The 144,179-nt window shown below is 38.6% G+C and overlaps 1 protein-coding gene across 1 annotated transcript; it reads left to right on the top strand.

Annotated features, from left to right (window-relative positions):
* The first annotated feature begins 46,054 nt into the window (after positions 1–46,054).
* On the top strand, positions 46,055–109,758 carry cntn3a.2 (contactin 3a, tandem duplicate 2). Its single transcript, XM_084427331.1, has 21 exons — positions 46,055–46,176; positions 64,860–65,035; positions 69,283–69,375; positions 71,237–71,440; positions 73,517–73,619; positions 74,093–74,277; positions 78,510–78,646; positions 78,881–79,010; positions 83,593–83,743; positions 85,098–85,225; positions 91,309–91,478; positions 94,038–94,155; positions 95,585–95,743; positions 96,112–96,261; positions 99,052–99,122; positions 99,417–99,651; positions 100,999–101,108; positions 101,510–101,696; positions 102,648–102,760; positions 103,127–103,292; positions 106,794–109,758. Exons 1-21 carry the CDS (start codon positions 46,088–46,090, stop codon positions 106,892–106,894), a joined length of 2,976 nt encoding a protein of 991 aa, XP_084283457.1. The 5' UTR covers positions 46,055–46,087; the 3' UTR covers positions 106,895–109,758.
* The last annotated feature ends 34,421 nt before the right edge of the window (positions 109,759–144,179 follow it).

Here is a 144,179-nt window from a genome sequence, read left to right as displayed (position 1 = left end):
TTTAGCTCAAAATACCCCACAGATATTTTTATATAGCATGTTAAAATTGACAATTTTTGTGGGTGAGCAAAAACGCACCGTTTTGTGTCTGTTCCTTTAAATGCAAATGAGCTGCTGCTCCCGGCACAGAGGGCGGAGCTTCAACAGCTTGCACTCACATAGACATGCACTGAAAATTTCAAAAACTTTTAGCCTTTTATGTTCAAACCAGATTCAGACAATGATGGAGAGACTCAAGAAGAAGTGACAACATGTAGAATGCACATGACCTTTCTGAATGGTTAGTTGATGAATTTATGTAGCTTATGTGTAGTTATCTTCTAGTCATTGATTAGTATATTCTGTCTTGATAATCTATAAATCGTGTTCAGGGGGCGGGGTTTATGTAGATTTTAGGGTTGGTGATGTCACTAAACCTGAAGGAATGTCGTATAGTCCCACCAGCCGTTTGTTGCAATATTATCCGTCTGCAGTCCCGGAGGCCGCATTTTCAGGACCCCAGTTCTAGGACCGCATTTCTAGGACCCTAGTTTTTTGTGACAGCGCCACCTACCGAGTCGGAGAACCGCAGTCCCAGGAACGCATTTCCAGGACCCTAGTTTTGGAGGACCGAAAAAGTATTTCCACCCAGTTTTAACTACATTAGAGTTTTAGAGGGTTTTTTTAAAAAGTTTCATTACACCCAAATACTATCTTTATTGCAATTAAATCTGGTTCCTAGGAATGTTGAGAAATTATTGGGTCTAAGTAGCATAATATAATAACAATAATAAGTTATAGTCTTTTCAGTCACTAGATCGACCACATTTTCAAGTACAGAGGGAAGACAAGGATGACTCTGGGGGTAGATTTAAGATTGTGTATATTTTACAACTGAACTTGAACACACACAAAAACAAATTTGTTCATGACGTGAACCACATAGACAGAACTTCATGGACAACATCATCACTGACTCCTAAGAGAGAGAAAGAGAAGTGATAAGGAACATTTAGTTGAACATGTTCTACTCTCTAATTTAAAATTTCATATTTAAAAGATCTTAGTTACCACAGAGTGCACACACATATACGATACAAAAATAATGATATCAATCAAATGTTTTTGTTTTTTTCACTGTAAAATTTCAGTTTTCGGTACCAATACCAGTGAAAATCCACGGTTCTCTGTATCAATTTCGCAGTTCGCACCGCTTTCTCCTTTCCACAAACGCTTGCTCTCCCGTGGAGTCTGTCGTTGCTATGCAACCATGAACAGAGGCAATTCATTTTACAGCATGAGAGGCTAATATATGATGGCTATGCATTCAAGACTATTTAGCAAATCACCATCACGTTGGCTACGTTAACTTTCCAATGAAATGCATCACAATTGTTTTTAAAGTTAAACAAATAAAAATTGTTGGTTTGATTGATACTCAGACTCTGATTGTCATCCATCTTCGCTGGTCCTCTAATTCGGTAGGTGGCGCTGTCACTAAAAACCTAGGGTCCTAGAACTGGGGTCCTGAAAATGCAGCCTCCGGTTTTGCAGACAGATGCTACTCGTTTGTTGTAGCTATGCTTTAATTAATCATTAATTAATGATATGCAAATGTATCATTATGTTATGACTTTACTTGTTGAGGCACATGACTATTAACTAATTTGTTAAGTAATATGCAATTTATGGGTTTACATGGCACCAAAATGGCATATTACTTAATAGTCATGTGCCTCAACAAGTAAAGTCATAACATAATGATACATTTGCATATCATTAATTAATGATTAATTAAAGCAGACAGCTGGAAGTTGAAGTACATTGCCTTGACCAACTGTGGTAATTAACGCATTAATTTACACTTTTAGTTAATAAAATAAGTTATTAAGGAATTAATACATTATGACACATTTAATTAATAGCAATTCATATATTACTTAATCTATTAATCATTTAGAATCTTTATTAGTTACTGATGCAATAATCATTATTTAATGGTTTAGTTCTTCATAAGTCATACATTAACACATGATTATCTGTGCATTAGTTAAGCATGAATTAATGCAGATTAGTGCACCCGTACTGTAAAGTGTTACCGAAAAATCTCCCTTTGCTTTGAACTTTGAGCATTGTAACTTTGCAGATGTTGTTTATGCTTAAACAGCAACATTACTCACTAACTAAAGTTAAAAAAGTGAAATCATAATCAACCACCCCTTTAAGCTGGCACTCAGACAAATATAGATAGCAATTAAAACATCAATCACAGCATTCTAAAAAAAAATATTCTACATTTAGACACCTTTTGTATTTACATATTTCTGCATTTTATCATTACGACTAGCAATGACTGTTTAGCATTTCTTTGAACTTTGACCTTGAGTGGGCCACTTACTTTTAGTGAAGCACAAACACTATAGGTGCAGTAAAGTTTCAAAAGTAAATGGAATGGAATTTTTTGTTAATTTAAATGAAACCGTTTGAAGATTATTTTATAGGCTGCCTAAATGGTTTTTATATTCCACTGTAAGTAATATTTCTCAAGACAGTCAATTTTTGTATAGACATGCTGTCACACTATATAGGGTAAGTTGTTACAATGGATCCTGCCATTAAAGGGGTAGTTCACCCTAAAATGAAAATTAAGTCATAAATTACTCACCCTGGTGCCGTACTCCCCTTTTTTATGGACCACAAAAGAAACACTTTTAAACAATGACTGAATCCCAAATGACCCCTAAACCCTCAATCACTATTCCCTACGTTAGTCCACTAATACAGTTCACTTGGAATGGGGTGAATGAAAACAAGTGAGCGAATTCGGACAGTCGTTGAACTTACATTGGCTGTACATTCGTTGTTGCGGTGCAATGTGGGATTGAATGAGTGCACTCGATAATGTCCAATGGTTTCGGACACCACCACAAATTGGTGTCACCTCAAATAATGCCCTAATTGAGGGTATAGGGAGCGATTTCAGATTCAGCCATTGTCTCGCTTGCGCATATAATGGCAGTGAATAGCGACCAGCATCAAGTATATTGTATGTTCCAAGTGTTCAGGGGGTATACTATGTGAAATTTGATGTATTATTCAACGAAAATCCTGACCTTGGCTGTTGGTCTTTTGTGTATGGCCGCACAACATGTTCATTCGTATATTAGCGCTGCAGTTCACCCAGAAAAAGCACACAAGTTGTGAGAAAGAAACTCGTACAGGTTTGGAACAACTTGAAGGTGAGTCAATTATTACATAATTTTCATTTTTGGGTGAACTATCCCTTTAATAACATGCTTTGCCTCCAGTAATACAGTAGGCCTACTGCCCTCTAGTGTAAGTGTAAGAGACAAACCACAGGAGCAGCATGGGAGCACTTGAGCATGTACAGCACATCCTGGACGCAGCACTTCCATTCAATACCAACAATCACACACGCCTCCAACATAGTAGAACTGCTCGCGGCTTTAGTAAGAGCAGGCTGCTGTTAGAGATAACACCGTCAGGAGACTCGTGATGCCTGCAGAGTCTCTGATGGTGGTTGGCAAGTCACACTCACTCACGCAGAGAAGGACATAGAGCTGAATGTGGGTTTAGACAAAACTGCGGAAGATTTTGAAACCTCAAGCACTGAGGCAGAGAGGGGAGGCACAGCATTGGAAAACAGTATAAACAAGGTAATATTAAAAGTGTACTCGAGTTATTTTTCTCAATAATAATAGACCTTTCTGATTTAAGAAAAAAAAAGTACACTCACATGAGATGAAGACTATCTGTGTTCACATACTGTATAGACAAATGTCCAATAAAGCTGTTCTGTTTTCTGTCCGACAGCGACTACGTTAACCAGCAGTCCAAAAAGTTGTTTTGTTGAGATTTGTTGCTAGGTGCTTTTTTTGAAGTCGTTAATCTAGCGACTAAGTCGCTAAGTTAGCAACACTGGCTAATGCGATACTGAATTCTGATTGGCTTGAATGGGTTACCTCTAATTATGATTGGCTATATATGCTTTTTTTTTTTTTTGTGACATATCTGAGTGAAATGGCTTTTCAAACAAGAAAAAAATGTAGGGCGGGACTTGATTTTGTCCATGGGGAATTAATTGGATGGTTGTGGTTTGCTATTGTTCTGATGTCATGTGATTGACAGGTTGCCCCGCCCTCACGCCAGTAAACACGCTATCAGAGAAGAGATGAGCTGCAAGAGTGAGGGGAAGTTATTTTGATAAATGAGGGCACAAGAATTAAAAAATAGCTAAACAGATAAATCATATCTAATAAACACTGCAATATTCCATAAAAAATGTGAACAAGTTTTGATTTCATGGTGACTTTAGGTATTATCTTTCTTCTAGTCATAGCCAGTTTAGTGCAGCAATAGTAACAGAGTGCAGTGATCACCTCTTCTCTCTGTTCCAGTGAAATCACAAAATAAAGTGCAACTATATACTACACCATTTTTGATATACATGTACAGTATACCGATATACAGATTCAATTCTGACTTGTTCGTTTATAAAAAAAACTGTCAACATTTCTCTCTTTAAAAAAAACTCCAGTTTTCTAGTGGTGATATGGGTGACTAAGTGATAAGGGGTGAATGGAACGGAAACGAAAATGAAGTAATCAAGACAGCTTTACTTAAAGCTGTCTGCTCTCTTTAGCTGTCATGTATCTCAGTCTCTCACACTCTTACATCATGCTGCAGAAGGTTCTCAGCTAAATTAATTCCAGGCAATGTGTTTGTGAATTCCGAGCTGTCAATAACAGAACTCGGCACAGGCGCTATAGGCGAAGATATTGCACACTAGAGGGCACTCACTTGCTTTGAGTTGGTCTTTGACAGTCTTATGCCTATATGCCTAGATGTAAGGAGATTAAATATTATTGAAGCAAATCCAGAACTTACCCTAATATAAGAGGAAAAAGTGTCCCAAGATATATATATGAAGGATTATTGAATGAATACTGCATACTTTGGTTTTCCAATCTTTTTATTTTTATTTTTGAAAACTATTAGATTTTTTAAATATACTATTTTCTAAGTTAACTATGTTACTCAATACATGTCCAGCTATAAATGGACATTTTGACAAGTAGTAATTCATTTATTACTGTTATGACAGCACGGTGGAAAGTAAATATTTTTCTATTTTCTCAATGTTTAAAAAGATTGGTCATATAACCCTGTTATAGTATACAAATATAGCATTTTCTTTTGGTCCCAGATGTTGGTTTTTGTAAAAACCTTTTTTATTTTGTAATGTAATTGAGGCTGAAGCTGAAGGCAAGTTGAGGACCAATGTGCAGTTTAATTGACAAACAAACATTGAGCCAGATGCACAACAAACAAAACTAAGACATGAACTAGAGCAGACTTGTACTTGACTTGAACATCCGGTTACAAAGACAAAGCTAGACAAGGCACAATGGAAACATAAGGGATATACTGTACATACACACAAGGACTAATGACATATCAAGACACACCTGAAAGTAATGAAAACAATGAACCAATAAGAACATGACGCAAGAAAAAAAAGGAACCAATGAAAACAAGACAAATGAAGCAAGGAAAGCACATGACAAGATAACATGAGGGAATTATTTCAAAATAAAAGACATGAAAACATGTTTGAATTCCAAAAATATATCAAATATATACAGTACTGTGCAAAAGTCTTATGTTAATATCCCCCAAAAGCCGTTTTAAACGCAAAGGGTCGTTACACCAAATATTGATTTGAATTTGTTAATAGAAGTTAAATCATAAATAACTTCAATTTATACAAAGTACTTTTCACAGTACTGTAGCTTTGCAGGAAGGTTTCTTCAAGCATCTTGGAGACGTTCCCGCAGTTCTTCTGGATTTAGTCTGTCTCAGTTTTTTCTGTTTCTTCATGTAATCACAGACGGACTCGATGATGGTGAGATATGATCATACCGGCTGTTGTCAGACTCCTTGTGCATACAGAAATCTCACTGGATTATTACAATTAATGGCAAAAAGAATGTTTGGAAATGTAAACTGATATTTCCTACTGAAACACTACAGCAAAAGATATGCCTAAGGCTTTTGCACAGTACTGTATATATATATATCTATATATATATATATAGTCAGACAGATCCAACAAGCTATTTAATAAAGGATTTTGTGTTTTAATAATTAATCTACAATTAAAGTACAGCAAATGAACATTCAAGCCGGCCATTGTGCAGACCTAAGCCCGCTCCTTCTGCAAGGCGCCGAAGCATTTAAGACTGGCTTCAGAGCATTCTTATTAGCTGCATGCTGATGAAACAAAAGCACTCCCGGAGAGTGGTCTCTGATCTGCCTTTCCGCTATTGTGTTTGTTTTTTTTGCTGAACAGGACCTCCGTAATTATTTTAACAACTAATTAATTAATTTGTTCCATTGTTCTAATTTTAACCAATCAGAGGCCCGGAAAATCATCAGTAATGGTGGCAACACTCCATATCTTCACCTAAAATATTCTTAACCTTCTCTGAAACAGAAAAGAGAATGATTGTTTTACTGGTGAAAATGAATTATATTAGTGCCACAAATTTCACTGGCACTTTCCATCATTGTGTATTTGCAATGAAGTGCTTGCAACCTTCATTTGCAGCAAATAAAATGTTTGATCCAGGCCATCTGTTGCTTGAAAGACTTACAATTCAGTATTTGTTTAATTCATAGCACTTAAGGGAGGAAACCATGGTAACAAGTGTTTAGGTGACAAATATGATTATCTCTTCAGTCCTGCATTATATACTATTCACTGGACAAAAAGCTAGTTTTCAGAGCTTGCAAGCATAGCCTATATTAATTATTTCTTCTCACTAATGGACTGTCACACTAGATAAAGCATGTTTACATTCGGTCATTGCAAATTATAGTTTTATTTTTTGTTCATGGCTTTCATAAACTGATTTACATGAGGATTTGAGAATTGGTGGTGCTCCAGTGCTCCAGTGCCTTAACAACCATTGCGATAAAGCAAACAACTGCATTGAGGAGGCCATTCATGATCTTATGTGACCGTTCATTGCTGCTATCATAAAGCTTTTAGTGTCAACCCTTTGGTAAATATGGTGAATGAAGCTGCTCTGAACATGTGTAGGCTAAATGTGTGGCAGGATGATTGACAGCTCTTCGGCTGCCTTGTAACCTCAATTTGATGATCGGTGGCTCCAGCATGTAGGAAATAGATCATGTTTAGCCTTTTTGATATTGGAGTCTTTTCAGAAGAAAACTGCTTTCATGTCAAGTGGGTCGGATGAGACTTCAAAAAATGTACTGTAGCTTGAACAAAAGATTTGTTACATAAAGAATAACTTTAAGGGCCCCATTTTAACGATCTGAAACGCAAGTATCAAGCGCGAAACGCAAGTAACTTTGTGGGCGGGTCTTGGGCGCTGTTGCTATTATACCGGCGGGATAAATGACTCTTGCGCCCGACGCAAATCTAAAATGGGTTGGTCTGAAGTAGCTTCATTAGGTGTGGTTTGGGCGTAACGTGAAATAAACCAATCAGAGCGACATCTCACATTTCCTTTAAGAGCAGGCACGCTTGTTCCATGGCGGATTGTTATTATAACGGCGGATTTGCCAGGCGCACGCCAGGAGCGGTTCACATCCGAGGAGACCGACGTTCTTGTCAGGCCGTAAAACACAGAGAAGTGACATTGGGGATGGAGAAACCCTGATTAGATTCGGTTAAACAGCCGTATAATAATTTGGGTAAATGTGTAAGCTAGATTTATGCCTATTTTTTCACATCTTCATGGACACAACAATGATTTCCCTCGTGTGTTAATATTGTTCCTTGTAATAATGTATGGTTTTCTAAAAATGAGAACTGCTGCGTCTGTGTGTAGATGAGATAAGCAAAGTGTATGCGCGTTGTGCACACGCTACATTGGTTATGGCCAAGCATGCGCCCTTAAAATAGCATATGAATAACATGCGCAACGCGCCACTGACTTTAGACTAGGTTTTTCCTGGTCAGTGGCGGAATTGTTTTCTAAACCTGCAAAATACGTTTGCGCCGGAACACGCCTCCTCTTTGCGCTGAACCGCCCCCGGGAGCGCAAGTTCATTTCCTAATTTACCGACGTGCGTCTGTGGAGGGAAAAGTCCGCTGTGCGCGGGTGCAAAATAGGAATGATACATGCGTCGGTGTACAAAGTCAATTGCGCTGGGTGCAAGATAGGGCCCTATCTTGTATAATAAGCCGAGGCATCTCAACTCTGGCCTTTGAGATCCACATTCCTGCAGAGTTTTGCTCCAACATTGATTAAACTCAACTACCTTTCTAGGGCTGCGTCCAAAAGCTTAAAAATGCTGCCTTCGCAGGATGCATTGGAAGGAAGGCATCAACGTCCGAATCCTATGTCAGCTTTACTTCCTTTCTCCTGAGATACCCTCAACTGATCGATTTTTTGAAGACAGCATAGATGTACAGTATCCTTCACTGCCTTTGATATCCCACAATCCTGTGCTTTCCATTCTGTGACAGTTGAGCTGAAAAAATAAAGATGATTGGTGATCAGTTTGTGTGTTAATGTGTTTTTGACCAACATTTTCCACTTTTGATATCATTTCAAGTGGGAAATTACTATATTCTAGTCATTAAAAATTCATTAAATACAGCTCACGCTATTTTGTTAGATCATTATACCATTACACTGCCTCAGTCAGCTGCCTAAGCTTTCGAACGCTAGGAATCCCGAAGACCGTACTACCAAAGACAGACTATAGAATTACACAAGACGCGTCACTCGTATTGTTTTGAATGGGGAAAAGTGCAGCACTCAATATGGCGGAATAAGTCCCGCCTTCTAAATAAGAGCCAATCGCTGATTGGTGAAGTCATTGCGTCACTGCAGCTGCCGTTAGATTAGCTTGATCCAGCCTGAAAAATATTTGTTTTCTGTCATGATTTGTGCGTTTAGAAACAAAATTTATGACACAGTTGTTGTCAGATTTCATTGGTGATATCAAATATGAAATTTAATCATAAGCTTGGCGAACAGTTTTGGAAAGATGGCCGCCGAGTGAAATAACTTGTCTTAAAGGTAGCCTAAGTACTGTATGCGATTTCAGATGCAGCCCTTTATTAGCTTGTTCAGGTGTGCTTGATTAGGGATGGCGCACGACTCGAGGGCCAGAGGTGAGATCCCCTGGATTCACCCAAAAACAGTGGAATTTTAAGGGAGTGTGACTTTAACTAATTAAATCCTGTGTTTGTTCTTTTCCTTCATTTCATCACATTCAAACTGAAAACAAACAAGCCTAAAGACCATTTCATCTTCTGCTTATATGAGTAAACATTTCATTTGACTCATACGCACAGAAGTGAAGTGGACCAGAGAAATTCACTGGAGCATGCAGAACTTTAAAGAGATATCAAACCAACAACCAAATCAAATATATTTTTACATCCTTAGAAGAAAATGTGAGTGCTGTTTGCGAGTACAAAAGTTGCCCTAGTGATGCTACAGTATAGGGTGTTCTGGGTAGTTCTAGGGCATTACATGTTGGTTGTATGAGTGTTCTAAAAGTGTGGTCGCATTAACACAATTTTGAGGACAAAAAATGGCATTCGATGGCATTGTCTATTGACAATAGTTTAGCGGTGTCACACAGAAAGCTCACACAGAAGTCACTTTCAAACCAAGCAGCTTTCTGTTGGTCAATGCGGCAAATTCGCTCTATGCTAAATTCTGTATGTAGAAATCTTTTACCCACATGTGCAATTCCAGATCACATGGATTCCAATTGAAATGACTTAAGGCCCGTTCACACCAAGGACGATAACGATAAAGATAGTATAGGGATTTCCTGGAATGATGTGTGTTGTCTACTTCTGTGGGGCATATTTGTCACGTGTCTACGTGAGAGCGCCCTCTGGCTTTCAGATGGAGCAGCATTTACTACTGATCACAGAGCTGTACTTCACTGACAAGCTGCGCATTAAATAATCGCAGCCATTGCTAAATCGTGTGCGGTTTCATTGCAATTAATCGTGCAGCCCTAGTTCATACCCTATGAATAAATGGTGAGAAGTATTACCTCAGGTATCCAGCACTCATTTCAACAACATTGTCTTGCTTCCTTCGAAGCTGCAGTGAAAAAGACTGTTGTTTTTATTCCACTATATTTACTACATCAGCTAAATTCACTGTTAGATTATTAGATCGATTACACTTGCTTCACTCAAAACATAGCATGCTGAGGACATCTGGTGCTGCAATAAGAACAGCAAAAACATGTTCAATGACGTTGTACACACTTTGAAACATACCGTCATTGTTCGCTGGTGTGGACGCAAATATAGTTATCGTTATGGTTATCTTTATAGTTATCATTCTTGGTGTGAAGGGTCCTTTAGTCCTAAAAAATTCGCTGAACAATGGGAAATGTGACCAAGTGGTTTTTATCATGTTGCTATACAGTTGCTAGGGTGCTCTGGGTGGTTTCTTACTAGCCCAAGTCAAAAGTCTCTTAGATTAAAAATAAAAACCACAATAGCAAATATATATATATTGTTACTATTTATATCAAATGTACTTCCAGGATGTTTCACACAATTATAAAATATATCAGGAGGACCTTGCATTGTGACAGCAGAGATATTATTTTTAGAGAGCTTTCCAGAACAGCTCACCATACATAAGAAAATAATAAAACTATTTTAGAGAAATAGATGCAATACAGTCTTTCCTCATGCAAGCCTCAAGCAGCTCAATGCTTGCACCAGTATCCCAACCTTGCACCTCTCACTGAGCCCTTGGGTCATTTAATATGGAGATTATTCACGTAATTCATCTCGACTAGAATTTAATCTTGTGTGTATCAGGTTACTCAAAGTTGCATCACACTAAAATTGCCGGCGATAGACTTTTGCACCAGACAATATACAATTTCCAGCTGTGAACGCTTTTATGAAACAAAAACTCCAAAGATAGATTTAGCTTCAGTGAATGCAGTCTGTGAGGCCTGTTATTGTTGTAACACATTAGCATATTGATCCTACAGTCTCAACACTTTGTGCTCTTCAGCCTCATTGTTTCGCTGTTTAGAAATGCATCCACAAACATCCTGCCTCAGCAGTGAAGCGGGGGAAAAGAGCAGTCTGTTGAAAATATGTGCTGAAATATTCATCCACGATGCATATTCAGCTTTTTTGACCACAATTTGACTGTGATCCATCTCCATGAGCAGGTGGATTAATAATTGAGCCCTAGTTAAATAACCGACAAATGAGATGGCCACGTGAACAAGGGAAGATATTATCGAGGATGAGGTGCAGACGAGAAAAGAGAAAGAGAAAAGCGGATTTCAATATAACTGCCAAAATTGGTTGCATCCAAACCGAACCAGCATTTATACCAACTAAATGTGTTTTTTAGAACACATGTAGAAGCGTCCCAATTGCAGATTTTCTGTTGGTTTAATCGCCCATGTTGACTTAATGCAATTCCCCCAGTCATTAACACTCAAATGAGAAGCTTATTGTTGCAATTAAGGCTGAATATACTGGTTTTAATGAAAAAGCTGGTTTTATATATAAAAGTCTATCATTCTAAAGGTTGGGGATTGTAAGATTTTTTAATGTGCTTAGCAAAAGTCTCTTATGCTCACAATGACTGCATGTTTTGATCAAAATTATAGTAAAAACAGTCATTATAATAGTCATTTTGTTAAATATTATAACAATTTACTCTTCAGTGTCACCTGATTCTTCAGAAATCATTCTAATATGCTGATTTGGAAAATAATGTTGAAATGATGATACTTTTTCAATGAGTAGAAAGTTTAAAAGAAGCTTTTTCAACACACTGTAATAAAAATTATTACTGTCACTTTTGCTCAATTTAATGCTAAATAAAGCGATTTTTTTCTATTTCTTTCCAAGAAAATGAATTACATTATATTATATTATATTATATTGACAATTGAGGCATGACTGACAACTTAAATTTACAATGATGTGCATTTTCTAACCATGTTTCTAACCAGGTCTGACTTAAACAGTGTTTGGAGAAAATATTTCAATTAAGAGCGGTTTGATTAAATCTCAATTTACTGGAGTCAACGAAGCTTTGCCTGACTTCCAATCATGTTGTGCCGTGAATCTCAAGGCCAGATTGACATTTGGAAGTGTTTAGACCCGCCACCTGCTCCCTTCTCATTTCCCTCCCCGTAACGGGAAACGCAAGCACAGACGGAGCCGCGGTCTGTCTGGGATAAGTTATCGTCGTCATGTGCCTCCGCGGGCCACGTGGTCCGACTGTCATCCAGCATCCCGCCAACTCCACGGACCAAACTGAATAAGGATTTATGTCTAGGATGTTGTCCTCTCATTAAAGTCCACGATGGACTCTCTTGGAGAAGGTAAATTCAACCTGCTCAGGCGTAATAGACCCCTCCACCATTGCACAGCACTGCGCAATGAGAGGCAGAGAGGGCCATTAGTCTTATGCGGCTCGACTAGCAGCAGGCAGGATAATGAACTAAGGAGAGGGTTAGGGCACCCAGAGGAAATAAGGCTCGCACTGCAGAGGTAAATTCTCCATAAGAGACAAATACTGTGAGGAGCATGGGCCTCGAACTGACAAGGAGAGACATAAAAAAGTTTCTCAGTGCTTATTGAGTGGGAATATATTTTCACATACATATTTATTTGTTTGTTTATTCCTTCATTTAGGGGGATTTCAGATGTTTTACCAGGGAAAAAAGCGTCGTCTTGAGAGCGTATTTTCATTTAAGAGCGTATAGCCTCAAGGCAAGGCAAAGGCAAAGTGCTGTGACGGGAGGTTTAAATTGCAACACATCTACAGTGTGTAAAATGTCTTGGTCGGTTTGTTTATGAATGTGTATTATATCGGCACTTAAAGCCGAAAGTTATACCTATAACTTAGCATTTTGGGAACGTTATTAAATTGCTGTCATTTTTAATAGGGTAGGAAGTGATATGGGGGGCGCTCATCCGGATTCTTCAGATTGAATGCGTATTACGCCCTCCGAGAAAATGAGCTATATCTTTTACTGTGAAAATAAAGAACGGTGATAAAGCAAGAGACTGGTATTTAGGAATATATTCGCACTGTACTAAATATGATGCATGATGTTTTCCATTAGGCAAACCCGTCTGTGGAAGGAATACGACTACAGTCAAACAGCCATTCAAGGCAGAAATTACCATCTAAAACCATTTTCAGAATACATATCTGCCTTCGGCAAGTACAAATAGATAGTTGCTGCAGTGCTTTGTGGGTTCCACGAGAAATGGTCCTCCTGTGGTCATAACCTAAGAGGCAAAGAACAAAAATGAGATGTATGGACAGGATTGCGCAGTGATGACCTTACGTGCATTTCCTTTAGGATGCTGAGTAAGCTTTGCCTGGAGCGTGGAGGTTTCTCTCCATTCCCTTCCAAACTGGATGAAGACCAAGTCCCTGTCTGCGTTTGTTTTTGTCACCCTGTTCTCAACGCCAGATGGTTTGACAGTCTTGCCAGGAGCTGTTATTGCCTTCATAGATATGCTTCTCTTGACAGCACGTAAGTAAACTTAAGCTAAAGGCAAGAGAGGGTAATTACACATAGACTAAGCTGAGCTCCATTCCAGTGATTATGGCACTTGGCACGCATTGCTGCGAACTGGATTTGATGGGATTGAACTACAGAATGTTGCAGTTGTTGCTGTATTTTGTAGCGATGTCATTGGTTATGCTTTTGTATGTGAAAATCATTAATCTTAAGAGAAAATAACCCCCCCCCCCACACACACACACACACACAGTTCTTCCAATTGATTAAGGTAGTGTTTGCAATCTATATTAGATGTTTACTGTATGTTTACTTAAAGGGATACTTCACCTCTGGAAAGATGAATGTGTATTTAAAATGGGTCATTTATGTAGAAGAAATGTGAAATTATTTTTGAATTTGGAGCTTTCTAGAATGAGAAAAGCCAGAAAATGTATTTTTGGCTCATGTGGATGAAAGACAACAACTCCCAGAATGCACTTGCTTCGCTGCCCTAGGAGGCCACTCCCAAGCCACGCCTACCGGTAAGAGAGCGCAGTTAAACAAAAAGGCTAGGCTACTAGTGAGTCTCTGCCTGGGATTTCGAGATCGCCCCAAAATGTCCGGGATTCGGCTTTTGCGTTCTACAGTCGCCATTCATTATGTTTACTGTGGCGAGCAGGACGAGGCTGAGGGCCGTGGGAGAATGACGTGAGGCCGGTGGCTTGATTACTGATGAGCGCGACACCTGTGAGACGCACCGGTCTTGTATCTCTCACGGAGGAGCGGGAATTTTCTTAGCAATGTTAAAACGCACATCAACCGATCACTTGTTTAGTGTTCATGTAAACACTACATTCAGATTCACCAATCGGAATGAATTCAGTTAGATTGAAACAAAAGGTGTGCATGTAAACAATGAATGGCGACTGCAGAAAGCAAAAGCCGAATCCCGGACATTTTGGACGATCTCGGCGGCCGGACATGTCCGGGAAAAAGAGGATGGTAACCCCTACTACTCAGCTTTCTCCTACTACTCAGCTTTCTCCACAGAACAAGAGCCTGCTTGCTTAGCTTCCAAAAAAAGATGGCTGACACTATGTGTACATTCTGTGAGTGAGATCCCACCCTCTATACGCTGATTTCACGCAGCCGTTATTTTGAAATCGAAAGCGAGGCTCCGGTGGGAAGAAAACCGGAAGTGTCGCCTTTAATCATAGGAGAGTCGTGAATGCGATGGCGTATTGTTGTGTTTAATGATGTTGTGTCAATTCTAAAACTGTACATACATTTCTTTCATACTTTAGACTATATACAGTGAAATTTATTTATAAATAAAATAATTTTTTATATATATAATTCAGAGAGTAAAAAATGAAGCAGGAATGAACTATATACATATCCTATATTAGATATTATCTTCCAATAGTGTAAATCGCGGCAGCAGCTTCAGGTTGGTAGTCCAAGGCATTGTTGTTTATCTGTACTTCCGGGGTTCTTCCCACCGGAGCCTCACTTTCAAGTTCAAAATGGCGGCTGCGTGAAATCAGCGTATGGGCGGGTTGAATACATGCGGGACAGCCCCTACTACTGACTGTAGTTTTTAGCCTCTGGCCAAAAAATCCCAAAAAAATATTTTTTCCAGACAAAAAATACATAAATCTCTCATCTCTGGGGGATATGAGGGTGGAAAGCACGGTAATTCGAAAATACTACAGGTTTTCTACTAATACAAAGCTTAATGCTAAATCCTGAAGTATCCCTTTAATTCCTCATTATTCTACCGCTTTTTGTTTCCATTCACCTATATTTCATGAAAAACGCTGGATGGAAATGCCAAGATGCGCATGAATTCTAAAAATGCACTTAAAAACGTATGCACTCAAATGAGGCACATGCATTTTTTATCTGATAAGAAGACGTGCATAAACTACAATGGAAACACATTTACTGAATAAATCCATCGATGCACAACAAAAAACCCACGTGCCTCAACAGTGGATGTGATTGGATAACTGGACTAACCAGTGGACCAATGTCATTGCACAGCATCTCAAATGTTGGTTTGATCATTCTGAAATGCCCAAGTCAAAGTCTGTCATCAGAATGATTTGGTTTAATTCCCCATTGTACTTACAGTGCACTTACCTAAGAAAGTACTGTAATATAAGGTAACGTGTTAGGTTAGGTTTAGGTGTAGGTTCAGGGTTAGTACAGTTATTACCCAGTTATTGCAATTACTATAATAAGTACATAGTATGTACATGGGGAACAGGACTGTAAAATAAAGTGCTACCTAATTCCCTCCCAGAAGCATCTCAAATGATTGTATTTCCAAACACCAGGCATCTGAATGGAAGATAACATGACAGTGTTTCATCTGTGCACTCTGAGAGGCTAGTCATTTATGATGTAGGGTAAAAGAGTCAAAGTGGCCTTCTCGATTGCAGCAACTTCCATTTTTATTGGAAAATGGCTGCTTTATTTGCAAATGTTTTGTGATATTCCAGTTTTGACTGTAAGCTAAATTTGCGGAAGGAGAGGAGCTAAACATGCTTAATCTAGCATCAACATAAAATGTGATTTGACAACAGTGAATGCTTCCATTGAGTAAAAAACGTTAATTAGAGATTCTACCCTTATAATGCTTAACTATAGATGGCTGAGTACATAAAGTGCAGTATAAAGTGCACAGAGTACTGTACATAATTTGGGAGAATTATATTTCTATTTATTATCTCTTTTTTTATCATTATTTGTTGTCTTCCTAGCCTTGTTCGTGAAGCAGACACACCCTGCCAGTTTAAATCTAGACTAAAAACACATCTCTTTAACCTGGCATACACATAACACATTATCAATTTCTATTATTCAAAATCAGTTAAATGATTGTTAGGCTGCATAAATTAGATCAACCGGAACCAGGAACACTTCCCATAACACCCGATGTACTCGTTACATCGTAAGAAGAAAGGCATCTAAGCCAATATTAGTCTGTCTGTCTCATCCTTATCCCGAGGTTAGTGTAGACAGCCGGATCCGGTCCATATCCAGATCAGATGGTGGACCTGCACCTAGACACGACCACAACACATGATGTAGTCAGCCGGATCCGGCCCATATCCAGATCAGATGGTGGACCTGCACCTAGACACGACCTCAACACATGATGTAGTCAGCCGGATCCGGCCCACATCCAGATCAGATGGAGGACCTGCACCTAGACACGACCTCAACACATGATATAGTCAGCCGGATCCGGCCCATATCCAGATCAGATGGTGGACCTGCACCTAGACACGACCTCAACACATGATGTAGTCAGCCGGATCCGGCCCACATCCAGATCAGATGGAGGACCTGCACCTAGACACGACCTCAACACATGATATAGTCAGCCGGATCCGGCCCACATCCAGATCAGATGGAGGACCTGCACCTAGACACGACCTCAACACATGATGTAGTCAGCCGGATCCGGCCCCTATCCAGATCAGATGGAGGACCTGCACCTAGACACGACCTCAACACATGATGTAGTCAGCCGGATCCGGCCCACATCCAGATCAGATGGAGGACCTGCACCTAGACACGACCTCAGCACATGATGTAGTCAGCCGGATCCGGTCCATATCCAGATCAGATGGTGGACCTACACCTAGACACGACCACAACACAGCCCTGAATGTCAGCAGAGTGAAGGCCTCGTCGACATGACAGATCCTCAGCAGAGACCACAACAGGTCCTCCTCACACACCCTATGGCCAGCTTTGGCTCCATAATTTGTAGTGAAAATTTGGTTTGAAAAATTGTTGTATGAATTAAACCTTCGGTGTCAGTTGCGTCGCTTCACCGCTATTCACAACTCCTCCTCTGTGGCCTCAAGGAATAAAGTATTTAAAAATGTTCATCACAGTTTTTCGAATACTATGCATTTGAAAGTGGTGTTTTGTTCCTGATGAATCAGCATCTTTGAGTGAGTGAATGATTCAATGATTCACTCATAAAGGCATTCACTTTTCGCCACCTACAGGAGAAGCAATGTAACTTACAGAAAGAGTAACTGAAAATCCCCAACATTATGAAATCAAATTCGAGGACTAGAATTAACTGCTGTAAAAGTAGCCTACTTATACATGTCTTCTGTAAAACACAGGGTGCTATATGCTCTATATTAAAATTATAATAGTGTAGACAATGTTACACCAAAGAAAAATCTGCTAAGTACTGTACATTATATCTAGATGTAAATTCAGTCACCTTTATTTATATAGCACTTTATACAATACAGGTTGTTTAAAAGCAGCTTGCCATGCAGTAATAACAGGAACATGATGCATTTCGGCTGTTGTTCAGCTGAAGTCAGTTCGTGTTGATTCAGTTCCATTGTAAAGATCATCAATTATATCTATTTATCTATAAAGCAGTTCTGAAAAAAAAATATGTCATCGTTCAGCTCAGGTTAGTTATCATACATCAGCATCAGTACAGTAAGATTAATAATATTGTTGAATATAAAGTGTCCCCAACTAAGCAAGCCGGAGTCAGCAGTGGCAAGGAACCCAAACTCCATTGTGTGACAGAATGGAGAATTTTGTTTGCCATTGCTTCTTCTGCACAAAGGCTGTGGTTATAACCAAGAATGAAAACCTAAAAAAAACGAAATGTCTGACAAAAATGACCTCCCAACCACACAGATATAATGCTCAAAATATTTCTGACATGGTAACAAAGTCAAACCTGTTTCAATTGGCACGTGTAAATCAGGGGCCTAATGGCTTCCTGGCTTAACACGCACAAATAGCAGTCATGCCTCCCAGCTTCCTCATTAGCATAGTTAATCCTGTGTCTTGAAGAGGCTTGAGCAAAATATTCCTCGCAGGCAGCTTCACACAACAAGCGCCACTGATACAGTACATGAATAAATTACGGAGATAATTAAAGGAAATGTCAACGCGGGACTGGATGGAGCGTTATTAATGATGGCTGCATTGGCTGGGTTGTGTTAAAGTATCCTGGGCTGAAGTAAGCATGATTAATGTGTGTTTAATGGCAGTGGGGAAGGAACACGGCTTCGGCTTTAATAAAGAGAGCTTATTTTACAGGGGTTTGTCTCTGGAATTGACCTGTTCTCAACACCCGGAGGAGAGAGTTCGACCTTTCCAAAGATCATCTAATCTTCCGCTCTTGTTTCCAACAACAATTATAATGGGGTGATATGGATGGATATGTCTGGGAAGTGCTAATAAAACGCTGTGTTTTTGGTGGGTGAACGTGGGTGTGTTTTACACTCCAGTGCAGGCCTGTGGGGTCTATGCTGATCGACAGTGATGTTTTTATAGAAGTTCTTGACTTGTGTGCAAATGAAACACAGAATAGCTTACTAAAGGCTCAATTAAACTCGTTCTCCTCTTTGAATTAGGTTTGTGCGCGCGCTGAGGTGAAGGGGCTTGTTTATTGCCGAGACCTGAATAACATCTGCTGGTAAAGCTTGTTAACCCGTGTAAACGTGGGGAGAAAAGTTCACACAAAAGTGACACTCTTGCAGTTACACTTGTGGAAGAGTGGCACTCACAGTGTAATTTGTCTATGAATGGGATTCACTAGTCTTGTTTCAAGGTCAATTTGATCACACTCGGATAATCTTTCTCAAGGCATCGAGCATAACTGCAAGCCTGTCATGTTTCACATAACAAGTTCAGTTTCAGAGATAAAGCATGTCAGTCAGTTTTTTACGTTAATGAAAGTTTCAAGATCAGTGGAAGCTATACAGCCCACATTGTAAAAATCTTCTGGAAGGTATCCTAAAAATGGGGCTTCATGTGGAAACATCCCAATTATGCTGCCAAAAAAAAAAGAAGTATTTTCCAGTATACATAATTACACATCACAACTTAAACCGAAATAAATGTACGTATTTATTTAAGAAGCAGAATTACAATAATAATTCATTATTTCAAGGAAATAATTATTTTCCAATGGGGTATAAGAAAAATTTACACCCTGAAAAGCAAAAATATCACTAAATTTCATTCTATTTCTCTGAAAATAAGACTTGATATTGTTTTTTTTTTTTTTTTTTTTTTATGTATCATCTTTCAGGACCTTTTAGATATTTACATCAGAAAACAAGACACAAATACTAGGCTAATTAAGAAATACTAGCCTACTAAAAGCTTAGAATAGAGTTAAGATTTTCTAAGTTAAGTGTCTTATGCTCAGCAAGGCTGTATTGGTAAAAATCCAGTAAAATGAGTAATATTGTGAAATATTATTACAATTTAAAATACTGTAGCTGTTTTCTAGTGTAATATGCTTATGCCTGCGATCAATTTTCAGCATCATTACTCCAGTCTTCTGTGTCACATGATCCTTCAGAAATCATTCTAATATGCCGATTTGATGCTCAAGAAACATTTCTGATTATTATCAATGATGAAATTTTGTTGATGTTTTTGCTGCTTAATAATTTTGTAAAAAAAAAAAAAAAACTAGGTATTTATCACACACTCAAAAACATGTTTTTCTTTTGAAATTTGAAATCCAAAAATTGCTGAGGGCATTCATTAATTTATTCATTCATTCACTAACTCATTCATTCATTCATCAAAAGAAGAAGAAGAAAAAATCGTTAATATGGAACCATTAAGGAATCAGAATCGTGAAGGGGAATCTAAAACTGTAAAAAGATTCCTAATTAGTCACAACGGCGAGCTGTGCGGTTCGGTCGGAAGGTGGCGCTGTTGTTAATAAAGTGTTTCACTCCAGTCTTTCGCTATCATTCTGCTGATTTGCTGGACCCAGCGCTGGCTGGACACGCTGAATGTAAATCTGGCCGCAAACAACGTCTCAGTCTTTCTCTGTGTGGCTGTGAACCCAGCGAGGTGAGCTTGGCACAGGCGCAGGACTGTCTAGCTTTGAGCGCAGTTTGCAGACACACTGCGAGGGAGCCGTGCTGGAATATTATATTCAGGGTTGAAGTCAGAACCGAAGGAGAAAGGGCGAAACCTTCCTACATCCTGAGCTTTTCTTCTGTCTGTCTCTCTCTCTCTCTCTCTCTCTCTCTCTCTCTCTCTCTCTCTCTCTCCCTCTCTGGACGCAAAGACTTGGGCAAAATGGTTTTCCCGAAATCACAGTGACTGCGATGTCAGCATCTCTCATCTACCGCTTGTGGAACACAGACTGAAGAAATACACGTACTGCGAGGAGGGGGGGAAAAAACCACGTTATTCGGGTAAAGTACACATTTTCAAATCAGAATTTAGTGTTTTATTATTATAATTATTCTGTCTGCTCATTGTTTCACCTTGCATGGGGTTTCAGGTGCAGCCGTGTGTTTTCATTACATTTGTTGCTGCATTAGAATTCACATCGAATCAGAGCTGATTGAACCCGCAGATGCTGCTTTAATCAGCAGGTCAAACATTGGTTCACACATCAGCTCGTGTTAGTTTACTGTTAAAGAGAGAGAGTGTGTGTGTGTGTGTGTGTGTGTGTGTGTGTGTGCTGCATGATGGTGATTGACAGGGTTTGATTAGACAGATAGGGATATAAAGGAGCTCTGCAGCAGTGAAGTTCAGGCTGAGCTTCAGCTGCAGAAATGCACAGGTGCTCTGCTGGTGTCATGATAACCCCTGGAGAGAGCCTGACATTCAGAACAAAAAGTGGCTAACGCTTTACATTACAATGTCCTTGTTACAACAAACTGCATGTACTATAAACACTACAGAGCTGCTTGTAAATAGTATTATTTGCTGTATAAATTATATATATATATATATACTGTAAAAAGCTGTCAAATTAATTAAGTACAAGCAACTTGAATGTCAGTAAGTCATTTCAACTTAAATTACATTAAACTGACTTAAAAAGATTAGTTGAATCTTGTAGCCTATAACTTATATATTTTAATTGCTTAACTTAGTTAAACTTAGACGAGTTAAAGCAATGTAAAAACATATGTTGCCATAACGTATTGATCATATTAAAGATATATATAGCAAAAAAAAAAAAAGTTTCTAAACATGCATATTTCCCTGCTATGTAATATGCATATGCAAAATAGTACATTTTCTTTGTTAGTAAAACCACTATAAAAGCCTGTCTATTTTTTAGAAAGGAGGTTACATTGTAGCTTTGTGAAGTTCTTGGAAAATGAGGAACAAACAGAGGAAGAAAAAAACAATACTTCTTTGAAAGAATACCCCCCCAATCATGTACTCATTTGTCTGATGTAGTGTTGTATTTACAAATAGCTATATACACATTAACTCTCATGTTGGTCACTTCTTATAATCAAGTAACATGAATACTGTGATGTAAAGAGTGGGTTGAATGTGCCCAAAATGCCTGTTTGTGTTTCCTGAAAGTGTGGTGATATTGTATCAGCGAGGCATTTCATATCTTTCAGACCTTCTCATGTGATGTAACACTTCCCCGTGCTCTGTGGTTGAACCGATATCAACCACTTCCTCCAGAAATGATCCTTGTAATATGGCTTTGCATTTTTAATGTGAACTTTTGGTTTTTAATTTCACTTGAATTATTCATCTGAAGTATGCATGCAATATGAGAATGCTCATTGAATCGCACGGAGTCAAGAGAAGTCAAGAAATGTCCCTCACTTTTCACACCGCTTAGAAGTGCCAAGTGTCCTTTCATCTCACAGCCACAGATTTAATACGAATCCGCGATCAAATTCAGCCAAGGACTCTATTCCGCATGCACGCGCTAAATGTGCGTTCTGCATTGCGTGTGTGGAGAGGAGACTCTTGGATTTAATGCAGCATTTCGCTCATTTCATTCCACACGTGTGGTGTAAATATTCTGTGGACCTCTAATTATATTGAAGCTGTGAAATGAAGTCATTCATCGCCACAGTTACAGCCACAGACAACTTGCGTAAAATTCACACCATGGAGAATCTTCAAATGACCTGCTTTATATACGTGCGCTCCCCTCAATTTATTCACGCCAAGAACTAAATTGCATTTCTAAATAATCTCTTGCGGAGTCTATATGGCACGAAAACAAGTAATTCAAGGTATTTGTTAGAGTAAGTGCCCTTGTGGGTTGACGGTTTTAAAAACGGTGTTGTTCTCAAAAATCCTCTTGCACAGGGAGCAGCCATGATGAGACTTATTAGTCGTCTAGTCATGTAGGAGTTGGAAGAATTCTGCGTCCTGAGACCTCTTTCCAAAGCTGCCATTCGTTATCCTAATGAGTGTCTCTGACTTTGGGCTTAAGGGAGCAAATAAATTAAGGACAAACGCATGCCTTCTCTAATTACAACAGATCAGCACTTAACAACACAATGACGTGACAGAAAAATCCTCAAAGACACATACAGTATGGATGAAATATGGGTGATTATATGATTAAAAGTGTTTAGTTTGTTAGTAAAACCACTTTTTTTTTATTTCCAGAAAGGAGGTCATTATAAAATGGATAGTTCCGGTCCTTGTTTCTGATTGGTTGAAGCCATTGTAAATTACTCTACAATCATACACCTGTGATAAATATTAAAATAAATATTTTTATGGACTAACCGTTTTATAAAAGCCCTGTGAACAGATGGTTTAAATTCACTGTAAAGCACGGCTTCACAGGGCTTATTGCTTTATTGTAACTTTGAAGGTCTTGTAATAAAAGCTAAATGAGGTCAGTACTTAAGAAAGTATAAAACATAATAGTATTGAAAGAATGCCTTTTTTTTTTTTACGAATTTGTCGGATGTAGACTTACATTGATCAAAAGGAAGAAAACCTTAACACTGGTTAAGATTTAGCCTGTAAAGCCATACATGAAATGATAGTCAGAAAAATCGATATTTTTTAATGCAACACTTTATTACAGTTTTTTTTTTTTTAAGTGTGTTGTCAAATTTGATACATCAGGCTTTAATGGCTCATATAATATGATATAGGAGAATATGGAGCTCATACTCAAAGAGGAAAAACACCTTGATATTATTCAGAGGCCTAAACTGAGCAAAAAAATATGCAATTTGGTGCAGTTGCTGATATTTATATGGCCAAAAAGAACATATTTTTTAGCAGTATAGCAGACTAAGTGCATAAAATGCATGTACATACACTGTATGTCTCAATAATATCTTATTATGATGATATAAATACTTAGTTTTATGATCAGATCCCTGTTGTTTATTCTGGGGGGCAAAACATATAATGCAATGCAACTGAGAAATGAACAAATATACGTTCCTCAAAGCCTGTTGAATTATAGTTGCTTAAGTCCATCCAATGTTTATTTTGAAATATAACTACACTGTAAAAAAAAGTTGCTGCCTTCAATTTTAAAAATTTTACAATCAACTTTGATGTTTAAGTCATTTAAACTCAAATTATATTAAACTGAGTTGATTCTTGTATAACATAAAAATTCTCATTTAGATGAGAATTTTTTTTTTTTTTTTTTACAGTGTAACAATATGAAAGTTATTCTTACATTTACTGTTTAAAAATTAGTTAAGATTTCATAGAAAAAAAGACAGGTGTACCACAACCTGAAGGGGGACGTTTTTACTATTACACTAAAAGGTCTTTTACTTGTTAAAAAAGTATAAACTATCAATCAGACGACAGAAGGCATGTAGTAGATTGTTGTACAACAGGATTTCCAGCCAAGTTTTGATCATATTGATAATTTATAGGCCTTAGAAATTCATGTATCAAATCAGTTTTTTTATTCGAAGTCCATGAAAATAAAAATCCATCGCATCTCTGTTCTTTTGTAATTAGTATATTTTTGCGTTTTCCCTAGAAACGGGTCGGCCTTCTCTCAGTTGCTAGATTGGTCATCTCACTTGTTGCTGCATACAGTCCAGCTGTTCATCAAACATTTATTCATAATTTAAACAGACATCACACAGAAAAACAGACCCGTTACAGTAATGCAATAATGTGCTGCAGTGCAGACTGCACATTTATCCCGAATCTCACTCGTATCGGCATCGGCACACAGCAGTTTCTCTGTCGGGAACGGTTTTGATAAGCTGTCTTCTATGCATTTGCTTAAACTAACATGTCACTATGAGATGCAGTTGTCATTTGTTTTGATGTAAAGTGCCTACAGGCAAAGGGACAGAGTGAATGATGATTATCACAAATCTCGCGTCCCTGTGTACCGGTTCCCTCGCCGCCCAGCCTCATATGCTATTTTGATGATGTGCTCCGGTATACCCGTAGAGGCCACTCTTTGGTTGGAGAGAAAGAGAAAGCAATTGATAGGCCGTTATTAATGGCTTTGTGTTTCAGAGACAAAGCTTCACTCGTCACCACCTGAGATTAATATTGTGAGGTCCACTACAACTGTGCCTCAAATCGGGCCTTGCTCATCGCTGTATCTCTATATTTGTTGGTGACAGTTGGTGCTAGTAGGTCAGTAGGGCTGACAGATACATGTGTGTGTGTGTATATATATATATATATATATATATGAAGACTTCAGATGCAAAAGCCTCTAAGTGCCATCTGAAATTCTCTTCTAAAATGAGCATTTTTATCAAGCTTGTATATTATTTAGGGCCAGTAATTTCACTTTAAGGACAATTAATAGGCAATTTTCATTGCCATTAAAGTGAAATAACTGAACATAAACATACAAGCTTGATAAAAATGATCATTCTAGAAGAAAATTTCGGATGGCACTTAGAGGCTTTTGCATCTGAAGCCTTCATATATAGATAGATAGATAGATAGATAGATGTAATTACCAAATAAATGTTCATCTTTTTTAATATATCTTTAATGTTCAATCCATAGCTTAGCCCTATGTGTCAGTTATTATATGCTGTATGTGTGTTTACATGCAGAAATCATGAATCATAAATCATAAAAATCAGCTCATTCTCAACACGCACACACACACACACATTGGCCTGATGAAATTCAAAGCTACTCTATTATTCTTGGTTATGACATCAAAGCCATGAACAGAAATGTAAATTAGTCATGCACACACTGAATTAAACACCAGAACATATGTGTTTACATGCAGAGTAAAACAGTTATGAACAACAATAGTTTTACACGACCTTACATGCTGTCAGGTTATTAAGCATAACGTGTATGATTGTGCATGTCAACACACTTGACTTGAACGTTAATATTAGACATTATAGATTGATTTATTATTTAATTGAGCTTCTGTTATTAAAATCAATATGTAAATTAATGCTATATTGCAGTTTGATGTCAGCCTATACTAAACGAGTCAATTTTTTAGCATTACAGCGGCACCCCCCCCATAAATCCTTGGATAAGTCACACCTGATGCCATTTATATCTGTGTCCTTACGTAAGGGACATAATAGATATTCATCTCTTGTTTCAGCCTCATTTCACGTGTCATCCACCCTGTAAAATAATGAAATAAATGAATACAAATATAACATCTGTCCCGCTAAACTGCGCTCAACAGCTTCGTAATTGAGAAAATCAGTCAGGCCGGCCAGCGACACAATAATCCCTCTTATACCCCGCAGAGGACCATCAAAACAAGATCTCACCCGCATATTATACAGAATAAAGTGCTGTGCCACCAAGACGTCAGTTAACTAACCTATAAATGCAACGTTACGGGGCTGTAACAGATTTATTTGTCACAAAAGGCCTGTCTGTCTGAGTGTGTTGCTTATCAGAATGCTTCTTTTTGCCTTAATGTCTTTGATATTTCAGTTTTCTGAAGCACTTGAGGGCTTCATAAAACAGTTTGTTACAACGTTATTGACAGAATATTGTCCTCAGGAGAGAAGAATACTTTACCGTAGTCAATTTACGGCTACACACATTTTCCCATTACACGCGGCATCTCAGCAACATCTGCTGCACGAAGATCTGGACGCATGCGTTTTTGTATTGACCCCTTGGTCGAGGAACAAAGCAACATAATCAAAGAATCAGTAATGGAGTGGAGATGGCACTTTGAAAAAGTCTTCGCTTCAGAGAGTTCGAACATAAAGCATCATTGAACAGCATTAATGATGTAAAACCGCATGTTTTACATCTTCAGGGTGTTTTATTTGGAGGGATGTTGAATTGTTTGTATAAAAGGCATTAAATTAGGCTGCAAATAACAGAGCCCCTAATTATACAGTGCACACTTTCATTAATGGGAACGAACTAGACGGTTCAGTGTGAAGAGAATGTCTCACAAGCTCACTTCAAGACTGCTTAGCAAGACGGAACATGACATGCAGTGAGTGTTCTTCGCGCAAAATCCAGAGTGTTTAAATCCCATTTTACACACTTACTCCTGCTAAAACCAGCCTAAAACTTGAAAGATGAGGGGAATCCTTCCTGAGGCCCCACGCTCTGACAACTACACAAGATGGCAATAATTATCATTCTTGGAGTGCCCTTAAAGTCTTCAGTGGCCTGGATATTACTCGGCTTTGTGCAACTGTGTGTGTTTTGTGCGTCAGTGAATTGTGTGAACCGCTCCTCTGAAGTGTATTATGAGAAAATTGACGTTGAGCATCTTAAAGCAGTGGCTCTTAACTGGTGGCCCGCAACCCAAAAATGGGTCACAGGTCTGTTTTGCTCAAACTCTGCGGTATGTGGGCGCAAATTAGTCTGCCATTTGGATTTGGTAGACACTAGTCAAGTAAGGCAGATGCCAACATGGACAGATTGTGTGACATGCTCTTATCCTTGAAAATCATGAATATAACTACACGGTTAAAAAAATATGACCTGCACAACATTAAATATGGATTGCAGCTAGGATAAACATGACTTTGTGCCGTCCAGAACATGTTCAGTGAATATTTGATTCTGAAACCATCAATATTGAGGAGATTATGTAACCAAAGAGTTTGCATCTCACAAGTTTTACTTTTTTCTTACAATTGCAAATTATAAAGTCTGAATTGGGAGATATAAACTCACAGTTCTGAGAAATAAAGTCCGAATTGCAAGATATAAACTTTCAACTCTGAGAAAGAGTCGCAATTCTGAGAAATAAAGTCTGAATTGCGAGATATAAACTCGCAACTCTGAGAAATAAAGTTGCAATTCTGAGAAATAAAGTCCGAATTGCGAGATATAAACTCGCAACTCCGAGAAATAAAGTTGCAATTCTGAGAAATAAAGTCCGAATTGCGAGATATAAACTCGCAACTCTGAGAAATAAAGTTGCAATTCTGAGAAATAAAGTCAGAATTGCGAGATATAAACTCGCAACTCTGAGAAATAAAGTTGCAATTCTGAGAAATAAAGTCTGAATTGCGAGATATAAATTTGCAACTCTGAGAAATAAAGTTGCAATTCTGAGAAATTAAGTCTGAATTGCGAGATATAAACTCGCAACTCTGAGAAATAAAGTTGCAATTCTGAGAAATAAAGTCCGAATTGCGAGATATAAACTCGCAACTCTGAGAAATAAAGTTGCAATTCTGAGAAATAAAGTCAGAATTGCGAGATATAAACTCGCAACTCTGAGAAATAAAGTTGCAATTCTGAGAAATAAAGTCCGAATTGCGAGATATAAACTCGCAACTCCGAGAAATAAAGTTGCAATTCTGAGAAATAAAGTCAGAATTGCGAGATATAAACTCGCAACTCTGAGAAATAAAGTTGCAATTCTGAGAAATAAAGTCCGAATTGCGAGATATAAACTCGCAACTCTGAGAAATAAAGTTGCAATTCTGAGAAATAAAGTTTGAATTGCGAGATATAAACAGAATTGTGAGAAATAAAAAAATTACAAAGAAATAAACTCGCAATTCTGACTTTTCTCACAATTGCGAGTTTTTATCTCTCTATTCTGACTTTTTCTCGTAATTCTGACTTTATTTCTCAGAATTGCACGTTTATATCTCACAATTCTGACTTTATAACTCACAAGTGCGACTTTATATCTCACAATTCTGACAAAAGTCGCAAGATAAATGTCGCAATTATAATTTTTTATTCCGTGGTGGAAACAAGCTTCCATAGAATTTTACTGTTCAATTTAAAAACGTAAATGCTACATGTAAATTGTATTAATAATATGAACATTTAGTATTTCGTTCATAATTATATATGTAGTCAATATAATTATTCACACATTTTTTGAAATAAATGAATAGTTTTATTCAGACACATTAAACACATCCTCTGTCTTGCAGTCTCTCTGTTCTCGCATCAACAGTGCTACATCCTTCCTTTTGCCTTGCTTTCTCTGTCTTTGGCTCAATAAATTGATTTAAAATTTAGTTTGGCAGATTGGCATTGTAGAAAATAAATGAATGAACACCATCCAAACCCCATAACTCACTGGCTGTTGTGAATAGTGTGTCATTTTTACAAAACCAGCACAACCTGCAGACCATCGTACTTAAAGTGTACATCCTCTGACTCGACCAGTAGGTGATGGCCAACTGGCTTACAACATTACCATATAACCGGACTGAATCTCCAGACTTTTTAAGATTTTTGTAATTGATTGTAGGGTAAATGGATTTAAACACTAAAATAGAGTTCAATAAAGTCGAAGGTATTGAAGGCATTTATTGATAACTGAAGGCATGAAGGCCTGTTTCAAACTAAAGTAGTTGCTTTAAGTTGTTTTATAGAAGCCTATAGCAAAAGATTGTTTTGGTTTAAGAACAACAGTATGGGTCTTTGAATTTGACTGGCTCTTATTTATTAATCTTGTTTATCACACGTGCAGTCGTCCTTTATAGGCTACGTCAGTGTTTGGGACAACCATTTACTAGGTGTGAGTCTCGAAATGTCCTTTTCACACAGCAGCTTATAAAAGAAGCTTGAATGCTATTTGTATGAATGGGCAAACTAGTTCGTATTTGAGTATCGCCAGTAACCAAAGTAAATATTAATGATGGCGACTTCAATAAAACATAAAAATTCTTATCAAAATTGGTATTGCGCAAGTTAAAGTGGTCGTGAAATGCATTTTAACATCTTTATATTATGTTTACATTAGTAAATGTAGTCCATTAATATAGTTCACTTGAGGGAGTGAATGAAAACGAGTGAGTGAAATCGGACACTTGAGTGCGCCGGAAGGCCAGCTGCTTTTGCATAGTTTGTGCTTGCTGTTTAATAATCATTTGAACTGGCAGCTCCAGTAGTAATGGAAAGATTTATCTTGAACTCTGTCATGGAAACTATGTGTAAACCTTAATTAAACAATTTAATAATCAATTGACAAGGAATTTATACCTGTATGATATTACACTGTACCCACATTGGACCAGCGGTTTGTAAAATAAACGGATGGATAGATGAATGACTTTATCGCACCGTATCTATGTAACCACGTATCTACAGTATATACGTACTGCATAAACTACACCTGCATAGCCTATATTCAACTTGACTATGCTTTCTTCACACAATATATTAATAGATACAATGATTCAACTCCAGAAAACATTGTTAATCCATGTATGTACTGATTTGATTATCAACACTCTAACAACAACACACTTGGTCTCTTAATTGCATGAGAATAGACATGAGGAAAAAAAGTATTTTCAACATGTCAACTTCAATGTTGCAACTATTTGCAGCCAATGTTTTCTTGCACAGACCACAAAATTGATGGGAGAAAATACAGTCCTTTAACATAACTATATTTGAAAGGTGATCTGAATATTCATGGCTTTAAAGACGGCATGAAACGTAAACTGCTTTTTTTTCCCTGTTGTGATGTATAGTTGAAATGGCTTCTCAAACAAGAAAAAATGTAGGGCGGGACTTGATCTTGTCTATGGGGAATTGTTTGGGTGGATGTGGTTTGCCATTGGTGGATCTTGCCCCGCCCTCATGTCAGTAAACACATCATCAGAGAGGAGAAGATATGTCTCTGTAAGAGGAAGGGGAAGTTATTTTGATTAAAGATTGCGAGGGCACATTAATAAAAAAAATTTAAAAAAAGGATGTGCACAGATAAAGCATTTATAATAAATACTGCAATATTCCCCAAAAATATTGTCAATTTTGATTTCATGGTGACTTTAAAGGTGTCCTATTATGCCCCTTTTTACAAGATTTAATGTAAGTCTCAGGTGTCCCCAGAATGTATCTGTGAAGTTTCAGCTCAAAATTCCCCACAGATCATTTTATTAAACCATGCCCATTTTTGAGTGGAATGCAAAACATGCTGTTTTCGTGCATGTATCTTTAAATGCAAATGAGCTGCTGTTCCCAACCCCGTTTGCCAAAAGAGTAAACTCGTGCCTCAGATAAAAATGAACAAAACATCTGTGTTGCCATGTCTGTTGTTGGTTTTGTTCATGCTTTCATGTCTTTTATTTAGAAATTTGTCTTGGTCTTGTTTCCTGGTTTGTCACGTGACTCCCTTACCCCTCATGTGATCTTTTCATGTGCTCCTTAGTACTTGCATCATGTCCTGATTGGTTCATTGTTATATTGTTCACAGGTTTTCCTTGTTATGTGATTAGTCCTTGTGTATTTAAGCCCTCATGTTTGCCCTGTTACTTTGTTGGGTATTGAAGTAAGTTGCTGCCTCATGTTTCAATGGGCCAGGTCTTTGTTTACCAAGTTAAGTTTTTATGTAGTGTATTTTGGGTATTCTGTAACATAGCTGATGTCGAGCAGGTGAAGACAATGATGTAGGGATGGGGAAATGAAGCCTCATGAATCTCTGAGGCTTTCCCCTGACTGTTCCGGGAAAAGATTCAAAGCTTCGAGAGTGTCGAGAACAGCGGCGAGAACAGCGCCATCTGGTGCTTATTTAAAATAAAGCAGCCAGAAGCCTGTGTTAGAAGCTCTGGCAGATGAAGCAACCACAACACACTCCATAGTTTCAATGTTATGTGCACAAATAAAAGCCTTACATGTTTGTGTTTGATTTGTTCATTAAAAAAAATTCATTTTCCCATTAAAGTGTGACAATAAAATATAATAGCTTATAAGTTTATATGATTCAATAAAATTTAATGTAGGCCTACTCTCTCTCTCTCTCTCTCTCTCTCTCTCTCTCTCTCTCTCTCTCTCTCTCTCTCTCTCTCTCTCTCTCTCTCTCTCTCTCTCTTTCTACATACACACACACACACACACAATGAATAAGGACATTGTCTGATAGGATCATCTGTTATTAAATGTCAATATCAATAATTGAAAATATCAACCAGACTGAGGCAACAATGACTCGTTAAATACGATCTGAAGTTCGAGCCTTCTGACACCCGAAGCGAAACACGCACGTGACTGGACAGAAAGTGAGGCTTCGTTTGTCATCGATCACGTGACTCTAGTAAACCAATACACGCATCGATACGGGGCTTCACTAGAAATTGTGTCGCTTATGTGATACGCGCATCGAAGCTTCACTGTCATATGTAACATCACTACAATGATGTAGCGAACCAAAGTGCAGTTTATTTACAGTGAAAAAAAATCCAATACGTGAAACAAACCATTAACAGGAACAAAACGTAACTTAGGGAGGAGCTAAGGGGAAGGAGCTAAGCTAATAGGGCAGATTCTGTCGCCAGTCATGGGCGGGGCATAAGCATATATGACGTCAAGTCATCTTCATTTATATAGCGCTTTTAACAATGTAAATTGTTTCAAAGCAGCTTTACAGAGATAAATGTATAATTTAAGGTAACAGAGATAGTTTTGGCTTTATAGCGGTTCTTTAATAAAGTTATTTTCCAGCTAAAGTTAGTTTTGATTGATTTGCTTCTGTCGCAACAATGTTTTGTTATTAAATTAGGGGGCGCTAAGACGACACCGTTCTCTCTACACAGACTTTAACCGCGAACCTGTGAGAAACGCTGATGGTGTTCACATGTGCATTAAGAATCGGTTCTATAGTTATGTGCGTTTGAATATATGTGCGCAGGTTTGTAATTCCCTACAAACCAAGCCTAAACAAAGTACTGGTCTTTCTTTATAAATTTTGATACAGAATTTTATTTTATCTTGTCACTTCGGGGTAGGTACGCGAAACGAATTTTCCCGACAACGCTTTATCTGGAGTGGTCAGATAAATCCCATCACATAGAGCCTCTTTCACCTAGCTATCATCATATAGAGACTGTGTCTGTTCCCCGATTTTGGAAATCCAAAAAATGTTTAAACCTATCTAAGGTTAAAAATTTAATTGATGTTCAACAAATAAAAAACAGCTATAATACAGATGAGCAAATGATAAAGCTTGGGTTGCTGAATATTCGATCGCTTACTTCAAAAGCACTCATTGTTAATGATATGATTTCAGATAATAACCTAGATGTGCTGTGTTTGACAGAAACCTGGCTAAAACCAAGCGATTACATTACTTTAAATGAGTCCACCCCGCAAGATTACTGTTATAAACATGAACCCCGTCTGAAACGCAAAGGGGGTGGTGTTGCTGTAATTTATAGTAATATTTTCAAAACCACTAAGAAATCAAGTTTCGAATATAATTCTTTTGAAGTGTTAGTGCTTAATGTAAAAATATATAGTAAAAATGATAAATCATGTTTGAGATGTGTGCTGGCTACTGTATACAGGCCACCAGGGCACCATACAGACTTTATCAAAGAATTTGCGGACTTTCTATCAGAGTTAGTATTGGCTGCAGATAAAGTACTAATTGTTGGTGATTTTAATATACACATCGATAATGAAAAAGATGCATTGGGATTGGCATTTAAAGACATTGTAAACTCAATTGGAGTTAGACAACACGTGTCAGGACCTACTCATCGTCGTAATCATACTCTAGATCTAATATTATCACACGGAATAGATGTTGATGCCGTTGAAATTCTGCAGCAGAGCGATGACATCTCAGATCATTATCTAGTCTCGTGTAAATTACATTTAGCCAAGGCTGCAAAGCCGACTCCGTGTTACAAATATGTTAGACCTATCACTTCTGCTACTAAAGATTGCTTTATTAATAATCTTCCTGATCAGTTTCATCATCTCAGCATCTCAGATAGCTTAGAAAAACTTGATATTGCAACAGAAACTTTTAACTCTCTCTTTTCCAGCACTTTAGACACAGTTGCTCCTTTGCGCTTAAAGAAGATTAAAGAAAATAATCCAACGCCGTGGTACAACGAGCACACTCGGGCCCTTAAGAGAGCAGCCAGAAAAATGGAGCGCAACTGGAAGAAAACAAAACTAGAGGTATTTCGCATTTCATGGAAAGAGAGCTCGATTGCTTACAGAGAGGCTTTAAAAGCTGCTAGATCTGCTTATTTTTCAAACCTATTAGAAGAAAATAAACATAATCCTAGGTATTTATTTGAAACAGTGGCTAAACTAACGAAAAAGAAAGCTTCAAACACAGAAGTTTCCAAGCAGCACAGCAGTAATGACTTTATGAACTTCTTCACTTATAAGATTGATAATATCAGGGACAAAATTATAACTATGCAACCGTCTACTACAGTATCGCATCAGGCAGTGCATTGTAGTCTCCCTGAGGAAAAATTTGATTCATTCATTGCTATAGGAGAGGAAGAATTTACTAAACTCGTTAAATCATCTAAATCTACAACATGTATGCTAGACCCTATACCGACTAAGCTACTGAAAGAGATGCTTCCAGAGGTCATAGATCCTCTTCTTAATATCATTAATTCCTCTTTGTCTCTAGGATACGTACCAAAAAACTTTAAGCTGGCTTTGATTAAACCGCTTGTTAAAAAAATGCAACTTGATCCTTCAGAATTAGTCAATTACAGGCCGATCTCGAATCTACCTTTTCTGTCAAAGATACTAGAAAAGGCAGTATCTTCACAACTATGTTCCTTTCTAGAAAGAAATGATATCTGCGAGGATTTTCAGTCCGGATTTAGACCATACCATAGTACTGAGACTGCTCTCGTTAGAGTAACAAATGATTTGCTCTTATCATCCGATCGTGGTTGTGTCTCTCTATTAGTGTTACTCGATCTTAGTGCTGCGTTTGACACCATTGACCACAACATTCTTTTAACCCTCAGGTGGTTTACGGGGTCTTTTTGACCCCAAATGACTTTTGCTCAAATTAAAAAAAATGTTCCCTTTGTCCAAATGGTATGAAACCTTCTACGGCTCTTCACACTTTCTAGATCTACAAAAAAAAAATTAAATTGGAATGATATCTGTTTTTATGTTAGCGTGACAAAAATTGTGACACTCGTGGTCTTCGGGGTCTCTGAGGGTTCAGTACAAAAAAATGCTAAACTTTGACAAAAATATTTTATTTTTGTTATAATTGTGATTTTATAATATTTAGATATGAATCCAACTGAATCCAACTTGTGAAAAGATATCTTTCAGGTAGTCAAATAGCAAATAGCATATAGTGGAGCTCTATGGCCATCTAGTGGTTAAAGTGATTTTTTTTTTTTTTTTTTTACTGCATTTTCCAAAAATGTTACATTAAACCATTTAAAATGATCCATGTTATCCCCATGAATGAAAGTTAGAAATCTGGGTCTTTTATAAAGTGAATTTTACATCAAATGCTGTTTTTTTGTAAAAAGCTTATTTAAATAAATATTTATTTATTTATTTATAGAAATTTAAAAGATATCATAAATTCTCCAAAAACTGCACAAATGTTGAGTAAAAACATTAACAAACAGAATAAAATTACATTTGTAAAAAAAAAAACTATTATCTTGTTACAAAATTAAATGTTATTGTCTGGGGTCTCTGGAGACCCCAAAAAACACGAGTGTAGACATAAATAAAGAGCATCAGAGGGTTAAATAGACTAGAAAACTATGTTGGCATTAGTGGAATTGCACTAGCATGGTTTAAATCATACTTATCTGACCGTTATCAGTTTGTAGCAGTAAATGAAGAGATGTCTTATCAATCACAAGTTCAGTATGGCGTACCACAGGGCTCAGTACTAGGACCGCTGCTGTTCACTCTGTACATGCTACCCTTAGGAGATATCATTAGGAAACATGGCATTAGCTTTCACTGTTATGCCGACGATACTCAGCTCTATATTTCTTCAAAACCTAACGAAACTTACCAATTCACTAAATTAACAGAATGCATAGCTGATATAAAAAACTGGATGACTCGTAATTTCCTACTTCTAAATTCTGAAAAAACAGAGATTCTAATTATTGGACAAAAAACTTCCTCACGTAATAACCTAGAATACTGTCTAACACTTGATGGCTGCTCTGTTAAGTCTTCGTCGTCGGTTAGGAACCTGGGTGTGCTCTTTGATACCAATCTTTCATTTGAAAGTCACGTGTCTAGTATCTGTAAAACCGCATTTTTCCATCTTAAAAATATATCTAAATTACGTCATATGCTCTCATTGACAAATGCGGAACAATTAGTCCATGCGTTCATGACCTCAAGGCTAGATTATTGTAATGCTCTACTGGGTGGTTGCCCTGCACGCTTAATAAACAAACTACAGCTGGTTCAAAACGCAGCAGCTCGAGTTCTTACCAGAACCAGGAAGTATGACCATATTAGCCCGGTTCTGTCAAAACTGCACTGGCTCCCTATTAAACATCGCATCAATTTTAAAATATTGCTGATTACTTACAAAGCACTAAATGGTTTAGCTCCGCAGTACTTGAGCGAGCTCTTAACGCATTATACTCCTTCACGTCTATTGCGATCTCAAAATTCCGGCCAGTTGATAATACCTAGAATATCTAAATCGACTGCTGGTGGTAGATCCTTTTCCTATTTAGCACCAAAACTTTGGAACAGTCTTCCTACCATTGTCCGGGAAGCAGACACACTCTGTCAGTTCAAATCTAGATTAAAGACACATCTCTTTGACATAGCGTTCACATAATACATTATAGACTTCTATAATTCAATATTAGGCTGCATAGATTAGGTCAGCTGGAACCGGGAACACTTCCCATAAATCCTGATGTACTTGTTACATCATGAGAAGAATGGCATCTACGCTAATTTTAGTGTCTTTGTTTATCCCAAGGTTTTCCCGCAGCCTGCCGGATCCAGGCCGTTTCCAGATCTGATGAAGGACCTTCGCCTGGACCCGGTGTCAACGCAGTGCTGAAGGGCCAACTAGTCTCTCCCTATGGAGGATCCCTTTCCCACTCTACAGATAACGCGTCGTCGGGAAAACTCAATTTGCGTATCTACCCCGAATTGATAAAATAAAATAAAATTCTGAATCAAAACTATAAGGAAACACCAGTAATTTGTTTAGGTTTGGTTTGTAGGGAATTCCAAACCTGCACACATATATTCAAACGCACATAACTATAGAACCCGTTCTTAATGCGCATCTGAACGCCATCAGCGTTTCTCACAGGTTCGCTAAAGTCTGTGTAGAGAGAATGGTGTCGTCTTGGCGGCCCTAATTTAAAAACAAATGATCGTTGCGACGGAAGCGAATCAATCAAAACTAACTTTAGCTGGAAAATAACTTTATTAAAGAACCGCTATAAAGCCAAAACAATCTTACGTTATATTATACATTTATCTCTGTGAAGCTGCTTTGAGACAATCTACATTGTTAAAAGCGCTATATAAATGAAAATGACTTGACTTGACTTGACTTAAAGGGATCCTCCATAGGGAGAGAGTTGGCACTTCAGCACTGCGTTGACATCGGGTCCAGGCGAAGGTCCATCGTCAGATCTGGATACGGCCTGGATCCGGCAGGCTGCGGGAAAACCTCGGGATAAACAAAGACACTAAAATTAGCGTAGATGCCATTCTTCTCATGATGTAACGAGTACATCAGGATTTATGGAAAGTGTTCCCGGTTCCGGCTGACCTAATCTATGCAGCCTAATCTACGTCACTTTGGATCACAGTCCCGGGGTGCGTTTCCCGTACAAAGACATAACTTTCTGCTTAACTATAGTTAGTCACGACTGTTTCCCAACACCATACTGTCGCAAATTACAAACAACACAAATAGACAATTGAACATTAAAAACCACAACAGTCAACACATACAAAGAATTACACATTTTCTTAAAAAAAAAAAAAGACATTTAACTGCAGTAGGGATAAAAGACCTTTGAAATCGCTCTGTAGAACACTGAGGCATTCCACTAAATTAGCTTTTAAGTCCACTAAAGATACAGTAATCTGTTTTAGATCAAACTATGTTGGAACTATGTTTTCAGGCTGATAACGACAGAACTTGCAACCATAGTTGGCTAGCGATGCTTTCGGGAAACGCACCCCTGAACTTACATGCACAACTTTTGTTTCAATCGGACTGAATTCACTCCGATTGATGAATCTGAATGTAGTGTTTACATTAACGTTAAACATGATCTGGTTGATGTGCGCGTTAATATCATAGACAGTATAAGAAGTGGACAGAGCCATCTCATTGGAACTCAATTGAGACAAGTGAAGCCCATTTTTAGCGGAATTTTTTTTTTTTGGACTTCCGTTCCTGACGCGCAGACTCAAACAGAGCTTGACGACGTAGATGTGACGCGAGCAACCGTCTGTCTTCTAGTGGCTGTGGCATTAGAAATCTGAATCATTCCCTTCCGAATCTTGCAGAGACGGAGAGTGTGAGTAGGAGGTGTCCATGAGCTAGGAGCAGGAGAAACTTTTGCAAAGTATTCTGATGAATTATTTTGTCATTTTGCCTCCACGTCCCCCCGATTGCCTGCGAGCTTCTCCTCCTGTCCATACGGTAATCTCTCTACTGCGCGACTCTACTCTTATGACGCAATCGTTAGCCTACTTTTACAAAAACTGCTTCTACGGGGCCATAACGTAAGATACAAGGTAATGGAGCATTTTATACATTGTCGTGTTTCTTTAGAAATAAATAATGGACAAATGGAGTCTTCAAATGCCTCAGATGTAAAGTTATTCGCTGTCAAAGTGACGCCAAAATGAATGGGAGTCAATGGAATGCTAACAGCAGGTGAAGTTCTGCTACAAGATGGCGGCACGCGGCCGGCTTCAACTTCCGGTCGACTTCCTTCCCGCTTGGTTAATATGCCACAAGCTTCAAATCGGAATAGATTTTTTAACATGTGCACACTGCACGAGTTTCCTGCTGTTTGCGCATAGTACTATTCTCCTACATTTGTTCTTTATTTGTTTTAAACAGTAGACTTAATATTTATCCATTTCTGGTCATAATTTGGAGACAATGAGCATATGAACCGTTGTGCCGTGCTGCTTGTATTTATCTGTATAGCTATAGTCGTCTATGAGAATCCGAAACAAGGACAGGTGGGACGTTGTCCTGCTTTACTTCACAGACGCAGTGAAAGGAGAATTTTAGAATGATGGGACACTCATTTAGATGACACTTTATCCAACAGGAAGAACAGCTCGTTCCGCGTGTCATACGTCATTACGCTATTTCAACGTCATTGCACATGCGCAGTCCTTTCAGTTTCGGTTTTCAATCCGATCAAGTGTTTACATGTTCTCTCGATCGGATTAGAAAAGGAATAAACCACCCCTTTCAATCCGATCGAAATATCATTCGGATCGAGCTCAATCAGGAAGGCTTTTCAGTCCAACGTACTGAACCGTCAATCCAATTACTAACGGATTATTTGGTTGTAAATGTAGCCACTGTTTCAGATTTATGGGGAAAATAACAAACAGAGTCAATGGGGTTTTACCACAATAGGGTGGTTGTGTACACACACTGCTGACACAGAAATATGTTCAAAAACAAAGTGAATTTTGCATAATAGGTCCCCTTTAATATCACCGTCTTGCTACATTAGGACTTGTCTGGTAGTAATAACCACGGGACAATGGAGGGAAGTCTTGTTTTGCTCTCCCGGTGGACGTTTCTATAAGCATGTGACGTCACGTTTTCACCAGAGATGCTAGCTGAATTGAACTCATTTCATAACTGATGTACAGTACACAGTTATTGAACCAAAATGAATCGACACTGATCTGAATTCAAATGAATAATGACTTTATATTATTGTCTTTTTAGAGCTACTTCAGCAGAATTGAAGTCTGTTTGCATCACTGAATCATTATTTTCCTGTTTGTCACTGTAAGCTACTTTGAAACAGTATATAAAGCGCTTTATAAATAAAGGTGACTTGACTTGAAACCACGAATTGTGTTGGTTGTATACTTTTTGTTGTATATCTGTTCAGCAAAGCGTTATACATATTTTGATATACAAGTGATTGATTATTGCCATGTTCATTGATTATAATCTGACTGGTAAAAAAAAAAGAGGAAGAATTTTCAGCATGTCTGCTTCAATGGATTTTTAAATTTTGTTGTTGTCAAAATCTATTTTAGTCACTCCAATACATAATTTACATCAAATGTAATCTAGCCGATGAACATCTATTTGCATCATGGAGAGAGTGTTTGTTTTCTGGTTCTGAGTGCAAGAGATCTTAACACTCGTGATCTTTTAAGCCACATTAGCTGCATTAGTGCTGTCATTTTTGCCCCATAATGTGAATTGTAAGCACACAGCAGCCACCGCTCATTACCTCATGGCTTTCTTTTGCATACATTTTTTCCAGTTAATTGAGAAAAATAGACTGTACTATAATAAATGATTTCTAATTTCTCTCATAATCTGGTCCTCAACAGGTCAGGTGTTTTTCTCTCCGAGAGAGCAGCCGTTCATTCACGGCGCTCTGGATTCAAGTAACACTCGCCCCTGGCAGCTGAAGATGACGTTACTATGGAAACAGTTTTTGCTGCTATCAATCATGGAGTATCTCGCAGGTAAAATGAATTGGTAATTCCTTCCCTGTGTGGCTCTTGTGGCATATTCACAACTATGTCTCTATCAACTTTAACTTAATCATTTTATAGGAAGACTCTACTGATGTTTTGATGCTCAGAGTTAATATAAATGAGAAGAAAGCTTTACGGTCACGGACCGTTGCATCAGATGTTCTCCTCTAAGTTCGCTGAAGCATTACGTATGTGGTCAACTTGTCTGGTAATTTATTGTTTCGGTGTGAACCCACAGCAGACAGGAACAAATGTGATGTTGCGGCATTTGTTGCTATCAGCCCATATCTTGATTATGAGCAGAAGACAGTAATAGACCCTGACGCAGAGAATCAGGCTTACGGGAGCAGGACGTGTTTTGGATGTGGTGGAAGAGCTTTCAATTAAGCTGTGCAGTCACTTTGAAAATGATTTGTGTTGCGCCATAGAAGGTTTTTGGAGGCTTCGATACAATGTGTCCTCCAAGGAAATTGAACTAGTATGTCACAGTTTATGGCTTCTCTCCCTATAGATGTGGGAGGGGAAATTATTTCTCTGAATATGAATTCACTGGAAATATACAGATTTATAAATACCAATTCAACCCTGAAATTCGAATGAAGATATTATGAAAAATTGTACTGGTTTGCTGAGTCTTTTTAGCTTGGAACAGGAAGAAAAAGCACCATAAAAGTGGTCTGTACGACATGTGTGCTGTGTTTCAAGTCTTCTGAAGCCATACTATAGCTTTGCGTGAGGAACAGATTGCAATTTGAGTCATTCTTCACCGCCTGTGAGCTGTTAATGGCTGTGACGGGATCATTGAGTATGTGAGTTGAACTCGAGAACCAATTTGATTTGTGAATGAATCATTCAGACTGGTTTTGCAAACTGAATCAACCGATTCGTTGAAAAGATCCAACTTAAATATATTTTGCAAGTCTGCAAGTTATTCTTTGTCAACTGTGGTAATTCCAAGTACTTACACTTTAAGTTTGGCTGAATTTCACCGGTTGCCATTTTTCAACATTGGGCGTTCTTGCAATGTTGCAGAGACGTAGAAAATGATGCAATATGCAAAACTGTTATCCAATCATAACAGTGGGCTTTTACATCCAAATCTTGAATGCAGCATGCCCATCATAACGGAGCGTTTTAAAAACAGGATAGAAAATAGCCTAAATGATCAAGTTTTTTTTTAATTTAAAAATCATTATAATTGGACCTCAGAAAACATTATACATTTGTTTAAAGTCCCCCTGTAGTAGATAATTGTATCCCTTAAAACTCATCTTTGATCACCAAAATGAATGACATATTTAAAAGTTTTTCCTTGAAAAAAAAATGTCTTCATGTCTTAAAATAGCTTGACTGTAACTCTACACCCTTGCTTCATTTAGTATTTGTGGTTCTATGAATATGCAAATTAGCCCCGCCTCCACTCACTCACACCAGCTCAGAGGTCCACTGGTTGACGATCACACGTTGACCTGATTGGTTACAAGGTAGCTTGTGACGTCAGAAACACCAGCGATTTCAAACCGTGTTTTTGTGACTGTCTTTGGGTCAGTCTCAGTTTTAAGGAGAAAATATTTAGCAATGGTGTTGACTTGTGAATTTGCACATGGTTTGTCTTAAAGCACATTAAAAACACCACATAGACATACAGTGCGTGCAGAATTATTAGGCACGTTGATTTTCTGGTCATATTTTATTCCCAGGCACATTTGACCAATTCCAAACCACATTAATGGTAATAAGTACAATTAATTTTGTATTTAATCATTTATAAGTGATATATAATTGTTCATGAAGGCTGGAAATGAAAAACACCTTATATTCAGGTGTGCAGAATTATTAGGCAAGTTTTCTTTTACAGATAAAATAAGCCAAAAAAGAGATTTAACTCAGACTGAAAAGTCAAAAATTATTAAATGCCCATGAGAAGAATACAATACTAATGCAAAACTATAAATTGCAGTTAAGGCATGACCATTGGACAGTGAAATACTCATTAGGTCAGCAGGGTCAGACAAAAACAGGTGGAGAAGAAAAGACACGCGTTAACTGCAAAAGAATTAGGAATTAAGGTGAAGAAGTGTGAAACCATCAGGAACCCTTTAGTCTCTAGCGCCACCATTTTCTAGAACTGCAACCTACCTGGAGTCTCCAGAAGTGCAAGGTGTCAGGATCTCAGAGATCTCAGCTGAAGTGTTGTGAAATACATGAAGACTGTTTTTTTATAGGCTTTATAGACAGACAGATTGAGAGTGACTTTTGAAGGACCAGCACCATACCCTCTTCTACCACTGTTTGAAGAATTCATCTTCCAGAATACATTTATATATATAGAATACATCTCCTACCCTGAAGTCCGTTTTGCAGAGATGGACTAAAACTTAACTCCCAAAACTTACTGTCAGATTCTGGAAGATGAATTCTTCAAATAGTGGTAGAAGAGGATGTGGTGCTGGTCCTTCAAAAGTCACTCTCAATCTGTCTGTCTATAAAGCCTATAAAAAAACAGTCTTCATGTATTTCACAACACTTCAGCTTGTGATTCTTATTAAGAGGGGGTCATTTTTTAGGATTCTTTACCTAACCTAAGTCTCTGAGACCCTGACAGCTTGCACTTCTGGAGACTCCAGGTAGGTTGCAGTTCTGGAAAATGGTGGCGCTGGAGACTAAAGGGTTCCTGATGGTCTCACACTTAATTCTTCACCTTAATTCCTAATTTTCTTCTCCACCTGTTTTTGTCTGACCCTGCTGACCTAATGAGTATTTCACTGTCCAATGGTCATGCCTTAACTGCCATTTATAGTATTGCATCAGTATTGTATTCTTCTCATGGGCATTTAATCATTTTTGACTTTTCAGTCTTAGGTAAATCTCTTTTTTGGCTTATTTTATCTGTAAAAGAAAACGTGCCTAATAATTCTGCACACCTGAATATAAGGCGTTTTTCATTTCCAGCCTTCATGAACAATTATATATCACTTATAAATGATTAAATACAAAATGAATATTAGTTATAAAGATTAATATCATTTGAAATTGGCAAAATGTGCCTGGGAATAAAATATGACCAGAAAATCAATGTGCCTAATAATTCTGCACGTACTGTATACACACACACACACACACACATATATATATATATATATATATACACACTCACCTAAAGGATTATTAGGAACACCTGTTCAATTTCTCATTAATGCAATTATCTAATCAACCAATCACATGGTAGTTGCTTCAATGCATTTAGGGGTGTGGTCCTGGTCAAGACAATCTCCTGAACTCCAAACTGAATGTCAGAATGGGAAAGAAAGGTGATTTAAGCAATTTTGAGCGTGGCATGGTTGTTGGTGCCAGACGGGCCGGTCTGAGTATTTCACAATCTGCTCAGTTACTGGGATTTTCACGCACAACCATTTCTAGGGTTTACAAAGAATGGTGTGAAAAGGGAAAAACATCCAGTATGCGGCAGTCCTGTGGGCGAAAATGCCTTGTTGATGCTAGAGGTCAGAGGAGAATGGGCCGACTGATTCAAGCTGATAGAAGAGCAACTTTGACTGAAATAACCACTCGTTACAACCGAGGTATGCAGCAAAGCATTTGTGAAGCAACACGCACAACCTTGAGGCGGATGGGCTACAACAGCAGAAGACCCCACCGGGTACCACTCATCTCCACTACAAATAGGAAAAAGAGGCTACAATTTGCACGAGCTCACCAAAATTGGACAGTTGAAGACTGGAAAAATGTTGCCTGGTCTGATGAGTCTCGATTTCTGTTGAGACATTCAGATGGTAGAGTCAGAATTTGGCGTAAACAGAATGAGAACATGGATCCATCATGCCTTGTTACCACTGTGCAGGCTGGTGGTGGTGGTGTAATGGTGTGGGGGATGTTTTCTTGGCACACTTTAGGCCCTTAGTGCCAATTGGGCATCGTTTAAATGCCACGGCCTACCTGAGCATTGTTTCTGACCATGTCCATCCCTTTATGACCACCATGTACCCATCCTCTGATGGCTACTTCCATCAGGATAATGCACCATGTCACAAAGCTCGAATCATTTCAAATTGGTTTCTTGAACATGACAATGGGTTCACTGTACTAAAATGGCCCCCACAGTCACCAGATCTCAACCCAATAGAGCATCTTTGGGATGTGGTGGAACGGGAGCTTTGTGCCCTGGATGTGCATCCCACAAATCTCCATCAACTGCAAGATGCTATCCTATCAATATGGGCCATTATTTCTAAAGAAGGCCTTGTTGAATCAATGCCACGTAGAATTAAGGCAGTTCTGAAGGCGAAAGGGGGTCAAACACAGTATTAGTATGGTGTTCCTAATAATCCTTTAGGTGAGTGTATATATATATATATATATTTATAATTGTAAAATAGTGCACAAGTTGGACTGCTGTTGTGTCCTTTTTGAAGCTTGAAAGCTCTAGTTGACATGTATTGTGCATAGACCAGCAACCAACTCATTCTTCAGAATTTCTTCTTTTGTCTTCCATTGTCAAATGACAGAATAATTTTTTAAAAGCAATATAAAACTGAATGGAGACATTCAGTTTAGCTTACACAGTTTAGAAATGGATAAGAAACAGAAAGACACTGTATTGTTAAGAATAACTTCATTGTGCACAATGGAAATGTCATATTAGAGCGCCTTATTTCCCATTTTCTAAACAAATATCACACTTAAATGTGATTATTCCAGTGATTTTGCCACTATGAAACCATCTTAAGTAGAAATTGAGTGATGTGAGCGTAGCACTTGATTAGAACACACACACCTGGTGTGATCTCTCCACATATGGTCTGTGTTTCTGCTCTCTATGTATGTGTGTTGCTGTGCAATTCTGTCATCTGAAGAATATTTACCCTAAAAAAAACCAGAATACATTTACAGAATGTAATAAATCATCCACCCGCCACACACCCGAACCTATGATTTTTCTCTGATTTAGATATCCGCACCTGATAACATATACACTGAAGTAGGCTGATCTTAAATGTTGGCAAAATTACATTTCCTTAATAGCCTAAACACAGGCTTTACTCCCTTCAAACTTAAATTGGAATGTCACTGTTTCCGTCACTGCAACTTCCCGAACACACGCACAAGAAATTAAATATGTTCAGCCCAAGCAAAGGCTTTTGCTCCACAGCCGTTATACATCACACACCCAGCGCTTGATTGGCAAACCACTTCAGTAAAACGCTCCCACACTCTACTTTCCTTTCTTTCCGTTTGGTTTGTTTTTAATTCTCCTTGTTGAAATTTCTCTCAGATCTGTTGTTCCTCTAAATTGCTGCTTAAACAACTGGACCCCAATCTGCACATCAGTGCCTGATGAAAAATTAAGCTTTAAACGTTAATATTTCCATCATTATGTTGGAAAACACAATTATCAGAATCATTTCTGTTACACCTCGTGGTGTTGATTACGAGGGCACATGAATAAAAGAAAACAATAGGAATTAAAAGGAATTGTCAATTTTCAATATTACGGAGACTTATTCTCCCCCATCAGTCATTGGTCAGACATATTACAGACGTTCATCCTGCCAACAAACTCACACCACTGGTTGAGCCAGTGTCAATGTCTCTGGCTGCTTAACATACTCAAACAAACAGATCAATGTTTTGAGAGCATTACAGAGCCACAATGTTTACATCTTTTGAAGGAATAAACCTACATATAATTGTCTCTCCTTATTAAAGGAACCGGTATTGTGCTGTTTATTTTTGGGTGAACTATTCCATTAAGATGAGATAGGAAAAGGTATATTAACATGAAAAAACTGATACACTTCAGCTCAAACTGTGCATTAAGATAAAAATTGTATTCTGTTGTTTGCTCTCAGAGTGTCTGGATTATAAGTCTTTTAATGGCCCGAAATGGCGAATGGAGCCCAGTGATCTGACAGTGGGTTCACTGGAGGAAGAGGCGACGCTGACCTGTGACGCAAAAGGCATTCCTACCCCTCAGTACAGGTATGGGACTTTGCATTTTCTGCTTTTGTTTTTCGCACTCTTTAACTCTGTTCCTTTGCTTTCTAATGCCTTCATAAGGGCTTACAAATAGTGTTTGTTTTGATTCCACACTCTAATAAACATAAAACTACATGTTCAAATATAGTGTGAATGTGAAATGTCCAATTTTATTTGTTGGTTTATGGTTTGTAAGGGATAATATTTTTGTAGTTGACTTCTATAATCTTTTATAATCTCCATGTCCGCCATCTTGGGTAGATTTTTTAAACTGCTCTCTCTCATCGCATTATTAGCTTTTCTATGAAGAAATAACAAGGATGCTGCTTTAGACTTTGGCCAAATTAAAGTATCTGGAAGGGAAAAGAAATGCTGCCTACCATTTGGAATGGTCTTTGCATCCACAGTAGATCATGCCTATAACGCCTTAATGCTGCCTACGTAGGCAGCTCACTTAGTTTTGGAACATTTTTCTTCCTCTCAGTAATTTAAATGATTCTGCAACACCAATCATGCATGATGTTATGTTTATTCATGCAGCACAGTATGATATTATTAGAATTTAATGACGTAGTTGTACAGAATTCAAAACGTCCACTCCCTCGCAACGGTGAGAGTTGCCCGTGACAACAAAATGATCTTTCGGTTTGGTTTGTCTCAACAGTCCATTCATTTTTGCTGTATGTTCAGATTAGATATATGCTGGGGAGCGGTGTGTCACTTTTTGACATCTGCATTATCAGATGGCAATGGTTGGTCAGGAGTGTTCCTGTAATTTAATGGATTATGGATTTCACATCTCGAGGCTGTACCTCATAGTGTCATCCTGGGGCTCCATCTCAACAGAAGAGCCATAAAACTGCAATATTTACACCGGCTTCACGCTGGCAGGACTCGGTGAATGCATTGACACATGAACATCAATTAAACATGTGGCACATGTTGCGTGCCGTGCATCATTCAATTTATACCAAGCTAGATCTCTCGAATGCAATGTGTACATCTTTTATTTAAAAGTGTATTTTGAATACTTGCTTGAAACATGCTTCCTGTTTGCAATCTGTTTCTGAAAAGAGCTGATCAAAAAAACGAATTCTCTAATTTATAATGGCCTGACTGAGATTTTGAGGTTGCCAGGTCGCTGTGCTGTTGGTCGCTCGTAGGCTTTCCTGTCTCTTCCTAATTCTAACCAGACAAGATGGGATAATATTCCAGCAACAAGCTATTTTTTTGCACACAGCAGAGGCAACACTGCTACAAGATGTAACAAAATCAATCACGAAATCTCAGCCAATCAGAAGAGTGTGTGTGAGCCAATCACAACTCGCCTATGTTCCTCGACAGTTTCGGCATCCCTCAGGGATACGGGGGTAGTACTCTGGGTTCGGGCCAAATTCCAAGCTCGTAGCCCTCTCCTCGGACAGCACGACAATGATTTGATCTGATTATTTGTAGGTGTGAACTCGTGAAATATTATACAAAACGCATTCAGTACATGAGTTGTCAACCACGAAGTCGCATAAATAGAAAGCATTTCAAAAACAGGCCAACTCGGCTGATTAGGATTGAAAACTCTGACGTAATTATGAAGAAGTGTCTTTTTTATAATATTTTGCGGCATCATGTCCTGTCTAGTTAGGACATGGTGTTAATGTTGCTGGTCGTCTGCGTAACTTTTGAAAATCTCACAAATTAGATGTATTGTTGGTGCAGAAAGATGTAATTCTATTTTCTCCATGAATCAGTTCGCTTACTGCTAAAATACTTGCATAACAAGTAACTCAAATGAACAACTCTAGTGAGTCTTTGTAGTCCGATTCTCATACCAATGAATATTTGAATCAGTTATTTTAAGGCCAATTCAGACTGAACCTACAGATGCCAACAGACACTTTGTCAAGTTTTGTCGGATTCTGTTGCCGTTGGTCGGCGCTTGTTTTTGCCGATTGAACATGTTGAGTCGGTGTTTGTCGGGTCGTTGATGTACTGTAATCTGATGATTGTCTGCATTGGTAGGTGTCTGTTGGTGCGGTGTGAATTGGCCTTTAGTGAATCAAATGCAGAAAGCGATTCCGATTCCCAAACTAATGATCCTACTGATTCAGTTCATTTTAGTGAATCAAACACATGTAGGTTCACTTAAATCAGTGAAGTTACTGACTGGTTGTTCATTTGACAATACGTACAGTAGAGAAATGTATTTGTATTTTATATGAATTATTAATCAATGTTACCACATTTTTTGTTTGTTTAGTATTGTGGTGGCCAATTATTGGATTGCACCTCTAAAACAACTTTGAAGAGTCATTAAAGGTCTGTGTAAACACATTTTTGGAAGAATTTTATATTATTTACTTTTTGTATATTCAATTGTTTTACTTTTGAATAATTCAGTCACTCATGTCGCCGGAAAGCAACAACGTCAGGTCTTTTTGTCACTGCAGAGTGCTTTATTTGGCATTCAGTGGCTGTAAGAGTATCCAAAATCACCCAGAAAGATATCTTAAAGACACAAATCTTTGATCACCATCCAAATTGGCTGCTGTGCCCACCTCTGTTATAGTGCTCTTTGTAGGCCTGTGCGTTCCTCACTTTCTTCTAATCATCTTTTTGCTCTTTCTCTCACTGAGCCGAGCATCACGCAGAGCGGTGTCTTAACCTGCACACCTCTCTTGATGTGCAAATAGGGCTGTAGCGCTTCTGCTCTGGCTCCTTCCTGCTATTGAGCATAGAAGTTGTCAGCTCTCTAGAATAAATTGCCCTGCTACAACTATGAGGTTCATAAAAACTGAAGGTAGATGCACTTTTAAATTACTCTTCCACTATCTCACCGGCCAGTGCTTGAACAGTGCAGCACTTGCTCCCCTAACTGTCAAAATATCGTTTTTACCACCCAAGTTTCCTGACACCTTGGCAAAAAATATTGGCAAAGCAACTCCAAAGAACAAAGATTTGACAAACTTTATCAAATCCCAGTGCTTACTGGCAGCATGCGATATCAACTGCAAAAGACTTGATTTAATCCGTGTAAATTCTTCAATGAACTGTGATTGAAGACAAAAAATATCTTTTTGAAGCGAGTCAGTCTGCGGAGTTTAAATGAAGCGGGTGCTAAAAAGATTTGTGCGAACGACAAAGTAATTGCTTGAAAGAACACATTAAACCCTGAGTTCAAAATATCCCGTCTTTCAAATTTATATTAGAAATCCCAAACTCCTGTCCTGCTGAGGCTTGCATGAGAAATGAGTTTCCGTAGTAGTATCCATCCTTCCTCAGGGAAAAGAAATACTGCTAAATGCCACAGTAAAGACCAAATAATTGATTCAACTTCAAGCATTAAGAACAAAAATCTATTAGGTGAATGCTAGGGTTTAGTGATATAGCTTACTAAATATATTTACGTGCTTGGAAAATATTCAGTAGGCTATATATTTGGATTAGAGGAGCCATGATTTCAACCAAAAAGATTAGGTGTCATTTACAGGAACATTTTGCAATTTGTCCTTCCACTTATTGAAATAGCTTGCAGCAATAATGTTTCTAATAAAGAGGAAGCATTTTCAGTTGTTGAGCAGAATTTTTGATTAGTGCGTGTGATAATGATGGGCGATTGTTTGCTGGAATATTTTGCTGGGTGCTCCTTGTGGTTCACTTGTGGTAAAGTGTTTCTTTACATGATTTTTTTTTTGTGGCCGCCATTATATTCAGTGAAACCGGAAAACTAAACGCAAACAAAAGTTCGGATTTATATTATGAAGAATGTCGTAACCAAACAGTTGATGGACCCCATTGACTTCCATAGTATTTCAGTGAACTATTCCTTTAAGTATATCTCACCTCTGTCAGGGCCACTATCGTCAAATACGATTGACAATTAGCATATAGTTTGGATTGGCGGTATGGTTCTGTTCTGCAGTCTAGCATGGAGAAGAGCAGGGAGAGCAGCAATAACAGAAGTAGGGAAACAGAACAGAACCAACATGAATGTATTGCACATATAATTAATTCAAGATTTTGAAGTAAAACATGATTCGAGAATTTATTCTGATTCAAGGGCACTCAGAAGGCCAAATCCTGACTGACGAGTCAGTCGAGGGTAATCAGCTCCTGAGAAACGCGATAGCTGTTGATAATACTGAAGGAGCTTATATATATATAAACACAGTGTTAGGCGTCGTATTCCTATAGGTGGACGTGGATCAGCTGAGAGTCAGCTGATGCGAGCTCGACTAATGTGACCTGCCAGAACTGACTCTACGCTTGATTTAAAAGATTGAGTACAAGTATATGCCAAATAGTAAAAGCCAAGTATATTTAGGTGTAATATTAAGTATTAAGTATATTTATGAGAAGTACATATAAAGTAGACTGAAAGTATACTTCATTTTTAGTTTAAAAGAAGGATACTAATAGCATACCTGAATAAACTCCTTTTTTGTAAGGGTACTATATAGGGATTTCCTTGAATTGTGTATATTCATACTGTGAATATTTTGGGTCATTGGGCAAGTTTTGTTGCATACCTGGCAACCCTGAACTGCATAATAATTGTTGGGGAGACTTATAAGGACTGTATTTTATACTATTGCTGGAACTACTTTAGTGTGGTAATCACTCTCGGGTGTCGGTCAGAACACATGAACCAGACCAAGATCTGAATGAATGGTGTTTAATAAACTGTTGCAGTAGACATGGGCATACAGTCTTCCATTATGCATTTAGATGAGTGTATGTGTGGTTCTAAATGGAAACAAATAACATATGAATAACAGCATATGAATTAACTATCCATACATTCAATACTAAAACAGTAACCGATGCAATTACCATTAACAGTCAGATACATACGAACCGCCGCTAGGTGGTGTCACGTGTACAGAAACGTGAGTAGCAATAAAACATGTAACAGATTATATTGAAAATAACTACTTAAAGGATTCAAAGTATAAAACGATATAATCCACAATATAGATTAATAATATCTGCACTGAATGCATAACGTAAATATACATGAAGAGTAATGACAATAAACGAGGTGATTAGTACCATAACTCTAGCATCGCGTCAGTCAGACATTAGTGATAAATATCAAAATATAACACACAAACACGATTATCTTAATCACTAAATAGCAGATGAAGACAAAAACACTTACTATTCAGCAGTGATGCACACAATATTATCTAAACACTCTCCAAACGGAGAATAATCTCAGCCGCGTCGTCCTGTCACACATCTGCTTCAGAATCGTCCGTGAATCTGCGCAGAAGCAGAGCGGTACTCATTGCGTGCGCTCAAGGGTGCGTTAGACCACATCAATATGCGTCAGAGGTGCGCATACACGACTATACAGTCATCTGCGTGACCTTTCTTACAGCCGCCCCCAAATGTGTGCAGCACATTTGTTTCTGAATAGGTGATCAGTCCAGTATCCGGGAGCAGGCATAAGGGCTTAGTTATCATCTTCATCTGGAACCTCTGGTAGAACTATCAATCTGGCTACAGGTCTAGTGTAAGTTCTGTTGTTTATCCTTACATCCACTGTCCTTATGTGTCCATCTGCACTTGGGTAAACTTTGGTGACAAGACCAACCGGCCAACATGCTCTGGGCAGTTGAGGGTCCATCATCAGTACCACTGATCCTAGGGTCATTTCCGTAGGGTTGGCATTCCATTTCTGGCGGGTTTGCAGGTTCGGGAGATAGTTCTTAATGAAACGAGACCAAAACTGGTCAGCCAGAATTTGGGAATGTCTCCAGCGGCGTCTGCTCAGAAGCTCAGATTTAGGATAGACAACTTGAGGCAGGGACCCGTCCCGCCGCCCCATCAGCAGAACATTGGGCGTCACCGGATCAAGGTCCTTAGGGTTGGAGGACACATATCCCAATGGTTTAGCATTCAACATGCCTTCCACTTCCAGGAGAACAGTATGTAGCACTTCCTCTGTAACAGCTTGACTACCTACCACTCGGTACAGTGCAGTTTTCACTGAGCGGATTTCCCTCTCCCACGCTCCGCCGAAGTGGGGTGCACCAGGTGGGTTAAAGTGAAACTTTATCTTGTGTTTGGCAAGCTGGAGTCTGAGTTCTGGGGATAATTCTGCAAGGGCCTCCCGCATCTCTCTTTCTCCTCCACGGAAGTTTGTTCCCTGGTCAGAGAACAACTCGGCTGGTGTCCCTCGCCTGGCGATGAACCTCCTCAAGGCCATCAAGAAGGAGTCAGTATCCAGATTGGTAAGGATCTCTAGATGTACACACCTTGTTGTAAGGCACTTGAAGATAATTCCCCACCTCTTCTCAGTTCTCCTACCCACCTTCACTATAAAGGGCCCAAAGCAGTCCATGCCTGTCGAGTAGAATGCTGGCTTATACAGGCGTAGGCGTGCTACAGGTAGGTCTGACATCTTAGGAACTTGAGGGCTTGCTTTCCATCTACGACACTCTGTGCAAGCATGTTGATACCGTCAAACTGCCTCTCGACCTCGTAAGATCCAAAACTTACGACGGATCTCTGCAAACACTCTCTCAGGGCCAGGGTGGCAAAGCCGGGTATCATAGTCTTGAATCAGAAGCTTAGTGGTAGGATGGCAATGATCCAAGATGATAGGATGCATAGCAGCCAGGTCTAAGTCTTCAGATTGGCGCAATCTGCCCCCGACCTTAATGAGACCATCTGTTTCATCCAGTTCTGGAGACAGGGAAAGTAAACGGCTACTTCGTTGGACTGGTTTCCTATTTCGCAGGAGTCTGAATTCCTCTGCAAAGCTATCCAGTTGTGCCCCTCTCAGGATAAGAATCTCAGCTGTACGGTAGTTGTCAGCATTAGGGTTCCCACTCTGACCTGCCGCCCCGTGAAGCGTCTGCACTGTGGCCTCTAAAAGTTCCTTCCAAGTGGTGTACTGATGCACATTGGGTATGTGCTGCTCTTCATCAGGTATTGTCGCGACTCCACAGAATACAGACTTGCGAATTTCTGAATGGCACTCCTCAACTACTGTTGCTGGCAGGGTTGGCCATTTATCTGAGCTTTGGAGGAGAAATGGTGGTCCATGGCTCCAACGGTTAGGCTTAACCAGCTCCTCTAGCTTCTTACCTCTAGTGAGATCATCCGCAGGATTATTCACAGAGTCAACATATCGCCATGAATGTCGATCGGTGAGCTCCTGTATTTCCGTCACTCGGGTGCCAACAAATACCTTAAACCGGCACGACTCAGATTGTAACCAGGATAAGACCGTAGTTGAATTGGTCCAGAGAGTAATCTGGTTTATTGGCAGGGTAAGTTCTTGCTCCATCAACCTACTGAGTTGGGCTCCTGTGAGGGCAGCACAAAGCTCCAATCTGGGCATTGAATGCAGTCGTTTAGGTGCAATCCTTGAACGGGCCACAACAAAGGAGAGATGAGGCTGATTTTGACTGTCTACTGTCCTCAGGTAAGCGACAGCTCCATATGCTTGCTCCGAAGCATCGCAAAACACATGTATCTCATGAGTAATGTTTCTCTCATCCATGGCAGGAGGTACATATGCTCGGGGAAAGGAGATTCTTGGCAGGACTTGTAACTCTCCCTCCCAGTCTCTCCAAGCTTGCAGCAAATCATGGGGCAGTAGGGGATCGTCCCAGTCCCTATGTTTGTCCCAAAGCTGTCTCACTAGTATTTTGGCACGAGTGGTATACGGCAGAATAAACCCGAGGGGGTCATACTGACTGGCTAAAACCTTGTAGATGTTCCGCATGGTAGGAGCATCATAATTTACTGGTCGATGTTTGTACCTCAGTGTATCTGTGGAACAATGCCAGCTGAGACCCAGAGCGGATTCAGGATTATCTGTTCGGTCATGAGCAAACCAAAGTTCTAGACTGTCTGATCGGGCTTCTTTAGGTAGATGGCTGATGACCTCTGGCTTATTGCTGGCCCATTGGCGGAGTTCAAATCTACCAGAGGCTAGAAGCTCCCTTAGCTTATCTACCAGTGTTCGGGCTTGGTCAGGGGAGGAGAGGCTTTGGAGACAATTATCGACGTAGAAGCATCTCTCAATAGAAAACCTCACATCATCCTCTGGCTGACTATGATTGATAACGTGTTGCTGCATGGCATAGGTGGCACAGCACGGGCTACACGTGGTACCGAAGGGCAGGACTTGCCACTCAAACACTGATGGACTTCGGTCTACTTCCATGTCACGCCAGACAAATCTCAGAAGGGAACGATCTTCAGGGAGCAGGCGGACCTGGTGGAACATGGCTTTCACATCACCACTTATGGCTACGGTGTGTTCCCGGAACCGCAACAGCACTCCTAAAAGTGAAGGCCCTAAGGTGGGACCAGGTAACAGCCACTCATTTAGGTTCAGACCTCGGTACTGATAAGAACAATTGAACACAATTCGGTTCTTATTGTTGTGGGTCACCATGTGATGTGGGATATACCATGATTCCCCTGACTGTGTCAATTCATGGGAACTCAACTTCTTGACAGTTCCTGCCTGGGTGAGTTTCTGAATTTCAGCGTTGTACGCCTTGGCTCGATCTGGGTGTTTAGCGAGGCACCGTTCAGTGTTCCGGAGGCTGGGGATTACCATTTCCTTTGAGGCTTGGAACTGCGGCATATCTTTACGCCTAAGAAGAGGGGTGGCATAACGTAAGACTCCGTCCACCTCAACTCGGGTAGTCTTCGATTCAAGCATGTTAACAGCATATTGGTCTTGTCGAGACCTGGTGACCTCCTTCTCGTTCCTGAAGGGAAGTACGTCAACTTGCCACAGTTTCTCGACATTCCTGAAGAGCTCTGCCATTTGGGGAATGGTGGAGGTCAACAAGCACTGCTGTGGGTGAATGGACTGCTCGACAAGTCTAGTGGGACCCTGCAATGTCCATCCTAAACGTGTCTTAAGAGCTGCAGGTCCTCCAGGGGGTCCTAACCTTACTGGTTTGATTGGTGTAATTAAGTGAGGGTGGTCAGCTCCAATGAGCAGCAAGGGCTGCACCTGCTCGAATGACTGTATTGGAAGGCCAACAAGGTGCTTGTACTTCTTCTGCAATTTGTCCATGGGGTAAGAGTGAAGTGCAAGACCCAGTTGTTCTGCGGTGAAGGCACCAGTGATGAGGAAGCTGTGCTGAGGCTTTTCGGCAGGTGAAATACGGAATGACACCATGGACCCGTGAAGGATTTGAATGTCATGACGTATAGTCCGCAAAGCAAGGTCTTCTGGCTCCCCTCGGAGGCCCAGGTGGCGTGCTGCAGCCGGTAGGAGCATAGTCCGTTCTGAGCCATCGTCCAGGATGGCATATGTGCTCAGGGTGTGCTTGCCATGGTGGAGTAATACTTTAATAACCTTTAATAGCACACGACTGCCATCTACTGGTCTGTCCACATACAGCACGTCCGAAGGTGTATTCACCAGACAGCTCTCCTCTTTGGTTGTCTTGATCACAGTCTTAGGTGTCATGGAATTAACTTCGTGCAGTACTGGTAAGTGTTTACCTTGACAAATGCTGCAGGGTTTCCGCAGGTTGCACTGCGCAGCTTGGTGGTTTCTAGCGCATCGCCAGCACCTTTTATTTGTACGGATCCACTCTGATAATTGGTTCTTTGTCAGTTTTACAACCTCTGTGCATTGGCTCAAGAAGTGATCTGAGTTGTTACAGAATGGGCAGTAAGACTTAATTCTGTTTTTGGCAGGGATATTCGCAGGCATTGGTGAAATTTCTCTCTCCGTCGCCTCTCTGGCTCCATGCAAGACGGTGGTGGTCCACTTCTTCTGGCGATGTTCCTGTCTAGGCCCTTGTCTCTCCTTGGGGATCTTCACCTGCGACGAACCATCATATTCCTGACACCAGGACTCATATTGCAGCCACTCAGAAAGGTCAGTCAGGGTATAGGTTATTCCTGGATGATGGACCTTGCTGCGCCGGAATTCAGCTCTCATCTCTGGCGGTAACTTACTCAACAGGCGAGCTACATGAGATCCACACCGTAGTTCTATTTCTCCTTGGGAGCCAAGGGATTTAAGCATACCCACGAGTGCCTGGATCTGTAGGGCGAACTTCTCGAAGGCAGCTTGATCACCGCGTCGAATATCAGGCGAGTCCATAACACTGGCTATTTTGTTCAATGCCATCTGATGGGGTTGGCCGAACTTCTGGTTAAGAGCAGCCATGGTATTGCTGTAAGGTGTGGGGGAGTTCAGATACGAATCTGCTATCAGCCTTGCCTCTTCCAGCTTCAAGTGATCCACTAGGATTTGGTATTTAAACAGCTCTGTCCCATCTGGGGGTAGTAAATTCTCCAAAGCTATCTTCAATCTAGCAAACTCGCTGGGGTCTCTGTGACTGAAATGGGGGATTGTTGGCATTGGACCTCGGTATGTCGGCTCAGAGAGTGGGACAGTCTGGTGCCGAAGATCAAGTGGGTTCCTTGGCTGAGCCCTCCTCTGCAGGTACGGCTGGGAGATTGCTGCATGCTCACCTTGAAGGTTACTCTCGTACTGCTCTGACTCATAAGCTGGACCGGCTCTAAGAGGTGGCTGAGGATGAAGGCTTTGTCGTTGACTTGAACGGCCCAGATGCATTCTACTTGTCGGAGGATCTGAAGGTCTGGAATCTATGACAGGAAGACTCGCTGATGGAACTGCAAGAGGTCTACTTGGATGGCTGGCAGCTTGCTTTAATACTTGCAGTTCACTCATCATCTTCTCCAGAATGCCCATGATGGGAGCATCGCCAACAGACCGTGGCTCCTCTGGCTCTGGCCAGGGGGGAGGGTCAGGCCAGTCTACTTCGTCGCATTCGCTGACTTCATCCCTGTCGAGCTCTGCACAAGGAGGAGGCACATATCTGTGGTCTAGGGGGGAGGTAGGGAATTGAGCAGGCATAAGTGGGTCCGATGTACTGGAATGAGAGTGTGTTATAGCTAGTTGAGGGGTCTGCTGAAGACTGCGCACCGTCTCGGCGAGTAACTTCAGCTCCGATCTAGTCTGTCGGATTTCTGCCAAGGTGGCACTAAACTGCTCTTCACTGCTATGTAAAGGGTCTGCTTGGGAGGCTGGAGACAGATTTTGCAGTGTCGTAGACCAGACACGTGGAGCTGATTCTCTACTCCTTTCAGGATGTGCTCTTTTTGGGTACTGTTCAGCTAGCTGACTCTCAGGACCAGGTCTGTAAGTACGCTGTCTCAATTCAGCATATGGGTCTTCTTTTGTATAGCCAGCATCCCTCAGTGTCTGATGGTCGCTGAAAGGAGAGGGTGTCATCTTGGCGGCTCCCTCCTCATACGAATATAACTCCTCTTCTTGCCCATGCCTACTGATTCTTAATTCAGATGGATGTCGTGGTGGCAGCGCGTACCCCATCTCATACTCGTCATAATGGCGTGGCGGATAAGTCTGACGCTTAGGTCTGGTTGAAAATCTATCATCCATCTTCTAGAGAGAAATTACTACAAATCCGGCTCGAAGGACCATTTGTTGGGGAGACTTATAAGGACTGTATTTTATACTATTGCTGGAACTACTTTAGTGTGGTAATCACTCTCGGGTGTCGGTCAGAACACATGAACCAGACCAAGATCTGAATGAATGGTGTTTAATAAACTGTTGCAGTAGACATGGGCATACAGTCTTCCATTATGCATTTAGATGAGTGTATGTGTGGTTCTAAATGGAAACAAATAACATATGAATAACAGCATATGAATTAACTATCCATACATTCAATACTAAAACAGTAACCGATGCAATTACCATTAACAGTCAGATACATACGAACCGCCGCTAGGTGGTGTCACGTGTACAGAAACGTGAGTAGCAATAAAACATGTAACAGATTATATTGAAAATAACTACTTAAAGGATTCAAAGTATAAAACGATATAATCCACAATATAGATTAATAATATCTGCACTGAATGCATAACGTAAATATACATGAAGAGTAATGACAATAAACGAGGTGATTAGTACCATAACTCTAGCATCGCGTCAGTCAGACATTAGTGATAAATATCAAAATATAACACACAAACACGATTATCTTAATCACTAAATAGCAGATGAAGACAAAAACACTTACTATTCAGCAGTGACGCACACAATATTATCTAAACACTCTCCAAACGGAGAATAATCTCAGCCGCGTCGTCCTGTCACACATCTGCTTCAGAATCGTCCGTGAATCTGCGCAGAAGCAGAGCGGTACTCATTGCGTGCGCTCAAGGGTGCGTTAGAGCACATCAATATGCGTCAGAGGTGCGCATACACGACTATACAGTCATCTGCGTGACCTTTCTTACAATAATAAACATAAAGATGTACTGTAACTAATATAGGATACATTATAAATACTTCCGTGAAGTATATCACTAATTTCTGAGTGAAATACATTTTTGAATCTGAGTTTTGAAATGATTTACTAAAATGGATAATCTGACCTGTAACAATGTTTTTTTCGGTTACACTTTATTATAGCGTCATTGTTACACATGTTACATGTAGTTACTATAGTAATAACTATTAATTATGCATAATTACATGCAGCTAACCCCTTAACCAAACCAAACCCTATTCCTCACCCTATAGTAAGTACATGCAGTTACTATAGGCACCTTATTTGACACCTTATTTTAAGGTGTCACCAATGGCATTGTGGCAGTGTCATTGGTGTCATTGTTACAATAGCCGCGTTTCCACTGTCGGGCCAGCGCCGGGCCGTGCTAGTGCGTGCCAGGGCCAGTCGCGTTTCCACTGTCACTTCCGGGGCTTGATCGGGGCTTACTCGGGGCCAACGGCCAGGATTTCTGGATTTCGAATACCTTGGGCCAAAGCGGGCCAGCTCGGGCTAGAGGAGTGGTTATGAACAGAGGCGGAGTTCACCTGAGTCGGGAGACGGCAGCGCTGGATGATTCTGTCAGCATTATGCCTAGTTCACACTACATGATTTTAAGCCCGATTTAAGCCCGATTTGCAAGTTAACAAGCTCGCCGACAGGTCAGGCTGTAATCGCGTGCAAATCTGCGGGTGATCCGCGCTCGCCAATCTTTTGAGTGTGAAATACTTAACGACGCATCAAAACCCCTCGCTGACACATCGCCGACGCGTCGCCGACGCCAGAAAAATATCTAGCATGCCAAATATCTGGAATTGTCGGCCGACTCGATAGCCTGTGGTGTCACGTGTCGCGACGAGCAACAGCCAATGATCATCTTGTTATGATATTACAAAAGCCCTTTGTATTTGTAACCATCGTTGCCAAACCACAACAGGCAGCTGCTTTTTCATTATAATGTTTTACTCACTTCCAAATCTCTATCTGACAGACAATCCCTGCTGCCCGCGTGTGCTTATCCATCCGTTCACCCATATTCTTTTTTTTTTCTTTTTTTTCTTTCGGGGTTCTAAACAGATCATTGCACAAACAATATATATATATATATATATATATATATATATATATATATATATATATATATATATATATATATATGGGGTGTGCGTGTGCCGGTTTCAGAATTGGTGTGACGGTTATGACGTGAGTCAAATGACATAACTCATCGGTTATTATATTGCCTATTTCCTTTTTATTTTATAAATAGGCCTACATGCAATTGGTTGATGAAACATTTATTAAAATTAAGATACAATTTGTACAAAACGAAATTCGTTTTAAATAAATTATTTCTACAAAGCAAAGTGGTAAAAATCATGTCTCACGATTTACAAAACAAAACTTCATTAAGTGGTAAAAACCCAATATAGCATCTTATGATCCTATCTTTTATTACAATTGTTTTTGAGCTAAAATGTAATACACATCATATATACACACTGTATATGTTTCTTTTATCAAACATGTTTGGGGCCAGTCAAGGGGTAATTAAACTGCACGATCAGTTATCGGTAATGATATTGTTTATTATTGCAAATGTTTATTGCTAATGTTTATTATTGGAAATGTTTTTCATTTGTTTAATAAATCTCATAATGATGGCACATCACTATATCATAGTCATAGCTTTTATTTCTATCTCAAATGATTGAAAGAATCAATTACAGTTGGAAACGTATAGACCAATAATAACACAGACTGTCAACAATTGTTTTTAATTAGTATTTAAACATTCTCTATAATAGAAAAGATAGAAATTTAAAAATATTTTAATAACACGTTTTTTTGCGGTTATAGAGTTCTAATGACGGTGCTCAACTATATATATATATATATATATACCAACAATTTTGTCCCGCCGTCCATTTGCCATTGGAATGCGCCAAGACTTGTTGTCAGCTCCTGTAGTGTGTAAGCCCCTGTTGCAGAAGATTTACGTAGTGTCACATAGTCTGAACACCACAACGACTTCAAGACTCCAGAGCAAGTCATGTAGTCTGAACAGCACAGCGATCTGCCGACGTTTAAAGTTGTGTAGTGTGAACTAGGCATTAAAGACTTTTAAAATAATTTAACTCGCGTTCATGTTTGAATGCCTTCTGTTTGTGATGCAAAAGACTATGCGCGCTAACCGTTACCATAGTAAACATAGTAAACGCTTGAAGATACGCATAGTAAAAAAAAACATAGTGAACGCTTGAAGAAATCAGACCAATCATAAAGGCTATCACAGTCATGTTTTTATGTCAGTAGCCTACGTCTCGTCTCTTTATACCGGACTATCATAAAATAAAGCAACTTTTTTTTTCGGGAGCTTCCTCTGTTTCTCTGACTGAAAATATCTGTATGGGAGTCGAGAGAGTGCTAAAGCTCCTCAGGTCGTATTTATGGTGGCATATATTTGTAGAAATTATCATTCTTTCTAAATGTGATGTAAATATGTCCTGTGACTACCAGATAAACAGAAACAGACGCGACTGAAGAAGTAAGTGAGTCCTCTTTCTTTTGTGAAATAGACCTAACGGTAATTTGACTAAATAATAGTGACTAATGTGCAATTTTGACATAAATTAATTCATTATGATCAATGTATCACTTTTTATTGTAAACCTGTGGTAAAACATCGATGCTTGGGTTTTAAATATTCAAGTAAACAACAAAAATGCCAGCAAACGGCCGCTTTTATCATGTTTGTTTTCAACGCTGTTTCCAGTGAAATCTGATTAGTTTTCTGATAAAACTTCTATTTGTTGGTGAAATGATGGGTTAGTGTGACGTTGTTCCAGAGAGGCGTGTTACGGGCGTGTTTTAGTGAAGCGCTGTGGAGCTTCTGGCCCGACAGTGGAGCCCGGCACAGCCCGTTTAAAGCCCTGGCTCGCACTGGCCCGACAGTGGAAACGCGGCTAATGTAATTATACATTTTCGTACTGAGTAATAATAATTAACTACATGTACTTACTACAGGGTTAGGATTTGGTTGAGGGTTAGTTGCATGTAATTATGCATACGTTACTGTTATTACTATGGTAAGTACATCTAACATATGTAACAAGGACACTGTCAAATAAGGGGTTACCGTTTTTTCTCTTGAAAGGTACAGTCACATTTACTGTTCTTCTGCATTGCGAATTGAAGACGAAAGATTTCCCCTTGCAGATCTCGCATTTGGTTCAGTTGGTCACGCAATTTCACCACGTTGACCAACAGAAAGCCGCTCGGTTTGATTGTGACTTCTGTGTGAGCGGTGCTTCATGCATCCATAATAGATAATGGACTTTTGTTTGTCCGTGAAATTTCGCTATTGTAATCACACCTTAAGTTTAATTCATAACCTTTATTAAAACATGTCTTAATTCGCTCCTACTCAAAAGTCAAAAGGTTGCGTCATTTTATCATCAGCAAAATCATCATGAATATATGGGTAACATTCAATATATCACTCGGCTCTAATGTATGCAGTTCATAAATATGTGTTCTCGTTTGGAAAATCCAAAATGTGGCCTGCGAATGTGTGTGTCTGTGTGTGTTTGGAGGCAGAGATTGCTCCCCTGTAACATACCCTGGCCATCACAGCCAGAGATTGGTCTCCAGGGCGGTCCACAGGTGTTGAAGGTCTCAGCATCACGAGGAGAGCAGAGAGATGAGCAGATGAGCCTGGTGCTTTGGAGCCCATACCAGCAGTCATATCAATGATGCCACCCCCACCTCATACAAAATTGATATGAACAGCAGGGTCGAGTCAAGTTCAACCTTAGCCACACCGGAGACACTGCACTTTCCAGAAAAGCCCTGAGGCAAACGTAACCCCACTTCACACATCCCTCAACTTGATCTCCGTTTTTCTTCTGCTATCACAGACTGCGCGGATGTGTCACCCATTTGCCACTGTGTGTCAAGTGCCCTTGATCGGGGCTCACTTGCCTCGCTACTATTTTTACGGCTCTTATTTGCATCTCTCGCGAAAGGTTTCGCATTAGAAGCCGCTGATCAGGAAAGCTATTCCATTCTGAGATGTCAGGAGCATTTTGTTCTTGGCCCTTACCCTGATCCTTGCTATGTTCCTGACATATACAGCTGCTCTTAGAGATAAACATGGTGAAAAGAAAAGATAATAAATATACATGATTGAAAATGTTAAGAAGCTGTGACTGGAACCAATGCATCAAGTCAAGTACTATTCCGTCATATATGCTCAGTTATGGATGTGTGGTTAACCTGTTGTGCCATCCTCTAAAGCCGCACTTGACAGCAAATGTGTATTCATAAGAATACATTTGTGAATTTTGCAGCGTGGGTGGTGGAAACCGGCTCATGTCCTTCCTTGTCAGTAATTTTCCCTCTAAACTGCACCTGTTTTTTATGTTGCTCTCATGAAAAAAATATTAGTTGTTGTTTTGCAGTATGGAACTGAATATATATATATATGTACCCTTACATACCCTGGAATCTTAATACTGTGTGTTGTTGTTGTTTTTTTGATAGTTGTTCATGGGTCCATTGTTTGTCCTGAGCAGTTAAACTGAGCACTACTCTTCAAAGAAAAATCCTCCAGGTCCTGCACATTCTTTGGTTTTCCAGCATCTTCTGCATATTTAAACCCTTTTCAGCTGTGGTTTTATGCTTTTGAGATTCATTTGAGTCTCAAAAGGACAATTGAGGGATTTATACACAATTATTACAAAAGCTGCAAATAATCACTGATGCTCAAGAAGGCAACGCAATGAATTAAGAGCCAGAACAGGATGATGATGTGTACGGTTTCCTTATTTTGTTTAAAGATAAAAAAGTATTTAGCACTGCCCTCCAGAAGCTACTTACATGTTTCTCAGAAGATTAAAAAAAATGTATGCTGATCACCCAATTCAAAAAGTTTACACCTCCCAGCTCGTAATTCATCATGTTGCCTTCTTGAGCATCAGTGAATGCTTCATCTGAAAATATACATTTTTTTAATTCTTATCTTTAGGCCCTGTGTCCACCAAAGCGTTTTCTCACGCGGCCCAGTTGTTTTCAAAGGGAGCGCCACATTTTTAGAACACCAGGAGCGTAACGAGGCGCTGAGTGTCTATTTCACGCCGTTTTTAACGGTCACCGAGAGTTGAAGAATGTTCAACTTTGGCTAAAACCTAGACGCTCATCACTGTGACTTTTTACCCATCCGTCCAATTACAGTGGAGGAGGGGCGGGACAGATACCACACCGACCAACCGTCACATTCTGCTTGTACAACATCAACAGATGACAACAACAAGCATAATCATTTAAAACAAGAGACAGAGCAAATACTTGACATTGTATTGGCATTTTTATATAGAAACAACACAGAAACAAACTCTGTGAAATGAGATATTAGTAATACTTCTGCGGATATTCCGTATCAACTGAAAAAAGAACCGCTACGCTGCCAAAACGCTATTAAACGCCTACAGTTAGGCATTTTTCAGCTGGCTAAAAACGCTTTGGTGGACACACGGCCTTAGTCTTTATTTCATAAATCGTGAATAACTGGAAAGGTTATAGGCCCTTCAAATATTTTTGTGGACAATGGGGGGCCCTGGAGTCAAAAACATTGAGAACCACTCATATATAAGACTGTTTTAGTATTTACACCTCCGTTAGCGCTTGCTAGTGAGTTAACGCATAACATTTGGCCCTTTTTCTCTCAGCATCTGTTCCTGGGGTGTGCAGACACATGGGAGTTCAACCCAGCTGACGCCCTGTCAGAGTAAATGACAAGCGAGGCCTCAGGATCCTCAAATGATCTTGAGCCCTTTGAAAATCTGTCCGTATTAGTGGGCTGGCCTCCTTTGCATGCTAGCGGTTAGAGCCTCAGGTGGGCTTGGGTCTTAATGATAGGCGTAGATGAGGTGTGAGGAAGTGGAATTGATGATACTCTCCGGTGCTAATCATCACACAATGAAAAGGACAGCAAAAGGAGCTGCGGTAAAATCTTTTAGCATAAGAAGTCAACACGAATTTCCGTTTGCATAATATGATGCATTTCCTAGAGAAACAGGACATTCAATGAGAAAAATGTTGATGGGTTTTTCTATACCACAATGCAGCCGGATTTTCATAGGCAGTTCAGGTTTTGAAATATTTCTTTTCTTATTGAAATGAATCAGGGATGAAGTGTAATACCAATCTGATTCAGCTTTGTGATGATACATTGATATTCCACGTGACATTTGTACATCCAAAACAAAATCAATTTCAAAGGTTATCACGAAAAATCACGAAAAATCTGCAGTTATCATAACACATTGAGCTGTGTGCACTATTATCTGTCTGTTTGTGTGTCTGTAGGTGGTCTCTGAACGGCACATTGATTAATCTCAGTACTGATTCCCGTCGGCGGCTATCTGGGGGGAATTTGGTCATTAGAAGTCTGGACCGGGCCCAGGATGGAGGAATATACCAGTGCACTGCCTTCAACCTACAGGGAGCAATTCTTAGCAGAAGATCTAGCCTCCAGTTTGCATGTGAGTCATCGACTGTGCGTTAGCATGCTGTATTATCACTTCAGCCACTCAATGCAGGGTGACAGGTGTTAGAGTGGATGCTGCCAATACTGGACTAGCTTAAAGAATGAGTGAAATGAGTTAACAACACCTTAATGCAGCAAATTCAATCATGAATATAGCTTCTACAGGAAAATGAATGATTATGAAGATAAAAGGTTGTATTGTTATATGGATTATATCTATGGCTCTAGTGCACATACATTTTTGTATGTTTGTATAGACACTGAAAAATACGTTATTAACGTGCATATAAACAACTTTAGAATTGTTAATACGTTTTTTAGATTCATATGGATTTTTATTGCATTTAATAAATGACAATAATGAAATATTTGTAAAGTGCATACATAAAAGCTTTTACATTTGAGTTATTTTGCATATATCCAAAAGTAGATAAATGTATGTTGAAACATTATGCACACGTTCTTTTGAGATCAGACTAATTAAATAGATTGCTAGAAATTTATATATATTTAAAATTTGTATATAACACATTTTACTTCACAGAAATTTTCTTCACAGTGTGTGATTTCGGTGGCATTGACGTTACTGAATGAAATTGCAAAAATAATGAGGTTTTCTGTCATTGGTAGTACAAACAGGTAGCATACAATTAATCAATACATAGTTTTGTCATGAAACTCTAACCAAGCACTGATTGGTTCCTCTAACGCCGTGGCATTAGCCATCGAGACGTACTTCCTATTCCACACAACCGCATATATTTGTACCCTATCGTGCAATCACCCTGCTGCGCAATTATGAAAACTTCTGTTTACCCCTCCTCCTCCCCAGTGCCACCTGTAGAGATCTGCTATGGGGGGAGGGGCGGGGTTTAATATATTCTTGCAGCAGCATGTCCTTTATGCATGTTATTTTGACTAAGCTGAACAAATTCTTGTATTTGCTAAGCTGCAGCATAGCAGATCTCATCTGCCAAAAATCGAGCATATGTACATTCCATGCCCCATGCCAATAAATGCAGGTTAAATAATTCACTCCGAGAGTTGTCATGGTTGAACTAATAGTAATAAAAATAAACAAATTTTGTCATTAATTAATCAGGTCTGTGCGCTGTGTATGGACAACCTCTGCCAGTCATATAATTTTACAGCCGTGAATAATTCATTTTAATGGATAAAATGCATCTGAAAAATAGCTCAGGTCACAGTGTGAGCAGTATGCGGGAAAAAAGCACAATCCAAGCTGCCCAAAACGTAAACGTAAGTGTTGCATTAAGCGCTTTAAACAAACACTTTAAGCATATAGTCTAACGTGGCTTGTCGTGTAAAGTGCTTTGACAGATGCGTGTTGTTTAATGCATTTTCAGACCAGCGAATACAGCAGTTTTTTTTTTCTTTTCTGTTTTTTTTTGTCCAAACCTGTAAGTATGAAAAGGGTGTGAAAAGTGTCCTTGTTCTAAAAAAAAACCTTCATTTTATATATTATAGCCTGAATGACTTCAGTTGTTTACCAAAAGGTTATGAATTTTTTATTTTATTTTAGCAGGCTCTAGAAGAATTTCAAAGGCTCATAACAGCAGTAGTTAAGACGGGATGTCAGTATTCACTGACTTCTATTGAAAACAGCAGTTTTGGCTATTTCAGCAGTTCAGCTGATTAGAGTCCAGTTGAGATGGATTATGGTGACTCTTTTCATGGGGCCTTCCACATTCATTTGTTTTTTAATTGCCCCTACACTCTAATTTTTCCTTGCTTTGTTGACTTTGATGATGAAACGCTTATGGACAAATATGTGATTTAGAGCTTGTTGGTGAGCATGACCAGATGACTCTACGAATACGCTTTCTTCATTTCCTCTATGGTTTCGGCCACCATTTGTGTATAAAGTGGGGTCAAGAAAATCTCAATCAACTCTTTTAATATCCCCAGACACCTGGTGCTCAACACAATCCATTGGGCTCCATGCTGGCCTGGAATTCAGATGTTTGGTCCTTCACTTTGTATGTGTCACCCCTTGGAGCTTGCATTTTATTAGTTGTATATATTGATAATAACCCACTGGCAACGCATAAGGAGATACCTATGGATGGGCCAAGCACAGATTATGAATAATATGAACCATCACACCGGGTCAACAACAGGGAGATCAGACCAGAACACCTGCTGACCAAAGCTCAGGCAGTCGAGGTTGAGATGAGAGAGGGCATTAAAAGTAAAAGAAAGATTTCCGGCAGATCAGAAAGCAGAGAATGGAAAAGGAAGAGATCAAACTTTAAGTGATTTCCTCAGATTAATGTTTTCTCACCCAGCATCATTGGAGAAACATTCAGAGATGATGACCTGAGGTGAGGTCAGATCTGAAAGATACAGAACACCTGCTGACCTTTTTCCTCCATTACTTAGAGAAAAATTCTGACATGATGACCGGCAAATTGAAGAAAACTCTGGTTGGTCTGTTATGCTGTGGAGGGCATTTTGCTGGCTTCACTTGCTCTGGGTTCACTTGACCCCTTAAGGCCCCGATATACTGTACTCACGGCTAAGTTCTTTTTCGTTCTTCACTTAGGGGTAAAACGAAATTTTAAATATGTGACCAGCGATATACTGTTATCGAACATCCGATGCCTCCCACACTGCTGAAAGCAGCATTTAGATGAATATGTAAAGATCTGTGTGCTTTCCTCACAATAACAAAATAAACACACAACAAACATGAGAAAACAGAACGCATCTGATCGCAACGTGGACATGTTTGCATGAGATCTGCAATTCGGCACTCTAGTAAAATCACGTCACGTTCATTTTTATAGCACTTTATACAATAGATTGCTTAAAATCAAGCAGCTTTACCATATTAAACATGAAAAACAGTGTCAGTATCTCATTTCATCAGAAGTACAACTTCATTTTCTACTATAATGCGACTCTCCAGTGTGCTTATGCTTTCATACATGGACATCTGAACTCAGCGGACTGAAATGAAGAAATGAACTGGCTGTTTACCAGCCATAGCAAACTTTTCTGGAAAGTTTGGTTTGGCAAGCTTTTTCTAACTCCCAAAACAAACTCCAAACGTTCGTTTTGGCCTGATTTTGTTCGAAATGACGTTACATCAGTTCGTTCTTCGATTCTGCTTGAAGTATATCAGGGCCTTTAGAGGGAACTTTATCCTATGATGAACCATTTCTATCCTGATGCCAGTGGACTCTTTTCAGGATGGTCCCCATCCATAGGGCATGAGAGGTTACTGAATATTTTGAGGAGTATAAAAATGGTGCGAATCAAATGCTATGACCATCGCAGTCACCGTATCTCAACCCAATTGAACACCTTGGACCAGCGTGTTAGACAACGCTCTCCACCACCAATTTCAAAACACCAAATGAGGGAATATCTTTTGGAAGATTGGTGTTATATCCCTCCAGTAGAGTTCCAGGGGCTTTTAGAATCAATGCTAAGGTTCATGGAAGCTGTTCTGGCAGAACATGGTGTCACCTGATGTTGGTTTTTCCTTTCATTTCATTTCACCCTCTGCATCTTTTGACAGTTGTGTCCTGATATGTAAATGTTGAAAATTCACACAAGTATTTCTGCTTTGCATTAAGGCACATCCAGACAGTGATTCACCGTTAAACTTCACAGTTTGCATGCACATCAAACAGATGGAGCACAATAGAGAGGATACACAATTAATTTTGAGTGGGAAAATATTAAATATTGATGATGAGTAGGTTCAATGTTGCTGAAATATTTGTTGTCGGATGGTAAATTTAAAACATGTAAATTAACATGTATGTTACAAGGCTAACATTAGCAATAAAGAAATGGCAAGAACTTGTTACTATGATCAGAGGTATAAGGTTTTTTTTATTTACTTAATCATAATCAGCATACATGTATGATTTACGATGTAAGAATGTATAGCCTACATACATTCACTATTTATTTATTTATTTTTAAATTACATATAGTATTTAAAATGTGGCTTTTTGTCTGAATAATCGACTATTAAAATGACCCTGTTGAAGCCCTAGTCCCACGACTAACTGTTTGCTATGTTGGGCTGGTCTGGATGCTTAAAAACAAACTACAGAGCTACAGTGTTTAAATTTTTGGGGAGAATTAAGTTACGAATGGTTGTCTTATGGTTGTCTCTACATGTTAAGCTGATATAAAAGAAATCAGCTCTGAGGTATTTTCATTTTCATGCTCATCTTCTGACTTTTTTTTCTTACCTTTCAGACTTGAATTTAAAAACTCAAACAAAAAGCGCTGTCTCTGTGCGAGAAGGCCAGGGGGTTGTTTTACTTTGTGGTACACCATCATATGCAGGAGGTAAGGCTTTTATAGTATTACATTTTGGGCTTATATTTCAGTCTAGCATAAATATGCTACACATATGTGAAATAAAAAGTTAGGACTCTTATCAGTGTGCTCCATGGGATTTAATATGTGTTTTGAATGGGAAGAGCTTGCACTCTCTGTCCTTGTGGCATCTTGAAATGTGTAAGTGTGCAAGTTCATCTCATTTGATATTTGAGTCTATGCACCGGACAACTATTGGGTCCATATGGACCCAATAGGTGTCAGGTACATATATATACAGTTGTGGTCAGAATTATTGGCACTCCTGGTAAATATGATCAAAGATGGCTGTAAAAATAAATCTGCATTGTTTATCCTTTTGATCTTTCATTCAAAAAAAAAAGTAAATTAATCAAAAGAGGGGGTAAAATCACATTATGAAATAAATGTTTTTCTCCAAAACACGTTGGCCATAATTATTGGCACCCTTTTATTAATTATTGCCTTTTTGCAACCCCCCTGAGTTTTCTCCTATAATGCCTGATGAGTTTGGAGAACACCTGACAGGAGATCAGAGATCATTCCTTCATACAGAATCTCTCCAGATCCTTCAGATTCCCAGATCCATGTTGGTGCTTCTTCTCTTCCGTTCAGCCCACTCATCTTCTATAGGGTTCAGGTCAGGGACTGGGATGGTCATGGCAGAAGCTTTGTTTTGGATTGTTGGCCTGATTGAAGATCCAACCACAGCCCATTATAATATTTCTAGCAGAGGCTGTCAGGTTTTTGATTTTTTTTTTATCTGTTGGTATTTGCTTTAATACATGATACCATGTATCTGAACAAGATGTCCAGGACCTCCAGCAAAAAATGGGCCCACAACATTAAAGATCCAGCAGTATATTTAACCGTGGGCATGGGGTACTTCTTATCCCTGTTTGCACCAAACCCATCTGGTGGGTTTGCTGCCCAAAAGCTCTTTTTTTTTGTCTCATCTGACCACAGAACCTCATCCCATTTGAAGTTCCAGTTGTGTCTGACAGCTGAATATGCTGGAGTTTGTTTTTGGATGAGCGAGGTGGATTTTTCTTGAAACCCTCCCAAACAACATGTGGTGATGTAGGGGTTGTTTGTTTTTTGTTTTTTTTTTGTTTTTTTTTTCCTATGGCTTTTTGACCCCAAGGCTCAACTAATCTCTGCAATTCTCCATCTGTGATCCTTGGAGAGTCTTTGGCCACTCAAACTCCTCACCGTGCATTAAGACATTATAGGCATTATAGACACATGTCCTCTTCCAGGCAGATTCATAGCATCTTTAGTTAATTGGAACTTCTTAATTATTGCCCTGATGGTGGAAGTGGGGATTTTCAATGCTTTAGCTATTTTCTTACAGCCACTTTCTATTTTGTGATGCTCAACAATCTTTTGCTGCTCATCAGAAATATATTCTTTGGTTTTACTCATTGTGATGGATGATTCAGGGAATTTGGCCCTTGAGTTTCCTCATATTTAAACTCCTGTGAAACAAACAAGTTATAGCTAGACAATTTCATCTTTAGTCACCCTGGTGTGATAAAACATTGAAATATTCTTGAAAACATACTTCAGAGATAGTTTACTACATAAAAAATTCTAGGGGTGCCAATAATTGTGGCCAACGTGTTTTAGAGAATAACAAGTATTTCATAATGTGATTTTCTTTCAGTTCTTTTACTTCAATGAAAGGTTAGAGTTTTGTGCATTTTTTCAATGAAAGTTCAAAAGGATAAACAATGCAGATTTATTTACCATATTTACCAGGGGTGCCAATAATTCTGACCACAACTATATATATGAGCTTAGTTCATTTTGTTTTTAATTATATATGGTCTGTGTCCCATCTCCTTTCCAGATCTCTCATTTGCATGGGTCTTTAACGAGTACCCTTACTTTGTTCAGCAAGACAATCGTCGCTTTGTCTCTCAGGAGACGGGAAACCTTTACATCGCCAAAGTGGAGCCTTCGGATGTGGGTAACTACACGTGCGTGGTGGTAAACCGCATCACTAAAGGCAAAGTCCTCAGCTCCCCAACCCCTCTGGTACTACGAACGGATGGTAAATATCAACGTTTTTTTCAGTGGGCAGAAGCTGAATCATAACATCAGCTCTAAATGGTTTGATTAACATGTTGATGCAGTTGGCATCAGGTTTGTTTGAACTGTGTCAGAACACTTAAGAGGTCACCCCAACTCCATCTTCCACCCCGAATATAAAATTGAATAAATAACATGTATGATGTATCAAGCAAAAATTATATAAATTAAAACTTCATTAAAGCTTTATTTTTTGGGATATGGGTTTCATTCCCATGGTGGAATATACAAATGTTATTTTGTTTTTTTAAATAAATAGAGTAGCGGGATAATTTACAGCAGTGGGATTTCATTTGGTTTCATGTTAGATTTGACTGATTCAATTAGTTTGACTTCAAAGCATTGATTAACACCCCACCCCCTAACTAAAACTAAAGAAAAAGTATATGAAGACTTCAGATGCAAAAGCCTCTAAGTCCGTCTAAAGTTTTTTGTTTAATATTAACATTTTTATCAGACTCTTCCCACGGGTCCTTGAAATCCTTGAAAGTTTGTGAATCTGAAAAAAAAAATTCAAGGCCCTGGAAAGTTTTTGAAAATAAACATACATAGATACAGGTCCTTGAAAGTGCTTGAATTTATTTTGTGCGAGAAGTTTTCTGGAAAAAATTCCATATTATTCCCTCAAGTCCGCTAATGTGTTATTTCGCGAACACTTCGTGGCCTATGCATACTAGCTTGCTTGATTTACGTTAGTTACACGCATTTTCGCGTTACGTTAAGTGTTTCCCGTTAAGTGCTTTCGCACCAAACTACAACGATGGTACCTCAACGTTTCATGCAAATGTTAATATCAGATCATTTTAGAATACAATATAGGATGTACCGAATATTCTTCAGTTTTATGCAAATCAGAAATACGACAAATAGAATATCAAACAGTTGATGGACCCCATTGACTTCCATAGTAGGAAAAAAAAATACTATGGAAGTCAATGGGGTCCATCAACTGTTTGGTTACAGACATTTTTCAAAATATCTTCTTTTGTGTTCAGCAGAAAAAAGAAATTCTTACAGGTTTGAAACAACTTGAGGGTGAGTAAATGATGACAGAATTTTCATTTTTGGGTGAACTATCCCTTTAAGTCCTTGAATTTGAGGATATTGGACCTGGAAAGTTCTTGAAAGGTCCTTGAATTTGAATTGGAACCCTGGTATAGGTTTCTACCCAAGTACCGGCATTTCTGAATGGGCTGAGGCTGAAAGTATTTGATGAACGTATACTATGTGCGGAGAGCATTCACTCAATATTATCATCTCATTTTTGACAGAGGTGGCTTTTAGAGGCTTTTGCATCGGAGGTCTTCAAATATGCATATACCCATACAGTAATTATTACATCATAGTAAATGTTTTACCTGGCACAAATTTGTAGAGGGCTCTTAAAGTTATATTTTTCCTTGTCAGCTGCCTAAAATCTGTCCAAATCTGTTGATTCTTCAGCTGATTCTATAATTACAGAAAATATGAACTAAATAAAACTAAACTGAAATGTAAAGTGTATTTGAAAATAGTATTTAAATCAACAAAAACAGAAATGCATATTTAGACTTTGATTACAACACTAATGTATTTTGCGTAGGATTTGATAGCAACACAGAAAACACTTTCTTTGGTGTCGACTTGACAGCATGCAAACATTTAATTTTTTTACATAACAAGACAGTGTAAATTAGTCTTACATCGCATTTTTTAGCAGCCGTAGTTTCATGAACGGCCCAGTTTACTCTCCAAGAAATGCTTTCACAGTCCTAAACATACTTTGTCGTAAAAGTAAACATAAACAATGGCTATATTAAATATTTACAGACACTGTAAAAACTGCAGCAAACACCACACCTCTCTGCGTAGTGTCAGACTCCAGATTGGTATGAATTATTTGTTGCCTTTGTTTTAGCCGCTTGTTCTCGGGAGAAGAAGCCGTTCACCTACTAACACTGTTTTGTATTTATCATAAAATATACAGTAGTCTCTATTATCATACATAATAAGTGAACGAATTATGAATAGAAAAATAACACCGTTTTTTCCCTCATAGGCGTTATGGGTGAATATGAGCCGAAAATAGAGGTTCATTTCTCTGACTTGGTTCCGGCTGCAAAGGGATCAGTTGTGACACTGGAGTGTTTTGCTTTGGGGAAGTAAGTGGAATTCTGCACCCTTTTGTAGTTACTGATGCCCGACTTTTAATGGTACTCTGTCATTGAGCTTAATGTGTTTTTCAACTTGGCCCTTTTCCACCTCTTCTCACCACCTTTTAAACATGCTTGTCAAAGTCTGTTTGGGAAATACCGTATAACAGTCTAGTTTTTGCCTTGAGGCAATTTTTCTGTCTCAATTGATCCCATTAGTGGATGAGCCATATACGTTTTCCTTGCAAAAAGAAATGAGATGGTGTCTTATGAGGAAATGTTTCTCATTTAGTATGTTAGAGCTGAGATATGAGTAGGAACGACAGTAATCTACAAAATAATGAAATTATACAAAATACCCATTCTTTATCTTCATCTTTTCTGTTTCCCTATCTCCTTTTTTTTTTTTCGCTCTATGTAGCTTTTTCATTTTTCTCCTTTGCTATTGCAAGATTACTCACCATAGTTTCTCATACGTTCAGCCCAGTTCCAGAGATAACGTGGAGGAGAGCGAATGGAGTGCCGTTTCCCAGCAAGGTAAAGATGAAGAACTCAAATGTAGTTCTGGAGATTCCCAGTTTCCAGCAGGAGGACGCCGGAGGCTATGAATGTGTGGCAGAGAACAAGATGGGAAAAAACACTGTGCAAGGACGACTGTCTTTCCATGGTATGATTCTTTCACTCATAGTATTTTTACTGTATATGTAGTGCATGTTGTATGATCATTTTTCCTGTAAAAATTACAAGTAACTAACCCTAAACCAAACCCTAACCGTAACTCTATAGCAAGTACATCCCAGACAGCACCATAGTGTCGGCCCAGATCCGGCCCACATCTGGTACGCGTTGTACCAGATGTGGCCCGGATCTAGGCCGACACTATGGTGCTGTCTGAATGTAGTTAATTCATATTACTCAGTAGTTAGTACAATGTAACTACGTCACCTTAAAATAAAGTGTAGCCGCAATTTCTTGCAATTAATATAATGTTTTCAGAATTTTTTTTATCATTTGAAGCAAGCTAGGTCATTTTCTGGAATGACACAACAGTACCACTCCATTGTGGTATAATAACGTAAATGGTATCATTATGGTTGTGTAAATACTACTGTAGAAATGACTGAAAGAATGGCAATGAGTTGCTAAGAATATATTGTAAATACAGACTGAAAATATATTGCAGTAAATATACAGTATACAGTAGTGTGTCTATGGTGATGTTGTACTACACATGGTTTGGTTGTTTTATCCATTGTACTAATCCAATTTATTGTTACCTAGTACTGTTACACATTGGTTGGATATTAGTAGGAGTTAGAGAAGCTGTTGTCTCTGCCATATTGTTTCTTCTGTCGTTGAAATGAATTCTTGCTAATAATTTAAAACACTTAATGTTCATTATTGTTGTCATAACCATTCAAATTCTTGCCAGCGTTTACTATGAGGAACCCTGCCAGTTCAATCATTTCACAATTGCATTGAATTTCTTTCTTATTACTTTCTGCCCTGTCTGGACTTTCTTATATTTTCCATAACCGCATAGTAAAGATCAAAATAAACTGAGCTCACGTAAGGGATTTGGCAGAGTAATGTTGTGTCGTGCCAAGACTCAGCAGTGCTAAATGCTATAATTTGAGACACTTTTGTTGATCCAGAAAGGTGTCAAATGGCAAGAGTTACCGTTTTATAGAGCCAAATCAGATGGATGGAATAGATAGATAGATAGATAGATAGATAGATAGATAGATAGATAGATAGATAGATAGATAGATAGATAGATAGATAGATAGATAGATAGATAGATAGATAGATAGATAGATAGATAGATAGATAGATAGATTGCAAACATGCATGAAGAACTCATTATCTCACCTCTGGTGTGTTATTCATTATCATTATATTTTAGTTAATAACGGTACTCGTTATTATCAATTCAGACGCTGCAATTAGGTCAGCTTTAATTATCAAGCCATTTTACTCTCCAATTCATTCATTATTTTACCTTAGTTTTATAAGATCAAGCTTCAGTTCCAAATCTAAAACCAAAGTCTGTTTCAAAGAGATATCGGTTCAAAATGGACAAATTATAGGTCTGTCTGGAACTCAAGCACTCATGGACCCATTTTTGGAGACGAGATATGACTCAAAGGATTATTAGGCACTAGAAACAAGCATATGAGAATTATTACCTCCATTGGGCCTGCCATTTTCCATCGACACAACAAGAAGAACAGGCCTCGTCCTAATGATGTGGAGATCACCAGATACACGCAGAATTACAGTGTGCAGTGGCTGGCGATTAAATAGCAAGATGAAAACAGCAAATAATTCCCGTGATAATTGATAGCAGAACAGCTACTCGATATCTTGGGAACCTTTCACATGTGGTGGGTTATTGATTCAAATAAAATGGATATATATTCAAAGAAGGAAAAACCTATTAGTGAAATACAATACAAACAAAACTCAAGCCCAAGCATAGGTCTATTGCACTGGACAGATGGGATTTCAAAGGTGTTATTTTCATTCACAACTGTGTACACACCATTTCTAAGTTCAGCTTCCAGATGAAATGTTGTTATCGTAAATGCGAGTTCAGGGTTTATATAAGACTTATTGAGAAGGTTAGAGGGGCAGGTGCAACTCCGACCTCCTTCTGAAAAAAGACCTGGCCTCCACGAACGACACAAAACATGAAAGCTTTTCTTCCCTGTGCTTTCAGAGTGCAAGCGTCCTTGTATAATGCAGACTCTTTGAAAAAGGCCAGTGCTCGGAAAAAAAGGAATTGGTAACAGTTGCAGGGTCAACTCGTGCGTTTCCTAGATGTTTTGGTTTAATTACTTCTTCTTCAAAAAAGAGCTGATCAGTTTTCCTGATGAGACAATCACTACGTGACTTCGATCGATCAATTAAGTGCTTAGTTGCCACAAAACCTGCAAGCGTTGTTAGCAGGAGTAGTGATTGATGATTAATCTATAGGCACGCTTACATGGGCCTTGTGTGATTGGTGGGAATTGGTGGGACTACAACGCAGAACATGAGGAGAGTGTCACATTATAGAACCGTGTGATGGTTCAATCATGAACTCAGACAGAACTGGCGGCATGAATGGAAACCGGTCACCTTTTCCATTGGCAGGAAGACCGATAGATCAAGGAATTATTGACATGTTGTGCTTTCAGTTAATCAGATAAAAGAGTGTCCATGCCTCAGTAAGGCTAAACTCTGAAATCATTGTATATTTAGGTAGTTGCTGGATCAAAACAGCACAACCCTCTAAGTCTCTATGATATTATTGTCTCTATATATATACAGACCCTTTCCAAAAAATTTGAATATCATGGAAAAGTTTATTTATTTCCATAATTCCATTCAAAACGTTAAACTTCCATAGATTATAGATTCAGGGCCCACAACTTAAACGATTTCAAGTATTTAGTTGTTTATTTGTACATAATTTGGGTAGCTCAGGAAAACAGGATTTCAAAAAATTTGAATATTACATGAAATCACACAGTAATTACACAGTGATACCATGGTCATTGAACCAGGTTTTGGTTATTTTGGCAGTGTGGGCAGGTGCAAATCCTGCTGGAAAATGAAGGAAGCATGAAGTGCTCTGAAAATGTCCTGGTAGACGGCTGCGTTGACTCTGGATTTAATAAAGCACAGTGGACCAAAGTCCTCTTTTCTGATGAGAGCAAATTTTGCATCTCATTTGGAAACCAAGGTCCCAGAGTCTGGAGGAAGAATGGAGAGGCACACAATCCAAGATGCTTGAAGTCCAGTGTGAAGTTTCCACAGTCTGTGTTGGTTTGGGGAGCCATGTCATCGCCTGGTGTTGGTCCACTGTCCACTCAACGCAGCCGTCTACCAGGACATTTTCAGAGCACTTCATGCTTCCTTCAGCAGACAAGCTTTATGGAGATGTTGACTTCATTTTCCAGCAGGATTTGCACCTGCCCACACTGCCAAAATAACCAAAACCTGGTTCAATGACCATGGTATCACTGTGTAATTACTGTGTGATTTCATGTAATATTCAAAAAAAAATGTAATCCTGTTTTCGTGGGCTTTATGAGCTGGAAGCCCAAATTATGTACAAATAAACAACTAAATACTTGAAATCGTTTAAGTTGTGGGCCCTGAATCTATAATCTATGGAAGTGTAACGTTTTGAATGGAATTATGGAAATAAATTAACTTTTCCATGATATTCAAATTTTTTGGAAAGGGTCTGTATAAGAAAACTCTACTTTAAAGATAGACAAAGCAGAATGTTTTTTTTTTTTTATTACTAGTATAATGTTTTCTTCAGACGTCAACTAGAATTATTGTAGATTTTTTTTATTTAATTAACCTATCAGTTAAGACTGTTGAGTTTATACATTACAGTTTACAAGTTTGATGTCATTTAAGTTTTTTTTTTCTTTTTACTTTATTCAGCAAGAATGCATTATATTGATGAAAAGAGACAGTAAAGAGATTTATAATGTTACAAAAGATTCTATTTCAAGTAAATGCTAAAGTTCAAAGGTCTTTTGAACTTTCTATTTGTCAGAGAATCCTGAAAGAAAATGTATCAGATTCCACAAAAACAATAAGTAGCACAACTGTTTTCAACATTGATTTCTTGTGCATCAAATCAGCATATTAGACTGATTTCTGAAGGATCATGTGACGCTGAAGACTGGAGTAATGATTGAAATTACCATCATATGAAGAAAATACATTTAAATTTGTGATCATATTTTACAGTATTACTATTTTTACTCTATTTTTGATCAGATAATTGTTGCCTTGGTGAGCAGAAGAGACTTTAATTAAAAAAAATTTGTTTATATATAGTATAAAAAATATTAAAATGTACAATAAAACTTTTTTTCTTTTCTTTTTCAGCAAAACCTCAGTGGGTTCAGACGATGCGAGACAACGCTTTGTCAATTGATGAGAGATTGTTTTGGGAGTGTAAGGCCAATGGCAAGCCCAAGCCTTCATACAGCTGGCTGAAGAATGGAGAACTGCTGGCAGCCGAGGTAAAACTCAAGCAGCGCAAGGAGCAATAGTGTTGCAGTCGTAAAAAGATCTGGGTTGACAGTGCAATGATCCTCAGTTCAAACCTCAGCAGGAGAGCTCTGTTAAATGTATATAACACAGTTTTATTGATCACATAATGGCTAAACTACTTCAGTCTCTTTTGTTTGAGTTGAATGCACAGCTATTTTTAAATGCTTTTTTTTTTTAAAAGAAGCTGCTCTTCTGTGTCACAGGACAGGATACATATAGAGAACGGAGCCCTGACAATCAGCTCTGTAAACCTCTCAGACGCTGGCATGTATCAGTGTGTCGCCGAGAACAAACACGGAATCATTTATTTTGGTGCCGAGCTGGTGGTGTTAGGTAAGAGAGCCTCCTGTACTTCCTCATTTCCAATTATCTTGCGCCTTTGTTCACTTTGCCGCTCCATCCCAGCAAACACAAAACATTTTTACATTTCAAAACATTGCTTTTTGGTTGCAGTTGGGGAACGTTGCAGTACAACGTTTAAAATCGTTCTAGAAACCACAACTAAAATCATATATATATACACTCACCTAAAGGATTATTAGGAACACCTGCTCAATTTCTCATTTATGCAATTATCTAATCAACCAATCACATGGCAGTTGCTTCAATGCATTTAGGGGTGTGGTCCTGGTCAAGACAATCTCCTGAACTCCAAACTGAATGTCAGAATGGGAAAGAAAGGTGATTTAAGCAATTTTGAGCGTGGCATGATTGTTGGTGCCAGACGGGCCGGTCTGAGTATTTCACAATCTGCTCAGTTACTGGGATTTTCACGCACAACCATTTCTAGGGTTTACAAAGAATGGTGTGAAAAGGGAAAAACATCCAGTATGCGGCAGTCCTGTGGGCGAAAATGCCTTGTTGAGGCTAGAGGTCAGAGGAGAATGGGCCGACTGATTCAAGCTGATAGAAGAGCAACTTTCACTGAAATAACCACTCGTTACTGCCGAGGTATGCAGCAAAGCATTTGTGAAGCCACAACACGCACAACCTTGAGGCGGATGGGCTACAACAGCAGAAGACCCCACCGGGTACCACTCATCTCCACTACAAATAGGAAAAAGAGGCTACAATTTGCACGAGCTCACCAAAATTGGACAGTTGAAGACTGGAAAAATGTCGCCTGGTCTGATGAGTCTCGATTTCTGTTGAGACATTCAGATGGTAGAGTCAGAATTTGGCGTAAACAGAATGAGAACATGGATCCATCATGCCTTGTTACCACTGTGCAGGCTGGTGGTGGTGGCGTAATGGTGTGGGGGATGTTTTCTTGGCACACTTTAGGCCCCTTAGTGCCAATTGGGCATCGTTTAAATGCCACGGCCTACCTGAGCATTGTTTCTGACCATGTCCATCCCTTTATGACCACCATGTACCCATCCTCTGATGGCTACTTCCAGCAGGATAATGCACCATGTCATAAAGCTCGAATCATTTCAAATTGGTTTCTTGAACATGACAATGAGTTCACTGTACTAAAATAGCCCCCACAGTCACCAGATCTCAACCCAATAGAGCATCTTTGGGATGTGGTGGAACGGGAGCTTCGTGCCCTGGATGTGCATCCCACAAATCTCCATCAACTGCAAGATGCTATCCTATCAATATGGGCCAACATTTCTAAAGAATGCTTTCAGCACCTTGTTGAATCAATGCCACGTAGAATTAAGGCAGTTCTGAAGGCGAAAGGGGGTCAAACACAGTATTAGTATGGTGTTCCTAATAATCCTTTAGGTGAGTGTATATATATCAAATCATTTCTTATATAAGTTTGTTTTTATTTCTTTTTATCATGACTGCTATTCATTTCCCCTTAAATACATTTTTTTATACTATTGTATATGCCATACATTTCTCATTTGCAAAAAAATAAATAAATTAAAGACTTCTTATTATGACATTTCAAAATGTTATTTACGTGTTGGTTACCCATTTAAGACTAGAATAGATAGAATAAATTAAAATGTGGCAGATGTGCCGCTATAAAGATTGTGTTATTTTAATATCTAGACAAAGCAGTCGGTGAAATATTAAAAAATTCAAAGGTGGAAAAATATTAACAATATTAAAATTGTATTTTATGTTATCATGACTGTTATTCCTTTCCCGTATCATGACTGTTATTCACTTCCCTTCCCACATTTTCAATGTGTTGGTAGTCAAACTCCAGCTCTGACAGCATTGTGGGGAAAATGAAACGACCCTTTTGTGTTACTGTGCTGAGGAAACATGTGTCCGAACGCAACGCTGAACATGCAGAGTTGAAGGAACAGCTCTGAAATGACGTTTGAATTCTCCACAGTAATGCGATCTCATGCGTAATACAGCGCAGTGATTGAGTTAAAAGAGTTCCTTTTCATGAATAAATACAGAGAACCAGATGGCGTAGAATCGTGCCTCTCCAGCCCCGGCAGCCAATCACACACTCCGGATGCACACTTCTACCTCAGATGTGTCGATGTGCTTTTCAACCAGGAAGAGCGAAAAGCGCAAAAATAACCAATTTCCACATACTGATCAAATTTATGAGTGCCTTTAGTGTTTTCAGTTATGTGCAGCCTGTACATATCAGGTCAAAAAAATGTGTTTTTGAGGTTTCCTGGCCTTTTAAGATTAGCTTAGATGGAGTAAAATAAGACTAGAGTTTAACAAAAGAAATCAGAAAGAAAAAATAAAGCTCAAACTGCAAATATGGTTCATTAGAAATATAAGAACACAGGAGCTGCTCTGAGGTCTTTACAGGCAAATAAACTCTTGAAATGGACTCACACACCAAGGAGCTGCCCTCTTTTCAACGTTTCCCATAAGAGCATTGATTTAGCAGCATTTAGAGCGGAGTGGCGTGGCACTGTGACTTTTTAGTAATGTTAATCCACTATTGATTGGCTGGTGGGAGATGAGGAAACTGTGGCCGCTCTGTTGACAGCATGACAAAGCCACGACTGAGGGGTTCACTAGTGGAAAAACATTCAAGTAGACAGTGACAAAGACCAGAGAAAGATCTATGTCATCAGCTCATATACAGACACTGGGAGAGAGAGAGATGGTGGAAAGTGGCTAGAGGTCAATAAGGACACCTCTGCTTTCTGACTGCAGCCAATTCCTTCACTGGTCTTCTCTAATGATATTTGTGGAGGTGCCAGCAACCCTCCACGGGCTAATTAGGTAATAGAGATGCTATTTAACAATGCTTTAGGGCACAGCGTGTTCGCTATGACAGTGCATGAGCGGCTTCCCATTCACAGCGTTGGATAAACGCTGCTTCTCGGCAGAGCAGATACATTAGATCCAATTAGTGCTAGTCTTTTAGTGTTACGTCATCGCTTTCGGAAAATGACTATAAGGGCTTCTTTAAAAGCTGGATAACTCATATCAACACTGGTGTCAGCTGTCTGTGAAATATCAGCATGGCTTGATGTCATCCCTTGTTTAAACGGGTTTTATAACAAACCAATCCATTTTGAAAGGGATAGTACACTCAGAAATTAAGGGTGCATCCACACCTGTCTTTTTTGGTTCGATTGAATCGAACTTAAGTTCGTTTCCCCCCTTGGTGCGGATCTTTTGGGCAGGTGTGAATCGCAATCGCACTCGGGTGCGGACCAAACAACCGTACCGAGACCCAGCTGAAGAGGTGGTCCAGGTCCGGTTCCAAACAAACTCTCGTACGTTTCGAATTTCTGTCCAATGAATGGATGACCCGTTTAATTTATTTCTGTGATGGCAAAGCTGAATTTTCATTCTAATATGCTGATTTGGTGCTCAAGTAAAAAAAAATGTATTATCAATGTTAAAAATGTATATACATATATATATATATGTATGTTAAAGGTATAGCGGAGGATTTTTTACTTCCGGGTGGATCACCTATACTATTGGTCCTCCTAATTGTCAATCATTCTGGTGAATCAATCAAACTTATTCAAAGAGTGGAGAGGGCGGGTCTTATCTAAAATTCGGAAAGATCCTCCGCTATACCTTTAAAAATAAATATTAATGATTGTTAAACTGTTAAACAGCTAATAACATTATCTGCTTAAGTTTTTGTGAAAACTAATCTTTTTTTTTTTTTTTTTTTGGAATTATTTGTTGAAAAAAGTTCAAAAGGACAGCATTTATTTGAAATAGAAATCTTTTGTATCTATCTTTCACTTTTGATCAATTTAAAGCCCAGATTATAAATGAAGAGTTCAGATGCAAAAGCCTCTAAGTGCCATCTGAAAATTTCTTCTAGAATGGTCATTTTTATCAAGCTAGTATATTTAAGTTCAGTAATTTCACTTAAATGGCGATGAAAAATACCTATTAATTGTCATTTAAGTGAAATTACAGAACTTAAATATACGAGCTTGATAAAAATGATCATTCTAGAAGAAATTTTCAGATGGCACTTAGAGGCTTTTGCATCTGAACTCTTCATATGTATATACACAATAATTATATCCCATTTCATAAAACACATTAATGCGAAATAAAGTGCATGATTTATCCTAAGAAAAGGTCAAATAATTAGAAATATTATATCCCAAACGTAAGATTTCAAAAAAAAATTGGGACTGTTCCAATAAAGAATTGTCGGCTGCATCTTGAAAAACCTAGCGCTCAGAAGCATGATGGGAGACTGCACCGTGCAAATTGCATTCATCCCTAATTTTCGTACCTGATTTGCATAATTCCTACTGAATCGCTAAAACAACACAGAGAGCGAGCAAGCGAAGTCCCTCCAGAATTTCCAATTAACTGTTTCTTTAAGAGAAAATGCTAAGCTGGTCTTAGATCAGCAGAGCACACACATACACACACACACACACACACACAACACTGCTTTCGGCCCTGCTGTCCATTAACAGTTATGTGCGCAGGGCATCCGTGCCTGAGGCGTCAGTTTGACTCTTTGCCCTGTGTTTTTCCACAGCCTCGCCCCCAGACTTTTCCAGAAGCCCCCTCAGAGCTCTGCTTAAAGCCAAGACGGGCAGCACAGTCACCATGGAGTGCAGACCGCAGGCCTTTCCCACAGCAGCCAGCCTGTGGAGGAAAGGCAATGAACCGCTGCAGAGCACTGAGAGGTACGGATACAATCTTTCTCTCCCTTTTCTTGTCCTTAATTCCTCATATCCATCTATTCATACAAGGCTTCACCCCAGGAGCCCTGCTATGTTCACACTTTCTGTGCACAGAATGCAACTTAACAGTTATCAAAAGGAAGCTGCATTGCCAATTGTGGTAGCTCACTGACCATAACACTCATGAATTATGAAGCAGGTCATTAGGCCTGGCCGGCAGGAGGTCGCTCGTCATTTTGGGTTGAGTCTGTCAAGGGTGAAATGATTCCTGGTAGGAGGCCACTTGAGGAAGCACAGCGGATCGCAAGCTTGGCTCTTTTTATAATGAAGTTGGATTAAATAGTATGGGGCGAATCCTGTCAAGGGTGGAGAAATGTTGTGGGAAAACAATAGATTTGCATTAAGCCACAGTTTGTTTTGAGAGCATTTGGTAAGACATCCGCAGTCCAATTTAACTGTAAGCGCATTGCTGGGGAAAAAACTCCCCATTAAACATGAAAAACATCAAAGAAAAAACTGCATCACAGTTTCCACAAAAATATTAAGCCGCACAACTGCTTTCAACATTGATAATAATAAGAAATGTTTCTTGAGCAGCATAATCATCATATTAGAATGATTTCTGAAGGATCATGTGACACTGAAGACTGGAGGAATGATGCTGAAAACATCACAGGAATAAATTACATTTTAAAATGATTAAAATTGAAAACAGTTGTAGGAATATTTCACAATATTACTGTTTTAACTGTATATTTAATCAAATAAATGCAGCCTTGAAGAGCATAAGAGACTTGTGCATCAGGCAAAGCTCTAGATATACTGCACATCCCCAAAAGAATATACCTTGAAATCATTGAAAATATGTATTAATGTCTAGATGTGAACGACAGTTGTTATATGCAGTTATTGTAAAGGGTTAAAGTGGGTTATACATGGGTTAAACATGCACATGAGGAAAATAAGGTTTGTATTTTTTAAGATTAAGAGTATGTTCAACCTGTAGAAATGGTCACGAAGGGTCGGAAGGAAATCTGATCCAAATAACGGGATGGTAGATTGAGCGACGCAGCCCGCTGTTATAGCTTGTCGGCTTTACGTTTGAATGACTGTTTCGTGTGAGCGCACATTCTTCAGCTTCTTCGGCTCTCGGGCAGCTGCACGCGCAGAGAAATGGAGAGTGTCCGATGTACTGTACAAAGATTTATGTGCCAATCAAAAGAAATACATTATGTTCTTTTTAACACATTTCTACTGTTCCCGAAAGATAAAACACATTTGTAGTCGGGAATGTAGCTCCATTATGAGTTAACCAAGTCTCAATTTGATTTGAGAGGATTGTGGTTCTCTCTTTTAGGATAACTTTTCTCCCTGATGGAACACTTAGAATTACAAATGTGACCAAGATGGACGGGGGAAACTATGCATGCTTGGCTAGAAACCAGTTTGGTGCGGCCAGCACTACGGGAAGACTGCTGGTCACAGGTAAGGATTACTGTAACCGTATTACGGCTCGGGCTTTATCCTTGCTTTTCCTGCAGATACAAGTCATTTTAGAGTGTCATTCAACTGTGGGAATGTTATGTGGGAAGTGGTGATTTGTCTGCAAACTCTGGGGGCTTCAGGCAACTGTTCTTGGTACGGCTGGACAATTAATCAAAATCATGACAGTTTCTTAAAGGCATAGTTCCCCCAGGAAGGAAAATTCAGTCATCATAGACTCACCCTCTTGTTGTTGCAAATTATTCTTTCCTCTGTGGAGCACAAAAGAAGATATTTGAGGTATGTCTTTTTGTCCATACACTGAATAGTCAATGGGGTCCAACAGTTTGAAGCTCCAAAAAGGAAATAAATGTAGCGTAAATGTACATCATACAACTGTAGCTGCATCTGAATACACATAGTACTCAGTTGACACTTGCTTCACAAACGTTAAAAACGTACATTTTATATAGTATAAATGTGCATAGAATGCAATTCAGACCAGACGTACTACATGATTGACAGTGACAGCAATATTATTGATCTGACTGTACTGACGCTGTTGTATGAGAACTGAACTGAGCTGGACGATGACATCATTTTTTGCAGAACTGCTTTATAGATGAAATAATTGAATAATTGATGATCTTTACAATGGAACTGAATCAACACTGAACTGACTTCAGCTGTTATCACTGTAAAGCTGCTTTGAAACAACCTGTATTGTATAAAGCGCTATATAAATAAAGTTGACTTGACTTGAATGTCATGTGACCTCCATCAGATGCGTCGTTTCACTGACATTCACACCTCCTCTCATGGCCTCATGGGATAGTAAAGTGTCCAGTGAATACACACTTCAGAAGGTCATCCAGGTACTTTTTGCCTGCTATTTTGAGTACTGTGAATTCAGACATACTATTTGGCTTACATAATATTTTTCGCCTACCATATAGTGTGGAAGTAGGCATATTCAGGTGCAGGGAATCGTTTAGTATGCTGAACAGAGTGAAATTTAAGTTGTTAATTCCTTTCAAATCAAGTTTTTGTGTGAAGACGTCAACATGTTCAGTCGTGACATGTTATTAGGTAATCAAAAATGTTTGATTTCGACTCTGTATACATGAATTGATCAATGATTTACTTGAAAACTTGGTCACACTTTAGTTTAGGGTCCAATTCTCACTATTAACTACAATTTCTGCCTCAAACTCCTAATTGCTGCATATTAATAGTAAGAAAGGTAGTTAAAGCTGCAGTCCGTAGTTTTTCCTCTTTGTCGCCATCTCTGTTTGAACTCTGCAATTGCAGTTATTCACGGAATTATCAACTTTACGTGGGTTTATCTTTATCTTCACTTGTCACTGGTGATTGTCATTTGAACCTTTCTGGATCTGCCATCAAATTGATAAGTTTAAAGGGGTGGTTCAGGATTTTCAACATCGGACCTCATTTTCAAGTGAGCCTGTTTGTCATTCATCAGTGGAGACCGTTTTCAAAAAAATTCATCCAGTCCTTACTACCTTACTGGATAGTTCGCTGGTGCTAGGCTAGCGCGAGTCAACGGTAGATGCGTTAGCCTGCCATTAAAAACAGTTTTACCCACTCCACAGTACATCAAAAGCAAATCAATTATAACGCCAGACTACCGATATAAATGTCTGTTGAGAGAATAATGTTAGAAATCAAACTACCCTTTCATCGCATTGCAATAGTTATACTTTGTTCCCTGTGTTTATTAGCACAGTCTACAGCAGCGGCGGAGTGATATTAAGTTACCTAGGCAACCGAGACTCCTACTAGCTAGCTAGACGTCCCGACTGTAGTGCGCTTCTTTTCTGTGTTTACTTTTCGGCGCAGTACTAACCGGAGCAAAGTAAAATTCCGCCACTGCTGAGAAACTAGTTCCTGTAAATGTAATGCGATCATTGAGATGCAAGTGTAGTTTGAATTCTAACATTATTCTCTCAACAGACATTTACATCGATAGTCTGGCGTTATATAATTTATTTGCTTTTGGTGTACTGTGGAGTGGGTAAAACTGTTTTTAATGGCAGGCTAACGCATCTACCGTTGACTCGCGCTAGCCTAGCACCAGCGAACTATCCAAAAGTAAGGACTGGATGAATTTTTTTGAAAACTGTCTCCACTGATGAATGACAAACAGGCTCACTTGAAAATGAGGTCCGATGTTGAAAATCCTGAACCACCCCTTTAAGCATATCAAGTTCTGTGAGAAAAGTCTATAAATCTCCACCTCCAACATCCTCACACGCAATATAGCCTACTAGCCGAGACACCTTCTTTATGTGTGCAAATGTGACGTAATGACGCAATATAGCGTACTAGCCGAGACTCCTTTATGTGTATAGATGTGACGTAATGACGCAAAGACATGCTCGAATTTCCTGCGGAAATCCACCAGTACCACTGGAATTAAAGGGATAGTTCACTTTGAAATTAATTTTTGATATGTTTTAGCTTACCTCAAGGGCATCCAAGATGTAGGTGTCTTTGTTTCCGCAGTAGTTTCAATTTTTATATTTTTAGGTCAAACCGTTCTTGTCTGTCAGTCATATAATGCAGGTCGATGGTCACTGTCTCAAAACACAAGCACAGAGTCCAAATTAAAACAATTCCCCATCTTCCAAATTAAACAATTCCCCATCGTAAGTACACATTGATGGCCTAAGACACGAAACGAGCGGTTTGTGTGAGAAAACGAACAGTATTTATATCGTTGTTATCTCTTGAACACAGCACACGTCCAAATGATCTGACGGCGCGGGCGGGTATAGTTATATACATAGATGTCGCCTTGGCTACGGTTTCGTTCCAATGAACTGCAGTAGCGAAGGCGACGGTTTTGTTCCAATGAACTGCAGTAGCCAAGGCGACATCTATTTATATATCTATACCCGCCCACGCCGTCAGATCATTTGGACGTGTGCTGTGTTCAAGAGATAACAACGATATAAATACTGTTCGTTTTCTCACACAAACCGCTCGTTTCGTGTCTTAGGCCATCAATGTGTACTTACGATGGGGAATTGTTTAATTTGGACGATGGGGAATTGTTTTAATTTGGACTCTGTGCTTGTGTTTTGAGACAGTGACCATAGACCTCCATTATATGACTGACAGACAAGAACGGTTTGACCTAAAAATATCAAAATTGAAACTACTGCGGAAAAAAAGACACCTACATCTTGGATGCCCTTGAGGTAAGCTAAAACACACCAAAATTTTATTTCAAAGTGAACTATCCCTTTAAAAACATTATTACAAGCTTACCGTTTTGAATCGAGCTAACACAAGCCGATAGTTTTGAACACTGGCTGGTAATGTACTTGCTCAAAAATGTATTTTGGATAATTTTTAACCCAAAAAAGTTACGGACTGCAGCTTTAAGTTTAAGTTACGCCCACTGAGTGGCAAAAAGACTGAGCGGCAGCATTTGTTTTCAGCATGAATGCCGCAAAAAAAACACACAAAACACATCTAAAACGGGAAAGAGCTTTGCGATTGACTGTACAACTACATTTGACAAGAAATCTGAAGTATATTTTTACAGACTGCCAGAAGCTACAGAACAGGGAAGAAAATGGATCGCTGCAATTCACAGAAACAACTGGACTCCAGGCAGCGAGAGGTGGATTTGCAGTTATCATTTTGTGTCAATATGCTGAATTTTGGGGTAAAATTATACCCTATATATTGTATTGTTATATGTTGTATTGACAACTCATCAATTAAATATTAACCATCATATAGTCTGCATAATTCGATTTATTTTTTAAATAAACACTGACAAAAAAAAACTATACAAGTTTTAAGGCTGGATGATATGACGATATAAATAATTAAACAAGTCATCACCCGGATTTAGACATATATTGTATTTACCGTATATAAAGCATTCACAGGCAAATTAGCTTTGTTTTCCCCGGCGTCGAAATCAGGCACATATAAATGTCAGGAAACAGGATTCCTAGCTGCATGTCAATGTCTATAGATCACTGGATCTTTGATAAGTTTTAAGGAACACTATACTGAGTCCAACTTCAGTTTAATTTATAATCGCTTGTTTTACTCGCGTTTTCGCAGTTTCCCCTATTAAATCCAGTCATGCAGCTGCTCTTTTGCCACTCAGTCCGGCTGAGGGGGCGTTTTCCTGCGGGAAAGTGACGTCAATTCATTACCTCTAGTGAGAATTGGACCCTAAAGGAAAGTAATAGCAAAACTTTAAACCACTACAGTTGTATGAATTACTTTTACACTAACTTTGTGTCCTTTTTGAAGCTTGAATCTGTTGGACCCCATTGACTTGCATTGAATGAACAAAAACATTCGACAGAATAAAGAAAATCATACGAGTTTGGGACAACATGAGGAATTTTTTTGGTGAACTATCCTATCCTATCCTAACCTGGCAGTTACGCCAGAACAACAAATAGATTCAGCTGAAAGAGTAAATAAAAGTTGATCTGCACGGAAGGACTTCTGTTTCATGTAGTTTGTTCTGTTTTATATAATGCATTCTGACAGAAAAGTTGTTTGATTGCTTTCTGGGGCTTACATGCTCCTCTAGTATAACGCCATGGGTTAAGCGGTTCAGCTCTCCAACTGGCAGTTTTTTTTTTCTTCTCAGCTCAACTCAACAGGGATAGGAAACAGTGGCTTTTTGTGTGTTGTCATAATTACCCATTTTCACGCTCTGCTTATGGCATTGCAATTACCCTGGATTACACTAATGGACTGTGTGAGGGTGTAGGTTATAGGTTGAGCGTGCACAATTTAGAGAGAAAAATATAGAACGCTGCATTTGCGCTCTGGGTTTTACTGAGATTACTACAGTACATCACAGTATTTTACAGCTAACTCCGCCCCAACAGATTTGAATATGAATCTGAAAGGAAGCAATTGGGCGCATGTAAAAACAGTTTTAACAGTAGTTAAAGGGGTTATATCAATTAAATGGAAATAGATTTTTCCCTGATTGTTTGAAATAAGAGTTCATCACGCTATTTAAACATTTTAATTTACAGAACAGAAAAATTCCCTCCCCAAATTTTTTTTGCCATGTGTCTGGTCTTTTTTTTTATCCAATCAGATGCTCTGTACTATGAGAATGCCCCTCCCCTTGATGTCACCTAAAACTGATTAGAAAGTTGTAGACATAACTAAAACCCATTTTTTTTAAAGGACAATCTCTTCTATATGTTCCAGCTTGTTTCCGCCTCAGAATAAAAATCGTATCTTATCTTAAAAAAATGTATCTCGCAATTCTGACTTTTTATCTCAGGATTGTGTGATATAAAGTCGCAATTGCGAGTTATAAAGTCAGAATTGTGTGATATAAAGTCGCAATTGCGAGTTATAAAGTCAGAATTGTGTGATATAAAGTCGCAATTGTGTATTGTAAAGTCAGAATTGCTTGATATAAACTCACAATTGCGAGAAATAAACTGTTTATATGTTTATATCTCGCAATTCTGACTTTATAGCGCAATTGGGAGATATAAAATCAGAATGGCGAGGTGTAAACTCGCAATTGTGAGATAAAAAGTCGCAATTATCTTTTAAAATGTTTTATTTTGTGGCGGAAACAAGCTTCCATACAAATCGATTCTACAATCATAACAGTAATTCTGTTTATTTTAATGTTTTATATATTTTTTTAGAAATAAAAGAGTGTGTTTAGTTATCTTTTAGCTTCTGCCGTAAGAGTGAGAATCTTTTCCCTAAAATAATAGATAAAGCTGTATCATCCTACCAAGTGGGTGGAAGTAAAAATCCCATTCATTTTCTCCATAGAGAAATGGGTTTTTAGCGATATTGTATAAACCTTTCAAGACAGACCTACTTTGAGCTCCACGCTTGTTAATGTGCTTCTATAGAAGTCCATCGCAATGCTTCATCATGGGATTAGTAGATCATTCATTAATACAAACACTGTCTCTTACCACGGTATCTTGGTTGTGATTGGTTGGTTTGGTTCCAGGCTCAGATATTCAGATATTCAATATTGATTGAATCAACCTTATGACTGGCCATTGAGTAAAGCTGAGTGTGATTTTGAGCAGATCCCACACAAATCACCCAGGGTCCAGTGGACATGGAGATCATCGTCGGGGAGAGCATTGTACTGCCCTGCCAGATCTCCTGTGACCCTGCTCTGGAAGTTTCATTCTCCTGGGCCTTCAATGGGCAGCTCCTCAATAAACTGGACCAGCATTATGAGCATGTGGGAGGGGTAAGTCATATTTTATTAGATATCTTCTCTGTTCAAATTCTGTTCTGTCTACTGTTGTGTCATAAAACTGGAGAAAGATTTTCCACATATATCAAGCATTTCAACTTCACCAAACAGTCTCTTAAAGGTGCACTCAGTATGTTTTTTTTGGTTTATGTTGCTGTTTTTGTTTATGGCAGTTGTCTTGAACTCATTTTAACTCAAAGTCAGCATGAAATGGAAGTTGTGATAGACTTTTCTTTCCTCTCGTGACATATATCCAAGTGAAACGGCTTCTCAAACAAGAAAAAATGTAGGGCGGGATTTGATTTTGTCTATTGGAATTGATTGGATGGTTGTGCTTTGCTATTGGTCGATCTCATGTGAGTGACAGGTTGTCCCGCCCTTGTGCCAGTAAAAACGTCATCAAAGACGTCACTGCAAGAGGGAGGGGAAGTTAATTTGATCAAAGTTCACGAGGGCACTTGAATAAAAAAAATCAATTATGTGCATTGATATGTCATTTATAATTAATACTGCAATATTCCATAAAAACAAGAATTGTCAATTTTGCTTTCATGGTGACTTTAATTTAATTTAGCTGAAAAAAAAAAACTTGGAGACCTGGAGTCTGATTCATACTCAATGTGAATTCACATTATTTTAAACAGATTGTTCAAAAGTACTATAAATTTCTTTGTGTAAAACCTTTCTAATGAGATAAAAATACTGAGTGCACCTTAAATGCCATGGTACCGTATACTAACTCTTACAACAAATTAATTTATTATACTTTTTATACTCAGCAAATGTCAGATTCTAAACAGATGAATCCCAGTAGTTTACTGTGCAATGCTTCCATTGTGCTATGAACCAGACCTACTGTTAAAATGCGGAAGACTTCAGGAATCAATTCATCACTTTCTTTTCGAGTTTTTAGCTGTTGCTTCCACTGCAACCCACTATGTTGACTTTGAGCTTCTTTTCCCTCCTCTTCACTGAATAAAAATCAATCCATCAAAGTTATGCCTTCAAGGATCTCAAGTGTAATATCCTCATAAGGCTTTTGAATGGTCAGATCTCAGATTGCTTTTCTCTGGGATGTAATGACGTCTTTCTGGAAATAGTAATGACTGAGAGAATGCCCTAATGAGGACTGACTGGTCAATATTGGATGTGCATGACTCAACTGAGCAATCCTTAAACAGATTTATTAATCAAAGCCATCAAAAAGATGATTTCTTTCTCAAATAAGGTTGCATAGTTAAAGGATCTAAATTAGTTTGTTTTCTGCATTTTGGAAGCAATGGTAAAATAAAATTATTTTTGACTTTTACACAATTATGATCATTTCAAAATGTGGGGGTTTTCGACATTTGGACACACGCATACTGTAGGAAACGCACTCATCTTCATTTAAGCCGGTGATTCTTCTCGATAATTATATTCCGCCTCTTATGAATTCTCCGATGCCACCCGTCTTGTAGGATTATCAGCATGAAGTTCACAGCTTGGATGAACTCATTTCCATAATGAAACGAAATTTGTAGCCTAATGTCCTTACTGCTGAAATTGCAGATTTACCTCTTGTTTGCCAACCACAATCTCACCCTTAGATAAGAGCACACATCTTATCTCATGTAATTTAACTGATTTGAAATCCAAGCGCCTTTTATTAAATTAGTGAAGTTGTCCGTACAGAAGACTTCACAGACAATGTCAACATCCGAGCGAATCAGCGTCTATGAATAGCAATAAAGAATCCATTCTATTAAAAAATGAAGATTTTTGACAGATGGGGAAATAAAGTAGGAATTAACCCTTAAAAGTGTTTCGCCAATCATTATTACATATATGGTGAATCGTTTTTTAACGACCCAGTAATTAAGGTGCTCATTTTGATTATAACTAGTAGTAGTAGTAGGTATACTTTATTGTCCTTGAAAGGAAGTTTGTTGTGGACTACATGTTGCTGCATGGACATAAAAGACAGTATAACTATGATGTTTGAGAATTCTGATGCTCTTTTTACTTGATATTTACATGTATCATCATGATTATATGTGGACATATCATTATTACTTTACCTGTACTTCATATATTCCCTTGATAGAGTAGTTTTAAAGTTCACCTCCACTCTTATGAACAACTTTCATCTTTATTAGATTAACAAAGGCATTTAATTGTCATGTGTGGATTTAGTATTCATCACTTGCACAGTTTCGGCACACTGAATCCAATCACACTACCTCTTAAATGTGATTAAGTTCTAATTAGCCAATTAGCGAGTGAGTTTGGTAGCTGGGTTCAGCGCGGTGCCGAAGGAGCCTAAGGGTTGGCCAGAGGGAATGTTTATCCATGACGGACATTTCAAATGTAGCAGCGAACAGCCTTTGCCAAAAGTCATCCATTAGCTGTGGAGTTGGGCCACATTTTCATTCCCAAACCCAGCAGGGTGTCTACACTTACTGAATCACTTGCTGGGGAATATAGCAAACAACTCACACATCTTCCTGTCGCTTTAAAGTCTCTGCTGATAGAGTGGATAGTAATGCGTATGTGTGTTGTTTATATCTCTAGAGTACATCTGGAGATTTGATGATACGGAATATACAGCTGAAACACGCTGGAAAGTACGTCTGCGTGGTCGACACGGATGTCGAGAGTTTATCGGCTGCGGCTATTTTAATCGTGAAAGGTAAGAGAACGACGGTCAGGGATTTTGGAGGAGCTTTAAATGTAGGGTTGGGAATTAGAAGGAAAATCTGATAGAAAGACAAAAATGCTGGCCTTGCTTTGCCTTGGAAATGTATCTGTCTGTTGAATTGATCCGTTATTACATGTTCCATTAGATGTAATTAGAGGAACATATCAAAGCTGTTGATCAAAGGTCACAAATGAGTTTTAGCCGGATCAATAACTTTCAATTGAAATTAGATTGGCATGCCAACTTTTACTGCCAGAGCCTATAATAATGCTTTATAACAGCATCACAGGCTGTAAAAGTAACAATCGCTGCAAGCACAAAACGCAAGTAAAAACTGGCTGTATCGTGCAAATAAAACCAGTTGGTTTAACTAAAGGGCCTCACTTAAAATGATTTCAGTTATGACAAAACAAGTATTAATATCAGCTAAAACAACTAAAAATCAAGATATATCCTATTTTAATTAACCAATTTTACCTATTATTATTTTACCTACTTTTATTTTACCTACTATTTTACCCATCCTATGAAACATATCCTATTTTAATCAACAAATTTTTTTTTTTTTTTTTTTGCCAAACGTGTGATTTCTAGATATGGAAAAGTCATGTAAATTCATATAATCATAAAACTCAATTGGAAATATAAAAGCACTGGATATACATTTTTCTAGTTATGACGAGCTCTAAAATACTAGAATAAAATAAAAAGAAGTATTCTTTAAAATCACTAACCCTAATCTTTATCCAGTAAACGATGAACAACTGGAAAAGTCATTGGTTAAAAGAGTGGGAAACCTAAAGAGCATTCAGCTTCTGAAACTTCTGAAATTCTGCTGTTAAATTACAGAAACTTGGAGTGGCTGGCTTGCGAATTTTGTTATGGACAATGGAGGGCCTTGGTGCCAAAAGGTTGAGATTCACAGAAGAAAAATGAACGTATGTTTGACGGGGCTTTTTAAGTGAGAAACAAAGACTGTCTGATCTCGTAAGTGATGCTACGAGTGACCCGCGCTGACAAAACCACGAAAGATTATGCTTCACTTCTTTATATTTTCCCCCAAACGTGTGCGAATTTGACAAAGCAAGACAGTTCTCTGCACATTTTAATTGGAAGAACCAATTAAAGATGTGCAGAGAGAAATGCCTGCTTGCAGACGTGCTGTAGCTGTTAAGAAAACAGCTCTGAACGCTCAAGCCTCTGAAAAGCTTCACTGTGATTTTCCAAGAGATCTAGTGTTCCCACAAAAGCAACAGCTTAAAATGTAATAACACCTTTTAGAGACTGGTCTTATATCACAGAGCTTTAGTGAGGCGATAAGAGGAGAGCTTCCTGGCAGGGGGGTGGGTAAGGTTAGATGTCAGTGAAGGTAACTTCATTTCTAATTGCTAATTCACTGCTAATTGTCTGATTGAATCAGGTCCCCCAGGAGCTCCAGATGGTGTAACAGTGGAGGAGATCACGGACAGCACGGCTCAGCTTTCTTGGAGACCCGGCCAGGATAATGGCAGCCCCATCACAAGCTATATCATCCAGGCCAAGACAGCTTTCACAGTGGGCTGGCAAGCGGTGAACACGGGTAACAATACAGGATTAGCTAAAGCTAGTCAAGCGGAGCATCAATTCAGCGAGAGGCTGAAATTACCATAGCACATCTCGTATGCTTTTTAGAAAGAAGCTTATGCTCGCTTTGAGTACATATAAGGGGCTCTAAGTATTAACGCAAAACGACTTAATCTGCTCTCTTGCCCTGCTGCTCGAATTCCAATTCATTGGAACAACATCCCACCCAGAAAGAGACATGGAACAGAACACGTTTTTTATGTGTCTTGACATTTCTGGCTTACTGTAAACATTGGCTCAAAATTAGGCTGCTGTTGTTGACTTTTCGGCGCTGTGTAATCCAGGTCTTTATGGTTAAACCGAGGCTTTTCTGTTTGCTCTCAGTCCCGGAGGTGATTGATGGCAACACCTTGACGGCGACTGTGGTGGATCTGAACGCGTGGGTGGAGTATGAGTTCAGAGTGCTGGCCAGAAACAGCGTTGGCGTGGGGGAACCGAGTCCCGCATCTCTTAAAACAAGAACTGAAGATGCAGGTGATCACCAACAGTGTTCATTTACACTAGTGCTGGGCAACCAGAATAAAAGTTTGTGTTTACGTAATATATGTGTGTACTGTGTATAATAATTTTGTATATATAAATACTAGGGGTGGAAAGGTACACGGTTCGGTGCATAAATTTACACGGAGAATACACGGTATAAAAATAAATAAAACTCGCGTGCAAATTAATTAATGTAATGCGGAACTACTGTTAGATACGCGGGTTCTTTAGGGACACCTAATCTGTAGCCCCGCTTTAGCTCTGAAGCAGACTGCGATGTAAAGATTGCAATGTCCAATGCTGGAATAGGCTATGTTGTGTGTGTGTGTGTGTGTGTGTGAGAGAGAGGGAGAGAGAGAGAGAGAGAGAGGGGTGCGGTCGCGATCGAAAAGTTGCAAAGTGTTTCCTTATATTTGTGTGTGTGTGTGTGAGAGGCGCGATCGAACAGTGTAAACATAAAAACATACTCCGTCATTTTGTTTATGCAGGACATCATTCAAACTGCAAAGTGTTTAAGTTAGGCTACTGTTAATTTAAATTTTAAGGAAAACAAATATATTAATCTGAAATGCAGCAAATTAATTTCAATTCATTCAGGTACAATTACCAAACATATCTCAAAGTCTTTTTGTCTTTTTAGTAATTTAATTAATAAACTAATTATATAAAACTATTGTCAGTGCACTACAAATAAACTGGTTCTATGCCTTTACTTTATTAATGAAACTTATTTAAAAAAATACAAGGCTTAAGTAATTTATTTTCCTTTGGTGGTACAGCCTGAGACATGCACAAGCCTTCTGCATTTTTGTTTTGCTTTTCCCTCCATTGTACCGAACTCGTACCGAACCGTGATGTCTGAACCGAGGTATGAACCGAACCGTGACTTCTGCGTACCGTTCCACCCCTAATAAATACACACATATGCATGTATATATTTAAGAAATATTTGCATATATTTTTACATAATTTATATTATATATAAATATTTTATATATAAATAAAAAAAAAATCTTAAATATATACATGTATATGTGTGTATTTATTATACAAAATGATTATACACAGTACGCACACATATATTATGTAAACACTAACTTTTATTTTGGATGTGATTAATTGCGATTAATCATTGCCCAGCACTCATTTATACAATATTTTTTTATATTGATGTCCACTTTAGACACTCTACTAACTGCTAACTCTCATTAAATTGTTAGTAGACTGTAGTAGACTGTCAGGTCATGGTTAGGGGTTTGGGTTAGTAGAATAAGTTGACATGTAGTTGCAAAGTTACTTATAGTCAGTCAGTAGAATGTCTGTTGGGGAACCATCAAAATAAAGTGTTAGCCGATATTAAACAGTCTACTGATGCTTTAATGACTAATAGTTATGTACTTGCAAAGTTACTTATAGTCAGTAGAATGTCTGTTGGGGGAAACAACATAATAAAGAGTTAGCAAATATTAAGCAGATAGTCTACTGATACTCTAATGACAGTTAGCTGACATGTAGTTGCAAAGTTACTTGTAGTTAAAAGAATGTCTGAAGTGGACTCTAAATAAAGTGTTACACTTTTTTTATTAAAGTCATATCAGAAAATAACCTTCAAATTGTGTTTTCGTCATGCCGTTCTTGTCATTCATTAATTTTAGGCAAAATAATAGCAACTTTTCTACTGAAATAAGATTGTAATGAGTACACTATAATTGTAATACAGTGTTGTAAATTCTTGATGGTTTAGTTATTTGTTGTCTGTTTTAGTTCATTGTTACAGAAAGGGTGTATTCACAACGTGACATACACATGTAACTGCATTCAGATCATTATGGCTGATACAGTTTGTTACATTACTTTCAGTTTGGGGTTGATAAGATTGTTTAATATTTATAAAAGAAGTTTCTTTTGCTCAGAAATGTGGCAAAAATTACAGTAAAATAGTAATATAGTGAAATATGTTTACCTTATTGCAAATATTTAAAATAGCTGTTTTCTAATTTAATCTAAATTGTAATTTATTCCTGTGATCAAAGCTGAATTTTAAGCACCATTACTCCAGTCTTCAGTGTCACATGATCCTTCAGAAATCACTCTAATATGATGATTTGATGCTTTACTTATTATTAGCAATGTTGAAAACGGTTGTGTTGCTTAATAGTTTGTGGAAACCAAGATTATCAGGATGCTTTAATTAAAACTTTGATCAAAACAACTTTTGTTTTTCACAGACATAACTGACAGAATCACTCTGAGCATTCTTGATTTGATATAATGCCACTAAGCTGACAAGCTTTGGCAAGTCCAGTGATAAATTTCATCCTAAAAATGTATATCCACATCAGATTAGTCAGCCAATCAGAACAGAGCTTGCCAGATCGAGAAAGCGCAATCCAGTTTTGTGTGAGGCGTGTATCAGATGGTCAGTGAGCGACTGTGGGTGTGCTGTCTGATGTTGAATCCACCAATGTTTAAGTGCCCGTATTCTTCAAATGACCATTCCTCAAGTGCCTCTTTGTATATAGAATGAATTCTTCGAGCATTTTTGTTGAGAGACTCTTGGCAAATGGTGAAATTCACTAGAAACAAAGCCCGTTAACTCAGACACTGCCCACAGAATCTTTTAAAAGCAGTTGCTAAGGGACCGGAGCTTTGTTTCTTTTGATACTTGATAATGAGGCTTTGAGTAAAATGAAAAAAAAAAAAAAGAAACAATGAGGAAGGCTGCACTGAATCTGCTGTTCTGAAACCATGGCGGGTTTCTCTTTCTTTCCCTGTTCGCAGTTCCTGACACGGCCCCCACCGATGTCGGAGGTGGGGGTGGCTCCAAGTCAGAGTTGGTAATAACATGGGAGGTAAGTCATCTGTCTATATTATCACTCCCTCTGTGCGAGGTAATAGTTTTGGCTAATTAAATGGAATTGAATGGAGGTGTTTATTACCTCAGTCAAAGCCAAGCCTGTTTTCCATCTGGGCCCTTTACTCCCGTAATGGCATTCAATTCAGATTTGGTTGTATATTAAAAAGCGGTTCATTTGCGCTCTCGAGAGGTTGCATCACTTTGCAGAAACTGTGTGGGATTCGGGAACCTGAGGCCGAATCTGGTCTGTATGTTTTAATATCACTATAGTTTTTTGTTTCCCTCCCAGCCTGTGCCTGAAGACCTACAAAACGGAGATGGTTTCGGCTACATCATCGCTTTGCGGCCGCTGGGAGAGGTCAACTGGACACACGCCGTCACCTCCGTACCGGCTCAGTCCCGTTACGTGTACCGGAACGAGAGCATCCTGCCCTTTTCGCCATTTAGCGTCAAAGTGGGTGCCTACAACACCAAAGGCCAGGGACCGTTCAGCCCCGTCACCATTGTGTTCTCAGCTGAGAATGGTGAGACTTTTCCAGTGTTTTCAATGGATTTTTCTCTTTGCTGTTTCTGTATTGTTCTGTCTTTTGTAAGGTGCATAAAACTTTCAAAGGAGGCTGGAATTGATTATTTCACCACCAGCACTATATTATTTGCAGTGCTGAAAGAACATGGCATTTCGTAACAAATGGTCAAGGAAAAGAGAGATAGGCTAAAGATTTAGATTACATAATGGTGTATAATTTTATTGGTTTCTCCAACACGATTGGTGGCAATTTTCTGTTCTTTTAGCAATAATGTATCATTTCTTAACAGGAAGTGTATTTGGTATTTCGCAAAAGGTCCAAATGTGCAATTTTCCTTTTTCCAGTAACTACAAAGTAGAGCATGTACATACTGTTGTGTTGTAAATGTCAGGTGGTTTTAGAGTATCTTGCTCAGCAATTGAAGCACCAGTGCTGGAATCTTTCAGCTGGTTAGGATCTGTTTGAGATGAGCTTTTACAGCGTGGAGTGACGGGAAGAAACAGCATGAGTGTGTCAGGAAGCTACAGCATTAATTGAATTCCTGTTCGGATACTATTCCTTTGTGTCACTCAACTATCCTGTTAAAATAAAGACCGGTAATTTACCATTTTAGAGACACAAGAGTTTTGCATCAGGCACTTCTGTTCTCATCTTGTCTTGTCTCTTCTCTCCTCCTCTTTTAGTCTCTTCTCATCCCTTCTCTTCTAGTCTTGTTGTTTCGGCTTCTCTCCTCCCTTCTCTTGATCTCATCTTTTCTCGTCTTGTCTCCTCGGGTTTCATCTCATCTCTTTCAGTTTTGTCTTCGTTGCATCCTCTTCTCTTCTCATCTCTGTTCTTTCAGTCTTGTCTCATTTTGGTCTTCTTGTCTCAGCTCATCTCGCTGATCTCGTCTTTTCTCTTTCTGTCTTGTCTTGTTTCATCTTCTCTTCTCTTTCAGTTCTGTTTCGGCTTCACTCCTTGAATCCTAGTTGTTCTCTTTTCGTCTCCTCTATTCTCTTCCGTTTTCAGTCTTATATATAGTTTTCGCTTCTCTTTTTTTCTCTTCTGTCCTCTTCTCTTTTTCTCTTTCTCATTTTGATCTTCTCACCACGTAGTCTTATCCATACTTACCTCTACTCTCCTGTCTCCTGTCTCGTCTCATCTCTTTTCTTTCAATCTTGTTTTCTCTTCTCTTTTCGATTTATCACATATCTTGTCTTAGTTTTTGTCTCGTTTACATCTCTCTTCATTGCATCCTCTACTCTTTTATTTTACTCTCTTCTCTTTCTGTCTTGTTTCATCTTCTCATTTCTCCTCCTCTTTTCTCCTGTCTTTATGTATTCATCTTTTTCTCTTTCTTCACAGAGCCCAGTGGCGTTCCAGGCGGCGTGTGGGCCAGAAGCATTTCTGCCACTGAAATTGAAGTGAACTGGCACATTCTCAGCACTTCCCCAGAAAGAGTGTTGGGCTATGAGGTGCGTCTCTCTTTCTAAATGGAAATGACTCTCTGTCCGGTTTTGAAATGCACCGTGGGTTCTGTCAGAGCCTGTCATCTCCCACGCTGCACCTCAAAGTTCCCCTGTACCCATGGAAACGCTCCATTTGGAAATAAGAATAGGGCACCCTGTTTTTACCGTATGCATGGCGGGCCCTCTCTGCAGCATGGGCGAAATGGCTTTTCTTCATCTTTTTAAGGGCAGAGAACACATTACACATTCCTCTCTGAAACTCTTCATCCATGTCACCCCAAACCCAATGTGTGAAGGAAAGAATACTCCTGTATAATGATTCTCATGCACTGAACATAATGGCACCGTAGCATTATAGTCTTTAGATCCCACAGTCTGTGCTTTCTCTCCGTCGCTCTTGAAATCAGGTGGTGTACTGGGAGGATGATACAAAACCAGAGACCATGGGCAAAGTCAGAGTGTCTGCCAATCAGAACAAGGTCAACATCAGTAGTCTGAGAGGATACACTCAGTATTTCCTGACAGTGAGCGCTTTCAACACGGCGGGCACTGGCCCTCTTTCTCCTACTATCAATGTGACCACCAAGAAGTCCCGTGAGTATAAGCCGTTCATTTAGGCCTCTTCTGCAGATTTATTTGATCAAAAATACAATAAAACCAATAATATTCTGAAATATGTTTTCTGTTTTAATATATGTTCAAATGTAATTTATCAAACCTGAATTTTCAGCATCATTACTCCAGTCTTTAGTGTCACATGATCTTTCAGAAATCATTCTAATATGCTGATTTGCTGCTCAAGAATCAATCGTTTTGCCGCTTAATATTTTTGTGGAAACTGTCATGTATTTTTTCAGGGTTACTTGATGAATAGAAAGCTCAAAAGAACAGCATTTATTTGAAATAGACATTTTTTGTAACATTATAAATGTCTTTCTCACTTTTGAACAATTTAATGATTCCTCGCTGGATAAAAGTATTCATTTCTTTCAAAACATTCTTACTGATCCCAACATTTTGAACGGTAGTCTATATATTTAAAGGATTAATGGTTATTACATTCTGTCATCATTCACTCGCCCTGTTCACTCAAACCTTTGATAGACATTTAAATAAATGTTCACAAAGAATAAAGCAAAAGTACTGTTAAAAATACCTTTAAAGTAGTCCTTAACTTGTGTGCTATATATTCATATGACCTCCAAAGATTTGTGATATAATGTACAAATCATATGGACAACATGGAGTGTGTGTGTGTGTGTGTGTGTGTGTGTGTGTGTGTGTGTGTGTGTGTGTGTGTGTGTGTGTGTGTGTGTGTGTGTGTGTGTGTGTGTGTGTGTGTGTGTGTGTGTGTGGAAAAGAGCAGTGTTATAAACGTTTCAGCAGTTTGGAATGACAGAATTGTCGTTTTTAGTTTTTTTCTTAATTTTATCCGTGTAAGTATAATACATAATGAACAAACAGACAGCCAGGCGCCTCTCTTTCTCTCCTTCTCAGTGATGTTGTCACACGTGCACAGTAACTAATGGCTGTGTTTCCCCTCAGCACCCGGGCAGCCACCTTTGAACGTGGAGTGGAACCTGATTGGCTCGAAGCTCACTGTTCATTGGGAGCCTGTCATTTCTCTGGAGATGGAGTCAGATGTTACTGGGTATCAGGTAAGTGCTTCCCAGCAATGTAAACCTCAAAGCCAAACTGTGAGGCATTATTTTCACATAATCCTATTAGCTTGTTCTATTCCAGTGAACATTCAGGAAACAACTATATTAAAGTGCTTCTATTATTTCTCTTGTTGGACCATTACCCACCTTTGTGGTAACGGAAATTAAAAATAAAACTAATTTCTAACGCAGATCTACAGCATATATGCTGTACGGTATAGCGAAAACACCAGGTGTGCTAATAAACACTGCGGTTTCCCACAGTGTATTGATAATTTGATTTGACTTCCTTTATCGACTAAAATAGCTTGTGCTGAATAAATCTAAGAGGTTGTTAGCACCTCTCTCATTTGGTCTCTCCAGGTGACTTACAGGAGGAACCGGCATAAAGAAATGAACTCAATAACAACAAATCTGACCTCAGTGGAGCTCAGCCTACCTGCAGACGACGATTACATCATTCAGATACGAGCGCTGAGCGACGGCGGGGAAGGCATGCCAACCGAACCCATCAACATACATAAACTTAGTAAGATCACGCTGTTTTTCTATAATCTCATCAGTTCGATACATTTGAGGATGGTGGTTTTCTGAGATGAGGGGTCATTTTAATTGTTTTATTTATTTCTTTGTTTTTTTTTTTTTTGTAGTCTTGAACGAAATTAATTATTTTATTCAATAAGGATGCATTTATAATAAATCAAAAGTGACAGTTAAGACATTTACAGTGTCCCAAAAATCTATTTCAAATAAATGCTGTTCTTTTTAACTTTCTATTCATCAACGTATTCTGGAAAGAAATGTATCACAGTTTCCACAAACATATTAAGCAGCACATCTGTTTAAATATTGAATTAAATATTAGAATGATCTCTAAAGGATCATGTGACTCTGAAGACTGGAGTAATGATGCTGAAAATTCAGCTTTGATCACAGAAAATAAATTACATTTTAAAATATATTCAAATAGAAAGCAGTTATTTTACATTGTAATAATGTTTTACAACATTACTGTTTTTACTGTATTTTTTTATTAAATAAATGCAGCCTCGGTGAGTATAAGACTTATTTTAAAAATATATAAAAATCTTACCAATCACAAATGTTTCAGTTCTATTTAGACAGTTTCCGGATTAAGGAAATTGCTCAATTATATGGCATGTAACACCGTCTTTTCAACATCCAATCAATTCCCAATGGATCAAATTAAGTCCCACCCTACATTTTTTCTATTCAAATCTAAAAACTGCCTGACTCTCAGATCTCTCAGGTCACCGTGATTTTGCCTAGACATGTTCCTGGATCATAATTTTTTGTTGATCTTGGAACAACATTTCTGTACAAAAATGTTGTCCCTACCCATAAGTTATCCCTAAAATCATATGGAAATGATAGTTGAATAACACTGATGTAGAAGCACCTAACCCTGGTTTTAAGCCTAAACTTGACATAAACTGTAAACTTGTCCCTCAAATCTGATTGGTTGATTGGAATGTTGTTCCAGGATCAACAAAGATGTTGATCCAGGTACATAAACTTGGTGAAACGGCGTTCACCCTCCCTCACTTTTATGGTTTAGGACATATATGAAAATGCAACAAGCTCAAGGGAGGAAAAAAAAATGCTGCCTTCCTGATATCCCTGTTGTTAATTTAGAAAAATTAGTGATTTATGAATTCAATTGTATCAGTTGTTTATATTTCGGCTCATTTATTTCACGTCCGCATCCTCACACAATATTACATTTGCGTGCATGAGTTAAACCTGCAGGCGTGTGCAAAGCACATTCACCGCCCTCCGCTTTTCAAGGCCCATGATGTAAAAGATAAATATCCAATGCCAAGGGATATTAAACACACAGGCCCCTATAAAATAAACAATGCACAGTTGACCTCATAATGTTCTCGTCCTGTTCCCCCGAGTTAGCAGCGCAGGTGCAGTTTGCAGCGTAGACGTTCTGTTACGGCAGCCCACAGAGTTTAATGCGCATCTCCAAATGAGTTCTCACTGATTTGATGTGTCCTCCTCGTACACCTTTTATTCTCCACTGGGCTAAGCAGTCTGATCTTTATTAACTAGCCCAAGCTCTCGCCATCTATCTTGTCCCGCTCGTCTCCGTTCCCCCATGGATATAACGTCACAGGCTGATGCAACTGCAAGGGGCGACTGTTCTCTGTGGCTTATTGTTCACATTTTTCATTAATGGCCTGCAATGCCTCGCTTTCACGAAAAAGCCCTGGATTTTACGGTTGTTAATGTTGGAAATGATTAGCTTTGCCAATAGCAAGGTTTTCCAACCTGCTTTAGCATTAATTAGTCATTTAGAACGGGGAAAAACTGCTCAGTGAGCGTCTACTGTAAGTCCATGTAAATCCGCTCAGAGCACAAGACTGTCCACCACCAGATTAAGAGCTAAACACTGATAAAACTATAATTTCATCCTTCAATTCCCAACGATCAGGGCTCGACGCTTTACCTTTTTTTCCTAAGGAGCACATGTGCTCTAAGTTGAAAAATGTCAACTTTAGTGGCGCAATGAAACTTAACATCTTAAATGACTTAATTACTTTTTTTCTTAATAAAGGGATACAAGGACACATTTACAAGAATCAAAAATAAAAATACTGTCATTTAGTCACTCTCAACTTTTTTTCATCTCTTTAACTTCCATAGTATTATGGTAGTAGTAAATAAAAAAATGGCAGAATTTTCTAATAACTGTCAGTATCCCGATAACGTTTTTTTGTTGACTTTTTCTCTATATTTTAGTAATCATCTAGCCTGGAAATCCAGACCTAAATCTAAAAGATGAATGGTCTGGCGTCGAGTAATGAAAATCGGCCAGCTCGAGAGATTTGAAAATCTCACTGCACGCAATTGGATAACACTACGACCAATCACAACAAGTTATCGCTTAGCTACCAGCGGAGCTAACTGGTAGATTAGACTCTTACCGTATCCGGTCGGCAAAAACGCCCTTCTTGCAAAGGAACGATTAGAGCGCCGTCTTCTTTTCCTCTTTTAGAGGAAAAAGTCTAAATCTTTCATTGTAGCGGCCAAAGCCGTTTCAAACAAATGGTGTTCATCCATAGCCATCTTGCAATGTTTACTAATGACTTCGACGTCGCAGCGCTGTCGTCATCTCGCCTCTGGCCCACCTATATCAGATAACCCGATGTGATTGGTGCAGCTCAGATCGAGGGGCATATTTAATGAGCTTCATTACGCGACACCAGAGTAACTCGTTGAACTTGTGCTCTCGTGAGAACTCTGGATTACCAGGGTAGTAATCATCATAAATTAGGTATCATTCGAAAGCTTTACCATACCATGGAAACTGTACTTTAAAACCTTATAGTGAGCTCAATTTTTGTCATATCCACTTCAAATTTATTGCTGCTGCTGCTGCAGAACACGTATGGACTTGCTACTTCTAACAGATACACAAACGTGCTGCTGTGAGCTTGTAAGATATGCTGCTGCTGCATAAATAGACATATATCAATCCCGCAGGTGGAGCTGGGGGAGGTGGAGGGGTTCAGAGGAACCAGACTATTTGACTATTGTCTATTCAGCGCCTCGTTGCTACTTTGAAACAAGCAGTGCTCATATTTATTAAATCATAGACTTTTGAAGCTTAATAATCACATTAGACTCTATCGTGATTCCTGTATTTCCATCCCCAAATTTAAGACCTCTTAAAATAACGAATGTTTGTTATACCATTTCATAGTTTTATGACCTACCTCTAAATATACAGTAGTCAACATTTCATCAAAGTTGCCCTAAGACAAGAACGGATACTGTTCAAAATTCATGTATAACTTTGATAAAAGGTTTTGATCCACTTCAAATGTTGACTGTTCTTCAAATTTTACAGTTTACACGCATCTCTTTTTAGTCACGGATGTCAAAAGTCTCAAAAGTCGAGTCCTGATGACGCTTTAGTTATTGCTTCCGAGTCTATTTGTATTCATTATCACAAGTGAATCCTCTTCAGCGTCTTAAAGACCTGTTTTCCATGTTCCAGGTATGAGCGTACGAGGGTCCAGAGCCTGGCGGCCCAACGCCATCCCAGCCTCCTTGCTTTCTATCATCGCATTATCGACACTGCAACCGGCTTTGTGTTAACAGTCTGAAGGATCGAACGTCCTCTGACCGGTGTGATTGCCCGCGCTCTTCCTCGCAGTGGAATCGCTGGAGAGGTGCACCAAAACACTTCTGAGGCAAGATTATCGATCCATCTCTCCGTAGTTATCTGAGGCAATGCCCAGCAAAACCGTTTGAGGAGCGTAACAGGAAAACGTCAGCGCCACGGTGGTTGGATTTCGTGTGCATGTTATGTACTGTGTATCATTGTCTCTTTGCAAGTGATCCGAGACCCTAACAAGGTTTCAGATGAAGGTTTTTGCAGCAAACTAAGTGAGGTGTATGAGGTGGGATGAGTCATATTACTGCACTAAGATTCCATCTTCTCATTGATCCCTAAGAACAAATGCCTTACTTCCATGTACATGCCAAAGCAGTTAACGTCCTTTTGCTTTTTACTAAGCTTCTGTTGGGTAAAATTGTGATTGTTTTGTAATTATCACATCATTAATTTAAGGATTAGTTGACCCAAAAATCATTTACTTACTCTCATGTTGTTGCCGTGTGACTTTTGTTTTTCTGTGGGACACAAAAGGAGGAATTTTGGGTGCTGAGCGCTCATTCCCACGCAACTGTAACGAATGGAGATGGAGGGCCCTATTTTAAAGATCCAAGCGCATGGTCTAAAGTTCACTTAGGGCGTGTCCGAAACCACTTTTGCTAGTTTAACGACGGGAAAAATGGTTGGCGCGCCCAGCGCATGGTCTAAAAGGGTTGTCCCTATTCTCTTAATGAGGAATGGGTGTGTTTTGGGCGTAACGTGCAATAGTCTCATCTCCCATTCCCTTAAAAAGCCAGTTGCGCTCGCGCCATGGCGGATTCGCTACTTACAAGGCGGAATTTGCAAGTGGAAAGACTGAACGCGTCTCCAGAGAGCAAACGGATCTGCTCGTGCGCGAGCAGACCATCTACGGGACAAGCAGGATTCCACCAAATCTTTATGTACACAATATTAATCTTTTACATTGTAATCCTTGTATTTTTCATATTTGTCTAGTTTGTGTGCGTCCCTGTGTGTTTAATAAGCAGAGTGGACGTGCTTTGTGGACTCACCTATAGGCGCACATTACTAATGTTCCCTTTAAATAACAAAAAGAATATTGCGCCATTGACTTTAGACCAGGTTTCAGTTGGTCAATGGTGCAGTCTATTTCAGTTGCATCAAAATAGCATTGCGCCAACAATGCGCCTGAACACACCTCGTTTTCAGCTTTAGCACGCCCATGGGCGCATAAATAGGCGCAAATGCATTTCCTATTTAAACAACGTGGCGCAGGACGTGAAAATGATAATTGCGTCGGGCTGAAACTAGTAAAAAACACTTGCGTTGCGCCGCATGCGCCGAGACACGAGAACATTCCGTGAGAAACAAGATTGTTTTTGTGAACAGGATCAACTGATTAAACTCGAACTCGAAAGAACGATTTGTTCATGAATCGAATATTGTTTATCTTATATTCTTATGAACCAGCAATGGAAAAGTACTTAACATCTTACATTACAGTATGCTGCTTAAAACTATTGTATCACTTCAGATGACTAGGCATATAGCAATATATTTTCAGTGTCAGAAGTCCTCATACACTTTCATTATATTAAACAGAGCAGCCGGTATGTTCTTTAAAAATGTACTTTTTGTGTTCCACAGAAGAAAGTAAGTCATTTGGAACAACATGAGAGCGAGTAAATGATGACAGAAGGTGTGAACGTTCCCTTTAAGCTACTGTTTGATTGTTTGTAATCACGTCATTAATTAATATTTAGCCTTTGCTTACCGTTTCAGTTATTTGTTTAAGAGTTGTCTCTGTGCCTTATCTATGTTTTAGCGTGCACACACACACAAGGCTTGTATTTGTTTGCTCCAGACACCATGTTGCAGCTAAAAGCCTTCAGTATTCATGAGTGCTACATTCACAGATTTTGTGACATCTCATCTACGTTAACACTAGGAGAAGTTATAGGTAAATTTGTCTACACTCACAACGATATAGGAATTATCATAATGACATGAAGGAAATTATTGGGCTTTTATAAATATGCTAGAGATGTTCAAAATTGAATTAAGCCTTTAGACACTTAAGACTTAAACGCAGTCATAATGATTTGGTTTACTGAAGAAATGCCATCATTTTTTATTATCAGAAATGTAATTTTAGTAATAGGTGTGTGAAAATGTAATTCTGAGATGAGCAACCAATTTTAACAGTATTACAATATGAGCTTTATTAGGCTTTCTTTCAAGTCTGGAGTGATAAAGCCACATTTTAATGACCCATTTTTCAGTATTATCACTTTATCATCCCTTGAAAAAAAAGAAGTGCACTTAATTGTATTTAATATGCATTTGTAGTGTACATCAAATAATATATTTTTAAAAACTGTACTTTAATAATAATGATATTATAATATTAATAAAACGCCACTTAAGTGTACTTAAAGAGTTCACTCAGGCCCTGTCCCAAATGGCACCATAAACTCTTGCTGTCTTCCAACGAGTCCGCACTTTACAGAGCTCATGGGCTTGCAGACTCGGCAAAAGTGCGCATCGAGCGCAGATATCGACTGCAAAGGGGGCGCTCACGAGCACCCTTTTGAAACCTAAAATGACAAATGGGACACCCTATGGTCTGCGCAAACGTGGCGGCCATTGTAAGTCCACAAGACTGTAAGTACATTTGAAACAGGGCCTCTGTTTCTTGACACACTTGAGTACACTTTTAAAAAGGCCACTTTGTAATAATATCAAATTGAAATTTTTCCTTGAATGTACGGTAACACTTTATTTTACAGTGTCCTTGTTACACGTTACATGTAGTTACTATAGTAATTACTATAAATTGCGCATAGTTACATGCAACTACACCCTAATCTTAACCCTAAGTATAGTAAGTAAATGTAGTTAATTATTATTACTCAGTACTTAAATATATCATTACACTGTAACTTTGTCATTGTTACAGTGTAATTATATATTTAAGAACTGAGAAATATTAAGTGCATGTCCTTACTATAGGGTTAGGGTTGAATTAGGGTTTGTTTGAGGGTTAGTTGCATGTAATTATGCACAAGTTACTGTTCTTACTATGGTAAGTACATGTAACATATGTGACAGTGTAACCTAAAGTCCAAAGTAGTCGATTGTCGAGTTCACGCGCATAGGTTTAGTTACCTATGATCACGCGCGTGAACTCGGTAATCGATTACTTTGGACTTCAACCGAAAACCTGCAAATTTTAAAAATAGAATAACTCGGTGTAGGCAACACCGATTTTTGTCGTTGTTCTCTGTATTGACAGCACTTCAAATGTACAAAAAAATGAGCTCAATGTTAAAATTGACCGGAGTTCTCCTTTAACTGTAGTGTGTTTGTTCGATATTACATTTAAAATGTACTTAATTGCAACTTCATTACAAATATGTGTTTACGAATATATTTAAATACATGGCATACATGCTTCAATAGAAAGAACATTAAAGAATTGACAAATGCTTGTCAATACAATCGGCAGTACACTTTAACTATATTTACAAAGACGATAGAATACAAGTAATTATGAAGTTATTTTAATAATTAGTCTTTTTAAGATCATGCTTAAGTGTACTTCTTTTCCACAAGGGATAGCTCAAGTATTATACTATTTTGACATGTTATTTTTTTAAATATATTTTGATCTCCTCCAGTACCCAATATTAGAATTTTTAATAGCGCTGCAATTTTCAGGTACAGTAACGCGAGACTGATCGGGCATGTTTAACGCATTAATAATCGGTTTCAACTCATAAAGCACTGGAGCATAAACTCAAAATTCCTTCTTGACTCCATTTGAAGTTGTTTTTTTATATATAACAGCAAATCAGATGTCAGCGTGTGTTATTTTCTTTGCCCTCTGGTTATCTGCAGGCTGTTACATCTGAGCGAGCAACGGTCCCGTATCAGCCGTTTCTTTTAGTACAGATAGCACAGATATCAGCGCATCTCTAGTTTCTAAAGCGGCGGGCAGCGCTGGATACTGCAAACATCTGCTGCATCTTAAACCCAAAATGCTGAATGGTTGCAAAATGCCACTTTTTTTTTTTTTTTTCAACCATGTACATTTGTGACTTGTTCTTCTGTGACTGTTAAAAGTCTGGTACTTTATGTATCTGAAGCTTGTTTAGCAAAGCTCAGATAAATAGCTTGTGTTTTATTTGTTACGTTCTCGCTTTCTAGGCCACTCACCAGATGCTCCTCAGGGCCTTTATCAGCTGAATCAGATGTGTTTAGGAAAGTCGGAAGCAAAAAAATCTGCTTACGCGGTGGCGCTCGGATTGCTTTAGACTCTTTCAGTCCCGGGAAATAATTACTATACTTGTGTATCACAATACTATGGCCTCAGACTTGGCAGGCAAAAGATATAAAACACAAGAATAATGAAAAATTGAGAGCCATTACCTGAAAGCACACGATTTGACTGATCCTTACCGTGATGTAGAAGCCATTAAAGCGCGCTAATAAATTATAGAGCGCCCTGCGGGGGCTTTGACCAAATCTACAAGGGAATAATGGTTATTAGGACAGCCGAGACAAGATGGATGTGAGACGAACAGCGAGGTCTTTCAGGACTGTCCAGACGAGGAGCAGGTTTGCTTTTCCTTCTTTTGTTTCTCCTCACGAAAAGGGACTTGGCCACCTTCCTTTCGGTGTTATTTTAGGATGACCGCACTCAAAGGGCCTTCGTACGACTCACTCGCGCACATTTGAGGAGACTCTAGGGCCGCCCCGCACACTCGGCCTTGGTTTTGATATGTAAGGTCAAATAAGAAGCAGTCTGAAGTGAGAGTAAATGAAAGAGCTTTGCATTGTCCCCACAGACTTGCCGTACAATATAGATGTCACCTCAAACTCTGTCGAAGCTCTTGGATGTTTTTTTTGTGTGTGTGTGTGTGTCCGGGATGAAGGCTGCTGCATGATTTTGATTTAACCTTTGATAATGGCTGCTGACATTTAGGTGACTGTTGGGACTTGTGTATTTTGTTCTGGATTGTCAGCCCGTTTTGTGGATATTCTTCATATTTTTATTCTGGAGTTGCTTCGGAGTACTTCATTTGAGATCCTTAAGTGCTTATTATTATTTGTCAGGCCATTTTGTGGATATTATTCATATTTTTGCTGGAGTTGCTTCAGAGTGCTTCATCTGAGATCCTTAAGTGCTTATTATAAACGGTAAAAAAAAAAAAAAAAAAATATTTAAAAATACAAAAAATCATTGGTTTATGTGATTGCTTCGGAAAAAAAGGTAAAAGTGTTTTGTATTTTGTATGTATTGTTCTGTTGGTTCAGTTTTATGACATCAAACTTGTAATAGTTAAAGGTCAAGTGTTGTCCTTTAAAAGTAAAGCAATTTGATTGTGACTGTCACAAATTGATTTGCGGAAAGATTATAGTGGAATGCAAGACGGTATTTCGTTTCGTTTCGTTTAACGAGATCAAGATTAGCTTTGTGTGTTAGATTCAAATACATCAACATTCCATATGTTGAGTACGTGTAACAACACTTGACCTGATGTTTTGATATTTCTGTATTAATACATTGTTTAACACTTATCTCTGTGAGATGATGTACTCAAGCTGAATACCGTTTTCATATTGAAAAGAATTGGACTGTGTATAGTAAAGCTGTGCATGTTGATTGTTTAATGTGTGTACATTTTCTAAAGCAAATTTAATTAAAAAAAACACGTATTGGAGATTTACCTCTATAATGTCACAATACTGAGTCCTTTTGTTCTGTGATAAGCTTCACTGGCTTTTAAAGCCACACAATTTTCACCAGCATACTTTCAGGATGTAGAAATCAAGAAGTTGAGAGAATCTTGTTTGGTGGGTGGGTGGTTAAATGTCTTGGCAAAACATATTCAGCTAAATAGAGAAAGGTTTTTTGTTCCATACAAATATATTTTATAAGAACATGTTTTTATAGTTGTTTTATATATAAAAGTTTTGTGTCTGGTGACTTTTTGTAGGGGAAGACCTTTAGTGATTACTAATGTGACCATATATATATGGATTGGATCAAAAATAGAGTAAAAACAGTAATATTGTGAAATATTATTACAATTTAAAATAACTGTCTCAAAAACATAAAAAATCTTACTGACCACAAACCTTATACAGTATATATGAGTGTGATTCTCCCATAAAGGTTTACCAAGTTTATCCAGTGCCTAATGTGATCATACTGCCTTCTATAATATATAAAATCAAATCATTACCTTAGTCCAAAAGCTCACATAAAAACACAAGAGCTATAGTGTGTCACATTCGCTGGATTTCACCCTAATTTCATCACAAATGTCAAAATAGTGCACATGCTTTCAATAATTAGTTTTGCACACGCAGTTTAACTGTGCTTATTTTTTGAAATATCTGTCACAAATGCTGAACTATAAGTTGGCCTTGCACCACAGCTGCCTTTGTCCCATTGTTTCACTATTAAGCCAGTTGGAAATAATGCATGAGCTGTTTAGGCCTGTTACATGACTAATAGATTGGAGTTGAACTGCACTATTCATCTTAGCAGTTCACTGACAGCCTCTAACCCAGGGGTGTCACACTCATTTTAGATCAATGGCCGGACTGGATTAAACCATTTTCTTTCTTTTTTTCTGGTGTTACCCGTGTTGTACGCAGTCTCTTTGGAGGCTTATAAATAATTAAAAAAAACTTGCAAGCTATGGTAAAATGACCCATGCTGCCACGGGACAGTTGTGTCCCCCACTGATCCAGTTTCAGATGAACAGAGATATACTGTAATACTGCTGATCTCACCTGAATTACCTGCTGATTTTGATTATAGGGCATGTGAGAGGATAATACAATACACACACAGGTTATGTGATGTGATTCATACATTATAATGGTTCTGGATGAAGGGGGACGGGGGATAATTGCGATAGGTTTTATAAATTGCTCATTTATTGAGAAAATGTTTAGCGTATGGCTTAGACTTAAATGAAGGCCAATGACATTCAGAACACCCATGCTGTATAATAGATCTGTATTTGGTATTTGATAAATATAATGTGAAGTTATACATTTTATGTAAAGGCTACAAACTAATGTCAGTAGGTCCATACACCATTATTATTAAGAGTGACATCAAACTATATGTACACAAACAGTGATACTAGATACTAGATAATAGTGATACTAGTGAAACTGGATGGATGGACGGACGGACGGACGGACGGACGGACGGACGGACAGATAGATAGAAAGATAGATTAGATAGATAGATAGATAGATAGATAGATAGATAGATAGATAGATAGATAGATAGATAGATAGATAGATAGATAGATAGATAGATAGATAGATGTACGTATAGATAGATGTACAGATAGATAGATAGACAGACAGACAGACAGATAGATAGACTGACACAGACAGATAGATAGATAGATAGATGTACAGACAGACAGACAGACAGACAGATAGACAGATAGATAGATAGATAGATAGATAGATAGATAGACTGACAGACAGATAGATAGACTGACACAGATAGATAGATAGATAGATAGATAGATAGATAGATAGATAGATAGATAGATAGATAGATAGATAGATAGATAGATAGATAGATATACAGATAGATATACAGATAGATATACAGATAGATAGATGTACAGATAGATAGACAGACAGACAGATAGATAGATAGATAGATAGATAGATAGATAGATAGATAGATAGATAGATAGATAGATAGATAGATAGATAGATAGATAGATAGATAGATAGATAGATTGACACAGACAGATAGATAGATAGATAGATGTACAGACAGACAGATAGATAGATAGACAGACAGACAGACAGACAGACAGACAGATAGATAGATAGATAGATAGATAGATAGATAGATGTACAGACAGATAGATAGATAGACTCAGACAGACAGACAGATAGATAGATAGATAGATAGATAGATAGACTGACAGACAGATAGATAGACTGACACAGATAGATAGATAGATAGATAGATAGATAGATAGATAGATAGATAGATAGATAGATAGATAGATAGATAGATAGATAGATAGATAGATATACAGATAGATAGATGTACAGATAGATAGATAGACAGACAGACAGATAGATAGATAGATAGATAGATAGATAGATAGATAGATAGATAGATAGATAGACTGACACAGACAGATAGATAGATAGATAGATAGATAGATAGATGTACAGACAGACAGACAGACAGACAGATAGATAGATAGATAGATAGATAGATAGATAGATAGATAGATAGATAGATAGATAGATAGATAGATAGATAGATAGATGTACCGATAGATCGATGTACAGATTGATAGATAGATGTACAGATAGATAGATAGATGTACAGATAGATAGATAGATGTACAGATAGATAGATAGATAGATAGACAGACAGACAGACAGACAATATTTCAGGATGCCAGGAAATGGCGAAGTCACACGGCCTGTGATGGACAGATCGTGGCTGGGTCATGGTAATCAGGCAGGAACTCCAAACATTCGCCTATCATTCATAGACCCTCAAACATGGCTTATCATTTGAAACATGTAAGTAGTCTAACATTAGAAACTTTACATGGCTGCTCGCAGTCGACACTTACTCAGAAAACATTAGTTTATAAATAAATTATTCAAATGTTTAGACATTCTCCTTGTTGTTTTTTATGACATTACACAAAACACATTCCATGCAAGGGCACTAATACCAACGCTAATACGAATACCAAAACGCTTTCGGACGTGAGCATTGGTATGAAAAAAAAAAACCAAGATCTCTAGATCAAGATCATGAGACGCTGCAAAAAACTGTCCACCGACCGAGCGCATGTTTACAATGGAAAAGCAGCGCAGTGGAATGCAAAAATGTGTATGCTATCATTTTGGGAGTAGAGCTGTGCTTGCATACAGCTGCATATGACCACTGCGAGCTCGTTGTGCATTCAGAGTTATTACTGAGATTTATTGAGCGTCGCAATCATCCCTGCTTTCCCCTATGTGCTGTTCTTGAGGAGTCTCTATCGGTGTCAAAAGCCGTGATGTGCAGAAGGATTTACTGCAGTCCATTCTTACGTATCGTGGGGTGAACTATATTTTTTTAAGTGTTTTTTCTCCTCTTTTCCTTTTCTGTGCCTTTGCTTTGGCAGTGATTCATGCTGTGCCTTGCAAACTGGTAGCCCCTGGAATTGCTCTCCTGGCTATGTCCTGGCTCCCTCTGTGATGAATGCTGTATGCTCTGTGCCCTGTCTATGATAAACTGTCCATAGTGCCCTCATAAATTGCTGTGTGGTCGAGTCCGAAACAGCTGTCACGGGGAAAACAAACAAACAAAAGTCCACCGTCAACCGCGGTGAAATGCTTCGCGCGTCAGCCAGAAAACATGCCTCCCATTTCAGCCAATCTGTTTGCTCCTAATTTGCTTCAACACATTTATGAGCACTGGGAAATATTGAACGGCGCGCGGGCCTGTTTTATGCTAAATATAAAATGAAATGTTATTACAAAGTACAGTTATTAAAAATGACCTCATTATATATGCATATGCATTTCCATTTCCATCCAATTAATTCATAAGAAAGGCCTATATGTGGAAAAAGCCTTGAGGGTTTATTGAAGAGTCTCTCTAAATTTAACAGTGACAGCGGCCTCTAGAACCACCTGACATTTAAGTAAATCTTTTGGATCAATATCTCCACCGAGTATTTTACAACCTCTTGGCTCAGGTAGAGGTGATTTAAAGGGAGAAAGCCAGCAGTGCGCAGAACCTTATTAGATAAAATTTGGCAATTAAAACTGTCTCCTGAGTCCTGATCCAAACGACCCGTGGCTTTAATACAGCCGTTGCCATGCATACTCTTCCTTACGCTGTCCGCTTCACTTGGTAACTTCAACATTATCTCTATTATATGTGAAACACCCGCAGTTTCCATGTGTCTTCAACGTAGCGTAGCGCTGTGTGTTTAAGAGTGTGTGCTGCTGCTCGCAAGTGCTAATGCGTAATGGACCTGAGCGGAAGGATGAAAGGAAGAACATAAAAAGGATAGACAGACAGACAGACAGATAGATAGAGAGATAGAGAGATAGATAGATGTAAGTGTTAAAACAATCATCCTGTGGGAGGAATATCATCAAATTCAAGCACAGGATCTTTGTTGAGGTCTTCAAATAAATGCTCTGTCTAGAGAATAAGTGTCTACCTTTTTATAACTGGTCTCTTATTCAGACGCTCTGGTGTCAAAGTCAGCTCTTACAGCTGACAGGGTTTTTTTTTACATGTCAAATGCTTTATTCAGTTTGCATCAGGAAAAAATAAAAACATTTACATCATATAAAGCCGCAGATCTCGGCTTGGGGCCTACTAGGGGGCCTCGGGATTACTTACAATATTTAAATGAATAAATTACTGTTAATATATCAAAATAATCTACATTCAATCTAAATTAGAGTTCGATTATAAGATGTTTTAGTGAAGAACATACACTGTAAAAAGTGAACAGTTGGACCAACTTAAAAAAATTACTTCAGTTGGTAACACCTAAAGAAATTAAGTTTTCTCAACTTAAATTATCACGTTTTATCGTGAAAAACGTTATAATTTAAGTTGAGAAAACTTAATTTCTTTAGGTGTTACCAATTGAAGTAATTTTTTTAAGTGGATCCAACTGTTCACTTTTTACAGTGTACAGTTTTTGGTAATTCAAAATGAATTGTGGTTCGTTCATTTAATGTGTCAATACTTTGGTATTAAGTTTGAAAAAAATCACATTTGTCATAATTACTGAAAATATCTTATAAATAGCATATCCAAAGTTATTTGGGTCAATGACATGAACGAACATGTGCAAAGAATGAACAGCTGTATTTTAGGAGTCACAACACATGACATTTTACAACCTGAACTAATCAAATTAAATTTTCACATATTTTAAGAGTCTTATTAATCTTCACACACAGTGATGAGGGCATTCATGATCCCAGCAGCAACGTAGTGTCGGCCCAGATCCGGCCCACATCTGGGCCGTGCGGAATCCACGTGTACCAGATGTGGGCCAGATCTGTTTTATGTTTGTTTCTCAAAATAAATGTAAATTCAGAAATTAAAACATCATAGAAGTGATGTATTATTGTAGGCCTATGTACAGTAGGTGTATGTAAGTCTGTGTCTTGTATGTATAAGTTAAATGTGTATCTATTTTTGAAGGAATTCAAAAATAGATCCGGACAACAATGATAGATCACATTCACAATATATATACACAATATTTATTTTGGAATAACATGCACTTATGATTCATGCACAAGGAGACCAGAATGTGTATTAAAATAAATAGGTAGGGTCCGTTTTGATTTCATGTTGACTTTAAAGCTGACTAAGATAGCAAAGCAGCCCTGGAGTATATTTGGACAAGAATCCAGTAAGACTCATGGGACACTTTGTCATTCCTGAAGAAACAGGACAAAAATATAGTCCCTCTCTCAGGAGAATATAAGACTAGAATAAAGAAACCCCATGAGAGCAGTATTAGACACGACTTTTAAAGTTAACTGGCTCTGCCAGAAAATAAATTACTGATAAGAAAAAAAGGTTAGTTTATTGTTATATTATCACATTATACATGTGTTGTGTGGGTTTCCCAAATGTGCGTTAGCACCAGATCCTCAAAAGTAATCTGCCTTTAGGGAATTTAAATATCATTGCTATGACAACACATCCGCATGAGCACAATCCCAGAAAGTTTGGAATGAAATCTAGTTCCTCAAACTATGCTCTCTTGCATTCAAACGTGAAAGTCTGGCTGTTCAGTGTGTGGGATGCTGGAAAGAAAAAAGTAAAAAATAAAATAAAAAACAAGATGGCAAGATGGAACAGGAAAATCGGATACACAGGACAATAAGAGAGCCAATTTACTGTCCAATAATGCCACACAGTCCAGCACAGAAATATATTGAGAAAAATTCACGACTACATACAGACAAAACTGTATTCCTTCTCCAATCAAAGTCCATTAAATCATTTTGTATCTGAAGTACCTTTAGAGATGTTCTTCGGCGACCACTGCATTGTACTTTCAAAACCTCCATGGGAATGAACAGTATGAGTCTACATCAGTCGATCTCCCAATTTTTTTTATTATTATTTTTTTTAATCAAAGCATGAACGATTAGTACCGGATGAGAAGAAACACTGAAGAATTGCTCTTTCAACACTTTAGAATCAAAACTTCTAGAGTCCTAAAGTCTTAAAACTCATATTTGATCACCAAAATCACATATGTAAACGGTTTTCCTTTAAAAAAAAATTCTTCATGCTTTAAAATAGCTTGAATGTAACTCTACACCTTGCCTCATTTAGTATACGCTGTTCTATGAATATGCAAATGAGCCCCGCCTCCACTCACTCACACCAGCTCAGAGATCCACTGGTTGACGATCACACGTTGACCTGATTGGTTACAAGGTAGCTTGTGACGTCAGAAACACCAGCGATTTCAAACCACGTTTTTGAGACTCTCTTTGGTTCACTGCAGATTTAAGGAGAAAATATTTAGCAATGGTGTGTGCTTATGAATTTGCGCATGGTTTGTCTGAAAACACACTAAAAACACCACATAGACATATAAACAACATTAAAAGCTGGATTTTCAGACAGCCAACAAGTCTCAACGAAATAAAGATCCTCGTCCTTCCTCACAGAGCTGTTTCTGTGTGCTTTTTCCACTGCCCTTCTAAATGAGTGTCATCTTTGTTTCTTACTTTCCTCACCACTATTTGAGGACCATTAAACCCTAATTCCAGAGGAGCTTTTGGAAGAAAAGCATCGGCTAGGTGAATCTGAGAATGAGGAGGTCATTGTGTTGTTCGGTTGGCAGTGACTTTTAGCAAGCAAGAGGCTCCATAATTTCATTTGCCTGGGCTGTGATTCTTTAATATTGGCGTGTTGTCTAACATCCATGTCCCCAGCCGCTCTGAAAGAGGACGCTGCTTATTGCTTTTTGGAGACGAATTCAATAACGTGAGATTTGGATCTGAGGGAATAGTGACACCGAAGGACCTTGCAGGTCATGGACTAATGAATGTATCTCCTCTCATCTTGAGGGTTGTAAGTGCCTTAGCACCCCGCTAAAACGTGTTATCTGCCTTCACAGTCAATGCTCATGGTTCAAACCCCCACGCCTGGCTCAACGGCTTGTCTTTAAGCACTACAGTACATCTAGATATCATGGTGAGTTTTCAATAGTTAGGTTTGAGAACTAACTCTGAGTTTAGCCAAGAACATTGACATTTTCCCACTAAGATGTACAGTAGATGTATTCTTCTACTCTAATTACTTTCAGAAGCCCTTGCAAGTTCAAAGCAACTTCCTGGCAACACAACATCCTAGCAACTACATAGCAACACCCTGGCAACAACCCACAAGGACAACTGCATAACAGCTTCCTGTCAACCAACAGCACTCTAGCAACTACAGTGTAATGCTCTAGCAGCAGCATAGCAACTTCCTATAAGGCAACTATGCAGTTGCTAGGGTGTTGTGAGTCAAGTAATCACTCAAAACATTCTAGCTACTTCTTATCAACCAGCCACAACACCCTAGCAACTACATAGCAATGCCCTGGCAACCACTAACCCACTATAGCAACTGCAGAGAAGCTTCTTTACAACCACCCACAACAACCAAGCAAATGCAAAGTAATGCCCCAACAACCATTCACAACACCCTAGTAACAGCATAGCAACTTCCTATAAACCATATATATGGTGTTGTGTGGTCTAGCATCCACCCACTACACTCTAGCAACTGCATAGCAACACCCTGGCAACAACCCACAATGACAACAGCTTCCTATCAACAACCAACAACACTCTAGCAACTACAGTGTAATGCTCTAGCAGCAGCATAGCAACTTCCTATAAGGCAACTGTGCTATGCAGTAGCAAGGGTGTTGTGGGTTTATTTATTATTAATATTTTATTTTTGTAGTCGTCACGGTGTGGTTGCAGCAGGGATAAAAGAGTAGGATCTATTTGCAGCAGTATCTTATGTAACAAACTAAAAAAATAACAAAGGTAATCAGGAAATAAAGGAATCAAAAAACACGATCAGAACAATCAGCTAAAAGCAATGAAGAAGACTGAAAAAGACTAACTAAAAACAGACTCGAACACTGCGTCCGAAATCGAATATACAGTATGCGAAAAACAGTACGCCAAAAGAGTTGTATGTCCTAATACATATTATTCGAAAAAGTCTCCGGATGCCCTACTACTTCCGTGGAGATTCTGAAGTGTGCATTCAATGGACACTTTACTATCCCATGAGGCCACGGGAGATGATTTATGAATGACAGTGAAGCGACACAACTGACACTGGTAGGTCACATGATAGCAACAATATGGCAGATGTAGTACGGATTACATTCATGCACACATACTGCTATGGAATGTACTTTATGTAACATTTGCGAAGTAAATTCAAATTCAGGTGTAGTACCTACTCACACAGTATGCAATTTCGGATGCAGCAAATATATACTAAAACAAACCAATGAACAAAACAAGAAACAGGTGCATTGCATAATAAATCAATGAAAAACCAATTGTAACAAAAAGTAAACAGAACAGAAAACCAACTCAGAATACAACTCAAACTCAGATAAAAGGTAACTGTCAGAGATTATCTATTCGTTTCAGTTTCGGTTGGTTTTATCATGTACTTTTGTTCTGCGGCCTAGTTTTCAGTTAGTTTCCTTGGTTACTCATTGTTTGGTTGATTTCCACACCTGCTGTTCATTTCTTTAATTAGTTTGGTCTGTGTATTTAAACCCTGTGTTTTATTCAGTTCTGATCTCATCACGCTATGTTTGGTTGTTTTGTTCTTGTTGCCTAGTTCCTGAGTTGTAAAATAAAAATTAAAACTGCTGCATTTAGATCCTTTGCTCATCTTTATTTGCAACCAAACTGTGACAGTAACTGTAGTGTTCTATCAGCTGGGATGTGTGGGTCCCATCTACATCTGTATCTGTTTAAAATGGGGAAAAAATTTATGTTGAACACAAAAACACAGTTTTAATATCAAATGCATGTGTCAAAGAATATATATATATATATATATATATATATATATATATATATATATACACTTTAATATACTATATATATACATACAGTGCAATGCATAAGTGAATACACCCATGCTAAAGTTGACTAAAAAGAGGAATAAAAAATCATATTTTGGAAATTGAACTTAATGCCTTAATTTAAAAAATTAGGAAAAATCCAACCTTTAAGGACACCAATTTTCTTTGTGAATGAATAATGTATCGTAAATAAATAAATGTTCTTCCTTAAAATACATGGTGCATAAGTGAGTACACCCCAATGTTAAATTCCCATAGAGGCAGGCAGATTTTTATTTTTAAGTTTTTTTTTATATTTTTTTTTAGGATACTATGCATCCTGATAAAGTTCCCTTGGCCTTTGGAATTAAAATAGCCCCACATCATCACATAGCCTTCACCATACCTAGAGATTGGCATGGGGTACTTTCCATAAGATCATCTCTCAATGCAAATCAAACTAGCTATTAGGCTAACTGAAATAAAACCATGCCAATCTCTAGGTATGGAGAAGGCTATGTGATGATGTGGGGCTATTTTAATTCCAAAGGCCAAGGGAACTTTATCAGGATGCATAGTATCCTAAAAAAAAAAATACTTAAAAATAAAAATCTGCCTGCCTCTATGGGAATTTAACATAGGGGTGTACTCACTTATGCACCATGTATTTTAAGGAAGAACATTTATTTATTTACGATACATTATTCATTCACAAAGAAAATTGGTGTCCTTAAAGGTTGGATTTTTCCTAATTTTTTAAATTAAGGCATTAAGTTCAATTTCCAAAATATGATTTTTTATTCCTCTTTTTAGTCAACTTTAGCATGGGTGTATTCACTTATGCATTGCACTGTATATATATATATATATATATATATATATATATATGGTACCAAGACCAAATACATACGGTTTGACGATCTGGAGAAAAAGACAGACAATGGGGACAATGGACAATGTTTTCTTTTTTCTTTTTCTTCAGGAGCACAGCCAAGCATTTAATAGCAGCCAGTTCCATTAAGTTTATACACAAGAGGTATTTTGGATTAATTGCCTCTAATTTTGTGAGGGTGTAAGAAATTTTACATATTACACTCTATAAACCCAGCAAAACTGTGACCAAAAATTCACACCAGAGCAAATGTGATGAATAACACCATGGATTTTGACGATGCCTAAAGCATAGCCTATTTTACTCTTTTTTTTTAACTCCCATTTTATATTCCTGTTTTAAAGTCTTATTTGACTTCTAAAATATCTAATTATTAAATTCAAATTTGTGAGCATATTAAATATGACAACTGAAATATGTAATTGTTACACATAATTTTCTGGAACTATGGTCACAGAATAATAAAGACACTGTGTTCATTATCAAATCATTTATCGTCACATTAAATGTAAATATGTTGAGATGAGACCACTGCTGAATGCTTTATTTTTGCATTTTAATACACTTTCTTCATTATGCATTATTTTATCACCATAACAACTTCACTGAAACGCTGAAATGTTTCAGCAGCACTCATTTCAAAATCATTTTACATCAGAAAATGCCTCTATTTAAATTATTTTCTTTTAATTGTATTTCCAGGTTTAAATTAGATTTTCAATCCCAGATTTTCAATCTTGCAGGGATATTTGAAGCCAAAATACACTTAATTTGATTTAGATCCTGAAGCATGCTTAATTTGGCCTAATTACAGTAGTGTGCTTATTATTCAATTCATTTTTCAGTTGTAGATTATTCTTAGCTTATTTTGACATCTGATTTTAAGTACTGACATCAGATGAGTTTTATAGTGCATACTGGCTCTCACATAGTGCAAGATGAATATAATAGAAACTGTTGCACTATCCAAATAATATGCTCACTCTATGCCAAAAAATCTCTCTAAAGTAGCGAGAGGGCTGGCACGTGTTCAGAGCCAACACAATCGGCCAGTAATGCACTAATGACTCTCACTGTAAAAACAGATGAATAGGGAGAGGGAGGGGAGGAGGGGATGAGAGATTTCTCCATCTCTTTCATCAGGTGTCTCACAAGACTGCAGAGTTCCAGCTAATCCTGCTCTGTGGAAGCTGGGGGGGTCGATGCAATCAATGCATGATGCCCCGATGCAATCAGAAACAAGCAGGGCCTGAGCTCCATGCTCTTTAAACACCAGGGAGCTCTTTATGATTACACTGTCTGACAGCTGCTGTGACAACTCACTGCATTTTAGCCAGAAGCATCTTAAGCATGTCTGTACGGTCCACCATGCCATGCATGAGCCCCACGCAGTACTCAAAACATGAACTCAGCGTTTCAACCTTTTTAGGCTTTCTGATGTTCAAATACAGATTGATTCTATCATATCACCCCAATTGTATTTGATATTCAATTAATCATGGTATACTGTCTACAGTTATCTTTTAGCAATCTGAATGTTTCTTTTTTAGCTCTATTTTGGGTCTTGAAATGAAGATTTTTTTTATAAAAAATTCTAACACTTCAAATAAGGTTTATTAGTTAACATAAAGAAACTAACATTGCAGATACTTTTAAAGCATTTATTCATCTTGTTAAAATTGCTATGTTTTTATCAGAGTAGCATGCTGTTAGCTTAGAAACATGCTCTATTGAAATCAATATTCTAGACTTCAAAAAAGAATCTATCTAGAAATGTGAGTGGTGCATTCATTTTCTCCATAGGAAAATGATAACTAAGTACTCCAAGGTTGTCAATCGATCGAATGGGCTTTTGTTTAAGTTGTCAGCCAGCATTATTTCAACTTCTTTTTCTAAATAATCGCATTTAACAGTGGAATTCCTGAAAACTACATCACACATGATTATGCAAAGTAATCTCCACCAATCAGAGAACTGAAACAAAAAAAAACGCTTTACCGGCCATGTGATAGTCAATCTGCCTCTCAGACTACTCAAAGTTGGAATGAAATGGAAGTTGTGAGAGTCTTTTCTTCCCTATTTTGACGTATATATACATGTAAAATGGCTTCTGGAACGAGAAAAATGTAGGGGGGAACTTAATTCTGTCCTTAGGAATTGATTGGCTCATTGGGTGTTGCTACTAAATGGAGGCAGATCTGAATGGCAGTTTGCAGTCAGTTGTGGGGGTTATTTAGTCTCACCCTCCGCCGAGACACAAGTCATGAGGGGAACAGATATCGTATCGAGGTGGATGGGAGGTTAACACTTTTGATTGAAGATTACGAGGGCATTTTGAACTCATGGTGACTTTAAATATTTGTGTATATACAGTATATGCATATTTTTCAATAAAATAAATATATTTAAAAATACATTAAATTTTAAAACTTAAATTTGATTGTCATTAATGCTTTTTTTGATGATTCAAATGAAAGTTTGTAATGTTGCGATCGACCTCGTAGCTCGTTGGTTTGGTTCATGGCTTATAACTCTTAAACGTGCCCCTATTATGCTTTTTCAAATATTACATTTAATGTAGTGTGTAATATAGCTGTTTGTGCATGTAAAAGGTTTGTAAAGTTTGAAGTTATTGCTAAATTATTGTCTCCCAAAAGAAAGAACTGATTCTAAACTGCCTGAACTGAGTCATCAATAATTCGTCTTATAGTCGTACTTTTAGTCATACTGACCAATCAGAGCAGAGTAGACCAAAAACAACAGACTGGGCTTTCTGACCAATCAGAGCAGAGTAGACCAATCACAACAGACTGGGCCTTCTGACCAATCAGAGCAGAGTAGACCAATCACAAAATACTGGCCATCTGACCAATCCGAGCAGAGTAGACTGGGCAACCAACTAACCCAACTAACTAACTAACCCAATGCAGACTGGGCAGTTGAAGAAGAAGAAGAAGTATTATTTATATAGCGCCTTTCCGTAGCTCAAGGTCGCTTTACATTGTACATTACAATACATTTATACACCCGCACACACATTACAATCACATAAGGAAACATATAGTCACATTATCCAAAATACATGTTACATAGATATGTTTTTAGCTGAGTCTTGAATGTAACCACAGATGAGATATTACAAAGTGTAAGGGGTAGTGAATTCCATCATTTAGGAGCATTAACACTAAATGACCTTAAACCTACAGTAGACAACCGGAAACGAGGGATGGACAATAAACCAACTTCAGCTGATCTAAGGGACCGGGCAGGGTGGTAAGAGTAAAGTAGATCATACATATATGGAGGCGCAAGACCATTTAATGCCTTAAACGTTAGAAGTAATACCTTAAAGTGAATACGTGATGCCACGGGTAGCCAGTGAAGGTCATGAAGCAGAGGAGTAATGTGAGCAGAACTCTGGTACTGCTTCCTGCTTAGCTACTGTTCGGACGCTCTTGCTTACTGCTCCGCACTTTGCTCTATCGCTTTTATATTTTATCTCCTAATTTTAACTTCAGCAAATCAGCACAGTGCTAAATCGACATAGTTTAGCATCAACGTTAAAACTAGAAACTTTTGTGACTGGAAGACTACTACAAAAAAGCGGTTTTCCTATCCGACCAGCCTCCCAGCTTCCCAGCTTACATTCCGGAGAAGGGAAAACATAGCTGCCTACATCCAAAAGGATAAGAAAGAAAATGCCTCTTCTAGAATCTACTTGCTGCACAAACTGCCACAGACTTTTACAAAGGATTGCAGTTCTTGAAACAAAGTTACTTACCGGACTACCAAACCAGACGGAACACACAACAGAGCTTTGTCACGGACGTCCCCAGCATACAGCCGGTGAGTCCCATGAATCTAGTGCTCCTCGACAAGCTAATTCTGAGTGTAGAGAAACAAGCCGATCAACACACTAATCGATGGCACAAACAGGGAGCGAGACCCAAAGACATCAGATTGTCACGAGCATCACATATTGCCGCAGTAGCATCCTCTACCCCAGATATGGCTATGACAAGGATTGCAAACACTGGTCTCCTACCACCGCCTATACATCTTGAGAACAGATTTGAAGTATTAATGAATGTAGATGAGGAATCTCCAAACGAGATGAATGTGATCGAACAAAGACCGAATCAGCCAGTAGCTAACACTGAGGCCGAGCAGACAGCCGCACTCAGCTCAGAGCGCAGCTGATCCCAGGACTCTGATAGTGGGGGACTCCATAATCAGAAACATTAGCAGCAGGGATACAACTACGTGCTGCTTTCCACAAGCAACAATTTCTGATGTAAACAGGGAACTTCAGAACATTCTGATGAAACATAAGACTGCAAATCGACTTATCATTCATGTGGGGAAGTATGATACTCAGAAAGAGCAGTCAGAACTCCTCAAGAGGGATTTCAATGAACTTTTTGAAACAATTAGAAGACTGAAAGTTCAGACGTTCATCAGTGGACCACTTCCAGCGAGAGGAACAAATCGGTTTTCACGGTTGCTTGGGCTTAATACATGGCTGCAAAAAACCTGCAATATAAAAGGAGTAAACTTCATTGACAATTTAAATCTTTTCTGGAGTCAGAGACAACTGTTCAAACAGGGTGGCCTCCACCCAAACAAACTTGGTGCAAGAGTGCTAAAGGACAACATTAACTTCTCCCTCCATCACCCTTCAGCAGTGTGTGCCAATCAACTCAACCTGAATGTCACACACACACACCTGGACAGAGTATAAATGAACACAGGACTTCACTTCAGCACCTGAATTGACATGTGGTTGACACAAGGACAATGATAACACCATGCAGCCACAACAACCTCTGCTCACAATCTCAGCTGAGCCCAGCCCACAGAGCTCACCACAGACAGACTGTGACGGATTAAAACTGCTTGAAGTTTCAGCACCCAAGGACGATTTCCTGAAAAACAGCCAGGAAATCCAGGACAACATATCACAGCCTCCGGTAACACCAGAGCAACAGCCCCTCTCACCAGACATGTTATTCCTCTCTCCAGCTTCCCCTCTTCTGAGCTTCTCTGAGAAATTGGAGGAACCGGTGTATGCTGGAACTAAATTATCCCACTCTTTTGCAGCAAGCCCCCAGATATCAACCAAAAAGGGGCGACCACCAAAGCCTGCGGGCCCTTTTGGCCTGCTTCGGTAAATCAACCAATCAATTGTCAGTGTGGGCGGGCTTTTATCTCTTCACCCGAACCGAATTAATCAGTTCAGTTAACTAGAAACAGGAGCGCCATGGCAGAGGGAGAGTGCCACAAAAAAACTTCGGGCTTCGGGATACCTCCCCGAAATGACTTTTTGCAGGTTGGGATGTCTACCCTCCTCCATCTGATCTAGGTGAACCAAAAGCAACTGATACCAGCTCTCAGTGATATGTGTCGGGTCCCCGCTATGATAACAGTAACTTTCTCAAATGTTTACAGAACAAGCGGGAACCCAGTGTTCCTGTATCTTTCTCTGTTTCTGTTATATTACTTGCTAGAAAGTCTAAGGTCTTCCCAAGCCAATCTACCAATCTAATCTGATGCCTGTTACATGTCAAACTAAGATTGCTGTGGGAAAAAAAAAATGTATTCTGTCAAGTTAGCACTTTTAAACATCCGTTCACTTAAAAATAAATCACTTCTAGTCAACGACTTAACCACAAACAACCTGGAATTTATGCTTCTAAATGAAACTTGGCTAGAAGACAGCTGCAGTGCAACAGTCCTCAATGAAGCAGCCCCTCCTAACTTTACTTTTATGAGTGTCTGCAGAGCAGGTAGGAGAGGTGGGGGTGTAGCTGCGCTATAAGATGTCTATCAATGTAAGCAAGTATCATTTGGGAATTACCCGTCTTTCGAATATCTGGGTATTGTGTTAAAAGGTGCTCCACGCATTTTACTTATCATTATTTACAGACCTCCAAAAAACTCTCCAGCCTTTGCTGAGGACTTTACAGAGCTGTTATCAACAATTTCAGTGTTTCCCACACATAGACTAATTCAGAATCAACAGAATCAACACTGGCCGCTTTTTTTTACGCTATTTCAAACATGCAGCGTATTCGTTCAGCTGCATTTCCTTTCCCTGCTCTCCCTCCATCTCTCTGTCACTCACACGTCTCTCTCACATACTTTAGTAAGTTAACTCTCAAGTTTGCAGTAAAATGCAGTTGGGTTGTCGAGGTCAAACACTATATACAGTACCAGTCAAAAGTTTGGAAACATTACTATTTTTAATGTTTTTGAAAGAAGTCTCTTATGCTCATCAAGCCTGCAGTTAAAAAAAAAAAAACACAGTAATATTATGAAATATTATTACAATTTTAAATAATGGTTCTCTTTTTTAATATACTTTAAAATGTAATTTATTTTTGTGATGCAAAGCTGAATTTTCATCAGCAAGTACTCCAGTCTTTGGTGTCTTATGATCCTTCAGAAATCATTCTAATATGCTGATTTATGATCAATGTTGGAAACAGTTGTGCTGCTTAATATTTTTTTTATAACCTGAGATACTTTTTTCAGGATTATTTGATGAATAAAAAGTTAAAAATAACTGTATTTATTTAGAATAGAAATCTTTTGTAACAATATACACTACTGTTCAAAAGTTTGGGAACAATAACTATTTTTTTTTTAAGAAATTAGTACTTTAATTCAACAAGGATGCGTTAAAATGATAAAAGGTGATGGTAACGATTTATATTGTTAGAAATGTTTTTATTTTGAATAAATGCTGTTTTTATGAATAAAGGCTGTTAACGTTTTACTCATCAATGAATCCTGAAAAAAGTATTCCAAAAAAATATATTAAACAGCACAACTGTTTCCATCATTGATAATAACTGAGTATCAAATTATCATATTAGAATGATTTCTGAAGGATCATAAGACACCAAAGACTGGAGTACTTGCTGATGAAAATTCAGCTTTGCATCACAAAAATAAATTACTTTTTTTTTTTTTTACTTTTTTTATATACTTAAAAAAATTAAAAAATTAAAAAATAATTTTTTTAAAGTATATTAAAAAAGAGAACCATTATTTTAAATTGTAATAATATTTCATAATATTACTGTTTTTTTGTTTTGTTTTGTTTTACTGCAGGCTTGATGAGCATAAGAGACTTCTTTCAAAAACATTAAAAATAGTAATGTTTCCAAACTTTTGACTGGTACTGTAAGCTGTTATGTCATTTTAGGGTGTTACATGTTTGGATTTTGGGTTGGGTGTGTGGATTTTGTGAAGGTGTGAAGCATTTTTTAATTAATATTTAATATAATAAAGTTCTGTGTAACAAATTATTAACAAAGGAATTATTTTGAACCACAACCCAGAGTTTGACTGTTTTGCTATTGCTGGGGATTTTAATATTCACATAGATAATGCAAAAACCAATATGGAAAAAGAAATCATAACTGTTTTAAATTATTTTGATCTGACTCAACATGTACACGGACCCACACACAATCGTGGGCACATTCTATATTTACTTATCAGTAAGGGTCCAAACATTTCATCGATTGTTATTAAGAATGTAGCACTGTCTGATCATTTCTGTATTTTCTTTGACATATTGATCTCTCATACTATTGAAGCTAGATCTGTGTCTGTTAAGAAGAGATGCTTAAATGAGAACACATGTGCTATTTGTGAAGGCCATATCTTTAACACAAAGCCTATCTGCAGACTCTGTTGATTCTCTCCTTGAGTCCTTTAACTCAAAAGTACAGAGTGTAATAGATGAAATTGCTCCTCTGAATATCTTAAATTGTGTTACGAAGATGAACAAAGGTCTTACGGGTTTGGACCGACATGAGGGTGAGTAATTAATGCCAGAATGTTCATTTTTGGGTGAACTCTCCCTTTTAAGTTTCTAATTGCGTTCATCTACTAAACAGTTCATTTTCTGTTTAATTTAAAAGTGTGTGCAATGTTATTTATAAGTATCATTTGCCATGTGCTATGTATAATGACTAACTTTTTTTTACTTTTTTTTAGACCTGGGTGTGTTGACCACTTTCGACAGACGTGTTGCCAGATCTATCCAAAGTGGGTGTAACGTGTTGGCGTTTTTTTTTTTTTTATCTCTTAAGGTTAATTCACGCGCTAGTTCCTCTCATTGGGCTGGGAAATTTACACTTTTCTCTTTGACACTGTTTTATCCTCTTAAAACTGTTATCATAATGTTTAAAAATATAATGCAGCATAGTTTCAAAAATAAAGATTCTCATTATTTACTTACCCAGATGCCATCCAAAGTGTATATGACTTTCTTCATCAGAACAGAAATGCATATATTTAATCTGGAGGAAATTCAAGCTCTGTAGGATGCATACAATGCAAGAAAATGGGTTCCAGCATTGTGATTAATGTAAGAAACAAATCAATAAGTAAAACATTCTCTACTTTAAACTAGTGCTTCTGAACAGGGCTCTGATACCAATTGAAATATCAGAATTTTCATGTGAAGTTCATTCTTCTGTTTGCAATCAAAGCATCGTTTTCTACTCACATGAACATGCCAACATACTTGCGTTGCACAGCTACGCAATGAATTGAGTGCAGACAGGAAGAGCTTTTTTGTTAAATCTTTATTTGTTTTGTTTACACCTATTGTTTTGCTACATAAGAAATTAATTGATCAGGTTCATGCATTACTTTTGGACTTTCCAAATGATTGCAGTCTTTCATTTTCATGGTATGCATCTAAAGATCTCGAATTTCTTTCTAAAAATGTTTGTGTTCTGCTGAAGAAAGGCAGTTGTACACATCTGGGATTGTATCAGGGTAAAAGAATCATGAGAATTAAATTTTTTGCACATATTCTTTAACCCTCTGGGAGTCACACTTGTTATCTTCGACACCAGAGAGTTAAAGGATTTGTGTTTGTTAAAGCAAGTGCTATTTTCCTTTTTAACTTATTGTTTGTATTTATGCTGAGATTCAGTTTCAGCCAATTTGTAAATGCCTATGTTTGCTTGTGTTTTAATAAATAGCAAATTATGTACCATAATCTATTTCTTCTTTATTTATTTTCTCTCCATCTAGTGAAAAATAGTTTCAGTATACATTATAGACTACATATACTAGAAATGTTAATTATGTATTATGTTTTTTTTTAATGTATTGTAGAATTATTGCTGTAACCATTGCTGCAAGTACAAATTAAAACTGTATTGAAATGGTAGAATTACTGTAAATGTCTGGAACCACAGCTGCCAGTATTTTACTGTAAATATACGGGTGAATTTTTTAGACAGCCTCCATGCTGGATGTACAATGTGGAACTAGACAAAGCTAGACAAGACTTTCTTCTCAAATATCATAAACAGAAACATAAGCAACACACACACTATTTTTGATACTGTAGAGAGTCCAAACCCCCCAAGCCAGATTCCCAGTGAAATGCTCTCAGACAGCAAGTGCAGTGAGTTTGCGTCCTTCTTCTCTGAGAAAATCAATAATATCAGAAAGGCGATCAGCATATCCTCGTGTGGCACTGAGGTAAGACAGATCAGACCACATCCTCAGAAAGTTACTATGTCTGATTTTGAAGAAATTAGTGGTAAAATTTTGCAAGAAACCGTACAGCACCTTAAAACATAACCTGCGCCCTTGACACAATCCCCAGTTCCTTTTTCAAAAGTGTGTTAAACTGCTTAGAAGTAGATCTTCTAGAAGTGGTAAATTCCTCACTTCTCTATGGGACTTTTCCAAAGTCCCTTAAAACTGCAGTTGTCAAGACCCTCCTGAAAAAGAGCAATCTGGATAGCAACATATTGAGCAATTACAGACCAATCTCAAATCTTCCTTTCATAGAAGATGCAAGATCATTGAAAAAGTTGTCTTCAATCAGCTGAACAAATTCTTAATCTCAAATGGATACTTTGACCATTTTCAATCTGGTTTCCGACCACATCACAGCACAGAGACAGCGCTCATAAAGATAATAAACAATATTTGTGTAAATACTGATACAGGCAAAACATAAATTCTGGTACTACTCGACCTCAGTGCTGCATTTGACACTGTCGATCATAACATACTTCTTGACAGGCTGCAAAACTGGGTTAGGCTTTATAGTCCTAAAATGGTTCAGGTCATACTTAGAAGGGAGAGGTTATAGGAGACCATAAGTCTGAATAGACATCCATGACATGCGGAGTCCCTCAAGGGAGCTCCCAATGAGCCAAATAATGAAAAAGAACCAAACTGCTTACCAAAGCTAAGCAGACGACACACAGCTCTACTAAGCCCTATCGCCTAACGATTACAGCCATTGACTCCCTGTGCCAATGCATTGATGAAGTCAACAGTTGGATGTGCCAAAACTTTCTTCAGTTAAACAAAGACAAAACTGAAGTCATTGCGTTTGGAAACAAAGATGAAGTTCTCAAGGTGAACGCATACCTTGACGCTAGGGATCAAACAACTAAAAATCAAGTCAGGAATCTCGGTGTGATTCTGGAGTCAGACCTTAGTTTCAGTAGTCATGTCAAAGCAAACTAAATCAGCATACTATCATCTCAAAAATATTGCAAGAATTAGATGCTTTGTTTCCAGACAAGACTTACTTGTTCATGCTTTCATCACCAGCAGGGTGGATTATTGTAATGGTCTCCTCACTGGCCTTCCCAAAAAGACCATAAGACAGTTGCAGCTCATACAGAACGCTGCCGCCAGGATTCTGAGCAGAACCAGAAAATATGAACATATCACACCAGTCCTCAGGTCTTTACACTGGCTCCCAGTTACATTTAGGATTGATTTTAAAGTATTATTACTGGTATATAAATCATTCAATGGCCTAGGACCTCAATACATTGCAGATATCCTCACTGAATATAAACCTAACAGATCACTCAGATCATTAGGATCACATCAGCTAGAAATACCAAGGGTTCACTCTATGCATGGCGAGTCCGCTTTTAGCTATTATGCCAGCTGTAGCTGGAACCAGCTTCCAGAAGAGATCAGATGTGCTCCTACAGTAGTCACGTTCAAATCCAGACTCAAAACACATATATTTAGCTGTGCATTTACTGAATGAGTACTGTGCCACTGTGCGTCCAACTGATTACACTGTATTTTATTTCTGCATCCTGCATTTCTGCATAATTTTCCTTGCTTTTATTTTGTGATTATTTGTATTCCTTTCTATGTAAAGCACTTTGAATTGCCATAGTGTATGAAATGTGCTATTTAAATAAACTTGCCTTGCCTCTTGTGGAGGTGGAGGTGAGAACTCTTGCTGCTGAGTTTTGAACATACTGTAATCTTGCAATAAGTTTTTTGGGCAGACCAAGAAATAGAGCATTGCAATAATCCAGATGTGATGTGATTAATGCATGAATTAAGGTTTCAGCATCAGCTAAAGTGAGAGAAGATCGAAGACGTGCAATATTACGAAGATGGAAAAAAGAGTTTTTAACAAGAGAAGAAATATGAGAGCCAAAGATAGTCTTATTCGACTCAAAGATAGAGTTGAGTCGAATAAGACACCAAGGTTACGAATAGATGACGAAGGCTTAACATGAACTCCATCAATATCAAACGACAGGTCCATCCTTTTGACTGAGGCAGCAGAGCCAGTCACCAATATCTCCGTTTTTTTATTATTTAATTTGAGGAAATTCAGGGACATCCAATGCTTGATGTCCCTGATGCAGTAAATGAGTCAGGCAGGGATGGCCTATCGGAGCTGGTGGTAAGATAAATTTGAATGTCATCAGCATAGCAAAGAAATTGAAGTCCATGCCTGCATATGATGTCACCAAGTGGATATATATAGATGATAAACAATAGTGGGCCAAGAACTGAACCTTGAGGAACACCCTGTGTAAGCGAAGCAGTGGCAGATCTATACCCTTGTATGGTGATATAGTACTTTCTGTCGCTGATGTAAGAAATGAGCCAAGGAAAGAGTGGTGCCGATATCAGAAAGCCGAGAGATCAGTATTTCATGGCAGACTGTGTTAAATGCAGCGCTTAGATTGAGAAGCATCAAGATGTTTATTAACCCTGAATCCACGGACAAAAGAATGTCGTTAACCACCTGAAGAAGAGCAGTTTCAGTGCTATGAGATGGGCGAAATCCTGACTGAAAAGGTTCAAAAAGACCATTAACATATGTTCATAACATAATATGTTCGCAATTGCGAAGCCAAAACCCTTTCAAGGATGTTAATGCAAGAATGTTAAATTAGATATTGGCCTGTAATTGTCCATGTTTAGATGGTCAAGGCCTGTTTTTTTAAGAATGGGGGTCACCGCAACCATTTTTAATTCTGCTGGGACAATGGCGGAAGCCAAACTACAGTTTATCATATGTGTTATGAAGGGTGCAACCTCGAGACTTCACAATTAGATCACTTATGGCAGCAGGAGTAGTCAGAGTAAAAGCAGAGAGAGAGTTTGTTGAGTGAGCTGAATCAGATAACATCAAATGAATATTTGAGTCACTTGTATGAGGGGTGTCTTTGGTGATGGATTCAGTGATTGACTTCCATTTGTCTGAAAAGAATTGAGAAAAGCTATTCACAAGCACCCCAGAGCCCGAAATAACATATTGTGGTGGACCATCTGACCAATCAGAGCAGAGTAGACTTTCCGAAAGGAGGGGTTTAGAGAGGGTGAATCCTTGATAGAGCCGTTTCAGATTCTTTGAGTAAAGAGGTGATGCTGCAATGTATAGTATGACAAAATTAAAGTGTTTCTTTTTTTCTTTTCTTTTTACCTTGGATGCATGTAAACCTACTGCAGGAGACCTCCAAAACAAAACTAGGAACCTTTAAAATAGCATAATAGGTGCACTTTAAAAACCAACTAACTCTGCTGAAAAAGTGGGCAATCTGGGCTCAGCTGTTCTGATTGGTTGCTATGGTGTTGCTAAATGGTTACAAGGGCATTGCAATGTAATTTGTTGCTAGCTAACATGCTAATCCCAGACTCAATTCCAGACTGAACTGAAATCAATTCCTCTCCTCAACCAGCCACATGATTTGAGGCAGCATCTATGTTCGTAAAACAAACAGTGTGGGAAGTTTAATTCTGAAGAGCATTTGAGCAAATAGAGATGTCTGCCTTAGCAAGAAACACTAATTATCCTACACGATAACACTGCCTGAGCATGCACCAATTATTTTTATTTGGCATCACGGCAAACAGCACTGATAATTCGACAATGTATCAGCATTGTAGTCAGACAGGGATGTTCTCACCTTATCAAGGCCAGTGTTCCATCATGATGCCAGTTAATGCATTTTCATTTGAAAGCAAACTACATTCCTGCCCGGCTGGAAGATAAGGAAATGAATTAGTCAGGGTTTGGGGCACGTCATTAACGGAGGTCCTAGAACATATTAAACCTGAAACATATCTGAGCTGAGTGACCTGGGTGAGAACAGGCACGGAAATCCATATCTGCCTCTGTCTGAAGTTAACAGTGCACAGACCCTCTGGGTCTCTGCTTGTAATGAAGAGCCACTCTTTATCTTCCAAATCAATGCAGAGACATATTAAAATGTCTGGTGCGTGCACTCTGCCTTGTAACTCATGATTGGAAAAACTCTAAAATGTTCACCTCAACAGAGCTTTTGTTATATAAGATTTTGTCACAGTCACGTCACATAATTTTTTAATGAAGATTATATGATTTGTTTTACATGACTCTAAACACTGTAAAGATGTAAATAAAACAAAGATTATTGGAGTATGTTTTACAAAAAAATACAATTTCAGTCTTTCTACTTTAAAATGTAATGTTTAATTCATTTTGAACGTTTCTTGGTAATTATTTGTGAAATTTGACCAATCAGAGCAGTGTAGACCAATCACAACAGACTGGGCCATCTGACTAATCAGAGCAAAGTAGACCAATCACAACAGACTGGGCCATCTGACCAATCAGAATAGTGTAGACCAATCACAACAGAATGGGCATCTGACCAATCAGAGAAGAGTAGACCAATCACAACAGACTGGGCCATCTGACCAATCAGAGTAGAGTAGACCAATCACAACAGAATGGGCATCTGACCAATCAGAGCAGAGTAGACCAATCACAACAGACTGGGCCATCTGACCAATCAGAACAAAGTAGACCAATCACAACAGACTGGGCCATCTGACCAATCAGAACAAAGTAGACCAATCACAACAGACTGGGCCATCTGACCAATCAGAGCAGAGTGGACTAATCACATAAGAATGGGCATCTGACCAATCAGAGAAGAGTAGACCAATCACAACAAACTGGGCCATCTGACCAATCAGAGTAGAGTAGACCAATCACAGCAGACTGGGCCATCTGACCAATCAGAGCAGAGTAGACCAATCACAACAGACTGGGCCATCTGACCAATCAGAGCAGAGTAGACCAATCACAACAGGCTGGGCAATCTGACCAATCAGAGTAGAGTAGACCAATCACAACAGAATGGGCATCTGACCAATCAGAGAAGAGTAGACCAATCACAACAGACTGGGCCATCTGACCAATCAGAGCAGAGTAGACCAATCACAACAGGCTGGGCCATCTACCAATCAGAGTAGAGTAGACCAATCACAATAGACTGGGCATCTGACTAATCAGAGCAAAGTAGACCAATCACAACAGACTGGGCCATCTGACCAATCAGAGAGTAGATTTTCAGAAAGGACCCTGAGGGGTTTAGAGAGGGTGAATCCTTGATTGAGCCATTTCAGACTCTTTGATTAAAGAGGTGATGCTGCAATGTATAAATAGCAAAAATAAATAGCAATGTCCTTGTAACCACCCTAGCAACACCCTAGCAACCAATCAGAACAGCTGGGCAACTGCACAGATTTTTTTCCCACTTTTTCAGCTGAGTTGGTTCCAGACGTTTTTTTCCCATAGGGATTTTAAAATAAGTTTGTAATTCCTAAATTTACTACCAATTTCAGAGTGAAAATAGTTTCAAAACCATTATTTTTTTTCAGTGTAGATTTTCCCCCCAGATAATTTATAATTTTTAGGCTGATTTTATTGAAATAAATGCCTGTAATTTCCCATGAGCAATAAATCACAGCTATAAAGCAAGATTGATGCTTTGTGTCATCAGACAACATATTACTCTAGCACCATGAAATGTATCTCACAAACTGCTAAACATTCTTGTTCAGATAAGCACTTCACTGACAAGATTCTGTAGCAGAATAAAACAACATTTGATACATAAATACATGGCTTGCCCTTCTAACACCAACCAGATACTAAGATAAAATGTCTCAATGGAGGTTTAGCTGTTTCAGAGACTAAAATTGATCTTTGAGTCAGAATATAATCTCAATGCAGTGCTGATCCTGTGATTCAGAATAATAGACTGTGTGTGTGTGTGTGTGTGTGTGTGTGTGTGTGTGTGTGTGTGTGTGTGTGTGTGTGTGTGTGTGTGTGTGTGTGTGTGTGTGTGTGTGTGTGTGTGTGTGTGTGTGTGTGTGTGTGTGTGTGTGTGTGTGTGTGTGTGTGTGTGTGTGTGTGTGTGCGCGCGCGCGTGTGTGTGTGTGTATATCAGTAAATTCACAGACACATCCTGAAATGTTTTCAGATTAAACTGAGGGCAACCTCAAGGTCCATGCTAAATTACTATTGATTGCCGCTTTCTGTTCCTTTCTAGCTTTTGTCTGTTGATGCAAAACTATAACAGATGTTTGAATTGGTAGAGAAATTAATAAATAAATAGGCTACATTTTAGCATCCAGGTTATTTTTAGTATATTCCACCAATCTCTCGCTCTCTCTCTCTATGAGGTGTAAATTCCTGTCAGTGTGATGTGCCTGGTGGATTAAATCTGAGCCGAGCATCTTCTTCCACAAGCCTATCGCTTTATCACCTTTCCATATACCACATTTCAAGCCTTTGTTCCAGATTTTTAGCTGCAGCGGTTAATTTGTCCAATCAGAGATGACAACCACTTCAGAGAAAACAGTTGGACGCAGAGAAGGAAGAGGTTTGGAGATGTCTTTGTTGCATGTAACTCATGGCAGGAGCACTATTCAAACATCACAGACTGTAAGCACTAATGTAAAGCTGGAAAGGTAGGCCTGATAATCTCTATTTCCACATCAGCGCCATTGATTTTCAGTACTGGGGCCGGTTTCACAAAGATAGACTTTGACTATGGCTTAGATATAGTAGATAGTCAGACTTCAGATAGACATCAAAATCTGACCGTTGCACAAAGCACTTAAGACTCTGACTATCTTAAGTAGGACTACACTGCAATGCATTCTGGGTAAAATAAGACACTTTTCAAAACAAAAAAACATGGCAGATAGAGTAAGCGCATTCAACTGCTCAGTGCAGTTTACCCCAGCGGAAAATATGTGTTTGTTGGAGGAATATAACAGTTACAAGGACATTTTACTTGGGAAATTTAGCGAAGAATGTAGTAACAAGAAGAAATTTTTAAATTATGAGCCATTTTCCCTTTTCTTTTGGCTGTTTGTAATGTAACTGATTGTTACTGCTGGTTGCCAAGGTAACATAGAGTCTTAGACCTAAGTTAGCCTGGGGGTAAGGTGTCTAATTTTTTTGGTCTAAATTAAGTCAGTCTTTATTTTTGTGAAACAGTCTAACTTGCATTAGACTAGTCTATGAGCAAATTTTTGATTTTTCTAACACTATAGACCGGTCTAAAATAGCTTTGTGAAACCGGCCCCTGGTCTTGTAGAACCAGACTTTTGACAATCTGGTCCACTTTGCAGCTTATTCTGGCCAAAAACTTCCAACTTTGTTTCCAACAAATTTTCAACTCTAGTTCACATATGCTCACAGGATTATATACACAAAAAAGAGATGTGCGCACATTGAAATATTTTTTAAAAGGTTTTACAACTAGGCTGTATATGTTTACATCAGGTACCTACTTAACCTGAACAAACAATATTTAAGAATAGATTATAAAATGCCCTAAAAATGCTCTAATGGTTATTACGGAATTACTCAGAGAGATGGACAGAGCTCAACAACAGATCTGTTTTATTGCAGCAATGATCAAAATGGAGTAATGCTGGTAAGTAAATCAAGATTATAGGATTTAGAGTATAAACAGAGAGGTGTTTACTGTCTTTGCAGGTGCTAGAGAGATCGTAGACGTGAAGATTGGAAACAGGAATCCACACACCTCGTCTTCTTGTAGGTGAGTATCCAGGTAATGCCAAACACAGGGAGACACAGGGGAACGCTGGAGAAAATGCTGGAGACAGGAACTCAGGAGTAACACTGGAGATACGAAGGAGACAGAAATGCTGGAGAATACTGTCTCAAATTGAACGAGACCAGACTGGAGATCGTGACAATGCTTCACTGATATTGAGCATTAATATCATGATTTATTAAACACTCTAAGTGTTTAAACCATTGTGCCACCAAAAATATTTGAACACTTCAGTCAACCTACAAACACTTCAACTTAAAAGTCCTAACACAAAACAGGAATCATGACACAGTCACACTTAAAAATACCTGAATTTCACTGCATTGGAAACAAATATCAAACCAAGTGGCATCAGTTAACAAAAGCTGTTTGAGCTTTTCTCTGAACTGCCATTTTCTGAGCCACTTTTTCAGTTATTTGTAATGAAATTGTCAGAATGAGAGTCGAAGATCCAACTGCAAGCAAGCAGTTTATTGACAAACGGGTTGAACTGATGGAAATACTCAGGTCCATGGAGGGGAATAGGAAACGGGATGGATGGCTTAACAGGTGTCCCGGGTGGAGCAGGTCATGCAGGCGGCCAAGGTGGAGCAGGTCGTGCAGGTGGCCAGGACGGGGCAGGCCCTTCGGGCAACCATAGCAGAGACGACCAGGGCGGAGACGATCCTTCGGACGACCATGGTGGAGACTACCCCTTGGGCGGCCATGGCACAGGAACAGACACCGGCGTAGGAACAGACACCAGCTTAGGAACAGGAACAGGAACAGACTCCGGCTCAGGAACAGGAACAGACACCAGCTTAGGAACAGGAACAGGAACAGACACCAGCTTAGGAACAGGACAGACACCGGCTCAGGAACAGGAACAGACCCCGGATCAGGAACAGGAACAGGCACCGGCTCAGGAACAGGAACAGGCACCGGCTCAGGAACAGAAACAGAAACAGGAACAGACCCCGGCTCAGGAACAGAAACAGGCACCGGCTCAGGAACAGACATAGGCTCGGCGGCGGCCATCTTGTCCGGAGACACAGGCTCGGTGGTGGCCATCTTGTCTGGAGACCAGGGTGGGAATTATACCGCGGCCACGCGGCCATGGCCGCCGTTGCCCTACACTTTGGCCTTCATGCCCCGTGAAAAAAAAATCATCGTACGGCCACAGTGGCCTGTGTGCCCTGGCCCTGTCCCTGTCCAAGTTCCACCCAAGTAGTCTCTGAACTTGAATTAGTTTGTGGATTCGCGCAGGTGCAGTGTCATAATCACATCGATGATCTCACGCATCAAAACAGCAGTGCAAGAAGCATGTAACGTCAGCACCAACAGAAGAACGACACTCTGTTGCCGAAACTGGGGCATAGATATATACAGTACACTAGATTTCGCCTTGGCTACGGCATTCGTTCATGAACTGCCGTAGCCAAGGCGAAATCTATATGTCTATCTATGCACCAGTCTGCGCACACGTCACACAGCAGGAAGCGCGGGCGCCGTCAGATCACTTGGACGTCGCTGTGTTACAAGAGGTAAAAACGATATAAATACTGTTCGTTTTCTCACACAAACCGCTCGTTTCGTGTCTTAGGCCATCAATGTGTACTTACGATGGGGAATTGTTTAATTTGGACGATGGGGAATTGTTTTAATTTGGACTCTGTGGATGGCTGCTCTTTGAGACCGTGACCATAGACCTGCATTATATGACTGACAGACAAGAACGGTTTGACCTAAAAATATCAAAATCTATTTGCTAGTAGATAAGTGCCCTTTTCAGAAAAGGGCCCTATGCAAGGTTCCAGAGGTAACGGCGTCGGCGCACTGAAGCGTTTTTTTTAAAATAGTTCAGTTACTATAAGATTTAATGTTATTACCTTGACAAACTATAAGTTACATCATTAAAAAGATATAAGACTCACGTTTCAGTATTTGACCACTATTGTATTCTGAGAAATTTATATTGACAGTTATGTCTTAATTTGTGTCAGGAGTTATGAAATGCAAAAATGAGTCAATACCTTTAATATGAATTATGAGCGTCAGACGCTCCCATTCATAAAAAACTCCCGTGCTGTCGTCATGAAAGCGATTCACAAAACAACGTCCCTCACGGCTTTTAGCTCAAAAGTGTGCAGATTTGGAGAAATATTGATATATTCTCAGTTTACATCAGATTTCTATTGACAGGAATAATATTTTATTGAATTTATAGCCAAATGCGTCGATGTAATCATTATGAGCGCTGTATACTGATACTGAAACACATGAAGAAGAGCGTTCGACAATGCAGGAAATTATTAATTTATTGGCATTTGTGTTGTTTCTGAATGCTTTTATTGGCATTTGTGTTGTTTCTGAATGCTTTTATTGGCATTTGTGTTGTTTCTGAATGCTTTTATTGGCATTTGTGTTGTTTCTATTGTTGTGTGAGGGTGTATACCTTCTGGATGTAATGGTGCTCTCTCTCTCATTAAAAAATGTTTTTTTTTATAAAAAAAGTAATAATCCATGTCTTATTCCAAATTAGGATGTTATGGTATCAATCTGAATGGGAAAACCATCGAATTGTACGATGGCCTTTGTGCCCTGTCATATGGCCTTGGTGCCACTAAAAAAAAAGAAAAGGTGGAGGCCAAATGGCCTTGCCCCTAAAATTACATAATTCCCACCCTGCTGGAGACACTGTCTCGGCGGCGGCCATCTTGTCCGGAGACACTGGCTCGGCGGCGGCCATCCTGTCTGGAGACACTGGCTCAGCGGCGGCCATCTTGTCCAGAAACACTGGCTCGGCGGCGACCTTCTTGTTCGGAGACACTGGCTCGGCGGCGGCCATCCTGTCCGGAGACACTGGCTCGGCGGCGGCCATCCTGTCCGGAGACACTGGCTCGGCGGTGGCCATCTTGTCCAGAGACACTGGCTCGGCAGACGTGACGTGAACAAAACCCGACACTGTGACAGAAATGATCTCAAGGTCATTTTTTCTTGGATGTGAAGTCAGGTGTCCCAACAGAATAACCACCGGTGTAATTCATTATATTAACATTTGAACATGTTCCACAAAGTCGGACAACCAGAAAGTGTCCAAGACATTTTGTCTTCATTTTAAACAATATATCTGTTGGTTCATATTCTGAAACCTAAAAAACTTCTTTTTGTGAAATATTTGAATAGAAAAGTGTGTTTGTGTTATATTTAAAATAAAAGCATCTTATATATATATTGATGAAAAGACATTTTTGAATTGTTGCTTAATAGTCCAGTCATTTTATGAAAAAAGGTTGAACAAATTGCAACAGAAGCAAACTCAACTGATTTTGTATCCTCAATATGTCCTGAGTAAGGAAAAAAAAGTCCAGAAGAATCCCATTAGGGGAAAGTTTCGAAAAAGACCCAAATATAGCCTATTCATACGCCTATTCATTCTTTTTCTTACGTGAATAGGGTAAAAATTGTAACCTTTAGATATCACCATGAAAATTACTGAGTTGATTACTTATATCAAGAGAAACAAAAATTGTATTACAAGTTTTTTTAAATTGTTTGTTAACATGGACAAATGGTGCATAATCTAATTATGTATGTGCTAATTTGCATAAATACCACAACAGAGCTAAACATTGGGTCTAGCCAGGTGAAAATGTAAAACACTTAATGTTAAGGTCTGAATGGAACCCATTTAGGCTACCCATGAGCATTAATACATAGAGGCAGGAAGAAGTACTTTAAACCAGCCTTTATTAATTATTATTGCAGAGATGGGGTTTGGGGCTGGGTCTGTGGGACTGTTTCTGGGGATTCACTTTTTATTTTACTTACCTTTTGTCTTCTGCATTGTCCTTACCATTGTCTCCTGTTCTTCCCTCAGACTCGTCCTCCAGAAACAGTCCCACAGACCCAGACCCAAACCCAATCTCTTAAAAATTAATAAAGGCTGGTTTCTAAAGTACTTCTTCCTGCCTCTATGTATTAATGCTCATGGGTAGCCTAAATGGGTTCCATTCAGACCTTAACATTAAGTATTTTACTG

The sequence above is a fragment of the Rutilus rutilus genome (genome assembly GCF_951802725.1).
Source record: "Rutilus rutilus genome assembly, chromosome: 13".
NCBI lineage: Eukaryota > Metazoa > Chordata > Actinopteri > Cypriniformes > Leuciscidae > Rutilus > Rutilus rutilus.
This window is presented reverse-complemented; position numbering and strand designations above follow the sequence as displayed.

Excerpts from the sequence above, each read along its gene's own strand:
- cntn3a.2 (XM_084427331.1), top strand. The coding sequence starts at position 46,088 with ATGGAGCCCAGTGATCTGACAGTGGGTTCACTGGAGGAAGAGGCGACG. Across the intron at positions 74,278-78,509 it reads AGGACGACTGTCTTTCCATG|CAAAACCTCAGTGGGTTCAG; the intron begins GTATGATTCTTT and ends TTTCTTTTTCAG. Across the intron at positions 99,652-100,998 it reads TGTGTTCTCAGCTGAGAATG|AGCCCAGTGGCGTTCCAGGC; the intron begins GTGAGACTTTTC and ends CTTTCTTCACAG.